General features: G+C 54.3%; 3 protein-coding genes across 5 annotated transcripts; 1 reads left to right on the top strand and 2 right to left on the bottom strand.

Annotated features, from left to right (window-relative positions):
- The first annotated feature begins 228 nt into the window (after positions 1–228).
- On the top strand, positions 229–38498 carry FADS2 (fatty acid desaturase 2). Its single transcript, XM_055415766.2, has 12 exons — positions 229–592; positions 13366–13476; positions 14934–15131; positions 15251–15352; positions 20748–20873; positions 29342–29402; positions 29779–29855; positions 35165–35262; positions 35526–35622; positions 35916–35995; positions 36449–36574; positions 36884–38498. Exons 1-12 carry the CDS (start codon positions 386–388, stop codon positions 36933–36935), a joined length of 1335 nt encoding a protein of 444 aa, XP_055271741.2. The 5' UTR covers positions 229–385; the 3' UTR covers positions 36936–38498.
- Positions 38499–40635: 2137 nt separating this feature from the next.
- Positions 40636–58911, bottom strand: FADS3 (fatty acid desaturase 3). Its single transcript, XM_055415765.2, has 12 exons — positions 58512–58911; positions 49458–49568; positions 48824–49021; positions 48127–48228; positions 47890–48012; positions 47569–47629; positions 46959–47035; positions 46434–46531; positions 46018–46114; positions 45800–45879; positions 45508–45633; positions 40636–44219 (listed from the first exon to the last, which is right to left on the bottom strand). The coding sequence occupies exons 1-12, from the start codon at positions 58716–58718 to the stop codon at positions 44168–44170; spliced, it is 1332 nt and encodes a 443-aa protein (XP_055271740.2). The 5' UTR covers positions 58719–58911; the 3' UTR covers positions 40636–44167.
- Positions 58912–68182: 9271 nt separating this feature from the next.
- Positions 68183–86631, bottom strand: RAB3IL1 (RAB3A interacting protein like 1). 3 transcript variants are annotated; one of them, XM_055415762.2, is made up of 11 exons: positions 86435–86631; positions 77992–78244; positions 77549–77644; positions 77386–77463; positions 76315–76533; positions 74846–74974; positions 74638–74750; positions 74347–74370; positions 72936–73035; positions 69991–70057; positions 68183–69153 (listed from the first exon to the last, which is right to left on the bottom strand). In XM_055415762.2, the coding sequence occupies exons 1-11, from the start codon at positions 86443–86445 to the stop codon at positions 69071–69073; spliced, it is 1173 nt and encodes a 390-aa protein (XP_055271737.1). In that variant the 5' UTR covers positions 86446–86631; the 3' UTR covers positions 68183–69070. The 3 variants fall into 3 exon arrangements, with proteins under 3 accessions (XP_055271737.1, XP_055271739.1, XP_055271738.1); XM_055415764.2 differs by lacking the exon at positions 86435–86631 and adding an exon at positions 78585–79151; XM_055415763.2 differs by lacking the exon at positions 74347–74370.
- Positions 86632–105884: the final 19253 nt, after the last annotated feature.

The following is a 105884-nucleotide window of genomic DNA, read 5'->3' as shown; positions in this document are numbered from 1 at the left end:
ACGCGCCCGGATTGGTGCAGGCGCTCTGCTGATCACTGTGGCAACCCAGGCGGAGGGGAACGCGGGAGGATGCGGAGCCCCGGGCGGGGGGAGCCGGAGGGGCGGGCAGAGGAGGCTGCGAGGCCCTGAGCTACCCAGGAGTTTTCCCGGGAGGCAAAAGTCCGCCGCGAGCTGGGGGGGAGGGGGGCGGAGGGAGGGCCGGAGGGAGGGGACCGCTTGGGGGCACTTGGAAGCGGAGAGGAAAGGCAGGGATACTCCGGCGCCGAGGCGAGGAGGCTGGGGGAGGGGAAGTCGTGGGAGGAGGAGGAGAAGACAAAAGCCGAAAGCGAGAAGGGCCGGGACCGCACTCACCGCAGTGCACTGGGCCACCCGGTCAGCGGGCAGCATGGGGAAGGGGGGCAACCAGGGCGAGGGGGCCACCGAGCTTGAGGCGCCGATGCCTACCTTCCGCTGGGAGGAGATTCAGAAGCACAACCTGCGCACCGACAAGTGGCTGGTCATCGATCGCAAGGTCTACAACATCACCAAATGGTCCAGCCGGCACCCCGGGGGCCAGCGGGTTATCGGGCACTACGCCGGGGAAGATGCTACGGTAAGGGCCTGGGGCCTCTCCCGCCACCCTTCTCCGCTGCAGGAGGGAGGCAGGGGCCGTGGGTCCCAGGGCGTCAGACAAGATCTCCAGCGCCGAGTGGAGCCTGGGGGGCCGTCCCGGAGGGAAGGAAAAGTGTCTGCGGCGCTCACCTCCCGCTCCGAACCCTCGTCCCGGGGCACAGCTGGGTCAGCGTGCCGTGGGGTCGGGTTTTGGAGCCCGGGAGGCAGATCCGAGCGACGGAGATCCGTGCAGGATCTACCGCCAGGGCTTGGACGCTTGCGTCCGTTCCTTCCTCCGAGTTCAGCCGGAGCCCGGGACTCCCCCAAAGCGGGGCGCCGGGACCCTGGGCCTTTGGCGCCCCCAGCGTGGGAGATGGCCGCGCCGGGGCCCCGCGGAGAGGAGCGGGAGAGGAGCCAGGTGTAGGACTCGGCGCGCGGCCCCCACTCTCCGGCCAGACAAGGGGGCGGGGAAGGAAAGCTCGTCCCGGCCAGGGCTGGCTCCTGCTGGAATAACAGCCTCAGACGGTCCGCAATGGCTGCCTCGGAGACCCCGCCTGGCGGCTGCTGTTCCCACGCTTTCAGAGACTACCGAGACCCCTCTCCGCGCCCCTACCCTCCCCCACTCAGAGGTCGGCGTTCTTGAAGGGGAGGGAGGAGGCGATGCTGATGGAAACTGGTAGAAAAAGGACTGGAGTTTGCAAAGCCCAGGTGGAGAGGGGCCTTGGGACGGGACGACATAGCAGCACTAGGCTGGCTTGGGCAACAGGTCCGGCTGCACCCGAGGTTACTCTGGGACTTCAGCTCAATGGTCCTCTGTTCCCAAATCCTGCCAAGAATGCCCTTCCTTCATCCTGCTCTGGGAGAGGTAGGGGCGCCCTAGGATCTCCCCGGAGCCAGAGCTGCCCATCTCACCCTCAGCTTTAGGCACCAAACCTGCAGCTCTGTGACTGCACATCACCCCCATCACGCTCCCTCCTCCCCCACCTCCCCCTGAACTAAGAGAGGCAGGGAGGAAAGAAAGGGACCACTCTTAGTGGCAGTGAGCTGGAAGCAGAGAAGCCTGACAGTGCAGAGAACTTGGGAGAGGTGACTAGGGAGGGATCACTTTGACATACCTCATCCCACCTGGAGGTCTGGCATGCTGACCTGTTTGGGCTCTTGCTGTTCAAGCTCTATGGGCCTGTCAGTGGGTGGAGTTCTACATCTCCCTACCTCTTCCATCTCTTTGGGACAGGCAGAGTCAAAGGATGGGGGCAGGTCAGACAGCTGTTACTTGGCTCCTTGCTTTGACCAGCAGAGGGTCAGTGATAGCTTTTGGCCCCATCCCATTTTATCTGCTTGTGAACTTGGCTTATGCCCTTGGGGCTGTGAAAGTGATCGTGCCTTAAGTGGGTATAAGATTTTTAAGCACCATCAGTTTATTATTTCATTGGGACCTTTATACAACCCTGTGAGGAGGTGGCGTAAGTGGAGTTCCCAAGTGAAGACTTGACTCTTGGTTGGAGTCTTGCCATGATTTCATTAATAAGTTCTGAAGGTTTCTGCCCATGGTTGAGCCTTCATTGAAAAGTTTCCTAGAAGGAAAAGTCAAAAGCCCGTGGATTGGTCTGGTGGATTGGTCTGTTTATTCCGTTGCTGTTCTTTAGTTGCTCAGTTGTGTCCGACTCTTCTGCAACCCCATGGACTGTAGGCCGCCAGGCTCCTCTGTCCCTGGAATTCTCCAGGCAAGAATACTGGAGTGGGTTGCCATTTCCTTCTCCAGGGGATCTTCCCCATCCAGGGATCGAACCCGGGTCTCCCGCATCACAGGCAGATTCTTTACTGTCTGAGCCACCAGGGAGAGGGAAGCCCATTTATTCCGTAGTGTTAAATAAATATATTTTTTTAGGTGGCAAGGCATTTCATAAATTGCAAGCATTAGATAAATGCAATGGAGTGTAATTTACTGCAACATACTAAGTCTAAGCTTGTCCTACTCACTGTATGACAGGCCAATAGTCAAGAGACAGTTGTTGCGGCAAGGAATAAGGACTTTATAACTAAGGCCAGCAAACTAAGAAGATAGTGGGCTCCTGCCGCAAAGACCCATCTTGCCTGAGTTAGACTTCAGGATCCTTTTATACTGAAAGGGGAAGGAGTAGGGTCGAACACTTCTGGTTTCCATTAGCCTTGTGAGGAGATGTGTTAGTGTCCTGCAGTCATTCACAGGTTTGGTCAGGAGGTTTTCTGGGAGCTAAACAAAGGTTCTAATATTTTAGCTCAATGTTCATTACCTGGGAAGCAGGGTTCCCAGAGATGAGCCATTGTGTATAATTTAAGTTTATAGGCAAATATCCCTTTAGTGATTAACTTGTAATAGACTACAGACAAGGTTCTTCCATATTACGTTATCAGAGAAGTGAGTGTAAGAGTGAGGATTATGTAACAGCTGGAATGTAAAGTAAACAAAGAGGAATTTGGAGGAAACTTTAAAAAATCTATGCCAGGTCCATTTGGTGTAGCAAGACACAGAAAGAATCTCTGTGCCCAGAGCTTCCTGCCTTGTGAGATAAAACTTTTGGGGCATGAAATGCGTTAATCTTGTTGAATAATGGTGGAGTGAGCAGCTGGATTTCCTCTCTCTCTCTCTCCCTCCCCATCTCTCTATTTCGCTTGGGACCACAATTGAAAACGACCACACAGGAAGTCTGGTGTCTCTGGAGAGGGGACTCCAGGGACACGGGAAGAGGCTGGGAATGGAGAGACTACTTTCTGGCTGTTGAACAAGTGGCTTTGCTCTTGGGCGTGGACTTCCTCAGAGTGGGGGCAGTGAGAGTATTTACGGTCCTGTAAAGTTTGGGAAGGGTTGATGGGTAGATAGAGGTCAGCTTCCTGGGAGCACTCAAACGCACCGTTCTGAGCCAATCTAGATGCAGTGGAATCCTCACTGGAGGCTGGCAGTCAAGCAAGCCAGATAATCTGGGGCCTCAACAGGGGATTTTCCTGTTACCGAAGAGCAAGAGCAAGCAGTTGTCATTTGGTCCTTCTGCTTTCAAGCATAAAAAATGACACTAAATTTTTATAGCTCACAAGGCACAATTGTACAGATCAGGCCTGTAGTGAGTAACTCTCATTGATCTTGGGTTTAAAAACCTTGCTCTCTTGGCAGTGTGCCTGCTAAATCGCTTCAGTCGTGACCCTATGGAGCTCGCCAGGCTCCTCTGACCATGGGATTCTCCAGGCAAGGATACTGGAGTGGGTTGCCATGCCCTTCTCTAGGAGATCTTCCCAACCTGGGGATCAAACCCACATCTCTTAACATCTCTTGCCCTGGGACGTGAGTTCTTTACCACTAGTGCCACCTGGGAAACCCCTCTTGGCAAAGTGAAGTTGCTCAGTAGTGTCGACTCTTTGCGACCCCATGGACTGTAGCCTACCAGGCTCCTCCGCCCATGGGATTTTCCAGGCGAGAGTACTGCAGTGGGCTGCCATTTCCTTCTCCAGGGGATCTTCCCAACCCAGGGAACGAACCCGGGTCTCCCGCATTGCAGACAGACACTTTACCATCTGAGCCACCAGGGAAGCCCCTCTTGGCAACACTCAGCCCACTATCGGGATCTACCATCAGGGAGACCTCCTAGCCCATCTTCCCTTCCCTCCTCCTCTGCTCCTTCCTTCCTGTTTTCACCTTGGGTTTCTTCCCCTCTAGTCCTCTGCCTCTTCTCCAGTCTTTGCCTTGCTGTGGGCAAAGGGAGCCCTTGCCTGTGTCCCAGGGCGTCTTTCCTCTTTCAGAGGCAGAGTCCCACCGCTGCAGAACTTTTATTTTTTTCTATTTTTCAATTGAAGTATAGTTAATTTACAATGTTGTGTCAGTTTCAAATGTACAGCAAAGTGATCTGGTTATATACATACATACAGATTTCAGATTCTTTTTTCAGATTCTATTACAAGACATCGCATATAGCTCCCTGTGCTATCCAGTAATGTCCTCGTTGTTTGTCTATTTTATATATGGTAGTGTGTATGTGTTAATCCCAAACTCTTAATTCATCTCAAACCTCCTTCCCACCTTCCATACAAAACTTTTCATGTTTAACAAAGACTCGTCATACATTTTCGGGCTTCCCTGATGGCTCAGCAGGTAAAGAATCTGCCTGCAATGCAGGAGATGTGAGTTCGATCCCCAGGTCAGGAAGATCCCCTGGAGGAGGAAATGCAACCCACTCCAGTATTCTTGCCTGGAAAATCCCATGGACAGAGGAACCTGGTGGGCTGCAGTCCATGGGGTAAAGAATCAGACAAAACTAAAGTATGCTATTACAGTTACTCATCACACATTTTCCCCAGCATCTCCGTAGCTTCAAGTTGGTCCTGGGCACAAAGGTGAATAATTAAAAGGTAGTAAATGCACCTGCTGGATTTGCTTCTCTCCTTTCAAACTGAGACTTGAATCTGGAACTTTTACCTTTAGACCCTAGCTGCCCCGCCTCTGTGCATTGTCACAGTGACTTTTCCTGCCCTGTCTGCATCCGTCGCCTCTGGGAACCCAGGGAAGGTGAGAAGAGGTCAAGATTCATTCCTCTTTTCACTTTTTCCTAGGCTGTTTTTGGGAAAAGGCGACAGGTTGAAAGTGGAATGAATCTCTGGCCTCCTCAATCAGGAGGCTGCAGGTTTGAAAGGCAGAAGACCTGGGTTTGAGTCCTAGCTTTAGGAATCCTAGGCAAGGCACTTAACCCTGAACTTCACTTTCCAGGTCTATGAAATGGGAAGGTTATTTATTATCAGGCTCACATTGGCTGTGGATGAGTTATTCTTTAAATTTCAGAACACTCTACTGGTGTGCAGGGTCATTACTGTGGGACCCTTAGCCTCCTGCACACGGGTATACAGGTTCCCAGCATGCATAATAGCTCAGTTCAGTCACTCAGTTGTGTCCAACTCTTTGCAACCCCATGGACTGCAGCACACCAGGCTTCCCTGTCCATCACCAACTCCCAGAGCTTGCTCAAACTCATGTCCAGCGAGTTGGTGATACCATCCAACTGAAACCGTTTACCTCAGATTGGGACTCGAACCCACATGGCTGGGACTCAAAATCAGCCAAAACCCAGCTTGGGACTTCAACCCACGTGGATGGGACTCAAACCCAACCAAAACCCAGTCTGGGACTTGAACCCATGTGGCCGGAACTCAAAACCAGCCAAAACCCTGCTTGGGCCTTGAAACAGCCAAAACCCATGGTACCTGGTTTCAGGACATAATGAAGCTCAGGTTCTTGATGTCTCATCACAGAAAGAATTCAGTGCAAGACAAAGTGATAGGTTAAGAAGTGGGTTTATTCAGATACAGGGAGAAGCACACTCCACAGACAAAGTGTGGGCCATTGCAGAGGGCGAATGCTGCAGCAAAATTTGATGTGGTTAGTTTTTATAGGCTGGGTAATTTCATATGCTAATGAGTGGGAGGATTATTCCAGCTATTTTGGGGAAAGGGGTGGAGATTTCCAACTCCTGGGCCACCGCCCACTCCTTGGTCTTTTGTGGAACTGTCATGGCTCCTCTGGGTGTGTCATTTCACTTGTTGATTGAGGATTAAGATCTAGTCTTGTCTGCCACTTTCGTCCCATTTGATTCTAATTGGTTTATGTTGTGTCCTTGGGCTATGTCGTTCTTTTAAAAGTTGTGCCCTGCCCCTTTCCCTCCTGTTACACAACCATCTCATCCTCTGTCATCCCTGTCTCCTCCCTTCAGTCTTTCTCAGCATCAGGGTCTTTTCCAATGAGTCGGTTCTTTGCATCAGGTGGCCAAAAGTATTGGAGTTTCAGCTTCAGCATCAGTTCTTCCAGTGAATATTGAGAACTGATTTCCTTTAGACTTGACTGGTGTGATCTCCTTGCTGTCCAAGAGTCTTCTCCAACACCACAGTTCATAAAGCATCAATTCTTTGGCACTCAGTTTTCTTTATGGTCCAACTCTCACATCCATACACGACTACTGGAAAAATCATAGCTTTGACTAGATGGACCTTTGTGGGTAATGTATCTGCTTTTTAATATGCTGTCTAGGTGTTTTCATGGGCTTCCCTCTTGGCTCAGTTGGTAAAAAGAATCCGCCTGCAATGTGGGAGACCTGGGTTCAATCCCTGGGTTGGAAAGATCCCCTGGAGGAGGGAAAGGCTACCTACTCCAGTATTCTGGCCAGGAGAATTCCATGGGCTGTATAGTCCACAGGGTCACAAAGAGTTGGACATGACTGAGCGACTTTCACTACACTATTACTAGGTTTGCATAGCTTTTCCTTTCAAGGAGCAAGTGTCTTTTAATTTCATGACCACAATCACCACTGCAGCAATTCTGGAGCCCCAAGAAAATAAAGTCTGTCACTCTTTCCATTGTTTCCCCGTCTATTTGCTTTCACTTTCATCAAGAGGCTCTTTAGTTCCTCTTTGTTTTCTGACATAAGAGTGGTGTCATCTGCATATCTGAGGTTATTGATATTTCTCCCAGCAATCTTGACTCCAACTTGTGCTTCTTCTAGCCCAGCGTTCCTCATGATGTACTCTGCATATAAGTTGAATAAGCAAGGTGACAACATACAGCCTTGACGTACTCCTTTCCCAATTTGGAACCAGTCTGCATAATAGGGAGTTCAGTAAACCAGAAAAGAACAAGCAGGAAGCAGAGGAAACTTGGTGACCTCTTTGTTGCCAAAGGTAAAAGATATTTACATGAAATCCCTCTGGCGTTTGTGCCTGGAGGGCAACTCCACCCCCTCAGCTAGATCTCTGTGGGAGCAGTCCACTTCCTGCTGGCTGCAGCTTCCGGAAGGTGTTGTACCCAGCCCCGGCATTGCTGGTGTGTTCTGCATTTTACTGAGATGTGTTTCCTTGCTGTAATCCCTTCATGCCTGGGTTGCCTGTGTCTGGCATCAGCAGGGACTCTCTCCTCTGGAGCCCTCTGGCCACAGAACACTGCCCCCCCGACCCCCACCCCAGCCTCCATTGCTTCGTTCCCTTGGAGGGGACATGGCACAGGGGCTTCCCACCCTGCCCTCATCCTGCTTAAATCTCCCCACTATGGAAAGGAAGTCAGCATCCCTGGATCCTGCTGAGAACAAAGGGTCCCTCCTCTGCAGTGCCTGGGGCTGCTGCCAGCAGCGTTGTCTGCCCTGAGTTTGCTTCTCCTGAGCTTCCCCAGTCCCTGGCCATGTGCCCAGAGTGGGGAGCTGGATTAGAGATTCACCTTGCTCTGCGGAGGAGGGAGGCTTCCCAGAATCCGCCTGCCAGTGCAGGAGACGTAAGAGACGCAGATTCGAGATCTGAGTCTGGAAGATCCCCTGCAGTAGGAAATGGCAACACACTCCAGTATTCTTGCCTGGAAAAATCCCATGGACAGAAGAAGAGCCTAGTGGGCTACACCTATAGTCTTGCAAAGAGTTGGACACCACTGAGCACACACACACAGCACGCTGCAGAGGTGGACACAGCCAGAAATAAGACGTAACACATGATGGTCAGTGCAGGAGGAGCTGTGAGTTCTGCTCAGCACATGGGGGCTGGACAGGGAGGATCTCTTCATGCAGAAAGGGCTGGCATGGGAACCGGGAGATGGTGGAAGTAGGAACTGGTGAAGGTCTTTTATTTGGGAATCTGGGTGTTTTGGTCCTTCATCTGCAGCCTAACCTCCCTAGCATCTAATACACGCATCTGCCCTCCTGGGGGTGGGTCTGCCTCCCCTGCCGCCCAACCCCTGGCCACTGCCTCCCCTTCACCTGCGTCCCTGGCCTTCCTGAAAAGTCTTTGGTTCCAGTCTCCCTGTCAGATGAAGATAAAGCCTGCTTCCAGTTCTTGTTCCAAAGTCAACATTTGGATTGGCCTGTACTACCTTGCCCCTTGGCCTACCTTGTGTCAGCCAGACTCTTTAACCGAGCAGCTGCTGGGAGCCCCCTGCAACCTTGTGAGGCACACCTGTGACACTTGCAAGGGGAACACACAAAAAGTGGTCAACTTTCAGAAGGAAGAACTCGTTTTGATCAAGGCCTTTGTATGAACAGGGCTTCCCTGGTGGCTCAGATGGTTAAGAATCTGCCTGCAATGCAGGAGATCCAGGTTCAATCGTTGGGTCAGGAAGATCGCCTGGAGGAGGAAATGACAACCCACTTCAGTATTCTTGCCCATGGAAAGAGGAGCCTGGCAGGCTACAGTCCATGGGGTCACAAAGAGTTGGACACCGCTGAGCAGCTGTCACTTTCACTTTTGTATGAAGTGCAGAGAAGTCTAGTGTTAGCTGCACCCGGAGCGTGACCCATTGGCTTCACCTCCATCAGCCCCTTTTCTCATCTCTAAACTAGAACCTGTGGCACAAGTAAAGATTCATGAGTACACAAAATCCATGGTTCAGTGGCTGACCTGCTTAATCTCAGCCACCAGCAAGGCAACGATATTCCGGAAGCACAAGATGTGCAAAATTGCTGAAGAGTGGAAATGTCTGCTGAGCTGAGAGGGTGCACAAGCTGTGGGACCCTGTGAACCCCACATCGTTGGAATATTGCTGTTGGTACTGAGGTTATTGCAGCGAACGAGACAGGCTTGGCCCTTCAGTGGCGCTTATGTTCTAGTTGGGGAGACAGGCAATCAAGAAGTGAGCATGTAATGTAGCTTGTGGTTTTTGATAACGGTTATGAAGAAGATAAAGCAGGGTGATGCCCAGAAAGCATGGGACTAGGGTGTGGTTCTTTCAGATGGGGTGGTAAGTTGGGACAAGCCAGCCCTGAGATGCTGAGGAAGCAGGCTGGCAGGCAGAAGAGCGTGGGAACCAGCTTGGCAGATTTCTAGGTAGTTTCCACCAGGCCTACTAGGAAAGCTGCTGCATCTCCCGTAGACAATGAGACAATTAACAGAGCTTGGCTTTCTCAACCTACTAGAGGCTTGTGGGGACCTTGTCCCTGGGTCGGGTGAACCTGGGTTTGACCCTGAGGGTTTCCCTGCTGGTTCAGTGGTAAAGAATCCACCTGCCAATGCAGAAGATCTGGGTTCGATCCCTGGGTCGGGAAGATCCCTGGGAGAAGGAAATGGCAACCCCCTCCAGTATTCTTGCCTGGGGAATCCCATGGACAGAGGAGCCTGTCAGGCTGCAGTCCACGGGGTCGCAAAAGGGTCAGACATGACTGAGCGACTAAACAGCAACTGCCACTTGAATGTCACCTTCCCGGGCTCCAGTGCCTTGATCTGTAAAGTGGGACTTGAGGCTTCAAGGAGGTAATGGAGACCACTTTCTTTTCTCCCCACCTGGCACGTTATGGCCCTTCCTCTCCTTTGGCCTCTGGAGATGGCCCAGGGGTGGCCTCAGTCAGGACAGGAGTCTTATCTGCACCACCAGATTCCTCAGCCCAGGCAGAGGCTAAGAGTTGTGACCTGGACCTGGTGGGGGGAGGCAGTGGGCGCTGGGGGAGAGGCGATGGCCTGGCAGAGTAGAGATTGTTTCATTATTACCAGCCGTTGTTCGTCAGGAAACTGCTGTACTGAAAACTTCCCCTTTGCTTCTCAAAAGCTGTGGTGTCATTCGAGGTGAAGCAGTGACAGGGCCTTTCTCAGCTCTGACTTTGGAAGGTTGTGCTCACTGCAGGCCGGTTTCCCGGTGGCTCAATGGTAAAGCATCTGCCTGCAATGCAGGAGCCACCCGGGATGCAGGTTCGATCCCTGGGTTGGGAAGATCCCTGGAGGAGGGCATGGCAACCCACTCTGGTATTCTTGCCTGGAGAATCCCATGGACTGAGGAGCCTGGCGGGCTGCAGTCCATGGGGTCGCACAGAGTTGGACCCGACTGAAGTGACTTAGCACGCCCGCACACTCACTGCCTTACCACCAAGGCCTCTGGGGGCTCCTGATGAGCCCTTTCTCAGGGCCTTGGAACCGTGGGGTGGGAGGATCCTCACATGCAGAGGAGATGGAGGCGGGGGTGGGGCAGAGGTGGCTGCCAGCCCAGAGTGGACCCCAGGCTCCTCACTGCCTGATCCGGACCCCTGCAATAGCAGCCCATCTCTTCTCTGAAGGGGTACTTGCTCTGATCCTCTGCTACCATCCCTTTTGGTTCAGCAAGGTAGGGGTGCAGACAGTTTTAAAAGACTCTGGGCCCAGTTTTCCTCTGCACAAAGTGTTTCTTTGTCAGTCTGTTCTAGACACAAATAGAATAAAGACCAGGCAAAAGGGCTTGAAGCCAGGAAACGGAAGAAAACTGGCAATTACCCTTGTGAGATACTTGGGCAGGGGGGCTGAGCACACTTTTATCAGTCGTCAGCATCTTCCTCATTTCTTCCTTGTTTTTTCTTAAGTTTTGAAAATTTCCACGTATACAGAAAAGTTGAAAGAATTGAACACTTGTGTATCCTTAACCAAGATTCACTAATCTCAACATTTTGCCACATTCATATTCCTCTTTATGCATATATGCATTGTTTTTTGCTGAATCATATGAAAATAAACTGCATCATTATTATGCCATTTCAGCATCCTCTAAAAACAGGGACATTCTCTAACATAATCCCAATACTTTGGTTGCTGCTGCTGCTGCTAAGTCACTTCAGTCGTGTCCGACTCTGTGTGACCCCATAGACGGAAGCCCACTAGGCTCCCCCACCCCTGGGATTCTCCAGGCAAGAACACTGGAGTGGGTTGCCATTTCCTTCTCCAATGTGTGAAAGTGAAAAGTGAAAGTGAAGTCGCTCAGTCGTGTCTGACCCTTAGCGACCCCACGGACTGCAGCCTACCAGGCTCCTCCATCCATGGGATTTTCTAGGCAATAGTACTGGAGTGGCTTGCCATTGCCTTCTCCGATACTTTGGTTACATTTAAGAAAATTAAAACTTATTCTTTATTAATTTTTAATATTATTTATTTATAACCGTGCTGGGTCTTTGCTGCTGCTTGCCAGCTTTTCTCTAGTTTCGAGGTGTGGGCTTCTCATTGCAGTGGTTCCTTTTGTGGCAGAGCAAGCTCTAGGGCCTGTGGGCTTTCGGTGCCCAGCAACATATGGAATCTTCCCAGGCCAGGGATCAAACCTGTGTCCCCTGCACTGGCAGGCGTATTCTTAACCTCTGGACCATCAGGGAAATTCAATAGTGATTCTTTTAACATGACCAGATATCTTGTCCCTATTCAAAATTTCTCATTCAACCCCAGAATGTCTTGGAGAACTGCTGGGTTCCCCCCACCCCAAATAGGAGCCTTTCAAATCAAATACTGCAGTTTTTATAGTCTAGTCTTTTGTTATATCTTTTTCTGTCTCTTAATCTGGGGCCCCTCCTCCCCCACACCTCCTACACACACAGAGATGTCCTCACTTTTCTGCAACTACATTGGTTTTTCCAATTTTTTCTCATAGTGTCATTTGATTTGTTCTTCTCTCCAAGCCAAGTCTCAAGACTTGATTTTTTTAAATTTTAAGTTGAAATCTAGTTCATTTCCAGTATTATGTTGGCTTCCCAGGTGGCTCAGTGGTAAATAATCTGCCTGCCACTGCAGGAGATGAAGGAGACGTGGGTTTGATCCCCGGGTCAGGAAGATCCCCTGGAGGAGGGCATGGCAACCCACTCCAGTATTCTTGCCTGGAGAATCCCACGGTAAGAGGAGGCTGGTGGGCTACAGTCCCCGGGATCGCACAGAGTCAGACATGACTTGTCGACTCTCTAGGCACACATGGTTTAGGTTAGGTTCACGTGCACCTTCGTGAAGCTTAGTTTGATATAAGGTGAACACTGTTTATTGCTGTGACCTCGCACTGCATACCATGGGGTATGTCAGCTCATCCCTAAGAGAAATGCTATATTTGTTTTATGTAACATACATAACATGTATAGGAAAAAAACAGGAAAAAAAAATCCGGATATATTAGCAGTGGTGGTCATTCTCTGCTGCTACTGCTGCTACTGCTAAGTCACTTCAGTCGTGTCCGACTCTGTGTGGCCCCATAGACGGAAGCCCACCAGGCTCCCCCGTCCCTGGGATTCTCCAGGCAAGAACACTGGAGTGGGTTGCCATTTCCTTCTCCATGGTCATTCTCTGACCACCTCTTCATTCTTCTGTACATTTTGTGAATTTGCCAAAATTACCCACATTGCTTAATAATTAGAAAAAAGATTAAAAGGCACAGCATTCATTCTTTTAATTTTAAAAGCAATGCAGCAGTATTAGAGAGAGTTTGGAAAATAATGCAGATAAAGCATGGCCTGATGCCACAGGCTTAATACATAACAGTTCAGAGATCTGCATAAAAAAGCTTTCATAATTATTTTCATACCTTTTCGAAATATGAAAGAGCGCCTCCCACCAATGTGTTTATGTAGCTGTGTATTTGTTTGGGGTATAGCATCATCTAAGCACATTTTGCATGCCTGTGGTAGGCTCCAGGCTTGTTCTTTGTTGACAGCTGTGTGGGCCTCGAGGTGGGTGGCATAGTTTGCCAGGAACCAGGCAGCTGGCAGAGTAGCCCTCGGAGGATTTGGTTCCCAGCCCTGCCCAGCCTGCATCCCTGGAGGGGCATGTTTTTTGGTAAACATCCTTGGCGAGCTCAGTGGCCCCTCATCAGGGTGCAGCTCCAAGTGGCATCTCCATGGGAATCCGGCGCCGAGGGACGGAGGCTCAGAGAACACTTGGGGTCGGATCATGAATGCCCCGTTTGGTGTCCTGGGGTCCTTGTGGCACAGAGCTTCTGCTGGCAAGCCCTGCCCTCCCTGGGGTGGAGGCGCTGGCCGGAGCCGGAGTAGAGGTCCTCGTACTCATCACCTTCCCCCTGCTCTCCAGGATGCCTTCCTGGCCTTCCACCGCAACCTTGATTTTGTGCGCAAGTTCATGAAGCCCCTGTTGATTGGCGAGCTGGCCCCTGAGGAGCCCAGCCAGGACCGCGGCAAGAATGTGAGTCTGACTGGATGAGGAAGGAGGGGTGGGCTGGGGTGGCGGGGAGGGGAGGGGATCACCCCAAAATGGTGAGCGTAGGGTGCAGGCTAGGAGCCTTTGTGCCCGTCCAGGGAGAACCATTGCTCGTCACCTGAGGTCAGGGAGGACTCCCCTGGCCCTGGTGAGTCCGCCTCCTCCTGTGCCAGCTTGGGCTTGCCCCCCACCCCCGCCCTTGCAGTAATTCATTCCTAGCCTCTCCACCTGTGGGGCCTCAGTGGCGCCAGGCTGGGCACAGAGGGTTTCCCTGTTGCCCAGTCGCTTGCCCTTATATCTGGGCTTTCTTCCCCCTCTTGGTGTCCTGGGGTGCCCTGCCCCTGCCTTCTAGCTTCCCTCTTTCCCACACCCACCCTTGACTCTGCCTCCCATGTGCCCAGCACAGGGAGCCCTCTCCTGTCTGATAGCGTGTTCAGAACAAGGGGTGCATGTCAGGTAGTGGAAAACATTAGCTTTTTAATCATTTAATTTAGTTCATGTGTTTGGCCACACCCCATGTGGGATCTTAGGTTCTCTGACCAGGGAACTTCCAGCAGTGGAAGCATGGTCTTAACCAGTGGACCTCCAGGGAAGACCCTAAGCTTAAAAAAAAAAAAAAAAAAAGGTATAAATTAGACATAACAAAATTTACCACTTTAACCTTTCTTAAATAAAATATTTATTTTATTTTGGCTGTGCTGGGCAGCTTGCAAGGATCTCACTTCCTTTACTAGAGATTGAATCAGGGCCCTTAGCAGTGAAAGGGTGGAATCCCAACCACTAGGCAACCAGGGAATTCCCCACTTTAACTATCTGGAAATACACAGTTCAGTGGCTTTGAGTACATTCACATTGTTGTGCAACCATCGCCACCATCTATCTGTAGAACTTTGTCATCACCCCACACTGAGATTCTGTTTCAATTAAACATTAACTACCCATCTGTCCCTCCCAACAGCTCCTGGTAAACACTATTCTTTCCATTGAAGAATCTCTTCTAGGTTCCTCATAGAAGGGGACTCATAAATCTTTGTCTCTTCATGTCTGGCTTCATTTCACTTCACTTAATGTCTTCAGGGTTTGCTCATTAGCAGCATGTGTTGTCATTCCCCTCCCTTTTGAAGGCTGTGTAATATTCCACTGTATGTACACACCACATTTTATTCAGCCCAGTCATAGAATTAGGGTTGTTTCTGTCTTTGGCCTTTTTTGAATAATGCTGCTACACAAAATGGACAGCATTTTGAGTGAAATCCTTCCCCGACTGAACTGGCTGTGGACAAACACATAGTTCCCAGGCTGTGGCAGGTCCAGGCAGGCGCACAGCACCAGCAGCCATTATAGTGCATAGCAGCTGGGCTCCCCTGGGGCTCAGGTGTGTGGATTGGTCCCCCTAGCAGCGGCTGGGCAGGTGACGCCTTCCTCGTGCTCTGGCTCAACAGTCCCAGATCACCGAGGACTTCCGGGCCCTGAGGAAGACCGCTGAGGACATGAACCTGTTCACGAGTAACCAGCTCTTCTTCCTTCTCCACCTGGTCCACATTATCGCCATGGAGAGCATCGCCTGGCTCACCATCTTCTACTTTGGCAACGGCTGGATCCCAACCATCATTACGGCCTTCGTCCTTGCTACCTCTCAGGTGAGGCGTGACGCCCTCACCCGTCACCCGAAGCCCCCGCACCCTGCCTCCCCGAGCTGGCCGGGGCCTGGTGCCTAGGTGCCGACGCTCCGAAAGCCTCCGTGGCCCTCTCTCCCCAGGCCCAGGCTGGATGGCTGCAGCATGACTACGGCCACCTCTCTGTTTACAAGAAGTCCATGTGGAACCACATAGTCCACAAGTTCGTCATCGGTCACTTAAAGGTAAATATCGGCTGCCCTGGACATCCGTTCCGTCAGTGAGTGGTGGGCACAGTGCCGTCTCGCTTCCCCCAGACCAGGTCACCTCTCCGCTCAGTGTCCTGGCTGAGCTGCCACACCTGCTGACCCTCTGCTTCTCTGTGCTTCCAAGGCCTGTCTCCCAACCACACTAGACACACAGAACCAGGGTAGTGGTGGTGAAAACGGGTACATGCTTCTTAGTTGGTTACATTTATTCCTTACCTAAGGACTTACTGATAAATTCCTTTCAGTTCGGGGCCAGTAAAGAAGCAGTCTCTCTCACTCTTTTTTCTTTCTTTTAAATTAAAGCAGAGTTGGTTTACAATGTTCTGTTAATCTCTGCTGTACAGCAAAGTGATTTAGTTATATGTGGGCTTCCTTGGGGGGCTTCCCTGGCAGCATAGGTGAAAGAATCTGCCTGCCAATGCGGGAGATGTAAGAGAGGAGGGTTCAATCCCTGGTCCAGGAAGATCCCCTGAAAAGGAAAAGGCAACCCACTCCAGCATTCTTGCCTGGAGAATCTCATGGACAGAGGGAGGAGCCTGGCAGGCTACAGTCTATAGGGTCGCAAAGAGTCAGGCGTGACCGGAGCAACTTAGCGTGCAAGCATATATACATTTCTCCATTCCTTTTTCATATTCTTTTCCATTATGGATAATGAATTCAGTTCCCTGTGCTACACAGTAGGTCCTTGCTGTTTATTCATTCCACATATAATAGCTTGCACCCAAAGAAACAATCTCTCTTGATACATCGGTATGCTTCCTCCATCAGGTGATGTTTTATATCTGAGACCTCGTGTTTCTCTTAAGTCTTTAGATAAGGGACTTCAAACAGTGTACTGAGTCAAAGGGCAAGAGTTGTGTAAAACCCAGAAGGGCAGGTAGCTGTCTCATCACCCTACAGATCAGGAGGCAGATCTGCAGCAGCCTTGTAGCTTGGCGAGTTTGTACAAAGACGAACTGGACTTGCCAGCGACCTTGTGCTCATGTGATAGGCGTTATCACTTTGGTTTTGGAAATAAGTCCTTGCCAAGTCTCCCTTCGAAACAGATTCTCATCCTCCTGCCCAACCCTACCCCAGCAGCATCTAGCTGCAAAGACTCCCATCCCTCCCTACCTTGGCTTGGGAAGAGCTATGTGTCTGGGTTAAATGTCAACCCCTGTGACCCGACAACATGCAGTCTTCCACTTGTCAGCTCTGGACCTGGTTGGGAGTGAATTACCACTGAACTGGTAACCAGTTCCTTAGCAAGCAGTCTGCCTGGCCCAGAGCCTGGAGCTGTCTGAGAACCTGGTTTCCTTCCGGAACTTCCGGGGTGGAGGATGCACGTGGTAGAGCTCTTTGTTTCATTTTATACCCTTTTCTCTTGGAGAAAACCCTCCTCGGTGTTGAAAGTAACATTTCACTCCAGACCCACGTTATCCCTACACATTCAACAAAGGTGGACTTTGTCCTGTTCCCAGATTCTGGCTGGGAGCGGGAGGGCCTGTCCCTCCTGATGTCCATGTGTCCTTGAAGGGCTCTGGGACACAGCTCTTGTGTCAGAAGATGAGGTCGGGACAGGGACTGGCCTTCTTTTGGAACGTTGATTTGTGAAATCTGGAGTGACGGGGTACTCGGACTGGGAGACTCTAGGAGGTCAGGGCCTTGGGTTCTGTTGATGGCTTGCCAGCTCCCTGCTAGCTGTGTCTGTGCTGTGTCCAAGCCAGTGGCATAACTGGGCAGCTCAGTCGGGGTGCCCCAGAGCTTGGAGCATCCCAGCTTTCACGGAATTGCTCTGGCACGTGGTGGGCACATGGTTGCAGACAAGCCTGTAGGTCCAGCTGTTCCTCTGGACCCTTTGCTGGTACAGAAAGGAACTGGCTGGGGAAGGTCTTCAAGGACCCCACCAACTCGGATGTCTTAGCTCAGCCCGCTGAGGGCACTGAATGGGGTGCCGGGAGCTTCAGGATGCTGGGACCCGCTTCTTAATGCCAGCGATTCCCGGGTGAGCCCTCCACCTCCCGACTATGCCTTTTCCTTTGGTCCCCATCACTTCCGGTGGCCATTTCTTCCCATGTCACTTCCGGTGGCCATTTCTTCCCGGGGTTAACTTTGTACAGACATGGTTCTGTGAGGGTGATCCTCTGTTTGGCATTGCACTCAGGATAAAATGCAAACCGCTAGGCCTGGCACCATCTAGACTGCATCTGGAGATGGAAATCTTTGGAACCCACAGTCTTTCCTCAGTCTTCTCTGGGGCCACCAGGGCTGGGACTAGGGCGAGGCAAGCAAGCACCCAAGTGTGTCCCAGGAACGCAAAATTTAAGCGATGACAAAAAGAATCAGGAATGAAATAAGTAGCATTTTAATGCAATATTTTTAAAAGCTTTTAAATTTTATTTTAGGGTATAAGCTGATTAACAATGTTGTGATAGTTTCAGGTGGACAGCAAAGGGACTCAGCCATACATAAACATGTATCCATTCTTCCCCAAAGTTCCCCTCCTATCCAGGCTGCCATGCAATTTTTTTTTAAGTAAAATTAATGCAAAAAAAAAAAATCCACAAGCAACAAAATACCAACATTTTAAATAAAGATCAGGACTTTGAGACATATTGGAATATGAAACCGAAGGACAACTTGTGCGTCACATACGTGTTTTTATGTGCTCTCTCTCTCTCTCTTTTTTTTTTACTCGTTGAATTTCATTCACCAGAGCATTAAAGTAGTTGAAAGCTACTTAAAATTTGGAAAGGTGGTATATAAAAAGTACCAAGATGAAGTTTAAGTTATTTATACTGAAACCAAATTTATTATTATTTTACTTCAGTTTTTAATTAAAAATCACTTGACTCTTGCTTGGTTGAGAGAGATTATCAAACTCGGGAGTTCTCTTGTTTCAAAACAAGATGATCAAAAGGGTGATAGATTTTTGAAAATATTGTTAATGAGGCTCTGCTATGGCTCTGCCCAGCACTGCTGGCGCCAACCAAGGAAGCTTTCTCTCCGCTTCTGTGACAGCCCACGCTCCCCTTCCCCCAAGGCCTCTGTCAGAAAGGGGACCCTCACTCTGTCTGCCCCTCCTACCCAGCTTGCTGCCTGAGGGCAGACCTTCTGAGTGGCCTTCCAAGGCTTTTACAGCTCCGTCATCGCATCCCAGTGTGGAGTGAGGCCCCCTACCCATGTGGAGTGAGGCCCCCTACCCCAGTGTGGAGGGAGGCCCTACTCTCCCTTGGTAGACAAGGCCTGGCCTCCTTCCCTGCCCCATCCCCAGGACAGGCATCACTGAATCATGGCTCCAAGGCAGGCAGGGCTGCCCTGTCCCAGGAATGGTATGTAACGTTGGGCCTGGTGAAGAAGAATGGAAGAGAATCAGCAGAGAAGAGCACCGTCAAAGCTATTTCACCATTACACCCCGCGCCAAGTTCAGGGGTGGCCCCAGCTCGCCGCATCCGATCCTCACGGTGCTCACAGCCCTTCTTTCTTTCCTCCCGTTATTCGTTCAACGAACGTCTCTTGGTTGGTGTATTCCAAACTTCATGTTTCACGTACCTTGCTCCTTAATTCCTTTGTGCCAAGGGCTCCACTGTGCTTTTCCTAGGAACTTGGCTCCTTCTGGATAGAAAGACCAATGTATCGTCTCATTTCCCAATCCTCTAAGCTCTTATTTGCTGTTATTTTTTATTTTTGCTCTGTTGGGTTTGGAGGCCCAGGGACCCGAGATCATTGCAAAGGCCACAGCTGCTCAGAGCTCTTCCCGCCCACGGCCCTTAGGGTCGTGTTTGTACCCAAACATCTTCCAAGTAAAATGTTTGTTTTTGTAATTAGGCCTTTTTGTAGATGACCAGACCCTAGGCCAAAGCACTGATTGATCCAGCAGCTGTTCACCCATGAAACCCTCATGCTGCGGAGTCAGAGGAGTTTTGTTTCCTTCTTTGTATGGACTGGGTGACTCCATGAAGGGACATGCCCTCAAAATACATCTGGAGTTGGAGCTGGCGATGTACAAAGTCGTGGCCTTGAAAGAAATACTCATGTAATTCTTCTTGTCTCCTAGAGTCATAATTTTATTGTGACTTTTATTACAATTTTTCGTTATTTTTGGCCACATTGTGCGGCTTGCGGGATCTTAGTTCCCTGACCTGGGACTGAAGCTGGGCCCTTGGCAGTGAAAGCTTGGAACTCTAATCCCTGGACTGCCAGGGAATTCCCTGGGTTTATCGTTTGCCTGTTAGAACCAGAAAGCTCTTACCTGCTTGTGTTGGTGATTGTTTATTAAGCTGTCCAAGCCTTTTGGAAATGGTGTGACTCACCCACATGACTCAGCGGTCACCTCTCAGTGCAGTGGCACGTCTGGCCGTGGGGCTATCTCTTGCCAGCTACTCTCTGGGCCCTCTGAGAGCAGGAGCCATTTGTGGTCTTCATTTTTTTTTTTTTTTTCTTTAAGCTTTCTTGATCTAATTCACAGGCTCTACAGTTTGCCCATTTACGTGTGCAAATCAATGACTTGCAGTATATTCACAGATTTGTGCACCCTCCATCACAATCAGTTTTGGAACTTCTTCATCACCCCCAAAAGAAACCCCACACTACTTAGCCATCACTTCCAAACCCCTCATCCCAACCCTGGAACTGGGTAACCACTCATCTTTCTGTCCATGGATTTCCCCGATGCTGGACATTTCGTATAAATGGAATTGCAGGACATTGTAAATAGACTCCTTTGAGGCTGGTTTCTTTCACTTAGCATCATCATACTTTCCAGGTTCATCCATGCTGTAGTGTGTGTCGGTACGTCGCACCTTCTTATGGCATGGCCAAACAAGATTCCATTTGGATCTGCCACATAGTGTTATCCATTCTTCAGTGCATGGACCTTTGGGTTGTGGGCTTTTTGGTTATTTTAAATAGTGCTCCTGGGAATGTTTGTGTACAAGTTTTTGTGTGGCCACGTTTTCATTTCTTGGGGTACACACACCTAAGGGCACAGTGCCAGGTCCGTATGGTAAGGACCACTTCTTCCTGTTCCCCAGATGGAAGTGTTCCCCTCTGTACAACAGGCGCAAATGAGAGAAAAGCAGAGGATGAGGGGCGACAGCCTCACCCCTGGGTCTGGCAGACAGCTGAGGACCCCACGTGTGCTGAAGCACTTGCCTCTCCGTCCATCACCGGCACAGTCTTATGATCAGGGAGACAGGCCTGGAAGGGTGGAGTAAACTGGCCAAGGGGCTGCCCAGCACCCTGGACTCAGCATTGGCAGAGTTAGTTTCTGACTTTGGGGACCTGAGTGTTGGACCTGCTAGGAACCGGTCCCAAGATGTGCGGGTCATGGCCCCACCCCCTGCCTCCGCTGCCAGGGTTGCCCTGCTCATCCCTGTTCCTCTCCTGACAGGGTGCCTCTGCCAACTGGTGGAACCATCGCCACTTCCAGCACCACGCCAAACCCAACATCTTCCACAAGGATCCGGATGTGAACATGCTGCACGTGTTTGTCCTGGGCGAGTGGCAGCCCGTTGAGGTACGATGGAGGGGCCGGGGCGGCCACAGGGGCGTCTGGCTTGCGCCGGAGTCAGGGGAGGGACCGCAGGGTGAGAGTCAGACAGACACGTCTGCGTCTGACATTTACTCAGAAACCTTTTCTGGACACCCGGAGTAATTGCAGCTGGAATTTCTACGGAATGGCCTCCCAGCTGAATAACGAAGGCAGCTCCTTATCAGAATGTTAGAGACCTCCTCGACGCCCACGGGCTGGGGAAGAGCATTTCCTAGCGTGTTCCTTCCAGTTTGGCAGGAAGGCACAACTCCAAGGCTCATGCTTGGTTCCCAAAGACCAACTCCAGGAAACCTGACTTGGAGATTCACAGTCCCCGATGCTGGAGGGACCTCCACAGGGTCTGGTTCCACCTGCTTCACCCCAGGTGCCAAGTGAGGCCCCGCAGGAGGAGGGCATGTGGTCAGGGTTACATCGTTTAGCGGCTGTTCTAGGATGAGGCCCCAGATCTGACAACTGAGCCGTTTCCTTCCGCTCCATCACACTGCCTTGTCTTTATTTAATTAATTAATTTAATAATTTTTTTTAAAAATGCAGGCCATTTAAAAATTTTATTTGTTAGAATATCGTTTCTGTTTTTTATGTTTTGGTTTTTTGCCCACAAAGCATCTGGAATCTTAGCTCCTGGATCAAGGATCGGAATTTCACCCCCTACACTGAAAGGCAGTCTTTTCTTTGAGTTTTGGTTGTGTTGGGTCTCTGTTGGTGCACACTGGTTTTCTCTAGTTGGGTCTTTGTTGGTGCACACTGGTTTGTTGGTGCACACTGGTTTTCTCTAGTTCTGGTGATGGGGGCTTACTGTCTCTCCAGCTGTGGTGCAAGGGCTTCTCAGTGCGGTGGTCTCTCTTGTGGAGCATGGGCTGCAGAGCATGGGCTTCCGTAGTTACCACACATGGGCCCAGTAGTTTCCGCAGGTGGGCTCAGTTGCTCCGTGGCGTGTGGGTCCCTTCCCAGACCAGGGATCAAACCCATGTCCCTTGCATTGGCAGATAGGTAGGTTCCCAACCCCTGGACACCAGGAAAGTCCCTGCCTTGTGTTTGTATTAGTTTATTTTTTATTATAAGTAGAGACATGCCTGTTGTAAGCCTTTACATAGTAACAGTAATTGCGCGAGAGGAGCGAGTGGCCTGTTGTCCCTCCCATCCCCCCTGTGCCTCCAGTTGTCCTGCTGCTGACATTGTTGACAGCTGGTGGTGTCAACATTGGTGACCGCTGTTGACAGCACTAATCCTTCCAGGGATTTTCTGTGTGTGAAGAAACATAGACACACAAATTGTTTTTAGAAACAAAAATTCAAACTTAGATAGTTTTCCTGCAGCTGGCTTCTTCACCAAATGTGGGCCTCTTTGCTGGAGTCCAAGTGCAGTGGCCTCCATCTGGGGCTGTCCAGGGCTCTCCTGTGTTTCTAAGACAGGAAAATTCAGTGTTGCTGAGTCTTTGAATAAAGCCATGCCCAATGCATTTAAAAGATTTAAAGACTCTCCTCTTTTTTTTTTTTAAGTAGAGCTTCTAGGTGAAAAAAAAAATGTTATAGAAGCTTTACTTTTCTGAAATACACTGATGATGTAAACCAAAGTTTAGAAGACCTCTGTTGCTTTTATGTAGATCTTAAGTGTGACCAAACTGTGCACAGAGTTGGGGCCCGATAAGCATTTGCCAAGAGAGGCACGTTTACCCTCCATAAGGAGCAGTGTCTTGAACTGGTTGTATTCCCAGCAGTGTTGGCATCCAAGACTTCAAAGAGGAAGAGGAGGGAGACTGTTCCCTCAACTCTGGTTGGTACCCACTCCCCCCGTCGCATATCTGCCCAGCAGAATACTTGAGCAGAAACATACGTTTTCTGTGCCATTGTCGGTTAGGAGGAAATTAGCCAAACTTTGGTTCTTTGGACGTGTGGAGCCTCTCTGGCTGGCCAAGGACTTGGTTGTTGTTCAGTTGCTCAGTCGTGTCCAACTCTTTGCAACCCCAAGGAGTGCAGCACACCAGGTTTCCCTGTCCTTCACTGTCTCCCGGAGTCTGCTCAGACTCATGTCCATCGAGCCAGTGATGCTATCTAACCATCTCATCCTCTGCTGTCCCCCTTCTGCTTTTGTCTTCAATCTTTCTCAGCATCCGAGTCTTCTCCAGTGAGTCAGCTCTTCACATCAGGTGGCTTCACGTCAGTACTGGAGCTTCAGCTTCAGCATCAGTCCTTCCAATGAATATTCAGGGTTGATTTCCTCTAGGATTGACTGGTTTGATCTTGCAGTTCAAGGGACTCTCACGCGTCTTCTCAAGTGCGAGGATTTTCTTTGCCAAAATACATGCTTGCATTTTCCTTCTCTGAATGAGTTTTTCCGCTTTGATTTGAGGTGTTTAGATAGTAGGACTGATTAAGTGGAGTCCATGTGATAAAAAGACAAAGGCTTCCCTTTCTAGGTGGGGAGGCTTCATGTTGTGGAGCTGTTGACTGGCTTGACAAGTGCTCTCTATTCCTGACAATGAAACCTGGTCTCACCAGCCATGCTACCAAGGCATCTCTTTCTGTGCGGTGCCTGTGAAACTCCTTCCAAGATCTCTCCTGGACGCCCCTCAAGTGCCGACTTTTGGGAGGTGCAGTGGAAGTTTGAGGGATCTAGCCATTGACATAAGACCATGACCATTGTGCTCCATTAAACCCTCTCTCACATCCTCGGGAAGAGGCCAGTTGTTCCTGGATTCCTGGTGCCGCCAGGACCATGCTGCTTGGAAGGAATCTTTGTTTTATGCTTAGAAAGTGTTTCACAGATTTTTAGTGTTTTATGGTTTCACTTTTCTTTTTGAAGATTTCTTCTCTTTTTTTTTTTTAGAATGTGGACCATTTTTTAAAGTCTTTATTGAATTTGTTACAATATCGCTTCTGTTTTATGTTTTTTTTGGCCACGAGGCCGGTGGGATCTTAGTTCCCCGACCAGGAATCAAGCCCACACCCCCTACATTAAAAGGCGAAGTGTTAACCACTGGTCCACCAGGCAAGTCCCAGAACCTTTCTTTTATGCTTAGAAAGTTCTTCATATATTTTCAGGGCTTTATGGTTTCGCTTTTTTTTGGCCCTGTGGCAGGTGGGATGGACCACCAGGAAAGTCCTTAGGTTCATTTTTGAATGCTTGACTTTGGCTACATGAGGCTTGACTAAGATGATGGTCTACCTCCATAACTTGCAGGAGTCAGCCAGTTTTTCTGGTTTCCCCTTCCCGGCTCCTGTTGCCCCTGATGAGGGGTGAGGTGTCCTCTCCTGAAGCCCAGCACCTGGTCTGGACTGAGTGTCAGTGCAGGACATTGTCTGGGTGACTTGGGCATCCATGGCTCCTTAGAGCTCACTGAGAGCTTGTCGTGGACTGACTCACCCCTTCCAGAAAAAAGTTTACATCTTTACATTCAGTCTTTCCATCCAGAAATATGACATCTTTCTCCATTTACACTTGAGTCTCTTTTTTATACCTCTTCGAAAGGTTTTCCTCTTCTTTATATGTCTTGTGGCCATATTTCTTTCAACGGAATCCTGGATAACGTCTATATATTGTCATGACGATAGGGGTTTCTGTGGTATTCGGGAAAACTGTTGCCATTTGGCGAGTTATCTTAGGTCCAACTAGGGTCCACTGACATCTGCCTGTGATTCTGGTTGTTTTTCAGTTGATTCTTTTGAGTTTCCTAGGTAGACAATCATATTTTTGGAAAACACACTTTCTAATAGCTCTCCACTCTTATTTCTGGTTAGGGTTTTATGACGTTACTGGAACTTCAGAACAGAATTGAATATGGTGATGTTGGGAGTAGTTTTGTTTTTGCTCCCTGCCACCCACTTTTTTTTTTTTGGCTGTCTTGTGGAGGAGAACTATGAGGTCATCAGCCCTGGAGCTCTGTAAATGGATTCTCAAAAGCCAGGAGTGTTTCCGCCCTCCTCTCTGCCTCAGAGCCTGCTTTTTTGACCCCATGGTAGGCTCTCCCTGCCCCATGGCCTGTCAGCAGCTGACCCTCCAGACTACCTTTGCAAACAGGCCAAGTATTCCCTTGGAGCAGCCAGGGCCCTTGGGCTGGAGTCTTGCCATTCCTCGCATGCCTGCTGTGGCCGGCTCCTCGTTTCTCTGCCTGTGAGTCTGCACTTTCCCAGAGGCAGGCAGGGCTCTCCAGCTGCCCCCTCCCCCAACCCTGAACAGACAAGGCAGGCCCTTGTCGTTGCTCAGACATTTTGTTCCAAGGCTGAAAAGTCCCCTGTACATGCCCCTGGCACCCCCTCAGCCCGTAATCCAAGCCGGGCCTCATGGTCCATGGAGAGGCGGAACACCGGGGTGTCAGCTGGCCGGGCCTCCAGGGCTCCCCCTGCCTCTGCCTCTAACCTGCGTCCCTTTCAGCCTCAGCTTGCTGCTGCTGCTAAGTCACTTCAGTTGTGTCCGACTCTGTGTGACCCCATAGACGGCAGCCCACCAGGCTCCCCCGTCCCTGGGATTCTCCAGGCAAGAACACTGGACTGGGTTGCCATTTCCTTCTCCAATGCATGAAAGTGAAAAGTGAAAGGGAAGTCGCTCAGTCACATCTGACTCCTAGCGACCCCGTGGACTGCAGCCTACCAGGCTCCTCCGTCCATGGGATTTTCCAGGCAAGAGCACTGGAGTGGGCTGCCATTGCCTTCTCCGCAGCCTCAGCTTGAGGACACGTCAAAGCGGGTCCTGCATGTGCCGCCGCACCTCAGGGTCTGGACACGACAGACCACCCGGAGCCTCACCCTCTGCTCGAGTCTGTGTCTCCCCTGTGACCACCCCAGAGCCCAGGCTTTCTTCCTATGTGTGATGAGGACTCTTCTGCAGGGGAAAGGAGTGCAGCCCCCCGCACTGCGTCCTGAGCCTGCAGGCCCCCGTGGGAAGGAAGGCTGACTCTTGCTTAGTCCCTGGGCCCAGCACCATGCTGAGCACCACATGTGGGGCATCACTTAATCCTTGCTTAACCGTGATCCAGGAGCTCTCATCAAGCCCATTTTACAGATGGGACAGCTGAGGCTGAGAGAGGTGAAATAACTGGCTTGAGGCTGTAACTAGAAAAGGCAGTGCCACCATCCAAACCCTGGCTGAATGACTCCCAGCCAGGGCTTCCAGGTCCTGCAGGGCCCTGCCCGGGGCCACCACCTGCTGGACACTAGAGGCTTGTGTTTCTTGGATCCTTCCAGTTTCCTAATGTATTAAGAAGCCAAGAGCCCCTCCTCCGAGGGCTTCTTATCCTAAGACACCTCTCCCCTTCCTTCCCTGCGCCCACGGCAGACAGCCAAAGGCTGCAGAGAGCTGAGCGTGGGAAAGTCAGGAAACCAGGTTGGGCCCACGCCTCACTTGGCATCTCCGAATCTCCACTGTGCTTGCTGGTTTTCAGAGGGGAAGCGAGTGCCCTGGGTCAGCCTCACGCTGACAGGTGATCTTGCAGTCCCCCTAACTGAGGTCATCAGGATGGGATCAGATGCCCTGTGATGGTCCGTGTGTGGTGGCACACAGGCGCCTGTGTATTCGTGTATCCATGACCTGCCTTCTGAAGGCCTTTTGTCGCCCCGTCACCCACCGGCCCTCAACAGCTCTAAGGAGTACCCATAACAAACCCAAATCTCATGGCAGGGGAGGGGGGCTGCAAAGCAATTTGCTCAAATAACAAATTGCTTCCAAATCTGGAGCCCCCCACCCCAAAGCTGGCGCCCTCAGAGGTAGGCAGAGGGGCCAGCCGCTGCCTGGGGGCAGGGATTTGGCACCTCCCACGGGGCAGTCTAGGGCCTTGAAGGGAGGCACACAGGAGCCGGCAGTGCTGACCGGCCAGGGAGCATTAGCGAGGGAGCATCAGCCCGGTAATCTCCTGTCACCTCCTGCAGGGCACCACGGATCAGTGCGGACGGGCTGCTTGCTGTGCAAATGCAGCTTCAAACCAGCTCCCCAGGGGTGCCCACTGCCAAGTCCCTCTGTGACCCTCTGCCAGCCTTTCCTGCCCCTAGTGTTCACTCCCAGAATAGAGCTGAGCCAGCCCCAGGTTCCTCTGGGCCTGCGGCTGTCCCTTAGGACGACCTGTGGGGCAGAGGTGTGAGGAGGGCACCTGTCAGGGCCAGAGAAGCCTGCAAAGTCTGGGCCTGTTTCCTGGCTTCTGGGAGGGAGAGCAGGACCCCGGTGGGGGAGTGGGAACTGTTCTGTGGAGCACACGCTCCCCAGAACCCAGACCACCAGAGCATTCACTTAGAGGGGTGACTCTAATCCCTCCCTCCCCTGCAGCGTTTTCCAGGACTGAGCCTGGGGTGCCCTGACTGGGATCTCTCCAAGCCTTGCCTCAATTTTTTTTTTTTTAACATATATAAGAGGCAAAGTTGGTAGAAAAGTTCCCTTTATTTCAGAGACTGGCAGCCTAGGGGGTGAGGTGCAGAGGCAGACTCCTGTCCAAAGGCTGACTCCTCCCGACTGACAATCAGTAGGCAGGAGCTTTTAAATTTTGTTTATTTCTATTTGGCGGGGCTGGGTCTTCGTTGCTGTGCACGGGCTTTCTCTAGTTGCTGTGAGCAGGGGCTACTCTGTGTTTGGGGTGCAAGGGCTTCTCATTGCCGTGACTTCTCTCGTTGCTGCTCGAGGGCTCTAAGCACATGAGCTTCAGTAGTTATGAACATGGGCTTAGTTGCCCTGATGCATGTGGGATCTTAGTTCCCTGACCAGGGATTGAACCCACGTCCCCTGCATTGGCAGGTGGATTTGTAACCACTGGACCACCAGCCTCAGTCTTAACGACAGCCTTCGTGCAAAGGATTCGTGCATTCTGGGGATTGGGTGAGACCCCTGCCAAGGCACAGGAGGCCACACAGGCCAAACAGATAGATTCTGATGGTGCTTCGGTGGGGTGTGCCAGCCCCGTGGTCACTGGTGCCAAGATGAATGCCCTGGGGACAGACTTGGCTCTGCTCTCACCCAGGGCTCCTCCATGGGCCCTCCCTGTGATGCTGGCACTCACTCCATCTCTGTGTTCTCACTTGGAGAACGGGAGCATTGGCTCAGAGGATACCAGGGTTTCTCCTTCTGTAACATGCTTTGATCTCCTGGCTGCAATAAGCAGGAGTGGACATCATGTGGTCAGGGTGGCACCGACCTTCGGAGCTGGGGGCGGGAGGTGGGGGGCAGGTGAAGAGCCGTGTCCCGGGAGTCAGCCCCTGGCATTTATGCCCATATTCTCATTGGCTCCTCTTGACTATCAGTGATTTGGATGCCAAGCAGGGCTCAGGCAGGCTAAGTGACCTGTGCAGGGTCTCAGCTTGTGAGAGGCAGAACCCAAGCCTGGGTTTCCTGAACAGTCCCCCAGCATTGCAGGCAAGAGCAGGTCCCCCTCTGTGAGCGGCATCTTTTGGTCTCATTCCCCAAGGAGCAGGGTGGGCTGGTCCTCGGGGGGCTGGACTTTGGAATTAAGGGGCTTGCCGGGACCCTGTGGGGCCGTGGGTCTCCCCACCCCCACCCTAGTTCACGCTCGCTTTGTACAGTGAGGATGTCCACACCCCTGCCAGACCTCTCAGCCCTCTTGACTGGCATACCTTGGCATCAGAGTGCCCGGGGTAAGACCAGGTGACCAGGTGTGTCCTGAAGAGTCTGTGTGGTGACCCCCTTTGGCCTGGAACCTCAAGTGTCAAGTCTCAGCCTGGAAATTGCAGGCAGCTCGAGGGACTAGATGCTCAACCTGGTAACAATTTCCCGAGCCCTTATCTGGGTTCTCCCAGCCACTGAGGGCTCCAGGGAGCTCCTCAGGGGGACCCAGGGGCTTTTCTCTCTCCAAAGGGGTGCAAGCTAGCCAAAGAGCTCCCTCTGAGTGCCTCTGCACACACACACACACACACACACACCCCACCCCCACCCCCAGTTCCAAAGGGGTGCAAGCTGGCCAAGGAGCTCCCTCTGAGTGCCTCTGCACACGCACACACACACACACACACACACACACGCACAAGCTCCCTCTGAGTGCCTCTGTGCGCACGCGCGCGCACACACACACACACACACACACACACACACACCACCCCCCCCCCCCAGTTCCTTGTTCCATTGTGCATTCATTCAACAAGCATTTATTTGGTGCCTGTCTCGTGGGCTCTGAGTCCGCTTTCTTGGGTTCAGATCCCGGCCAGCCCACTTCTTGTGTGGCCGTGGGCAGTGACTTGACCCCGAGCTTCAGCTTTGGAAGCACCAGCTTTGAGAGGTGCGCCTGAAGCTGAGAGGCCAGCTTGGGGTCAGTGCGCCCAGCGAGGGCTAAGGAAGTGTTGGCCGGAGCAACTAGGAGCCGGGAGCGGCCCAGGGTGCAGAGAGACAGAAAGCCCCCCCTGGGCCGGGAGGAAGGAACAGGGACTGCAGAGCCGGTGGAGGAGAGCATGGGAGGCAGGGTCCGAGGGGTGCTGGGGGCTCACAGTCTCTGCTTCTCTCCTCAGTACGGCAAGAAGAAGCTGAAATACCTGCCTTACAACCACCAGCATGAGTACTTCTTCCTGAGTGAGTGCCGGGGTGCCCCACAACCACACCCTGACCTCCTTCCCACCCCAGTGTGGCTGTCCACCTGACACCCTTCCAGACCCAAAAAGTGACACCAAAGCTGTCAGAGCAACGACAGCCACAGACCCATCCTGGCCCGTGATACACAGAAGGGACACCGGCCCAGACACCCAGCTGCCACCCTCGGGCTTCCTGGGAAGGGTGCCAGCGGGAACTCCCAGCCCCCTTCTCAGGGCGCCAGGGTTCCAGGCTCCTCTGCCCAGGAGCCACACAGCTGGCAGCACATCCTGGCTTCTGCCCCCCATTTCCTCCGCATCCCCCAGCCCCGCCGGGTGGGACAGGCCGCTCAAGCCCCTCTCCGCTCTCTGTCCTGCAGTTGGGCCGCCGCTGCTCATCCCTTTGTACTTCCAGTACCAGATCATCATGACCATGATCGTTCGCAAGGACTGGGTGGTGAGTCCAGGGGACCCAGGAGTGTGGGGACGAGGGCAACTAGACCCTGGGGCGGCCCACGCATCTCCTCCCAGGGTGACTACCTTGTCACTCTCAGGAAGGGACTTGCTCTGAGGCCCGCAGGAGCCAGCCAGGCCATAGCACCCCAGCCCGAAAGATCCCCCCACGCAGGGTGTCCACTGGGATAGCCCCTGCCTTGGTAGAGCCCCTTGAGAAAGTTCCTGAAGGCCAAGCAATGAGTCACACGCAGTCTCCGCCTCCAAGGCTCCAGCCATCACCCCCCTGAGTCCCTGTGAGGCCCCTGAGACCCAGGTCACACTGCTCTCCGGTTGGTAAATGGAGAGCAGCCTGGTGCTTAGTTTGCTAAATATGCATGAGAACGTGCCGCACGCTGAGTGGCACTTCTGCTAAACGACAGGATCGTATTGTCTCACAGCTCTGGAGACTAGAGTCCGAGATCAAGGAGTCTGCAGGGTTGGCCCTTCTGGGGGCTGTGAGAATGGTTTGGGCCGGCCTCTGTCTCTGACTCGGGGATGGCCACCGTCTTCTCCGTGGGTGTTTCTGCCTCCGGGTTTCTCCTCTGTCTTAGGACACCCGTCATGGACTACGGCCCTCCCTAGTGACCGCATTTTCACTAATGACATCTGCAAGCACATCGTCTCCAAATAAGGTTCCATTGTGAGGTCCCGGGATGAAGAGTCATTTTAGGGGACACGATCCCGCCCATCACTCCAGAGAGAGAAGGGGACCCTGGAGAGGGACGGTTCTTGGCTTGATGTAGACACGCAGGTGTGGTTCTCAGAAGAGGACAATGTGCCCGGATGGGAGGCCCTGGGGGAGGGAGTCGCCTGGGCAGAACCTGCTTTGGGCAGAACAGGGTTCACTGGGACAGGGACGAGACCCGTGCCTCCAGACCCAGTGGACACTTAGTCAGTATCTTTTTCTTGTTTTATAAAACCCAGTTTCATAAGTGAAGATACTCAAACTCTCAGAGTTTGGGGCTTGCCCAGGGTGACACCAAGGGGTGGATCAGGCATGAGAACCTCCCAGTGCCACCGCCTGGACTCACCCCCCTCCCACACCCTAGACATCGCTCTCTCAGTAACAGGCCCTCGTGTTTATATAGCAATTGAAGGACTTCAGAGCACTTTGTCTTACACGCTTCCTTTGGTGTTATTGGCAGAGGTGCCTGTTGATTCTGCTAAGAGGGTCAGCCTGGAACTCGGGAGCAGGTTGGGGGTGTTTGGGGAAGAGGAGGGATTTGGAAGTCCTTGCCAGCCCTGTGCTGGTAAAACCTGTACTACACGCTTGTAGGGCCTGCTTTTTATCAGTACCCGCTGTGCTCCAGGGACAGTTAGGCACTGCCACCCACGGTGAAAGTCGCTCAGTCATGTCCAACTCTTTGCGACGCCATGGACTATACAGTCCATGGAATTCTCCAGGCCAGAAGACTGGAATGGGTAGCCTTTCCCTTCTCCAAAGGATATTCCCAACCCAGGGATTGAACCCAGGTCTCCCGCATTTTGCAGGCGGATTCTTTACCAGCTGAGCCACAAGGGAAGCCCAAGAACACTGGAGTGGGTAGCCTATCCCTTCTCCAGCGGATCTTCCCAACCCAGGAATCAAACCGGGGTTTCCTGCATTGCGGGTGGATTCTTTACCAGCTGAGCTATCACTGAAGCCGTGTCTGGCCATTAAGGCGCATCCAGGCCGGAGGGAAGGAGTTTCTGGGTCAGTGAGGGGGTGGAAATTGGAGCCCAGCTCTCCTGCCCCTGTGGTGACTGTAGAGCCCTGGGAGGAGTCATAGTGGAAGAGGACAGCGCTGCTGCTGCTCGGGACACTCTAATCTGCTTTCATGGCAGACGCCGGACATGAATATTTAATCCCTTTTTTAAAATTTTCACTGTGTGTGTTCCCTGAAGGACAAAGCATGAAATAGGCACAGTGGGAAAGGGAATCAGACTTCATACCTGGACCAGCTCAGGTGGCCCAGCCAGGGACAAATATTTGGTCAGGCCCCTGGGGGCAGGGCTCTCTTGCCAGGGAGTAGGGTTCAAGCTTGAGCTTCTAGTGCACAGCAGTAGCTGTAGCCAGGCTTAGCGCCAGATGCAAATGAACCCCTCAGAGACCCGCATGGCAGAGGCCTGCCCCGTGCTGTGGTTTTCTGATTCACGGTAACTGTGAGTTTAGGTGCCAAGTGCAGCTGTGACCTGGGGTGGTGGTCCTCAGTGGGAGCAATTCTGTTGAGCCACTGGCAATATCGGGGAGAATTTGGGGATTTTTTTGGCCATACCTCACAGCATGCAGGGTCTTAGTTCCCTGATTAGGGATCGAACCTGGGCCCGCTGCCGTTGGAAGCACAGAGTCTTAACCACTTAAGCCGCCAGGGAAGTCCAGGGAGACATTTTTGATTGTCACAACTCAGCAGGGATGGAGTGTACCTGGCCCCTAGTGGGCACCATGCCATGCCCGGGACAGCTCCCCCAACCCGAACCCCCCGCACTGCTGAGAACTGTCCAGCTCCAAAGGCCAGCCAGCATTGCCAGTGGCTACATCCTGGGGCTGTCCTCGACTTCCTGGAGGTCTGCTGCATCTGATCCCACCATCCGCTCCTTCTTGGAATTCTCCCCGTCGGCTCCCAAGCCCAGCCTCCACTGGTCCTGCCCACCTCTGTCTCCCTGCACCTCCCGTACCCCTTCACCCCGACACCAGCGGCCCTTGGGCATGTGTCACTTTGCACCACAGTCAGTAAGCTCACACCTCCACTGACACGTGTGTACAGACTACTGCACTGCGCACACACAGAAAAGGAAGTAAAATGAATGTGATGAAAAGTAGAACCAGAACTTAAAGTATCGGCTTCCCCGACCCCCTTAAGGGCTTCCCTGGTGGCTCAGATGGTTAAGGATCTGCCTGCCATGCGGGAGACTCAGGTTCGATCCCTGAGTTGGGAAGATCCCCTGGAGAAGGGAATGGCAACCCACTCCAGTATTCTTGCCTGGAGAATCCCATGGACGGAGGAGCCTGGCAGGCTATAGTCCATGGAGTCGAAAAGAGTTGGACACGACTGAGCGACTTCTTAGTCGCACATTTACCCTTAAAGACCACCTCCGTCCTGAGGTCTTGCCCTCCTCCCACTGCTGGCCCTTCAGACCCCTTCTCAGCCACTCTTCCCACTCCTTTCCTCCCCAGCCAATGACACCGACACCGGGGACCAGCCTGGGTTCACCACGACCAAGCAGTCTCTGCACAGAACTGCCCCTGCCTCCTAGAGTCCTGGAGACTATTGCCCCCTCGGCAAAGGGTCCTGGTTCGGGCCTCCCTCATTTCATCCCTGAGCTCCTGGAATAACCGAATCTCCTCACCGCCAGTGGGCAGGGACCTATTTGTATGATTCAGATGGAACCACATTCTTGTCGTTTAAAGCACAGTGGGTCTTCTTCCTTGCCGCCAAGATAGAGGCCAGTCTCCCCCAGGCGGATGTGACCTGGCCATCGTCTCTTGCCCCCACCTGGAGCGCTTGGGCTGGAGTATATGGAGCATATGATCTCTGTGTAAACACAGCCCCTCCCCACTTGCCTCTCCGGACTTCTCTTCGAATTATCATTTCTGCAAACATCCATCCTACTGTTCTTTGCTTGGCCAACCTCTGCTGTATCCCAGCCCAGCTCGGGCATCACCTCCTGATGGGGGTCTTTCTAAATCAGGATAGGGTTGGGACCTCACACCACACTGCCGTCACGCCTGTAACTGTGTGTCCCCTTCCGTATTCTATGCTTCCGTTTGCCTCCAGCACCTAACTCAGCCCCTGACACAGGGAAGGTGTTCACTGAATGCTTGTGGAGATTAACTGAACAGAGCGCCTATGAAGGATGAGTTTGCTGAACTGATAAGGGGAGAAGGAGCCTCCAGGCAGATCCAGCTTGACACAGACATCAGGGCACGGCTGGGCCGTGGGAGATGTGACAGGCTGCAGGCCAGGCCAGGACGATGGACAGGCATGTGAGGGACCCGTGCATCCTACTTGGAGGCTGGATTTTGTCCTTTATCCCCCGACGGAGCAGGAGGCTCGTGATGGCTTTGTGGATGGCAGTGGCGTGATCCAGCTTGCATGTTAGGAAGGTCTCTATGGCAGCATACTGGTGCCAGGACCAGAGTGGAGTCGTTAGAGCTCAGACTTGCAAGCTCTGCTTGTTGTTGCCACACCTTCAGGCCTGTAGAACCTCGGGGGGGATATTTTTTTCCCATACTGAAGACGGAGGACCAGAGGCACAGCTCAAAGTTACTTACAAGCTACACAGAATAGCCACAAGGGGTGCTAGCGGTAAAGAACTCGCCTGCCAATGCGGGAGACAGACACAGGTCCGATCCTGGGGTCCTGAAGATCCCCTGGAGGAGGGTGTGGCAACCCACGCCAGTAGTCTTGCCCGGAGAATCCCATGGACAGAAGAGCCTGGTGGGCTTTTCAGTCTATAGGGCCACAAAGAGTGGGACACGACTGAAGAGGCTTAGCACACACAGAGAACAGGGCGGAGCCTGTGCTGTGATCGCTGCCCTGCCGAGTGTCTGGGGAGAAGTGATGAGGGGGGCGGAAACAGTCAGTGCAAAGGCCCTGAGGTGGGAACAAGCTGGGGCAGGGTGGCTGAGCAGAGTGGTCACCAGTCCCTGTGGCTACTCTGGGTGGAATGGGAGGGCTTAGCAGGGGCAGACAGAGTGGGCTTGGAGCTAAGGCAGTTCACTCCGGTTGCCATGGTTGCAGAGCCGTGGAGGCAGCTGGGGGGATGGGGGTGCTTGCTCAGGAAGAGAGCAAAAACGGAAGAGGGGCTGGGAGGAGATGCGGGAGTGGGAAGAGGGCCAGCGCTGTCAGGCTGCTGGAGGGTCCTGAGGCGGGTGATGGACGGCGTCCCTGGCCTTTGTCGTGCTGGAGTGAGGACCCCTGGGTGCCGATGAGCAGTTTGTGAGCCTGCAGGTGTCGGGGGGGCGTGCACATTGTAGTACGCCTCCAGAATCCCCAGGACCAGGATGCTAGTCCCCATCCCTGTGCATCTCCCTAGATGCAGAGCTTGTAGCCCCTCCATGTTGCTAAAACCGCTCAGCCTTCTCCTAGACCGAAGACTGCTGTACACACCCTTCTCTGGCAGGCCTCGGATCCTTAGCTGGGCCCAGTGCCCAGCTTCACGGAGGCCCGTAGGGTTTCTTGGCCGCCTTCAGTCAGCGGTGAGCCGGGCTTGCTGTGTACACACCTGTGGTTGAGACCCCATGCCCAGGAGGGGAGACACTCCCACGTCTAACTGTGTTTCTCTCCGCAGGACTTGGCCTGGGCCATCAGCTACTACACCCGTTTCTTCATCACCTACATCCCTTTCTATGGTGTCCTGGGATCCATCCTTTTCCTCAACTTCATCAGGTGCCTGAGTTTTGCTGGCTACTATCTCCTCGGCCCCCAAGCACTGGTGCTGATGGGGATTTGATGTGAGGCCCCCCCCGAGGAAAACCTCAGAGGTCTCACTTTCTGCCTGGGCCCCTCATCAAGGGGCTTCACTCATCCCCCTCCACTTGTATCCGCCTTGCCCCATTTGGGGTTGGGAGAGACACTCGGTTCCCACCGATCCCCCGGACCCCGTGGAGACTGAGCTGCCAGGCTGCACGCTGAGCCGAGCTCCCTTCCAGGTTCCTGGAGAGCCACTGGTTTGTGTGGGTCACACAGATGAATCACATCGTCATGGAGATTGACCGAGAGCCCTACCGTGACTGGTTCAGCAGCCAGGTGAGGGCGGCCAGCGATGGCTGCCGGGGGAGCCCCACGGAGCCCAGGCCCACATCCCCAGGAGCGTGGCTACCCAGAAGGCCCCGCGCTGTCCTGCCCTTCCTTGGGGCTGCTGGTGTCCTTCCACTGGGAGGGCCAGGGTTGGGCAGGAGAGGGTGGCCGGGAGCTTCTGGAGGGACCAGTGGGAAATCAGGGCAGGGTGGTGAGACCCAGGGAAGGCTGGGCTTTGCCGAAAGGAGAGGGGTCCCTTTGTGCTTCTGCTCCCGGCCACTCACCCCCCTTCTCCCCAACAGCTGGCAGCCACCTGCAACGTGGAGCAGTCCTTCTTCAACGACTGGTTCAGCGGGCACCTCAACTTCCAGATCGAGCACCAGTGAGTGCAGGCGTGGGCAGGGAGGGGGTTGGGCCGGCGGCATACAGTGGAGGCAAGTTGCCACCAGTCTCACCTGGCAGAGGGCAGCAGGTGGGGGCTCCCTCTCTCTGCCTTTCCCCCAACGACTCTAGACTGTATCTCCCCTCCTCCCATCGCCCGCCAGACCCCTGGAGGCCTGGAGAGGGGTTCTTGTTCCCTGGGCCACATGATCACAGTGGCCCCCACCCCAGTGCATGGGGCCTGGCATCCTCTTGGATCCCATGAGCCTGGCAGGGCGGGCGACTGGTCCCTTTGTTGACAGGGAGCCCGAGGCCCAGCCCTTCCCCGCTGCAGGCCAGCCGCCCCACGGGCACACAGGGAGAGGTGGACAGGGTCTCCCGGGCCCGGCCAGCCTCCCTGTGGGTGGTGGAGGCGGTGGGCCGGCCCTCACGCCCGCCCCCGTGCTCTCCCCAGCCTTTTCCCCACCATGCCCCGGCACAACCTGCACAAGATCGCCCCCCTGGTGAGGTCCCTGTGCACCAAGCACGGCATTGAGTACCAGGAGAAGCCGCTGCTCCGGGCCCTGCAAGACATCATCGGGTAAGGAGGGGAGGGCACGGGTGTCGGGGACCCCCCAGGTCCCTGGCGGACAGGGAGGGGATTGGGAGGCATGTGGTTGTGGGACCGCCTGTGGTGGAGACCAGAGGGGCCCTGCTGGCACGGGTGCCCCCACCTGGCCCCTCTGTCACTAGGGATTGCCTGGCCTCTGTCTGGGTTGGTCGATGTCCCTCTCCGGGGGGCCCTGGGCTCCTGATGGAGAGCTGAGAGGAGGCCCGCAGACCCCGACTCCCTGGGACTCTCTGGCCTCTTGGGCCCTGTTGACCTGCTCCCTTTTCCTTCTCTCCCCAGGTCCCTGAGGAAGTCTGGGCAGCTGTGGCTGGACGCCTACCTCCACAAATGAAGCCGCAGTCCTCGGGGTGCCCGGGGGACGGTGGGGGAGCAGGTGGGGGTGGCGGCCGAAGGGGAGCGTGGGGTTTGGCTGTGGCGCGCGGCTCCCAGACTGGAGGCTCGGTCTTTCCTCTCTTGCTGTCTGGTTTCAGGGCGTTCACGCCTCCCTCCGACCCCCTCCCTCCTGGGTCCCGCCCTGCCTCCACCCTCTGTCCTGAAGCATCTGCCAGACCAGACGCGCAAGGCTGCGGCCTGTGAGCCTCTGCAGCCAGGCCTCCAGGCTTCACACCACCCTCTTTTCTCCCAGCTCTTGAGGTCCACAGGGCTGGGTCCCAGCTGGCAGGTGGGACGGCTCCCGAGCCTGCAGGCTGGCCCCAACGCCTCAGACAGCTGCCCATCCTCTACCCTTCTGTGGGGTGATGTGCTGAATTCCCTGGGTCTCCCTCCCACCGCCGGGTCGGTACTGGAGGCGCCCCTGCGGGCCCCGCTTTCTCTTCAGATGTCCAGGGCCCTGGCCCTGACATCAGGCTCCCTTCGCCCGTGTTACAGCCAGCTCAGGCCTCCGGGCCCAGGGAAACGTCCGGGCCCCACCGGAACCCTCTGACCCAGGGCTCGAGCAGTTCCATCCCGCTGCCTTCCAAGTCCAGAGCCTGTGACCTTGGGTCCACGGGGGCAGGGCCACAGATGAGCTCAGCAGAAGCAATGGCCAGGTCAAGGGTGAGCCGGCCTGTAGGCTCAGATGTTTGTTCTGGTTGGGAGACTCAAGATTCTGGAGCAATCAGACTGTCCCCCAGAGTGCTCGGTTACTGCCAGGCAGTGCCAGCCAGTCCCTGGCCACTTGGCTGGTGCGGACTTAGGCCCTCCAGGCTGTGAGTGAGCATTGGAGCCCAGAAGCTCTCCCCACGTTGGGGCTGCCCGCGTGGACATGCTCTTTCCCGGTCTATTACACTCTTGTGTCTTTTACTAGTTTTTAACCTTTTGCTACAGGACGCGTTCTGCCGGGGGTGGCAGCGGGACTGGGCCTTGGGATGATCCACCTGTTTCCACCCCCCAGCCCCTCTGTAGCCTCCCAGGCCCCACTGTGGGCTGAGCTGAGCTCACTCACTGAGGCCTCCGTGGCCCTGATTGTCAGGAGACAGAGGGAAGGAGTCCCAGAGAAGGGTGACCCCGAGAAGCCCGGGACTTGGTGGGGGTGGGGGTACCCAATGGGACAAGGAGGGGTTGGGACCGAAGGCCAGACAGCTGAGAGGATAGGAAAGTGAGAGGGTGGGGAACCTGGCGGCCACTGGGAGAATCCAGAGCTGCTGCATCTGGAAATTAACCCACTAACTCGTAGATAGCTGGGGGAGGGGAGGGGCAGGAGGGACCAGCTCTGACCTGAGGGTTGCCATGGCAACGAGGGACAGGCCTGCCTGAAGCCCTCCCACTGAGAACACAAAGGCGGAAAGAGCCACTGTCCCTCCCCTGAGGCAGAATGGATCCATAGGGAACTGACCTTAATTTTTATCATGTTGCTTCCCCACCTCCACACTTTTGGAAATAAATGAAGTGATTTTATTCTCGCTGCCTTGTTCGGCGCTGGCCTGATTCTCCTCCCCGTCCTGTTCGCTGATGCTGGGTAGTGTCGATAGAGTGTGGAGAAGGGGGTCCACTTGGCACTGGGAGCACTTTCCTCTGTCCATCCCCCACCCCACCCCACACCTTTGCTCTAAGAGAGCTTCATTTCCCCTTCCCTAAAGTGCACCTCAGGCCAGGAGTTTTGGGCAAATGGCTCAGATTAGTGAGCCCTCCTTCCTCTCTCTGGGGACTCTGTGGAGTGAGGCCTTCCAGAGGTCTCTGGGCGGCACAGGTCACCTTCCTGACATCCTCATTAGCCATCCGCCTCCTCCTGAGGGACCACTCTCAGGCCCCGGGTCACTCGCTTCTGCCAACCTCAACCCTACCCCTTCCCGGTCAGTGTACTGAGCCCTAGGGGCACAGTCTCAGAAGGGGCTGAGTGGAGCCCTGGAGACCAGGTGTCTTGTGGCCTCTGTGCCCAAGCAGGGGCTCATTGGGTCCCCCAAGCATGGGAAGAGTCCCAAGGAACGTGCTAGGGCAGTGAGCCTTGTAGTGGCCCCTACACTGCTCTCTGTGCCCTCCCGTCTGGGCTGGCTCAGCTTGGCAGGTCAAGCTGGGAGTGCCATGGAAGTGCCAAGAGGTTTCAGGGGAGCCAGGACCTCAGGAGCTCCCCACCTGGCCTTGCATCTGCTCCCAGCACAGTGGACCCCTGTCCTCTCTGCCGCTTCACCTGGGACCTCAGTGTAGCTAGCAGTGACACCCAGCTGATCTGGCTAGCGTGTGTGTGATTCCCCAGTGGGCACAACCTATGAGCCTTTGGCCTTGCCCTGCCCTGATACCCATTAGCGGCCTTGGAGTCTGGGAGACCTTGGGGAACATACCTTCCGTCAGCCTTAGCTGTGCCTGTCTTCCATCTCCTACCTGGGCTGGGCCCAGCACTGTGATTCTCAAGATGATACAGCAATAGACACACACACACACCCGGCCAGCTGTAAGTGCAACGTCCACCACCAGTGACAACCAGGATTCCAGCAGGGGGAGAGTGGTGGGAAGGATTCTGCTGCCACTCAGGGCATCGTGTAAATCCTGGCCCAGCTTGATGGGGGCCTGGACCTTCTGTGACTTCCCCACACTCCCAACCTTGTCCACCCTTGGGGCCAGGGACCGGGGAGACTCATTCCTGCTCTCTGCCTAACTGCCCCTCCTTCCCCATACTCTGCTGAGGCTCTTACCCCGCATGGAATCATGGGCTTCATATCCCCACCCTCTGCCAAACTCTTAGCCCCCTGGGTGGTCACAGAATCAAACCTCGATTCACAGGGGAGGAGGCTGAAGCCAGAAAGAAAGGACTGGGCAGCTGATTCCCAGCCCCTCACCCAGGCAGGGCCGCCCCACAAGGGAGGGCCATTTCCCAGAGCCTGGGCTCTTCCTGCCCCACATCGGTGTCCGACGGCTCCCCAGAGGAGCGAGGGGCTGGGTGGAGTGGGTGGAGACAAGGGAGTTAGTCCCTGCGGAGGGGATAAGAGCTCCCCATGGCAAGGTGTCTACCCTGATAAAAGTGTATCAGCTTTGCGGGTGGTGTGGGCCTGTGCTGGGCACCAGGCCCAGAGGAAGGGCTGGCAGGGCAGTCCGGGCTGGGTGTGGACCTAGAGCCCCAGCGCTGGTCACTGGCCTGGCAAGTTCCCAGGCTTCCAGTGGGACACTCAGACCCTCTTGGCCCATTGGGAGCCAAGAGGAGGCCTTTGGTGAGCCAGGCGGAGCAGGGCGGAGGTGGCAGCCACCTGGACTGGGCACGGACTGCCCCGGGAGTGACAGGCCACTGCTCATGTGATACAGAGCCTTGGGGCAATCGAAACCCAGCTGTCCCAGCTGTGCCATCCCTGGAGAGGTATGCCCCTCTGGACAGGACGCAGCTTCTCAAAAGAGCCCCCTGGTCCGATTCTGAGGTGGAAAAGATTAGCTATGGATCCAGTGGGGTACCTACACCCATCTGTGAAGGAACCAGGGCCTGGAGGGTGGAGGCAGGCCCCAGGACCAGAACTAGCCCATCATAAACAGAACAAGTAAACACCTAGCGTGCCAGGACTTAAAAGATCATGTCTCTATTGCCCTCTGCTATTAGAAATACATTTCTTTGAATTCTGAAGGCATTTGAGTCTTTTTTCCAAATTATGTTTCAAGAGCAAGTATCCAGGAGATAGATGACAGGTACCGGGGGCTTGGAAAGGGTCAAGGAGACAGGCAGCCAGATGCTCTGGAACGGAGGTGTGCGGAGGGGGAGGGGAAAGAGACCCACCACCTGCTCAGGTATGTGACCTACCGGCCACTCCCAACATTATGGGCATGGGCTGGTTCTTGTGAATTTCCATTTCCCCAATCTTCCCAGGCCATCTCATGGAAGACTCCAAATAAATAAATGCTGGCTGATTAAAGGGGCAAATGAACAAGGCTTCCCTAAAGACTTTTGCTTTTCTTCTGGGCCCAAGACTATGCAGAGCATAAAGCAGGGACATGGCTTTTCTTAGTGGCTCTACCAAGACCCTTCCCTCCTTCTTTGTACAGACCGGGCCCAGGCCCTGAGACTGCAAAAGAAACCTATAGACAGAAGGGGGAACTCGGCTAGGGAGAAGGGTGGATGACTTGGCCCCAGGGATTCTAGCATAAGGGACAGGGATAAACAAGGGCAAAGATGACCCACCAGTGAAGGATTCCAGGCAGTATGCAATGGGATGGCTAATGGAGGCCAGGGGGCTTCCCCAGTGGTCCTTTTGTTGTTCAGTCACTAAGTTGTGTCTGACTCTTGGTGACCCCCATGAACACATCAGGTTTCCCAGTCTTTCATCATCTCCAGGGGTTTGCCCAAATTCACATCCATTCAGCCGATGATGCCATCCAACCGGCTCATCCTCTGTCTCCCCTCTCCTCCTGCCTTTAATCTTTCCCAGCATCAGGGGCTTTTCCAATGAGTCGGCTCTTTGCATCAGGTGACCAAAATATTGGAGCTTCGGCATCAGTCCTTCAAATGAATATTCAGGACTGATTTCCTTCAGGATCTACTGGTTTGACCTCCTTGCAGTCCAAGGGACTCTCAAGAGTCTTCTCCAGCACCACAGTTCGAAAGCAGCATTTCTTTGGCACTCAGCTTTCTTTATGTTCCAACTCTCACATGCATACATGACTACTGGAAAAACCATAGCTTCGACTATGGACCTTTGTCAGCAAGGTGTCTATGCTGTTAAACACATCTAGGTTTGTCATAGCTTTTCTTCCAAAGAGCAAGCATCTTTTTAATTTCGTGGCTGCAGTCACTGTCCTCAGTGATTTTGGAACCCCAAATCACTTGGTCCTTTAAACAAGTTATTCCTAGGCAACTACCCATTTGCAGACGTGAGAGCGCATTGCCCTCGGCCACCACCAGGGGCAGCACGGGCAGCACGGAGCACGGCCTGCTCCACATTGGTGCAGCTATTCCAGGTGCCCCTGGGTGGAGCTGCAGGCTCAGCATTCCTGCCGGGGGCGGGGCGGGGCGGGACGCCTGCTCACCCTGAGTCTAGTGTGCTATTATTTCCCTGGTAAGGGCATCAGGGTCGCTATAGGAAAGGCACTGACTGTCTGCCCTGGGAGACTGCCATCCCAGGGCCCACGGGGCACCAGGAGTCAGCAGGTGACCACAGGAAGGGGACATCCACAAAGAGAACAAACAGCCTGGGCAGGGGCCCTGAAGGTGGGACTTACTTTCAAGGTAGGAAGTACCTTTCAAGGACAAAACAGGCTGGGAGGCAGCCACGTGTTTGTCCCAGGTGAGAGCTTGTGATGGCCCCAGGGCCATGGGTTGTACACATTTTTAAGATAAACGGTTCACCCCTCTTGCTGCAGGCTCTCAGCAAAAAGCCTTCCCCAGGTATCTCTTCTGTCACCCTAGGAGGTCACACTACCACTCCAAGAGATTGCATAACTTCCCCAAGGTCACAGCCTGGAGTCCAAGACTTTCCCTCCTGGCTGCCCACTCCAGAGAAAAGCTGGACACGGTGTGGAGTGGGTCAGGGTGAGACTGGATGGTCCAGGGAAAGACTAGACAAGAATTGCAGTACCTGCCCCCTTCCACTTCCTGTAGGAAACCCAGTCTGGGGCCCTGGGGACAAACAGTGGGGGGCAATCCTGCAGCTGGTGGGGAGACTCCAGCCCCTGGGCCAGAAAGTCCCTCGGAGAAATCCTAGCTCAGCGTTTCCATTTTTTTCTCAAGCTGCTGACACCTCTTCTAATGAAACCTTCCATTCAGCTCGGAACTGCTGAGCAGAGGGGTCCAGCAGCCCGGCTCTCCCTCCTTCCCACCTTCAGGAAGCCCCCCAAAAGTGTCCAAACACCACAGGCCCAGGCCAACCACACCCATTTTCCAGATGAGGAGCCCAAGGCTCAGTGAAGGACCACGCCGTGTTCTCAGACTCCAGGGATGGAAAGAGCCCCGTTCCAGGGTTCCTTGGGCTTCCAGGTGTCTCAGATGGTAAAGAATCTGCCTGTAATGTGGGAAACCCGGGTTCAATCCCTGGGCCAGAAAGAACCCCTGGGGAAGGGAATGGCTACCCTTTCCAGTATTCCTGCCTGGAGGGTCCCATGGACAGAGGAGCCTGGTGGGCTACAGTCCATAGGGTCACAAAGAGACAGACACAACTGAAGCGAAATTAATACACACGCACACAGGGGTCCTGCTTGAACGGTTCACTGCAGCAACTGGAAACCCACACCTGGTCCTGGGCAGGCATGGGGGCAGGGGGAGATCCCGGTCACCTCCTCTGGACCCTCACTGGTGTAATGCCAGGTATACTTCTGAGCTCAGTAGCAGGCCCCCACCAGTGGCCCTCTAAGGCCCCTCAGCCATCAGGCCAATGCAGGTGCCGGACAGGGGTGCCTCCTGTGATCTGGGGGTGCCCGCGTACATGGCCCTCGGCCCCCGTCTGCCGCCAGTCTCTCTCTCTCTCTGTCGTTTAATCGCTAAGTCTAGTCTGACTTTTTTCGCAACCCTATCCCACCAGGCTCCTCTGTCCAGGGGATTTCCCAAGCAAGAATACTGGAGTGGCTTGCCATTTCCTTCTCCACCCAGGGATTGAACCTGTGTCTCCTGCACTGGCAGGCAGATTCTTCACCACTGAGCCACCAGGGAAGCCTCCCTGTACAACTATGCAGAGGAGTAAAGTGGGGTAAGCCTGGAGGGAACTACCAAGGTTGCTGGTAACTGGGTGAACAGGAAGGGACCAGGCCTCAGGGCATCTGAGCCCAGGGCAGATGCCAGCTCCCTGACCCAGGGCGGAGGGCAACTCGGAAAGCCACCATCCACCACCACCCTCTCACCTCCCAACACCCTGATGGCCCAAGGACCTGAACTCCAGTTCCAAAATCCATGTAAATATTCTACTCCATAACATACCTGGGTTTGTTTTTATATAAAAATAACATCTTTTCCCTAAATTTTTGCTCTAGGAAAACATGTCACGCTCACTGTGTGTCTATACACCATGCCCCTAGCCCTGGTCCTAGTGGGTCTAGAGCCATGGTCGGAGGGCTGTGGAGCAGACGGGGAGGGGACCCAAGAGGACAGACAGGGCCTCCAGCCTGAGGCAGGGTGAGGTGGGGCAGGTGAGGAAGCCTGTCTGGGTGGCTTGGTGGCTGCTGGGGCCCCGGGCGCTGCAATCTTCACTGGTGGAGGTAGGCTTCCAGCCACACGTTGCCAGACTTCTTCAGGGACCTGGGTGGTGGGGGTAGGGAAGATGTGAGGGACTCAACCGCAAGATATTTACCTCTTCCCCCCATGATGATGAGTGCGAGTGGAGACAGGTGGGCAGCTGGGGCGGGGCTGGAGGCGAGAACTGGGAGAGGCAGCTACACTCTCATTAACTGGAGTGGACTCTAGACCTTGGGTGGAAGGGGAAGGGCCCAGGCCATGTCCAGCCAGGAACCAGGGTGGGTCTGTCCCTCCTCACCCGGCCCTCTGTCGCTTCCTCCTGCTGAGCCCTGCGACCCAGAGATTTATAAGGCATGGAATGTGCCCACCACCAGCCTGACATCAGGCGGGGGAACCAAAGCCATCAATAACTTGCTAGGAAAACCCTGTGCCCGGTGTTTGAAAGGGGCCAGGCCAAGTGGCAGGGGCTCCAAGGACCGGGCTGGGAAGGGTGATGAAGGAGGAATTCAAACACCAGTAGCGAAGGAAGGGCCTCAAAGTAAAGGGAACAGCCTGTGCTAAGGCACGCAGGTGGAAGAGCTCTGGCTGAGACTCTGGCCTCTGTTCCCCACTGTCAACGCTACCACCAGGGCCGAGCCTGGTCACCCCTGAACAGCTGCAGGAACCCCACTCTGCTCTTCCTGCCCCGTCAGTACGTTCCGCGGTCAGAGCATCCTTCCAAAATGCAAGTCCGGTGTGCCCCTCCTCCGCTCACTGGCTCTCCCACACCCCTCCCACACGCCTGCCTCGGGGCCTTTGCAGGGTTATTCCCCGGCCCCAGACATGCTGCCCCCAGATGTCTCTACGGCCAACCCTCTCCCTTCCTCCTCGTCTCTGCTCACACGTTGCCTTCTTACCACCCACCCTGCCACCCAACTAAAAACTGCATCTCTGCCCGGTACCCCCATTTCCTCTCCTGTACCCACCCAAAGGTTTTGTGGTTTTGCTCTGTTTTTTGTTGAAGCACTTCTCCCTTTCTCGCATTTTGCCATTTACTTATTTTCTGTAATTAACTGCTTGTTTTCTGTTTCCCCCTGCTCAGATGTCAGCTCTAGGAAGGCAGGGATGTCAGGAAGTTCTGCTCACTGATGAGGACCAGGCCTGGGCCTGTGTGTGTGAGTGGACACTGGGAAGGACAGGGGTGGGGTCACAGCCAAGGGCCGAGAGGCTGATGGGAAAGGCCCTGAATGCCAGCTCCCAGAGAAGAACCTGCGAGAACTCAAGAGAGCCAGGTGGGTGCTCAGGATGGGCCTGATGGGCCCCAGGGGTGGGCGGGGATGCCAGGGAGCCACCGTGAGTGGAGGGCCCTTACCTGATGATGTCCACCAGGGCGGTGAGGAAGGGCTTCACCTCGTAGCTGAGGCCGTGCTTGGCACACAGGGCCTTGACCAGCGGGGCCACCCTGCGGTAGTTGTGTCTTGGCATCGTGGGGAAGAGACTGCGGGGGAGACAGTGCGCTGGCACCCCCGGACCCGCTCACCACCTCTCCCAGGCCCTCCGGGAAGTCCAGGGCAGATGTCTTGGCCTCCCCCGGAGTAGATGGGACACGGGGACTCAGGCCTCACTCCCACCCCCATGGGCCCACCCCCCAGGTCTGCGCTCACTGGTGCTCGATCTGAAAGTTGAGATGGCCGCTGAACCAGTCGATGAAGAGTGAGGGCTCCACGTTGCAGGTGGCTGCCAGCTGCCAGGAGTGGGCGGGGCATGGGTAAGGGGGCTGGCACGGAGCACCAACCCCACGGCAGCCCCATCAGCGCCCCCATTCTTCCCAGATGGGGACCCCACCCCTACCCCCAGGATGGGCCCCGCCGCAGCTGCCCACCTGAGAGCTGGCCCAGTCCCGGTGCTTCTCATGGCCAATCTCCCTGGGGATATGGTTCATCTGTGTGATCCACACGAACCAGTGGCTCTCCAGGACCCTGTGAGAGGAGGTTCAAGGCACTGCCCTACATCCTGCTGACCACTCAGCTTCCCCATCTGTACTATGGGATTGCAATTCCTCCCCACTGGTGTTTCAAGCAGCTAAGTGGCATGGAGGTCACTACCAGGCTGAGCCCAGAGCAGCCCTACTCCAGAGGGTGAACACCCCAGATCGCTCCCCTGAGACCCGCCACCCCCCTGGATGCTGCCACTCAAACAGCCCAGGGAGACAGTACTGCTGTCCCCATTCTGCAGATGGAAACACTGAGGGCTGTGGCCAGGGTGCTCTGCTGCTTGTCATGCCGAACCTGGCCATACCTGACAGCCACAAAGAGGAGCAGCGCCCCAGGAATGCCATAGAAGGGGATGTAGGACAAGAGGAAGCGGGTGTAGAAGCTGGCGGCCCAGAGCAAGTCCTGTAGAGGAGGGAGGAGGAGGGTCAGGCCACGAGGCAGCCAGAGGGGGAGCTGGGGTCATCCCCATTCTTTCAGCTCGAGCACCACCCCTTCTCTGGGCCTGGGTTTCTCAGCCAGGTAAGGGGACAAGTCCTCGCCGTTCCAGCTTCATAGGGCTGACCATGGATGCTGGGCAAGTGTGTGGGATGAAGGAAGTCTTGCCCAGAAGACAAATACCTGGCAGAGGGGGCCCAGAGGGTCCCCACCCTTATCTCTCGCTGACCTGGCAACCACACATGCACACACTCACTCCCCCTGCTCTCAAGCACACGTGTTCCACATCACTACACGCACACCTGTTTGCAATGCTGGACTGGGCTGTCCCCGACACCCCACCTTCTGCCACCACAGCTGCATGCCCGGGGGAGCTGGCAGGGCCCCCGCTCACCGTCCACTGCATGCACACCAGCATGTAGGCCAGATTTTCCACTTCGAAGTTCACCAGCGTGAGCAGCGGCGGGCCGACTGCAAGGAGGGGCATGAGGGGCGCTCAGGAGCAGGGTGAGGGTGCAGAGTGTGCTGGCCAGAGGGAGGGGGTGGGGGCTCTGTTCCTCCAGGGGGGCTGGAGGCTGGTCCCACCCGGCAGGGATGCGCCTGTGTCACCCACAAGGCCTGGTCCTCACTCGGGCCCTCGGTGTCTGAGCCTTTCCAGGCTGGTCCTTGCCCCATCACCTCCCGCATGCCCCTTCTGCAGGGTGGCACCAGCCTGATATATCCCCACCCTTTAATCCTCACTTTGTGGCCCCCACAAGTGCCCCAGGGCTCGGGATGCCCTGACCGAGGGCAGGAAGGAACTCTGAAAGCTGCAGGCAGGGCTGTGACCACCTCTGACCGGAAGGCACCCCAGCAGAGGGAAGGGCTAGGGCAGAGGCTGGCCGCAGAAGGCCGCATGGGTTGCAGGCTGGGGCGACCAGAGACGTGCAGTGGACAAAGCAGGCGCCGGCGTGGCCCCCGCCCCATCTGGGACCCCACCCCCAGGAGGACAAGGGGCCACTCACTCAGGAAGAAGTACAGGTGCTGGTGGTTGTAGGGCAGGTATCTGCGCTTCTTCTTGCCGTACTGTGGGGATACAGGCAGCCTGCTGGGGGGGCGGCTCTCCAGGCCCTCCTTGCCCCAGGCAGGGCCAGGGGGCTGGCTGGGCCAAGGAGCCAAGGCAACTCTGGATTCTCCCCACTGGGAGGTGGGGAGGGGGCACCCTGGGGACAGGGGCTCAGCCTAGAACTAGATAGAGTAGGGGGCAGGGCCCCCGCGGGGCTGGGGGGCTCTGGGGCCACCAGGTTTCTGCTGCAGACCCGGCCTGAGCATGTCCCCCCACGCACCTCGACGGACGACTCCCCCAGAAGGAAAACAGGCGCCACAGTCACGTCTGGGTCCTTGTGGAAGATGTTGGGCTTGGCGTGGTGCTGGAAGTGGCGGAAGTTCCACCAATGCGCAGAAAAGCCCTGCAGGGGAGGGGGCTCTCAGGGGTGGGGCCGGGTCACGCCCACCTCCCCACGCGGCCACGCCCCCACTCGGCCCCCCCGCCCCCGCTGCCCGCCATCCACCCCAACCCTCACCTTCAGCTGCCCCATGACAAACTGCTGGGCCAAGTGGTTCCACCGGGAATTCCTGAAGATGGACGTGTGGCCCAGGTCGTGCTGCAGACACCAGCTCTGGGACTGGGGAAGACACAGGGTCCGGGGCTGTGGCAGGGAGCCGCCAGGGGTCCAGCCTGGAGCCCTGGCCAGCCAGCCCTCCCAGCTCGCAGGGCACCCCCACAGCTGGCGTTCCACTCTAGACCCTAGTGGGCCAGCTTCCTCTTTTTTAGTTTTTATTTTCTGGCCACCCGGCATGGCACGTGCGATCTTAGTTCCCCTACCAGGGATTGAACCTGCGCCCCCTGCAGTGGAAGTGCTGAGCCTTAACCACTGGACCGCCAGGGAAGCCCCGAGATTCCTCTTTTAAGAGACAAGGACAGCTGAGCTTGGGAGGTCCAGGGGCTGCAAGACTGTCATGGAGCTGCAGGCAGCAGCCTTCCAGCTCTGGACCCTGGGCTCCCCGCGGGGTACTAAGTAAAGAGCTTCCTTAGTTCACTTAAAATGAAGTTGGCCTTATGGGGCCTCTGGCTGGTCATTCTTTGTTTGCAGACAAAAAGAAATGTTTTCCTGGTTTGCTGGTCAACATCTGTTTTCAGCAAACATTTCCCAAGTGCCTGCGGGTGCCAGGCTGTGGCTGTTGGTCAGTCTAGGTGTCTGCAAGACAGTGCTGGGTCACCTGGGAAACGGCCAGGATGAGGGCGGCCAGGGTGCTGGGCACCCAGCCGGGGCCGAGCATGTAGACCATGAGCCAGGCGAGCACCTCCATAGCCAGGATGTGGCCCAGCAGGAGACCAAAGAAGGCGGGCTTGGCTTCAAACAGCTTCATGTCCTCAACCGCCTGGCGCAGGGCTCGGAAGTCCTCGATCAGCTGGGTCTGCCGGGGCGGAACCGCCGGTCAGCCGAGGAAGCGAGGGAGGTCCCCCACTCCCACCCTCCATCCCCCCCGACCCTCGTCTTCCTGGACAGCCCTCCACAGCCACTCCTCCTAGGGTCCAAGGGGTGTGGCCAAAGGGGATGGAGTGCCCAGCTTGGGGTTCCCCCACCCCCACAAAAGGTGTGGGGAGCCTGAGAAGCAGAAAACCTTAGAGCTCAATTCATCTAAATCCTCATCATAGATGGGGATGCAGGGCCCAGAGCAAGGAAGGGGGTCTGCCTGGAGTCCCCCAGGAAATGCTGGTGCAGGCGTCCCTACAGCTCTGCCAGCAACTGTCCACTCGGGAGGGCTGGCAAACCATGAAGCTGTTACCAGCAATTCCCCCATTCTTCCAGCCCCACATGAGGGGCTTAGCCTCCACTGGGGCCCTGCTCACATTCTGGGGTCCATCCTGGCTGGGTTCCTCTGGGGCCAGCTCTCCAATCAGCAGAGGCTGCAGGAACTTGCGCACAAAACTGAGGTCCTGGTGGAAGGCGTGGAAGGCATCCTGAAGGAGAGCAGAGAGTCAGGTTGGACAGACAGACAGTTGGGGCAGCACCCAGAGGCAGCAGGCAGAGACACAGCAGAAGAGCTGCTGATGGAAGGGCAGAACAGGCAGGCAGGCAGGCAGGCAGCTGGTTGTTCAGCAGTCACAATTGAACAACGGTCAGCCTTGCCCATGAGCCCTCCCTGGTCCTGCCCAGGCCGTGGGTGCCCTGCTTGTGTACCCCTTGCCTACTGGGCTCCAGCTGCTTCACCCTGCCATGGGGCCTTTCCCCAAACTTGGTTGGGTGTTTTATAATCTGGATTTCCAGGAAGTTTTCCCTGGAACACTCTGATTCCATTCATGAAAGGGTTTGACTTTTCCAAAAAAGATCGCGGGAAAGCTTTCTTGAAATCACATGCTTTTCTCCTGGGTCACAAATGTGAGATCTATCAGCTTTTACAAACATAAGCAGTGAGTAACGTGTGAGTGAGAAAATTGGCAATTGATGAAAAAAAAAAAAAAATCCACCGAAGACCACGCAGCCTGAAGATGCTCGAACAGTTAAACTTATCTAATTTGGAAAGCAGGAGGGGAAAATAAGTATTTTTTTAAAAAATATAACTTTAATAAACAACCTAACATTCCTGTTATTCTCTGTAATGGTGGCAGGGGGTGGAGGCAGGGTGCAAAACAGAAGGGGTTAAAGGAAGAGAGGGACCTCAAGCAAGATAAAGGGCCGAGGGATAAAGATAAAAAGGAGAGGAACTGGTCAGGAAGTGACCCCCACCGCTCACGCTTGGCAGCGCTGAACTGTGAGTAAACTTGAACGTCACACCTGGGACTCTGTCTTCCTGATCTAGCCCTCATGTCCTTGGCTCATTGTCGTTCACAAATGGGTTTTTATCCTTGGACTTGCAGAGGCTCTCTGAGTGAGCCAGCCCCAGCTGACCAGCAGCCTGGACAGTGGAAGCAGTGTCTGGGGCCAGTTGGGGTGGGGGTGTCCCCAGGAAGGTGACTGCTGGCTGCTATTGTCCTCTCGCTAATGAGCCTAGCAGCACCTGGTGGGTGTTCCAACAGCCAGGCAGGCCCCTTGGAGTTACTGTGTGATATCCCCCACACCATCCTGTGCTGGGTTCAGAAGAACCTCAGGTCCCTCCAGCCCCCACCTAGAGGCCACAGCTGCAAGATTCACCGGAGGGGTTTGTCTTTCCTTGTTAGCTGCTCTCCCCTCCTGGCCCAGGGCAGCCAGAGGACCTGGGGGCTCCGAGGGTGTAGCTTCTGGAATAACCTAGGTCCTTGGGAAGGCTGACTTGGGGCCCCTCCCTGGAGCTCACAGTAGGGGACAGGGCTGTATTGGTATAGATCTGTCTCCAGGGAAGAGCTCTGATTGGGGGGCAGCACCCCTGGGAGACAGGGGGTTGAGGGGAGGCTGGCCCCCCAGGAAGCTGCCATGGCCTTGGCCACCTGGGGAGTGTTGGCCGGGGAGCTAAGAGGAGGATTGCTCCTGTGCTTGGCTGACACCGCTCACCGTGACCCTGAACGAGTCTATTCTCCTGCCTGGAACTAGGCAAATCCAGGGGGCAAATCCATGGGATGAGAGTCCAGACTTTTCTGGCTCTCGAGCCAAGAGCATTAACTTTTTTTTTTCTTTTTAATTATAGTCAAACATAAAATTGACCATTTTCACCATTTCAAAGTGTACAGTTCAGTGGCATTAAATGTATTCACTTGTTGGGCAACCATCCCCACTATCCATCTCCAAAACTTCTTCATCTGCCTCGGCTGGAACTCTGTCCCCATGAAACACTAGCTCCCCATTTCTACCTCTCCCAGCCCTCATAGCTCAGTTGATAAAGAATCTGCCTGCAGTGCAGGAGACCCCAGTTCGATTCCTGGGTCGGGAAGACCTGCTGGAGAAGGGATAGGCTACCCACTCCAGTTTTCTTGGGATTCCCTTGTGGCTCAGCTGGTAAAGAATCCGCCTGCAGTGTGGGAGACCTCGGTTTGATCCCTGGGTTGGGAAGATCCCCTGGAGAAAGGAAAGGCTACCCACTTCAGTATCCTGGCCTGAAGAATTTCCATGGACTGTAAAGTCCATGGGGTTACAAAGAGTCGGAGACAACTGAGCGACTCTCACGTCACAGCCTCCGAAAACCGCAGGTACTGCTCTCTGTGAACTGACTTGAAGGAAATTCCCTGGTGGTTCAGTGGTTAGGACTTTATGCTTCCACTGCACAGCGCACAGGTTCAATCCCGGTCAGGAAACTAAAGTCCTGCAAGTCATGAAGCTCGGCCAGAAAAAAAGAAAAGAAAGAACTGACACTTAGAAGAGGAATCATATAATCTGTGTCACTGACTTGTCACTTAGCATAATGTCTTCAAGGCTCATCCATGTGTAGCATGTCAGAATTTCCTTCTGTTTTAAGCCTGAACGAGCGTTGACTCTGATTCTCATTTCCTCTAAAACCCCCCTGGTCGTACACGGAGCCCACATACAAAGAGGCACACGGCATGCTCACAAAGGGTGTAACACCCAAGGCTCACAGGTGTCACAGAAATTCAGTGCCATAAGCGTGTGCCTCTACACAAGCAGACACGACCACCAACCCACGAAGGCTCACAGCCACGCTTGGGAACAACGCGCACGGGCAGTTACTCGGACTCCCAGAGAGACACAGCCTGGCACACACACACACAGCAGACGTGTGTCCTGTGGCTATGGCCCCAGGATGTCCACCCTCCCAGCCCTCCTCTCTCCTGACCTCTGAGTCTGTTCTGGGGCCACTCCAGCACCTGGAAGACCCGAGATGCTGTGGGGCCATGCTCTTGAGCTGAGCAGCTGGGGCAGCAGGTCACCTTCCCGACTCCTTTCCCCTCGCCTGGATGTACCCAAGCCAGGCCTGGAGATGCCCTGAGGGAGAGGCCACAGCCAGGCCCACCCAAGAGACCTCCAGCCAGGTGTGTCCCTTACAGTGAGCAGGGAAGGGGTGAGCCCCCTCAGGTCCAGGTGGGAATATCCCGGAGCTCATGGACAAGTCTCCACCTGATGGGTGGGAAGGCAGCGCTGCAGTAGGTACTGGGAAAGCAGCTCAGGTTCCTGGGGCTGGGTTGAGCACTCCAGAGCCTACACTTCTTGTGGTCTGAGTATCAACACAGTAGGTCCCTGGCTTCAGACCCAAACCTCAGCAAACAGTTGTTTTTTTTTCCCCTGGACTATTTCCCATGTGACCCAGTCCTCTTTGGCCTCTGTTTAACCATTCAGGAATCTCAATGGGCAGAAGACTCAGAGAGGCTGAGCCACTTACCAAGGTCACACAGCTCCATCTGATGAAGGCTGGACCAGAACTTGGTCTGCCTGTAAAATGGTGCTAGTGGCCACTCCCCGGTCAGAGGGGAAGCGGTGGGTCTCCTAGGTGGGGACAGGGCGTCCTCATCACGAGGCTGGTCACCATCCTGAGTAACCAAGGATCTGGCTGCTCAGAGGCTGGGGTGTGGGGGTCAGAAAGGTGGTCCTGGCATTTCTGGGGCTTCACTGACCAAGTCTCAGGGCACTGCAGGAGGTCCCAGCCTTACACTGAGCATACCACCACCCCGCCCCCGGTGCATCTGGAAACATCTTCTCAGGGACACGGGTGCAAACCTTGTGACTTTCCCCCAAGGAGGTGGTAATTGAGGCCTCTCACTAGTTCTTGGAACAGACTTGGGTGAAACTTCTAGAATTAAAATGGTGTCTCTAAACATAGCCTGCAGGTGGCAGGGACAGGCCCTGTTCACAGTGGTGGCCTCGGAGCCCAGCACAGAGCAGGGGCAGGATGGCAGGTGTGAATATGTCGACAAAAGCTGACTCTCCACAGCCCACCAGACAGTGGGTCTGAACCATTTTGCCGGGGAGGGAACAGAGGCTCCGAGTGGTGGGGCCACCCGCCCCAGATTCTGCAGTGGCAGAGTGGGGATTCAAACCCAGGGATCTCCTGTGAGGTCCATGCCCTCCCAGGGCACAGCTCCCACCCAGCCCTGCCTCAGTCCCTGGAAGCCTCAGAGCAGCCCCTGCCCAGGCCCCCAGCCCCACCTGCCTTGAACTCCAGGGAGCAGCTGGTTAAGGGCAGGCGTGGGGAGACTCAGGAGGCGGCCTGCAGAGGGTAGGAGCAGAGTCATTTATGAGCCACGCCAAGCCGTGGAGCCGCAGACAAGATCACACCCCTTCTCCATCCTGTACTTTGTCGTCAGTAAATCAGGAATCACTCGTGCCCATCTCGTGGGGCTGCCGGCGGACTGAGTCAGTGCAGGTGGAGCACTGAGAAGGGGCCTGATGTCCAGTCCCTGCGGCCTCCGCTGCCCTTCACCGCGGTCCACCCAGAGGTACAGGCCCGCAGGCGGGAGGCGGGAGGGCAGAGGGTGGAGGTGCGCTCTGCTGGTCACGTTCTGGGCAGCCTGGGGCAAGGAGGCAGGACACCTTCCACCCCAAAGATAAGGTGGGGGCGGGGAGCATTTCTGATCACTTCTTCAAAGAATCTGGAATGTTCCAGATCAGGGAACGGGGTGGAGCAGCTGGGGGCTCAGGTGGCCTGGGTCTGCTCCTCTTAACCTCGGCTCAGGAGGCGCCAGTGGGTTGTGAGGATGGGGGTGGGCACACTCAGGAATTCGTCTCTCTCTCCCTCCCTCCCTTTCGAGTGGGAAGATTCGAAAGGAGAGCCGGATCTCACTCCCAGTGGCCAGATGCTCCTTCCAGCCAATGGGGAGGCACCATCAGAATCCCCATTTTATAGGTAAGGAAACTGATGCCAAAGGGCTCACAGCTCTGGACATGAGTATCCAACTCCTGCCCAAGCAGCAGAGTCTTGCTCAATGGCAGATGCTCCCAGGAAGTTGCCCCTATCCCCCCCAGCACCTCTGGTGTCCCTGGTGATGAGTGTGGTGGCCTGGGAGGGGGCGGTCTCCTCCACCCAGCACCCTTGGCCTCACAGGTGCCACTGACCCAGCCATGGCCTGAAGTGGACCCCTGGGTCCTCTCTCCACCACTGAGCTCTGGTTCTCTCCCGCTGCTGTTTCCTGAGAAACCCATGGCTGCCACTTGGGCATCCTTACAAGGAAATGCAGACGGGCTCCCAGGGTGCTTAGGCCCCTAGCATCCCCACATTCCTGCCCAGCACTGCACAATTCTGACACCTCCCCAAGACACTGCAACCCCCTTATCCCCCCACTGCCCAGCTCCGCCAGGGGCCTGGGTGGGTGGGGACATTGCAGAAAACTCCTATAGAGCCCAGAGAGGGCACGCTTCACAGGGAGTGGCCATTAGGCAGCTTTCAAGGCAGCCAGCGTGGTAGGCGGAAGCAGAGTGTGGGCCCCGAGACCAGGTCATCTGAGTCCCTGGCCAGCCCCTCTCTCTGGCCCCACTCTCACTCCAGAGCCTCAGATCTGCTCAGACCTGCCCCTACCCAACTCCCAGACACAAATCCCACCTTCCAAGCCCAAGGACAAAGGTCCTGCCCTTTGAGGGTTCTAAGAAGGTGGGCTAACACTGGGATCACCTCTGAAGTTTGTTGTCTGAATACCACCTGGAGTTAGGTCCTAATGGTTCCCGTTGGTGCCCCTGAGCCCACAGCATCATCTGCCCTCTCCCCTGGACACACCTGCACCTCAGGGCCCAGGTGAATGGCCACCTCTTCCAAGTGGCTCCCCCGGCAGGGCGTCGGGGGAGATCCCTACCATCTCTTAACCCCTCCCTCTTCTCCTGGGAGGCTCTACCTTCCCTTCCTCACTAGGGACCCTTTTAAAATGTATCAATATGTCAGATTCCCCTGTCTTCTCTGTTCTGCACTGCATTCTCCCCTTAGACTAAAACCAGAGTCCTGATTCCCCCTGCTACCTCCTGTCCTCACTGCTGGCCCTTCTCCTCACTGCTCAGCTCTGGCCACACCGATGGTCTTGCTATTCCCTGAACGCACAGAGTATGGCCCCACCTCTGAGCCTTTGCCCTAGCTGGTCCCTCCGCCAAGGAATATCCTCCTAGCAGATTTTCTTTTCTGCTGCCTCATGCAGCACGAGGAGTGAGAGTTCCCCAACCAGGGATCAAACCCGTGCCCCCTGCAGTGGAAGTGTGGAGCCTTAACCACGGGACTGTCAGGGAAGTCCCTTCCAGCAGATTTTCTGTTCACAGCTGTATCTTCAGCAGTTAGGTCAAGGTTTGGCATATAGGATATGCTTGCTGGTATCTGCTGTTGAATCTAGGGAGTTAATAGTTGAAGAACGAATGAATGAAATAAACAGCTAAGTGGCAGTGAAGCAGGTGGTTAAGAGCACGGGCTGTGGATTCAAATCTGAGACCCATCACTTAATTTCGAGTCATTTTGCCTCTCTGAGTCTCAGTTTTCTCATCTGCAAAATGGAAATAATAACAGTACCTGTCCCATAGAGGTATCATGAGGATTCAAAGAGGGATTGTCTATAAATCAAGCGCTGAATTTGGAGCCTGGCACGTAGCAGATGCTCAGCGCCCAGCCCTGGTCAACTTATGACCAGCAGTGGCTGGGCCTCGCCCCTCGCTGGCTGGCTCCACTAGTCTCAGACCGCCTATGACTCTTAGACAAACCTGGCTCAGGGCCCAGAGCACTCTCCCCAGGGTACCCGGCTTTGTATCCCAGGATGGCCACAAGCTGACTTCACGGCACAGGAACTCTGGGAATTTCCTGGCAGGAAGGCTTCTGTGGCCTGAACAGGAGAACAGCTGATGGGCAGCAGGGGCTGGTAAGAGGTGGCTGTGGGAACACAGCCCCTGCGACATGGCTACTCCACCCCCACCAGTGCTCCAGAGCAGGGGCTGGGGTGTCTGGGGGTCTGGGCTGGACCACACCGGGCCAGGGGTGATCTGAGCCCTGCTCTGCCCTGTGGGCTCACCACAGACAAAAACTGGGGTCCCCCAACCCCATAAACCCTGGTCTCCTCATAACCCCTTTGGCCTAAACAGACCAGGTATTGGTGGCAACTTAAGCCCAGTGTCTGGGGCCTCGGGAAAGCTAAGAGATGGCCTAACATCACTCCCTGTTACAGACATGAAGGAACCAAAGAGGTGGCTATGTCATGGTTGTCCACTGCATGCTACGGTCTGCAGGGCACACTCACACTTATCAGCTGGCAACACACGCTGACTGGGAACAGCTGCGTGGAAGCTGTGGGGCCGCAGAGTCACAAAGGCACAGTCCCGCCCTCAGCTGCCTCACTGTCCCTGCTGTCCCCACTTTACAGATGAGGAAACTGAGGCTCAGAGCAGTGACATGCCTGGTTCAAGGTCACTCAGAGCCTCCAGTGGCAGAGCCAGTACATGGCCCCAGGGAACAGACAGCGTGTTTTTTAATGGAAATGGGAAAACGGACCCTGTTGATGAGGAATCAGTGAGAAAGCGGTCACGTGGGGTCTCAGGGTCTAGAGCTAAATGGATGATGGGGTTCCCGCACAGGAGGATCCCCAGCACAGGCCTGGGCACCAAGCAGGAAAAAGTGATTCACAAACATTCTTCATCATCTTCCTCTCGCCAGCCTCCATCCTGTCCACTAGGTCAGAGGTTGAAAAAAGGCCAGAGCAGCCACCTCCAGGATCCTGGAGGGGTGGCCAGCGCTCAGCCCAGGGGAGCAGGGAAGAGCTTCAGCTCCTTACCAACCCACCCCCACCCCTGCCCCGATGCCCTGGCAGCAAGGCATGCATATGCAACCACACACACAAACACAGGCCTCATCCACACACGTTTAGGCCTGGAGATGGTCACACACTCACCAGCCCGCAGTCGGCTCACACTCCCCGGCCACCGTGTGGTCCCCTGGCACCATGCACAAGGGTTTCTCTACCACCTTTCTAGAGTTTCAGGAGATGTCTGATCCCTAACCTGTCAGCTTCCCGGGAAAGTGAAGAAGAGAGACTTCTTCCCTAAAAGAGTCCCGGGAAGATCGCCCAACCCAGAGAGAAGGCAGTAGGCAGGGAGAAGACGGTTCTGGCAACAGGGCCACTGACCCTGCTGGGACAGGACACAATCTCTTTTGTTATCTAAAGCCCCACCAGTTAGAGATGGATCCCCTGGAATCTTGAAGAACTTCCTGGTGCCCAGGGTGACCAATCTAGAATTTGGGATGGTCAGGGACAGAGCGCTATGGCCCCAAGTCCTATTGTTCAGCCGGGGGTGGGGGGTGGGCAGGCAGTCTGTGGGAAAAGGGGCTGGTGAGGAGTCTCACCCTGATGGCTCCTCTGCCAAATGGTCCCACTGGACAGGCCACATTCCTCCTTGACCAAAATGTCTCAACATGGCTGCAGAGGGGAAGCTGGGGTCCACAGGGGCCCGCCTGTTCCTGGGGTGACTGTGCTTTCCAAAGAGGCCCACCCAGCCTGACTGGCAAAATTCTCCCACACGCAGCTGCTAGCCCAGGAGAGGTGAGTCACTGCCCCTCAGAGCCATTCACAGCAGCTCCTGGGAAAGCCACAGACCTCTAGGCCCTGCCCAAGCTCTGCTGCCCTGCCTCCAGCCTCTGAGGGCACATCCTTGCCAGCCCCTAGGGAATCCGCCCTACCTCTGGCATCCAGCAAGCACCCATCATGAAGAGCCCTCTCTGGGGGGACCCAGAACCCAAAGGAGGAACACCAGAGCATCAGGGAGCGCCCTCACCTAGGGTCAGCGCTCTCTGCCCGGACACACCCACCTCCGAGACCCCCTTCCTCCCACAGACATCTGCTGCAGCCCAGCCCGGGTCCACCCCCAGGAGTGCGGGTCCTTATGCCGGGCTGTGGTCTTACTCCACATCGGGCCCCCGTCAGTCCCTCCCAACTCTGGGTCCCCCGTCAGGAGGTCAAAGGTCAGCGCGAGCAGGAAGGATGCTAAGCACCCACCCAGCTCCCACCCGCGGTGGAGCAGGACCCGGTGCCCAGCGACCAGGCCCCAGCCGAGCACCGGGGCTCCACCCGGCCGGCGGTGGGCGGCCTTACCGTGGCGTCCTCGGCGCCGTGGTGGCCGATGAGGCGGCTGCCCCCCGGGTGTCGCTGTGCCCAGCGGCTGATGTCGTAGACGCGACGCTCAATCACCAGCCACTTGTCGCCTGGCAGGTTGTGCCGGCGGACCTGCTCCCAGCGGAGGGTGGGCAGCGGCGCCCCCCGCTGCGCAGGTTCCCCGTCTGGCTCCCCGACGCCGCCCATGGCTGCGCGCAAAAGTCCCCGCGAGCCCGGGACCTCGCCGAGCGGAGACCCCGAGGGGAGCGAGGCCGCGATCGGAGACTTCCTCCGCCGCCACCCGCTGCTCCGCGGCCCCGCCCTGCCGCTGCGGCCGCCGTACGAGCGTGCGCCGGCCCGGCTGTCCGCGGGCAACTTTTCCCTCCCTTATAACCGCGCTGACAGCGCTCGCCTCGCCCCCTCCCCGCGCCCCGGCCCCCGCCGCCGCCGCCCCAATCCCGGCGCAGCGGCTCGGCCCCCATTGGCTGCGCCGCTTGCCGGCGGGGCCGGCGGGGAGGGCGGCGTCGGGGCGGGCGCGCCCCGCCCGCGGGGCTCCGCTGGCACCACGCCCTGGCCTGTGGGGGGCACCGGCGCAACCCCGCTCGTGCCGGCGGGGCCGGGAGGGCGGGCCGGGAGAGAGTGAAGCCGGCAGCCAGTGTCCGCCGCGCCCTCGGGGGCCCGATCCGCGCCCGGTGGGGCCCAGAACTAGAGCCTGCGGAGAATGGGCTTCCCGCTGCGCTCTCTGGAACGCTAAATTCTGAGCTCTCAGAGGTAAGGACACAACCTCGAGGTGACTGTACAGAGCTCTCGAACCAGGGGTCCCCAGCATCCTCTCAGCGAGGTCCCTCAGTCGGGGCTGTTAGTGGCCTGATCACCCCCACCCCCGGGGGACCATCTGTGGAGGTCAGTGGTCTTCTGCCTTCGGAGATTCAGAGTTGGGGGGGCCGCGGGATGGCCGCCCGGGCAGAGCAGGGGCCCCGGAGTGGGGAGTGGGGTGCTGTCATTCACCGGACATGGGTGCTCAGCTGGCTGGCTTGCTCCTTATAGTACCCGTCCCTATTTTTTACTTAAAATAAATTCCTTTTCGGAGTGTAGGTTGCTCCCCTACACTTTGTCATTTGGCAGAGACAAAAGATTTTGCTGTCGTTGTCTAGTGGCTGAGTCGTGTCCGACTGTTTTTCAATCTGCCTGTAGCCCGCCAGGCTCCTCTGTCCATGGGATTTCCCAAGCAAGAATACTGGAGTAGGATACCATGCCCTTCTCCAGGGGATCTTCCTGACCTGGGAATCGAACCGGTATCTCTTGCATGGCAGGCGGATTGTTTACCACGGAGCCACCTGGCAAGCCCCAGAGACAAAGATACCTGTTTCTAAAAGTTAAGAATTTGCACCTGACACAATTTCTCACACCGGACAGGGCATGAAATCAGGCCAAGGTTTATGCTGCAGGGCTGCTGCTGCTGCTAAGTCACTTCAGTCGTGTCCGACTCTGTGCGACCCCATAGACAGCAGCCCACCAGGCTCCACCATCCCTGGGATTCTCCAGGCAAGAACACTGGAGTTGGTTGCCATTTCCTTCTCCAATGTGTGAAAGTGAAGTCACTCAGTCGTGTCCAACTAGTAGCGACCCCATGGACTGCAGCCCACCAGGCTCCTCTGTCCATGGGGTTTTCTAGGCAAGAGGACTGGAGTGGCTTGCCATTGCCTTCTCCAATGCTGCAGGGAGGCATATATCAAAACTGAGCCCACATCAGTATCACCAGAGGGTGTGTTAAGGCACAGACTGCTGGGCTCAGCCCCCAGGAGGGCTCAGCAGGTCTGCTTTGGGGGCAGAAAATTGCATTTTAACAAGTTCTTAGGTGATGCTGATGCCAATGTCCTGGCTTGGGGAACACGCTTTGAGAACTCTAACTAGTTTTCTGATGCGCTAGCATTTTATTTTCATTTCACACTTCATAGGAAATCACTCAGTAATATTTGTGGGACCAAGTTGGCCAGGGTCCAAAGAAGGGTTTGAAGAGGCCTGAGTTCTCCTTGGTACCCGGAGCACCTGCATTCGGCTACCAGGACAACCAGTACGAGCTTGTGGAAACCACGGCTGAGGGCTGCCCGGGCTGTCTCTTCTGAGGCGTCCTGGAATCCCCTCCCTGAGTGCGTGTAGGGGTAGAGGAGCGTGGCTGGCAGCTAAGCAGCTGGAGATGACTGCTGATGCCCCTGCCCCATCATATTCACACGTGGTAACGGGATGGAAGAGACGCAGCCCTCACCCTGTCTTCAGCTGCCATCAGTGGTCAGTTACTGACCCCTGACCCTCTCCCTGGGCCCTCACCTGGCCTCAGCTCCTGTGAGGTAGCAGGGGATTGAGTGGGTTAGAACCTCCGCTTGTCCCAGCTGCGCCCAGAGAGGCGAGGAAGATGCAGGCCCATAAGGGGTCCCCTAGGAGGGAAACCTAGGGCGGGGCTCAGGTCTCGGCCACTGCCTCCAGCTGCTTCATCCCAGACTCTTTGTGACTCTGTGGACTGTAGCCCCCCAGGCTCCCCTGTCCATGGAATTCTCCAGGCAAGAAGACTGGAGTTGGTTGCCATGCCCTCCTCCAGGGGATCTTCCTGATCTAGAGATTGAACCTGCGTCTCCTGTGTCTCTTGCTTTGCAGGAGGACTCTTTACCACTGAACCATCGGGGAAGCCGATTGCTCTAAAGCCGGAACTGTGCCTTCTCTCCGGAGCTCCACCAACAGCTTTCATTTTTCTGCGGGCCTCCAGACCTTCTGTGGCCTCTTTGGGCTTCAAACCAGGGAATCTGGCAACTTTCCTAGAGTCGGAGGCCCTGGGGAATCTTGGGATTCCATTGTCTCCAAACCCCCATCAGGGCAGCGAGGCCTCAGGCTACTTGGAAAGAGAGAGGTACCACTTGACATTCCTGAGCTGCCATGGGGCTCCTGTCAAGGCTTTGGGTTGAGGCAGGGGGAGGTGAAGTATACCAAAGGCAAAGGAGGGTCTGACTGGCTGGGGCACTTTTTTTTTGGGGGGGTTGTCACATGAGCCACTGCTGGGCTTCTCCACAAGCTGCTTCACAGCCTGTTGGACACACTGAAGTCTCCATCCCCCTGCAGAGCCACCGGTCACTGTCCTGGAGCCAAGTGATGCTTGTGTAGGCCAGTGGGGCTCAAGCAAGTCACAGAGGGGCAGCGGTGGCCCAGTCGCGCAAATTTCTGAGAAAAGCTGTGGGCCTCCCAGAAAGACCAGTCACAAACCCAGGCATTTGTTCTGCAGTGGACCCAAGTCAGAGGTTTGTAATTTGGTTTTGAGTTAAAGCTCACCGCAGGCTTCCCATGTGGCTCTGTGGTAAGGAATCCACCTGCTAATGCAGGCACCCCAGGAGATGCGGGTTTGATCTCTGGGTCAGGAAGATCCCCTGGAGGAGGAAATGCCAACCGGATTCCAGGATTCTTGCCTGGGAAATTCCATGGACAGAGGAGCCTGGTGGGCTATAGTCTGCAAGGCCTCAGTCAGACACACCTTGGCGACTGAACACACACACACACACACACACACACACACACACACACACAGAGGAGCCTGGTGGGCTATAGTCTGCAAGGCCTCAGTCAGACACACCTTGGCGACTGAACATACACACACACACACACACACAGAGGAGCCTGGTGGGCTATAGTCTGCAAGGCCTCAGTCAGACACACCTTGGCGACTGAACATACACACACACACACACACACAGAGGAGCCTGGTGGGCTATAGTCTGCAAGGCCTCAGTCAGACACACCTTGGCGACTGAACACACACACACACACACACACACACAGAGGAGCCTGGTGGGCTATAGTCTGCAAGGCCGCAGTCAGACACACCTTGGCGACAGAACACACACACACACACACACAAGCTCACCAAGGTGAGCTTGGTTATTAGGCCCTAGACACAATTTCTCAGTGAAGAGTTATCGTTCGTTGTTCAAGAGCTGTGGCCCTACCAGGCATGAAAGACTCTGGAAGCATCATTATGATGGTGCAGTAGAGCTCCTTAGAATACACCTTAGTGGAAAAAAAAAAACAGAGGCTGTACACAAATGGCCAATAGGCATATGAAAAGATGCTCAACATCACTAATCTCAGAGAAATGCATATCAAACCTGCAGTGTGGTACCACCTCATACTGGTCAGAGTGCCCATCATTAAAAAGTCTACAAATAACAATTGCCAGAGAGGGTATAGAGAAGAGAAAAGGGAACCCTCTTATACTGTTGGTGGAATGTGTAGCCACTGTGGAAAACAGCAGTGGAGGTTCCTCGGAAAAATAAAAATAGATTTACCATATGATCCAGCAATTCCATTCCTGGGCATATGTCCAGACAAAACGATAATTCAAAAAGATACATGCGCCCCTGTGTTGGTAGCAGCACTGTTCACAACAGCCAAGACATGGAAACCATCTGAATGTCCGAATATTACTCAGCCATAGAAAAGAATGAAATAATGCTATTTGCAGTAACGTGAATGCAACTAGAGATTATCATACTAAGTAAGAAAGACAAATACAAATACCATAAGACATCACTTATATGTGGAATGTAAAATATGACACAAATGAACCTATTTATGAAACAGAAACAAAGTCAGCAACAGAACAGACTGGTGGTTGCCAAGGAGGGGGGCAGGGAGAGAGGGGAGGATTGGGAGTTGGGGATTCGTAGATGCAAACTGGTATATATAGAATGGATAAACAGCAAGGGAATTATATTCAATAGCACAGGGAACTATATTCAATATCCTATGATACATCATAATGGAAAAGAATATAAAAAATATATATATCAATGAGTCACTTTGCTGTACAGCAATAATTAACACAATACTGGAATTGAACTAAGTCAATTAAAATAAAGATAGAAAACACAGTGACATATCACTTCGCAGCCATTAGGATGGCTATTATCAAAAAACGCCAATGAAGCAAGTGTTGGCAAGGATATGGAGACATTGGAACCCCTGTGCCCTGCTGGTGACACTGTAAAATGCTGCCTCTGCTACGGAAGACAGTATGAAAGTTCCTCAAAAAATGAAAAACAAGAGTGCTTCCCTGGTGGTGCAGTGGTAAAGAATTTGAGGCAGGAGACAAGGGTCTGATCCCTGATTTGCGAAGATCCCACGTGCCATGGAGGAACTAAGCCCATGTGCCACAACTACTGAGCCTGTGCTGTAGAGCCCGGAGCCGCAACTACCGAGCCCTCGTGCTCTAGAACCCCACGACAAGAGAAGCCACCACCGTGCAAAGTCTGCACTGCAGCTAGGGAGCAGCCCCCTCTCTCTGCAACTAGGGGAAAGCCCACGGAGCAATGAAGACCCAGCACAGCTAAAAACACATAAATCATGAATAGAACTACATATCATCGAGCTGTCTCACCTCTGGGTAAATATCCAAAAGAAGTGAAAGCAGGATCTCAGAGATATCTGTACTCCCAGGTTCAGAGCAGCCATTATTTAATCACTAGCCTAGAGGTAGAAGCTCAAAGCAGCAGTCAACAGAGATAAACAGAGAGATAAAATGTGGTCTCTGCATACAATGGAGCATTGAAGTGAAGTGGCCAGTCGAGTCCGACTCTTTGCGACCCCATGGACTGTAGCCTACTGGGCTCCTCCATCCATGGGGTGGGTTGCTATTTCCTTCTCCAGGGGAACTTCCAGACCCAGGGATCGATCCTGGGTCTCCCACATTGTAGGCAGACGCTTTACCGTCTGAGCCACAAGGGAAGCCCTGCTGCTGCTGCTGCTGCTGCTAAGTCACTTCAGTCATGTCCGACTCTGTGTGACCCCATAGACAGAAGCCCACCAGGCTCCCCCGTCCCTGGGATTCTCCAGGCAAGAACACCGGAGTGGGTTGCCATTTCCTTCTCCAATGTGTGAAAGTGAAACTGAAGTCGCTCAGTCGTGTCCGACCCATAGCGACCCCACAGACTGCAGCCTACCAGGCTCCTCCATTCATGGGATTTTCTAGGCAAGAGTACTGGAGTGGCTTGCCATTGCCTTCTCCGAAGGGAAGCCCTAGTGGAGCATTATTCAGCCTTAAAAAGGATGGAAATCCTGCCCCAGGCTGCTGCAACGCAGGTGAACCTTGAGAACATTATGGTAAGTAAAATAAGCCAGTCATCAAGAGACGAAATACTGCCTGATTCCCTGGTGGCTCGTGTCTGCCTACAATGCGGGAAACCCGGGTTCAATCCCTGGGTCGGGAAGATCCTCTGGAGAAGGAAATGGCAACTCACTCCAGTACTCTTGCTGGAAAATCCCGTGGACGGAAGAGCCTGGTAGTCTACAATTCATGGGGTCACAAAGAGTCGGACATGACTGAGCAACTAAACTTTCCACTTAGAGAAAATCACTAAGGTAGTGGTGGCCAGGGGTGGAGGGAAGGGAGTTCTTTGCTGGGTTCACGGTTTCAGATATGTGAGATGAAGTCGTCCTGGAGGTGTTTCATGGCAGTGTGAACATACTTGACGTTCTTGAACTGTCCAGAGAGAAATGGTTAGGACGGTAAATTTTGTGGTTTGTTTTTTAAACCACAGTAAATAAATAAAAAAGGGGGGTGGGTGGGGGTGGTGCTGCAAAGGTCATTTAGTCTGATATTCCCAACTCAAAACTGAGGCCCAGAGGGGAGTGACTTGCCCAGGTCCTCAGCCCTGGTGAGATCAAACAGGAGAGTCTCGGAAGATGGTAAGATGTGACACATTAGTGTGAGGGAGGGTGGGGCTGGGCTCAGGCTCAATGACTGTGGCTGGTGTGGGCTTTTAAGACCGGGCTGTCTGTGCCAGCGGCACTTAGCAAGACCTGAGAGGGTTATCTAGAAAGTTCACTTGAGAGGAACAGCTCCTGTGTGGCTGATGTTAGCTAGCCTTCCCCTCCTAACTCCCAAAGCCCTGAGAGCCCCCGCCCCCAGAAGCCTGCAGGCGCAGCTGTCAGGAGGTAAACGTGAGAAACAAGCCTAGATCAAAATCCCCATCTGCCGCCACCTGACCCTGATTCTGCACAACTGAAAAACACGAAAGGGCCTGGGGCAGCATCAGGAGCTTGGCAGGTGGCGAGAGCAAGGCTTCTAGGAGGCTGACTGATGCTGCGGGCTCTGGGGCGGGGCTCATTTATTCCTAATCTGGGGCTACTTTTTCCTGTGCGAACTCTTGGTGCCTCAGTAAATTCATCTGCAAAATGGGGGGAAATATTATCTCACAGGGGTGCCCTGAGCATTAAGTGAATTTGTTCATGTTGTCGCCTAAATGGAGAAGGAAATGGCAACCCACTCCAGTGTTCTTGCCTGGGGGATCCCGTGGACAGGGGAGTCTGGTGGGCTGCTGTCCATGGGGTCGCACAGAGTCAGACACGACTGAAGCGACTTAGCAGCAGCAGTAGTCGACTAAAAAATACAGTCACAACCTGAAAATAGAGTTATTTGGTGGGAATGCTTCGGACTCCAAGCCAGGGAGACGGCATCTCAGTAGCTCCGAGAAAACTGCCTCCAAGGAGGCAGGAGTGGAAGTCGGGTTATATTCAGATTTGCAACAAAGGGTATAAGCAGTCCGAACATTAAAGATCAGGTATCAAGTTAAGGTGGAGAAGGAAATGGCAACCCACTCCAGTATTCTTGCCTGGAGAATCCCAGGGACAGAGGAGCCTGGCGGGCTGCTGTCTATGGGGTCTCACAGAGTTGGACACGACTGAAGCGACTTACCAGCAGCAGCATCAAGTTAAGACATTTAGCATTCTATATGTGAAAGTGAAAGTGAAGTCACTCAGTCATGTCCGACTCTTTGCGACCCCATGGACTGTAACCTAACAGGCTCCACCGTCCATGGGATTTTCCAGGCAAGAGTATTGGAGTGGGTTGCCATTTCCTTCTCCAGGGGATCTTCCCAACCCAGGGATTGAACCCGGGTCTCCCACATCGTATGCTTTACCGCTTTACCATCTGAGCCACTGGGGACGGGGATCACTGAACTCATTCCTTTCATACACACCTCAGCTCTCTGGGGCCAATCCTGTCTGCTTGTTCACCTTGCTTTTTGTATTCCCCAGCTCCTCAGCAGTCACCATGGGGGGTGGCAGCAACCGCTGGATCGCATCCCCATTCACGTTTGGAGGTCAGAAATCGCTGATGGCTGTGACATTTCTTGTTTATTAATATGGCAAGAGGTATTTTCATTTTACAATGTAAAGGGCTCGGAACCCGCCCCAGGACATAATAGTGCTCATAAATACTGAGATACTGAGGCCACAGTGTGTAAGTCACATGCGCCTCCAGGTATCTTAGCATACTGTTGGCTGACCTCGCCTCCTCGGGGCCTGACAACAGGAAATGCTATTGCAGGTGCAGGCAGAGCGAGTCTGGGGTGGGGAATCTCTGCCAGGGCTCTGAAGTGTTGCCTGGTGTCTCCTTGGTGGTGGGTACGGCTGGGCCAGGAGCACAGAAACTCTGGGCAGGGATGGGGCGGCTCCAGGGCCCAGACCTCCATCCTCCTTAGCCCCCCAGCTGACCCAGGATTGACCCAGGACACAGAGACGGGGGGCAGGAGAGAACATAGGTGACTCCATGTAATGTGTCCTTCCCTGTCACCCTCCATCGCCCTCCTCGCTTCACTTCCCCCATCTGCCATGTTGGATGTTCCCCACGCATTATTTTTATTACCAGCCTCCCCGTGAGAGTCTCAGCTCCAACAAGGTACCCCCATTACCAGGAACTGTGTCTGCACATGAGTTGCCCAGTGTTTGTTGAGTGAATAAATGACCGTCTATGACAGGAGGCCTAGCTGGTGAACATCCCAGGGGGCTGGGGAGACAGAAGGTATTCAAATCACAAGCAGAGTGGAGAGGAGGGTCTGTGGCAGAGGGAGAATCTGGGAGGCAGGAGAGCAGGAGGGAAAAGACTACTGGCTGGAACGAGTGATAAAGTGGGGGGCCTTGACCTACCAGCTGAGTGGCCCCAAGGTCTCAGAGAAGTCCCCTCGAGGGATCACCAGCCTCAGTAAATACTGACCCAGAAGCTGCCATGCCGCCCCCCCAAGGAAGGATACCCACTGGCCTTGGCCAACATCCCTACCAGTAGGGAGGGGACCAGGCACCCCAAGACACTTCTCAAGGCCCACCTTGGAGCCTCAGAGGCCCGGGCCACCCCCACTTTCTTCTCCCTCTGACTACTACTGTCCCTTGACCAGGGCGGGGAAAACCAGAGTGACCACAGTCCCTGCTGTGCTGCTGGCAGACATCACCAATCAATCCTGCCTCTATCCCACGTGCGCCAGGCAGGCCTCGATGCCTTGACTCTGAGCTCCAGGCTTCCATGTGACACCGGGCAGGGGGACCACAAGAGGATCTGCCCAGGATTCCTGGGGAGGCTGGGACAGATCCCCCTGTTCTCCTGACAGCAGACCCCTCCTCACAGGGAGAGGGAGCTGGGCTCACCCCCCCCCCCAATAACCCAGAGGCCCATGGAATACTGCGGAGGACTTTGGGGGGTGCTGCCTCCAACAATCCCTTCAGGATTTGGGTTTAATCCCAAGCACGAGGGCGGGCAAGGAAAGGATTTTGTTTCATTCCTTCAGATGCCCAAGGCTTGGCCCAAGCCCCAGGGCGCAGGAGTGAAGGCGCGTGGCTGCCCAGCCTCTACCAACAAAGCCATCCTTTATTAAATAGATCGCGTTACATTCCATTCAGAGGAGGAAATCGGACGTGGTGAGGGATGTGTCCAGGTTGGCTTCCCGGCACCGGTGGGGTGAGGAGGGGCCCGGGTCCTGCCCGCCCCACCCCAGGCCTGTGTGCAGGGCTGGACGATCTCAGCCCCGTTGTCTGAATGGCCGGGCACAGCTGAAAACAGGCCTGGGCATCCTGTGGCCCATCTGTGTTTGACTCTGGGAGGACAGTGCCCCCATCCTCCCAGCTGCGGTGGAGGCAGGGCTCCCTGCAGCGTAGGGCTCAGCCGGCAGGGAGGGAGGGGGACGAGGGCCCCGATCCAGCTCAGGCAGATACAGGATGGAGTGGAAGACAGCCGGGGAGGCCCTGCCCGCCCTTCCTAACTCTGCTGCCCTGTGGGCACCTGGGATGGCAGGCTCACTAGGCCTTCGGTGGGGAGGCCATGTGGGAGTGGGGTGAAGCATGGCCACTAGGGGGTGCTGGTGCCCAGGGCTTGCGAACTGGAAGGGTGAGGAAGATACCCTGGAGACGGGACCAGCTCCTGGGATAGCAAGCGGGTGCTGGCTGCCCCAGGGGTCCCCTGCCAAGGGCTGAGCCCTTTGTAACGGCTCCCAGCTCCTTGGTCTTTGGTGCTTTCTTGAAAGTTTCCTGGCGGCTGTAGTATTACTGAGGAGAAGAGGAGGTCACCTCCTGAGGTCCTGTCCAGGGTTGGACACTTGGTGCCGGCTCAGTGCTGCCTCCAAGGCCTGGCCATTTGTCCCTCCGTTCAGCTTCTGGCTCAGGGCTGGCTCCAGGACCCCGTCTGTCAGTCTGTCCTGGGGCGGGTGTTGTCTCCAGCTCAGAGCCACCCTCCGGGCCTGGGCCATGCCCTAGGCCTCGTGGGGGAAGAAGCCAAGCTTGGCCAGTGACATCTCCTTCCGCAGCCTCGTGATCTCCCAGAACATGGGCTCCGCTGTAGGTAAAGAGAGAAGGTGGACAGCTCAGTGACCCCCAGGGTCACCTCAGGCAGATGGCCTGGCCCTTCCCCCTGGTTTTGGGCATAGCAGCTGGCAGGCACCCCTAGGATTCCCCAGTCCTTCAGGACAGATGACCTCTGTGGGTGGCCGGACCTCTTAGAGGCTCCTCTCTGAGGTCCTGCAAACTGCTGAGTGCTGAACACCTGGGAGGCTTGAAGGTGACAATGGTCACTTTCATAGCCTGACATGGACATTCACGCACACACTGTCACACACTTAGGCTGCAAATGCTCTCCAGCCACCCTGAGCAGGGCCCATCCCCTGGCCTGGCAGAATGGGGGCAGGGGACACAACGGGTGGGCAGAGGACTTGTCGGGCAAGGGTGGGGGAGGGTCTACAGAGGGAGGTGGGCGAGCCCACGTTCAGCCACCACTTGGAGGCCACGCGGCAGGGAGCTGATACACAGGGGAGGCCCCACGGATTAGGGCCTCGGAAGCCAGGCCAGTAACAGGAATGCTGTACGTTCAGGCCCGGGGGCTGGGAGAGGTTTCTGCATAGGACAAAGCAGCGGGATCCAGGTATGCAGGGGTCTCCAGCTGGTTTTCCTGGTGAGGCAACTCCCAGGAGGCTCCTTCCGCTCTTCCTCTCTCCACAGGCGTAGCAACAGACGCTTCGAGGAGCCGTTTGCTAATTCTCAGCCTTCCCCTCTCGCTGAGTCCTCCCTCCGAGTAGGGCAGCAGAGGACTCGGGTTGGCCCCGGCCACCGCAGACCCGCCCCGCCCCGCGCCGCCGCTCCCGGGCGCCACCCCGACCGGCCACTAGGGGGCGCTCACCGTCCTGCCGCACCAGGCCTTGCTGGATGTAGCGGATGTAGGTGAAGAAGTTGCACACGGCCGTGATCTGTGGGCAGAACGGGCAGGATGTGAACCTCTCGGTCCCCGCCACAAAAGCCAGGAAAGATCGGAGGCCACACTGGGAAGGCCCACGTCCTGGCAGAGTCAGATTACCCCTGGGCCCTAACGTTACAGTTAACAGGAGCAATACTATTACTCCTAAGAAAAAACGATGCCGGCAACTATAGTGCAATCAAGCGCGCGGATCCGAAGAGGCCGACGTGCCTACCACTCCCATTCCACACGTCGGGGGAGTGCAGGCTGCGAGGATGACCCGACAACAACTGCGGAGGCCACGGAGCTAAGACGCGGCTGAGCCGGAAGATGAAACCCCGGCAGGCTGCCAAGAATCCAGGCTCCCTTGAGGGGCTTGCTAGGTCTGGATGCTGGAGGCCCCGGGGCATCCAGTCCTTAGGAGGTGCCATGTGTGATGCCAGGAAAGATGAGGGATTAGAAGCTGCCCACCTGGCTGCCCGGGATCCCAGCCTGAGACCTCTAGCTTTGCCTAAGGCTGCTCCATGCCAGGCCCTCTGCAGGGCACTGGGGTGGGGACCCTGGGCTGGTTCAGATCTGATCCTGGTCACAAAGACTCAAACCCTGGAGAGGGTGCTGTTGGGTGCCTTGCCCAGGCCCCCTCCCCCAGGCGGGGGTTCCACCTCCTCCCCACAGCTGAGAATGCTGGCTGCTAATACCCCCCTGCACCCCAGGACCCTCACAAACCTGGGCCAATGACTGACGTGTGGTGTATAAAAGGCCACGCCCTTGCCTCAGAGTAGAACCCACTCTGGGCTGCAGAGAGATGAAGGCAGACTCCAGCGGAGGCCTCACCTTTGCCTGTCCCCGCTTCTGCCTCCCTCTCTCACCTCCTGAGAACTGCACACACTCTCCATCTTGGGCTCTGCTTCTAGGGAGCCCAACCAAAGACAGGGTGGAGGACAGCTGGCAGTTGTGCTCACAACCGCCCCTACTGAATATCCAGAGCTTTGGGGGAGGGACGTCATGTCGGGGCGGGGGGGCTGGGGGGGCACCGGCTGGGGAGTGGAGAAAGCTGTGGGAGGAGTGATGCTCCTGCTGGACCCTCAAACACACAAGAGCCCTTGCCAGGAGGACAGAGTGGGTGTGCTGGGTTGGTAGGCCTGGCAAAGGCAGGGAGGTGGGAGAGAGGCCAGGTCAGGGGATAAACCCAGGGTGGCTGAGGTGCCGCCTGGGAGGGCTGCACAGGACAGGGTGGGCAGGCCAGAGGAGCTCGATTCCCAGGTCATGGTGTTTCCCAGTGGCCAGTGGGCCTCACCAGTGGACCCCTGAGTAGGGAGGGGAGGAGAGCAGTGGTCCTGTCTCCCCAGAGCTGTGATTTGGGGACAAAACTCTCTTCTTCCTATGGATTCCACACTTCTTGGTCTCCTCAGGGTGGGGACCACATCCTAAAACTTCACACCCTTCTCCTCTCCCACTCCAGCTCTGGCCAACACAGCAGACACACAGGCCTGGAAGAACTGATGTTCTAGATGTAATTGTGTAGGCCTGGGAGCATCTGGCATGGATCTCCTGGTTGGGATCACAAAGAACAAAGAGGGGACTTCCCTGATGGTCTAGTGGTTAAGACTCAGTGCTTCCACTGCAGGGGGCATGGGTTCCATCCCTGGTTGGGGAACTAAGATCCTGCAAGCCACGGGGTACGGCCGAAAAAGCACAAAGGGGGCCCATGGCCTCTGAACAAGACTCTGGACACGGATGCAGAGGGCGAAGGCTGCCGCAGAAAGAGACTGGATCCAGAGTGGGGAGACCCGAGGTCTAAGCTGAGGGGCCCAGGGTGCACCCCTTTTCCTTTCTAAGGTTCAAGCTTCCTCTCTGTACCGGGAGCTCAGCTTGCTGCTGGGAGGACTCACAGGACACGCATGCTGGGCTGCCCAGCAGAGGCGTCAGGACCAGATGAGCTGCCCTGGCTGGTCAGTCTGCTGCCCAGTGATGGCAAACAGTCTACTTTAGTCCCATGAGGCCCCTCTAGAAGGTCAAGGGGAGGAATGGCTCCTCCAAGAGGGCCTTCCACACTGTGTCCCCTTTACACCAAGCTTCGGAGTTTTCCACACTTTTGTTCTTCCCATTCTTCCTCACTGTCTGGGGTCCACCCATTCCACCTTCATCCCAACTCAGTGACCTCATCCTGGGTCACCCGGCAGGTGAGGGCAGAAGCTGGGATTCCTGGAGGCCCCTCGGTACCCATGGCTAACAGTCAGACAAGCCTCAGAACCTTCCTTCTCCAAAGCCTGGGGCTAAAGCCAGGGGTCAGGAGCATGGAACTTTCACCTGAACTCTAGTGTCACTGCTGCTGAGTCACTTCAGTCGTGTCCGACTCTGTGTGACCCCATAGACTCTCCAGGCAAGAACACTGGAGTGGGTTGCCATTTCCTTCTCCAATGTGTGAAAGTGAAGTCGGACACGAATGACAGAGGTGATGAGTATTACTCCCATGATTACTTTTCAACAAGCAAGAAAATGGCTACCTCAGTCCTTCAACCACAAGGAACTGACTTTTTCCAACAGCATATAAACTCAGAAGAAGGCCTGGATCTCTAGAAAGGATGCAGCTGCTGACACACTGCCTGCAACCCATGAGACCCTGAGTAGAAGACCCTAAGCTGTGCCTGGACTCCTGACCCAGGGAGTCTGTGAGATAACAAATAGATACTCCACTAAGTTTATGGTAATTTGTTACACAGCAGCAGCAAACAAATACACCTGGCTTGACTGTGTGGCCCAAGTCAGTCTCCGCACCCCTCTGAGCCTGTACCCTGATCTGTAGATTGTAGGTTGTGCAGCCTGGGGTTCAGAGTCCCAGCCCAGGGAGCCCCTAAGGAACCAGGTCACTCTCCCACTGGATGACTCACCCTGGCCCGGGAGGACGGTGAGATGTAGTAGTGGCTCTCAGAGTCCCCAAGCCGGATTCGGTGACGACAGGCGCAGGCCAGCCCACTCAGGGCACATGTACTGTGAAAAAGCAGAGGGGGAATGGGGATGGCTGGGGCTCACCCACCCAGTTCACACAGGGAAGCAGCAGCAGCCAGAGAAGGCAAAGAAGGGGGCAGGCAGACAGACGTCAGAGCGGATACTGACATCCTCTCCCCTAGCCCCAGCTTCCCAAGGAGACTGGAGCCCAGCCAAGGAGGGGGGCAGTCCCAGGATGACACTTTTATGCCAAGCTGGACCATCTCTGACCCCCTCACCTCACCCCTGTTGGACCGGAGGGCTTAGTCAACCTCAGGCCGGGTACACCAAAGCTCCATCCTCTGCAGCCCCTAAAAATGCACACCCCCCTTCTTTCTTGGAACCCTGAGACCCAGTCGCCCCTTCCTCCAACTAAGCAGGAGTCTTCTCTCTCCTCCACTTAGGTCACCAAGTCCTAGGTCCTGCCAGAAGGACCTTTGGCCTGGATGCCTTCACTCATTCCAACAGCTCTCTGCCTCATCTCTACCCTTCTTCTCCATGTTACAGCCAAGGGCTACTCCCCAAAACCCACATCTAGCCCCCTACCATTCCCAACTGCCCAGGAAACAGTTATGCAGAATCCCAAGTAAAGGGAGGTTAAATAGGCTCCTTGGCTGCAGGACTTATCAGAACCTTTGCTGCCTCCAGAATCCGAAGAGGGAATCCTCTTTTCAGGCAATGGTAATCGATGATCTGTGAAATGCTGGTTTTGGTGGGTTAAAGCCCAAACCTCATTTGAGGCCCCATATGCGCTCTGTGGCCTGAGCCCCAACTCTGTGCCTGTCCCCCCAGTGGTGCTTTCCATTAATATCCCAGCTTTAGTCATTCTGTTACCTCTGTCTCAAAGGCCCTTCCCTGCTTGCATGTGCACACGCTTAGCGCTCAGTCATGTCTGGCTCTCTGCAAACCCATGGACTGTAGCCCGCCAGCCTCCTCAGTCCACGGAATTCTCCAGGCAAGAATACTGGAGGGGGTAACCATTTCCTTCTCCTGGGGATCTTCCTGACCCAGGGATTGAACCCACATCTCCTGCACTGCCGGCAGATTCTTTAACCCCCTTGAGTCATCGGGGAAGCTCGCTTCCCTGCTTGGCAAATTTAATCCTCCTTCAAAGCCTGGCTCAGATGTTCCCCTCTGTGACAAGGCTCCCACTGTGGGCCTCCTTCACAGGCTCCAGTGCCTGCCCTCTCTCCATGCTGGCAGCTTAGCTCTGACGCTGGCCCTGTCCAATGCCAGCTAAGAAGCAAGGAGGACCAGAGCCCAGGGCCCTTAGGCCATTGTCAGGAGGTGGAGTCAACAAATGACATCACTTACGTGTCAATCGGGGCCCGGAACCCACTGCGGGAGAGAGGGAGTGGAGAGGGAAGCATGTCAGGCCAGCCAGGAGGGGCAGACCCCAGCTCCAGGACTAGAGGCAACATCTCGGCCACAGATGCCTCCTTGCCCTGCACGGGGGCAGCCACTGTCCCTCTCTGGTCGGGTGCCCCTGCAGGACCCAGCAGGCAGCCCTGAGGTTCAGCCCTCCCTGGCCACCCCCTTGATGGCAGCCCAAAGCTATGCGGGCCTTTCCCAGGGGGCAGGAAGGGTGCAGGGCGCTAAGCTTACTTGGTGCGACCACAGTTGACAGCAGCCACCTTCACCGCGGGCAGGGTTTGCGAAGCCACGGGCTCGATGGTGAGCGTGTTGTCCTCCACGGCGGCCCGGACCAGGGCCGAGAGCTGTGGCGGAGCAGGGAGGCGGAAGGAGGCGATGAGGGGCTGGCGTGCGGCCACGGGGCCAGGCCCTCCAGCAGGCTGCCCTCTGCCCGCCTCACCTCCTGCATGGTGAAGTCCAGGCAGGGGCCCACATCCTCCCGGTACACCCTTGCCAGGAATGGGGAGGTCTTGTCCAGGGTGGGTGATTCCCTCCAGGCCTGGAACTCTGCAAACAGGGTCGTGTCCACCTGTGGGGGCAGGGGGAGCCGGGTGGGGGGGTCAGGGCGCTGGAGGTGTGGCCAGCGTGGCAGAGACAGGCAGGGCCCAAGGAGGTGGGAAGCCAAGGAGGATGGAGCTCAGGGCCCGCTGGGCCTCAGGCCGTGCAGGGGAGCCAAGTGCTCAAGAACTCTTCTCTTCCCTTTGCACTGCAGAATTCAGATTCAAACTCCCAAGTTTCCGGGTGTGTTTTCAGTTCCTGGCACTAGAGAATTAGACGTGGGTCAGGGGTCTTGGGCTTCCCTTGTGGCTCAGCTGGTAAAGAATCCGCCCACATTGCAGGAGACCTGGGTTTGACCCTGGGTTGGGAAGATCCCCCTGGAGAAGGGAAAGCCTACCCACTCCAGTGATTCTGGCCTGCAGAATTCCATGACTGTATAGCCCATGGGGTCACAAAGAATCGGACACGACTGAGCGACTTTCACTCACTCCGGGGTCTCACCCCGAAGACCCTCACTGCCTCCGTGAGGAGGGACAGTTGAAAAGTGACCCTGCAGGCACCCGCCAGTACACATGGGGACCCGCTGGGAGCCACAGCACACGCAGGCGTGCGCACACGGAAGGGAACACGCACAGCTTGCCGGCTGCCCCAGGGGCACATGCAGAGTGAGAGGCCCCTCCAGAACCATTACCTGTCGGGAAAAGGAGAGGGCGGCAGCAGAGGTGAGGCCCACAGGCAGCTCCCCAGGCGGGAGCTGCCAGGCCGGCTCATAGGTGAGGTGAGCCGCCTTGCTGGGGACTATGCAGAGGAGCAGAGAGAGGAGGGGAGGCAGCCCCAGCTGGGCCGGCGAGACAGACAGACGGATGGACAGAGAAAGACAGAGGAAGGAGGCGTTAGAGGCCGGTCGGCAGCTGGGCGCCCAGAAGCGGGTGGAGAGGCTTGGCCTGGGCCTCCTCCCTGGAGGCCTGGGGCAGGACGGAGCTGGGGCCACCTGGGCCTCAGAGACCCCAGGAACCCAAATCCTACCACAGTCCTCGTGGGCAGGCAGGGCGTTCACTGGGTGCAGCCCTGAGCTGAGCTCCTGTGGCCCCAGGAATCCGCATTTACGCGAAGAGACCCACAACCAAGGACATCACAGCCGCTATCCCACCTGGACAGGGACCCGCTTTGCCCTCCTGAGGGTCAGACACCTCATACCACAAGGAACTCACTTGGCCCTCACAACCAGAGGACACAGAGGCCCAGAGAGGGCAGGACAGGCTCCTGGTCCCACAGTGGGGGGCAGGCGGGTCCCCACTGGGCACTGCTGTCTGCCTGACAGGGGGCTCTGGCTCCCTTTACCGCGACCACTGCCCACCTGACGCCACTCACCTCTTTGCCCTCCTTGTCCGGGGTGAGGATGTGCCCCGCAACGGGGCACACGGCGGGGCAGAGGGCGCTGCTGGTGCTCTTATGGCGCAAGTGGCCCTTGCGGGGTCCAGCCTTGGTGGGGCTGAGCAGCTGCGGGTGGAGCTCACGGTTGGGAGAGGCTGGTGTGGACGTGATGACCAGTGTCTTCAACGCTGTCACCTCTGCCTGCAGCATGTCAATCTGGCCACGATGAGATGGCTATTAATGTTAGCCCAGGGCTGACGCCATCCCAGCTGTCCTATCCCAGCTCAGGACTGTGACCTGCACCTAACCCCACCCGTGACCCTTGGAAAAGCCTCTGAGGTAGGGGCTGAGATATCCATTTTATAGATAGGGAAAGCAAAGTGAAAGTGTTAGTTGCTCAGTTGTATCTGATTCTTCGTGTCCCCATGGACTGTAGCCCTCCAGGCTCCCCTGTCCATGAAATTCTCCAGGCAAGAATACTAGAGCGGGTTGCCATTTCCTTCTCCAGGGCATCTTCCCGACCCAGGGACTGAACCCAGGTCTCCTGCATTGCAGGCAGATTCTTTACCATTGGAGCCACCACAGATGGGGAAACTGAGGTTCAAAGAGGAGATACAGCCTGGTGAAGGTCATCCTAGAAACCAGGACCCTTGAAGCGCACGGGTCTGGGAGTCGGTTGGACCTCCTACTGAGGGGTTCCAAGGAGTCAAAAACAAGTCACACTTCCGCAGATGGGCAAACAGGCTCCAAGGAGTAAAGCTACTTGTCCAGGCTTACACAGCCAGACTGATGTAAAGGGGGTATGGGAGGAGGGAAAAGAAATTACAGGGGCCACAGGATCTTCCCAGCCCCTGAAAAGCCCCCAGCCTAGAGGCCCTGATTGCTGGGCTCCCATACCAGCCAGCACGTTTCAGTGGGGTTGTCTCAGACCTCTGTCCCTCCCTGCTGAGCCTCAGCTGGCCCACCCTGCTGGCCCCCCAGGCCACGCCAGGGTCTCATGAGGTCTCAAAGGCCAGTGTTTGCAGGGCTGGGAGGTGGGCAGAAGGTCCTGGCTGAGGAGGGCCTCACCTTGCCCCGAGCCTCCTTCAGCTGCTTTTCTGACGCTGCCTGTTTCATGTTGGCTTCTCGCACCATCTTGTGGGCTTCCTGGGAAGAGGGCAGGCTCCGCGTGAGTCGGGGAGCGTGATGGATGCCTAGCAGACCCATTCCCCACTGGGCCCCGGGCCCGCACCTCGAACAGACTTGCTGTCAGCTCCTCCAGCTCCTGCTCCAGCTGTTCCCGCACCTTGGACAGCCGCTCACACTCCTCATCCTTCAGCTTCAGCTCCTGGGGAAACGAGGCGCCGTGCCCGGGGTCATCTCACACTGGCCTAGGGGCCCGAGCTTGCTTCCTCTGTGAAGCCCAGCTGTCAGTTTGTTAGAGCCTGGGACCGGTTTTCAGGGGCATCAAGACTTATGAAAGTCATTTAAAAGTCACAGGAACTGTTTTCGTTTGCGTTGCCCTCACGCCCAGCACAGGCCTGGTGTGCAGGTGGCCTTGATAGGAGGGTGACATCTCTGGCTGCTGGGTGAGAGCCCGCAGCTCCCAGGCCGGCCCCTTGTCTCCCCCCGCCCCACCCCTTGTCTCCCCCACCCCACCCCCACCTTGTGTCTCGTCCCACCCTCAGTGCCCACCTTCTGGGCTTTGTGCAGCTCCTCCTTCAGGAACTCCGAGCCCTTCTCTCGGATCTCCATGGAAGAGCTGCGCAGGCGCGACACGTCCAGCTGGGTGGCTGCAGGGCCCTCCTCGCCTTGGGCCTCCTCCCCTGTAGGGGTCTCTGGCAGGCCTCCCAGGGACTCCCTGTGGCTTTTGCAGGGGCCCACGCTCTTCCAGGGGACTGGGACAGCTTCAAGGGGCGGCAGGTGGCCCTCGTCCGGGTGAGGCTGGCTGCAAGGCAAAGAGCAAATATAGGGTTGGGTCCTGAGGCCTGGAGAATTGAGCCCAGGGACCAGCCCTGGGCAATGCACCTGCAACCCTGGGCCTCAGTCTCCCCATCTGTAAGATGGGCCATCATTGGGGTTGTCACAAGGGCAGAATGACCAAACATAGGGTCTCCTGGGGACAAGGACAGGACTCATTCACCTTTATCAACCACCGCCTCCAGCCCAGGGCCACATAAGTGCTCAGCACATAGCAAGTACTTGTTTGCCCAGCAGACACTATAAATGCATCCATGTTGACAGCTTGAGTTTCTCCTACAAAACTGGGACAATCCCAGTGGCCCTACCTCAAGGGCACGGAATGGATCAGTTCAGTTCAGTCGCTCAGTCGTGTCTCTTTGCAACCCGACAGCACGCCAGGCTTCCCTGTCCATCACCAACTCTCGGAGCTTGCTCAAACTCGTATCCATCGAGTCAGTGATGCCATCCAACGGTCTCATCCTCTGTCGTCCCCTTCTCCTCCTGCCTTCAATCTTTCCCAGCATCAGGGTCTTTTCCAATGAGTCAGTTCTTCGCATCAGGTGGCCAAAGTATTGGCGTTTCAGCTTCAGCATCAGTCCTTCCAATGAGTATTCAGGACTGATTTCCTTCAGGATGGACTGGCTGGATCTCCTTGAGTCTCCAAGGGACACTCTGAATGGATCCGCCTCAGCACACGAGACTTTTAAGTGGGAACTGCCTTCATTGCTGGTGCTAATACAAATTTCACGCAGATTCAGTCCCATTTAGTGTGGACTATAGAGGAAGGACCCAACCAGGGCAGGCAGCGCCAAGATAGGAAGATTGTGCAAACGGCCTGGGAACAGCAGCCGCACTTCCTGCCTTCTGGACAGTGCAGAGGGCACTCCCAGCTCTCCGCTTGGCCTGCCTTGTGACCTCAGGCAAACAGCCCCCTCCCTCTGCTCGCCCCCACCCCTGCCCTCAGGACCCTCCTCTCCCTGAAGCTGAAGACCCGAGAGGCAATGGGAGGTGGGGGCCACCGGCCTCTGACCCCTGAAGCCCCCCTCCCCTCCCTTCCACGCTGCCCCTTCGCAGCAGACCCTGAGGACAGAGGGAAGGAGAGGCCCCGACAGTGGCCGTTTGTGCCAAGACAGCACCTCTGGACTTGCTCACTCAGCACAAGCTGGCGGCGCCTGAGCCAGCAGCTTCTGAGCAGCCCTGGCGGGGCTGAGGGTGGGGGGCTGGGCTGCTGATACCAGCGGGGAAGTGCAGGGGAAGGAGGCCAAGAGGGGCCCACACAGGAGAGAGGAAGGCCCAGGGGTCATCAAATTCAGGACTGCAGAAGAGAAGTAAGGCAAGGCTGGGGTCTGTCCCCTGGAACCTGGGACAGTCACTAGGCAGCCCCCGAGCCTCAATTTCCCCTTAGGAACACCAGGCACCCAGGGACCCTAGCAATGAGCCCGTTCCCATCCCTCCACATGGCCTCCTCCTGATGCCCAGCCTGGCCTGCCATATGCTGGAACTGGCCCCGAGGTTCCTGGCTCTGGGTTCTGCCTTCTAGGGACAGGGGGCTTTGATGAATAAAGTGGGAATACACACCCGCCACTCCATCAACAGTATTTATGCCAGATAGGGTCTCTCCTAGTACCCTTGTGTGTGTGGGGGGGTCTCAGTGGCGAGGGGGTCCAGGAAGCTTAAAAGGGCTGTGGCAGTGCTATGGAGGCCCAGGCTGGGAGCTGCACCTAGGGGACTTATCAGGGGGGTGCTCTGCCCATGTTAGCTCATTTAAAACTCTCTAAAGCGTTCGTTGTATTGCCCCCATTCTACAGCTGTGGAACGGATGCTCGGAGAGGTGACTGGACTTGCCCAGGGTCACACAGCCAGTCGGGGGCACTGGTGGGACAGGCGGCTAGGTCTTCAGCCCAGGCCCAAAGCTGTCCAGCCACAGCGGAGAGGAGGGCGGGGAGTGGGCGGCAGAAACATGCATCTACTTGGACACCAAGTAGGCTACTAGGCCCCCAGGCGGCCAGGAGACTCCACCTTGGCTGTAACAGAGACAGCTGACCCATTTTTAGCCCAAACTGCCTCCCAGAAGGGAGCCCAGGAGTGGGGGAGCTGTGGCTGAGTGCACAGGCTAGTTGGGCACGGCCAGGTCCATGCCAGGCTCCGACCTGGGGTCCACACGAGCCCCTGGGAAAGTCACTGAAATTCTTTCAACCTGCTTCCTGGCCTGTGGGATGGGGATAAAACCTGCAGGGGGCTCACCAAGAATCTAGTGAAGAAGTCACTGGCCATGGCCTCAGGGAAATAGTGGGGCTGTCTGCAGCCACGTTTGTCATGCACTCCACCACCCTCCCCATTCCTGCCCAGCCTCTGTGTCCTGCACCTGAAACCCCAGACCCTGAGGATGCACCCACGGTGGGGGAGCCTAGAGACCCAGGGCCCAGCCCCACTCCCTCGGTTGAGAGGATGGCCATGACCACTCAGGCTTGGTGGGGACCCCACCTCAGTGCTGCCCACTACAATAGATTGAGCAAGGAGGACAGGCCAAGGGCAGGGGGTGACTTGCAGGGACAGCACAGGGCGCAGGGCATGATCTCAGGTCTCAAGACACCCAGCCCCAGAGCAAGGATCACCCTGCCACCGCCCATACCCCTCCGCCTAGGGGACAAAGAGAAGAAAATGGCAACCCACTCCAGTAGTCTTGCCTGGGAAATCCCATGGACAGAGGAGCCTAGTGGGCTACAACCCACGGGGTCGCAAAGAGTCAGACACAACTGAGATCGCACAATGGAAATGGAGGGGACACAGGCCACCAGCCCCTCCCACAAGGCCTGAACTTCATTCACCAGCGTGGTCTGGGTCTCTAGCCACGGGCTGGAGGTGTGTCCAGAAGCCCCCCTCCCCCAGCATTTTCCTAAAGGGCTCACTTGGCCTGCTGCTGGGGGGATGGGCCCCTATTTTGCAGCCAGAGGAAAGAGCGTCTCAGGGAGGCCTGAGACAGAGCATCTGTGATACCCACCCCACTCTCCCCAATGGAAAAGCCCACAAGCAAATCCTCATGGCAGAAAGCGTGGGGATAGCAGGACCACACCACGGTCACCAACATCCCTGTGCCTGGGCCAGGGGTGCTGGAGCAGGAGGGGAAGGGGGTCCACCCTGCACTGAAGTCTGCAGACCCTCCCCCTCACACTTGGGGCCGGGGGCCAGCTCCTGTGACTCAAAGTTCAGATGAAGGAGGGACCCCAAGCTCTTCAGGTCTACCCAAGCCAGAATCTGCTATCATCCATACACTTCAGCACGGGAAGGCCAAAAACTCAGGTGCGAGCCCCTGTGGGGGTGGGGAGCTCACTGCTTGGACAGCACGGGTTACCACGTAAGTCCTTCTGCCCCGCCTCTCTGTCCCCAGTCCAGGTCCACAGGCTTCTCCTCAAACCTTCTCAGCCCCCATTCCTGCAGAAACAGAGTTCAGTGTCCAGGACACACCACAAGGGCCACTGGGAAGGGGTCTGCTCCAGGGGGAGGGAGATAATGAGTCAAGGTCATGGGTAGGTGGGGGTGGCCAACATCCCTCATCCCCAAGCCAGCTTTGCAGCCTAGAGCCCATGGAGTTCATACAGGAAAGGCCCCGCTGGGTCACTTCCCCAGGAAGCATACAGGCGGTCGGAGCAGGAGGTGGGGGAGCAGTAACTGCAATCCTCAGCCCCCAGGCCACCCCTAGGGGGACCAGCAGGGCTTTTTTCCCTAACCAGAAAAAAAATGGCCAAATGAGGAGCAACCCTGGAGGCTATGGTCCCCAGTCACCCAGCAAGCCCCACCAGGCCAGCCTGCCATGTGGTCCTTTGGACCTTAATCTCTCTGCCCACCAGTGCCCAGGTCACCTCTGTGAGTTAAAGACTAACAGGGCACAGTGGGTTCATTTAAACAAGCAGGGGAGGAGCCAGCGAGGGAAGTGCTGAAAACCAAGGGAGGGAGAGAGCTGGGACCCTCGCCTTCTGCCTGGGACCACCAAGCCCAGGCAGCATCTCTGCATCTGCAGGTCTGGTCTGCAGGAATCCTGACCCAGGGAACAGCCATGGTACAGCGGCCCGGTTAGGAAACCTGCTCTGAGGACACTAAGGCTGCCAGCCAAGTGACTCCCGTCCAGGGGCCGAGGGGGTCCCAGGAAAGGTTTCATGTGTTGGCCAAGTCTTCAGCTCCAGACCCAGATCAGATTCCCAAGCTCCCGCTCACATCCACGCCAGCCCACTGCTCCGTGTCTCCACGTGTGAACTTACGATCCTGCCACAGTGAGAGGCTCTCCCCAGTTCGGGTGAATGACGAGGTACCCGAGGTTCAGAGAGGGACAGCAAGCTGGCTGAACACACACAGCAAGGAAGCGGCAATGCGGGAACTGCACCCAGAGCCCAGACTCTAGTGCGTCATGTGAACTGCCACCCAGAAGAGTCAGGACGGGAGGAAAGGGGATGAATGGTGGTTTCAGAGAAGTGAGGCGGGATGCAGACGGCGTTTTGAGGAAGTTGGAGCCAGTGCCCTAGTGGTGCTGGGGATGGTGGTAGTGGTGGGGGGCTCCACCCAAGGCTGCTGTTCTAGGCAGGCTGCAGGCTAGGAGGGGAAATGCAGAGGGGGACACACAGAGACAAAAGACTTCTTGGGGGTGGGGAGGAAATCAGTGGAGGCCCAGGGGCTGGAGAGGGAGACCAAAAAAGTTAACAGTAATTAATATAATTAAAAACCAAGGACGAGGTGAATGACAACAGTGGTGCCCAGGGCAGGAATGAGGAACAGGGAGAGGGTCTTTCAGGGAAGGAAAGGGGGGTGGCTGGGGCATTTGGGAAGTGGTGGCTGAGGGGAGGCACCGGCCCAGAGGAAGCAGCTGCAGCCCTGAGCCTGGATGAGGGGATGGGTGGCAGAGGAGCTGAGGGCCAGGACAGGGGCTGCAGAAGAAATGAGAACACAGTGTCACTGATGGGAACAGAGGAATGCAGAGAACTGAGGCAAGCGGGAGCCCTGGGGTAGGACAGGGGGGCCTGGACCACTCCGGGAGGGGGAAGCTGGCGTGTATCTGGTAGGGAGCAGCAGGGCAGAGCAGGAGGAGGCAGGGACAGCTTTGGGATGGTAAGCAGGGAGCTCAGAGCACTGGAGGCAGATGGGCCAGGCCAAGCCTCTCCCAGCCACAGCTCCAGGGCTGCCCACCCAGCCCAGGCTGGATGTCTCCACTGGGAGCCAGCAAAGGCCTAAGAGGATGGAGGCCTCCCTCGACGACTGGGGCAGAGCAGGGCACACAGAACGTGCAGCACACTTGCCCAAGCGGATACCCCAAGACCTCAAAGACATGCCGCATGTATATGAGCATCTATTGTGTGCCAGGCACGCCACCAGCCCGCCCTCACGCAATCGGCACAGATTCTGGCAGCAACATCACTACACCTCCTTCTCCTCACAGCTGAATTCATTTTGCTTCCCTTCCCCCACCCTGTTGGGCACAAATCCCGTGCAGATGTGAGGAGAGTCTAGGACAAGCAGGACTCTCTTGAGCATCTGAGCCCCACAGACTGGTGTGGGCTGATTAACGGCAGGAAAGCTGTCTCCACCTGTTGAGGGGGGAAGTAGGTAAATCATGGAGGGCTTCCCGGAGAAGGTGATACAGATGGTTGTACCCTTTTCCCCTGCTCGCGACCCTGGATCCCCTAGGCCATACTTTAGATGACATTTCAGAGCCCAGAGCTCCCTGTGACACCTTAAAGCAGGACCTTATAGATCCAATCCCCTTAGGGTAGCCAAGCCCCAGAGCAGTTAGGTGACTTTCTCAAGATCACACAACCCCTCTGTAGGCAGACAGCAAAGACACAGTCCCCCATCCCTGGGAGGCTGGGGTGGTCTCTCTCATTCCTGGGCAATGTATCAGAGCCTGTCCTCCCCCAGGGATGGGTACGATTACCCCCATCCGGCAGATGGGGAAACTGAGGGGCTACACCCACGTGGCCACTTAGTGGCAGGAAACTAGCCCAGAACCCGAACTCTGGCCTCTGATGGCCAAGTCTCAAGTGCCTAGCGCTGTGTCAGCAGCAGAAGTACCCCAGTCACCATCCTCACCCCATCATCTTGGAGCTGGCCAGGCATCCAAGGCTACAGGCATGGGACTCTGTGGAGGAGGGGGACAGCAGCTCTGTTTCAGGGGAGCCACCTCTGAGTTCTGAGTTCAGGGCCCACACTCAAGGAGTCCTAAGGAAGAGGGTCCACTCGAGCTCCTGTAGAGTCCTGTCACTGCCACCCACCCTGGGGGAGGAGTCCTGGGTCCAGGGCCAAGAAGGTGAACTGGCACCATGACCCGGCCATTAACAGAGCAGTCACCCAAGACATGCATCTCAGTGTCTTCAAGACTGGGGAAACCAAGCCCCAGAGACATCAGTGGCTTAGCCAAGGTCATTGACTCTTCACCGCCCCCCAGTCTAGGAGGAAGGATCCCAGGCAGGTACTTGCCCAGAATTGTCACAGCACTTCAATCAGTTACCTGGGCAAGCGTGGCCCAAGCAGTACCCCTGCCCACTGCTGCTGGGGTCTGTGATCTCCCAGGACAGCAGGCCCCCAGTGGGTGCTAGTAGCTTGGCTCCTGATCCTTCAGTCCTTGCCTCCAATACCCAAGTGAGGGGTCCATGAGAAGGCAGTGCTCACGGTAACCCCCAGACTCTGCCTCTCGATCCCCAAATGCCTTATTCTGTCTCATGCTTTCCGTCTGCATCTACGAAGCACCTAGTATGTGCTGTGCACCCAGCTAAGCCCTGGGGAATCCAAGTGAGCCACACTGAGCATCAAGTGAGGACCAGCTGGAAAAGCCTGGTCCATCCAGAGGGTCCTGGGACTCTGATTCTGTCTTTAAAATGAGCATCCATCTACTGAGAGGTCCCAGACTTGTTTGGCAGGCCCAGCATGGATGCCTGCCGGAAAGGACACACTCTGGGCCTGGATCAGTCCCACCACACAACCTAGAGGCTCAGAGAAGTGAGGCCATATGCTCAGGATCACACAACTCGGTGGCTGTGTGTGTGCCTGGGTGTACCCAACGCAAGGGGTCACGAGCTCCCTCCACTCAAGTTCTTCAAACATGGTTAAACCCCGGCAGGATCACTCTAACCTCTCCAGCTGTCACCAACCCACCTCAACCTCCTTCTTCCTAAGCTCAGTCTCCTTCCCCCAGGGCACAATTCCAAAAGAATCCACAGAATCCACGCTCTGCCTAACTCTCTCCCTTTAAGAGTTTGCACGCCTCTCCACACCTCACCCCTACCAGGAGTCCACTCTCTCGGAGCCCCTTTCTGGAAATGACTCCCCCCTCCCTCCATTCCTCCCCTGGCATCTTAGCTCCAGCTTTGCTAGGTGCCATGGAGTAAAGTGGATCCAGCCTGCATCAAATTCCCAGCCTGCCAGCCTCTCCTCTGGGGCTTCCCTCACTCCCCAGCTGCAGCTGGGAGGAGCCCTGTCCTGGGACCACGCATCTGGCTGGTTCCACCCAGGAATACCACCCTCGCACCCCCACCCACCTCTGGCCACATCTCCACCAGGACCTGGTCTCTCCAGGCTCATGAGGAAGAAGTGTTTACCCCACTTGGTGAGAAGACCGCAGCCTTTCTGCACATACAAGGAAGGGATCCCACAAAAGGTCACCCAGGGACCCTTGAGCATCACTGAACAGATATGGGTACCAGAGCCACTACCCTGGGCCCAGAGTCCGTGCTGCTGGCTGCCAGCCTGCAGGCAGGTCCTACCCCACACCTCTGAGCCCCCACACGTTCCAGGAGCCCCAGACGGAGATTCACCAGCTTGCAAGCCAACAGTCCCCTCCTTCCCAAATGCACTGTGTTTCAAGGGTTCACCCAGCCTGGGGGGGCGTCCTTCCTAGGTCTTTTCCCAGGCTTACTCCGGCTTGCATTCCGCCGCCCACTCCCTTCCCCCAATCTCACTTGCGCTCCCGACAAGCTCTGAGGAGTTGGTGCTGTCACTTCGGGACGGTCTGCAGCCCACCCTTCACACTCCCTGCCCCGCAGACAAACCCGCTGATCGCTCGGGGCCGGGTGTCCTTCCATCCCCAGTCGCGGGCAGGGATGGGGGCGCAGGGTGCGCACACGGCAGGGACGCCCCCCGCTCACCGTCCCACCCCCGGAGGCAGCCGCCCGCGGCCCAACCCCGCGGGACCTACCCGCTCCACATCCCGGCGCCTGGGGGCCCGCCGGGCGTCGGTTCCCTGCGCCGCCGCGGCGACCTCCCCGCTGGCTCCTCGCGCCGTCCCCGCCCGCCGCCGACTCCGCCCGGGGCCCGCCGGGCTGCCCCGCCGCCTGTCAGCGCTGCCCGCTGCCTGTGGGTCTGCGCGGCCCCGGCCCCGGGTCCGGCCGCGACCCTGCCCTCGGCGGTCACGTGGCCGAGGGGGGGCCCGAGGACACGTGCCCGGCCCCGCCCCTCCGGCGGCCGATGCGGAGAACTGGCGCGCGCTCCCGGCCCAGCCCGGCTAGGGCCGCCCGCCCCGGACTGACAGTGCGACCGCCCGAGGCGGGGAGGAGCCGGTCCCCGGCACCCCGCGGCCCGCGCGGCGCTCGGATGCTCCCAGCTGACTGCGCTCCGCCCAGCGCCCCGCAGCACCCGCGCAAGACCACCCTTGCTCAAGCACCTACCACGGCTCCAAGCTTTCAGCTCCCGGATTCTTAGAGGACGCCCTCCCACCCCTCCCTCTCACCCGGCCCTCTGGCCATCACTCCTTCCCTGGGCTCCTGCTCTGCAGCAACATCCTTCCTGGTGAGAAGGGGGCTCACCCCAAAACCAGTTTTCTCCCTCCTATTGAGTGCTTCTTCTGAGGGAGACCTCACCTTTGGCCCAAGTCTCCAACCACCTCCCCCCACCCCAAATTAGGGGGCCTCCCTTCTTGTTCTGAACAGATTCTACCCACCCCTGCCTTTGCCCACCACCCACTTTCTGGGGGAATCGCACCCACCCACCTCTCCCCCAATACATACACCTGTCAGGTCCCACATCTGCAAATTCTCTAAACAGTGGTCTATCCTGTCCCTCAACCCCTCTGTCCCTCTGTCACTTATCTGGAGCCCTGATCATCGGCCTCGACTCCAGTCTGGGGCTGATTCAGTGAGAGAATAACCCCACGTCGCCTACCAGGGACGGTGGCTCCCACCCTCATTGTCTAGAGGCGGCCTGGGAGACTGGGAGGAGATATTTCTCTTTCATATTGCTAGAACTTGGGGCACTACCCTTAGACCCAGAGCTGGGGCCAGGGTCCCAGGCTTGAATTTTGTTGGATCTTCATCTGGGGACACACATGTTGTTCATGCATGCATTCAACTCACTGGACTCAGTGGAAAAGACCCTGATGCTGGGATAGATTGAGGGCAAGAGGAGAAGTGGGCAACAGAGGATGAGATGGTTGGATGGCATCTCTGACTCAATGGACATGAGTTTGAGTAAACTCCAGGAGATGGTGAGGGACAGGGAGGCCTGGTCTGCTGCAGTTCACACAGATGCAGAGAGTTGGACACGACTTTGCGGCTGAACAACAATGCATTCAGCCACCCCTTTTGAACACAAACCATGGGCTGGGGATCCACAAGGAAACTGCATAGACTCAGGCTCTGTCCTCCTGGGGCTCCAGTATTGTGGCGAGGTAGACAGTGGGGACCTCCACCCCCAGGGCACACCTTACAAAGTGGATAGTGTCTTAATTCAAACTAGAGAACAATGGACTACTGAATGGATCCAGTGGTTAAGACTCTGCACTTCCACTGCAGGGGTCATGGGTTCCATCCATGGTCAGGGAACTAGGATCCTGCATGTTGTCTGGCTGGGTCAAAATGAAAGAAAAAAAAAGAGAAAGAGAGAGCAGTCTTCCTTTCCTAGGTGGGCAGGACTGGGAAGGAATAGGAACAGGACTTGGTGAGTGGAGGGCAAGCCAGACTTGATAGCTTGCTCTCATGCCCCCGGCACCTTGTGCAGTGAACCTCACTCTGTAGGGCATTCGTTTCCACAGCTGTGGTTTCCCAAGGGCAGCAACCAGCTCCTCCTTGGGTCTGTGTTTCTCCACCCACCGCAGTCCAGCCCAGGGTCTCGCCCAAAGCAGCTGTCATTATGTTTTTTGACAAATCCTTCACCAAATAAGTCTTGAGCAACTGCTGTCTTCCTGGACCTTGCTCTGCTCACTCTTTGGGGGAGCGGGAAGAATGACACAAAAGGAGCTCAGGACAGGGAGCTTACCCTCCAAGTCTTCACAAGCCCCAGCAGGAGATAAGAGCTGGTCCAAGTCGTGGTAACCCAGACTGGTGGGAGATAGTGGGTGGAGGGGGTGTCAGCCCAGGACTACAGCCCCAGGGGAAGCGTCTTCAGCCGGGGAGACCCTTGAGCGAGGTTTTGAAGGACAAGTAAGAAGTCACTGTCACCACCCTAATTACTAGCCAAAAATATCCCATGATCTACACAGCTGCTTAGGACTCCCAAGGCCTCACTTGCTCCTCCCACAAATGCTCCTCGGTTGAAAACTGTGGGCTCAGAGAAGTTAAGGAGCCTTCTGGATGTCACACAGCCAGGGAAGGAAGGACTGCGGCCCCTTACGCCAATTTCCTGAAAAGACAGCCCAGAAACCAGAGGACTCTGGAAGTGGCAGCTCCATGCTGTCAGGCAATGAGGGGAGCCCATTAGATGCCTGGCAGCCAGTGGAGAAGGAAAATAAAAGTTGTGTCCTCTGCCCCCAAGTCACCGCCTTCCCCAAAAGCCCCCTCTCACCCCTGCTGTCCCCAGTCTGGCAGCCGTGGCCACAGACCCCATCCGGGAGAGACTTGCCAGCCTGGATGATCTAGGCCCTGGATCTAGACTTCAGTTCACTGTGTGACTAAAGATGAGTGTCTTGCCCTCTCTGAGCCTCAGATGCTACATCTGTACAACCACCAAGTCGGAGGAGACAAATCAGGGCCCTCCCTGGTGGCTGACCTTGTAGAAAGCTCCTGAAATTCCTCCTAGTACTACGCTTCCCAGGTGGCGCTAGTGGTAAAGATCCCGCCTGCCAATGCAGGAGACGTAGTAAGAGAGGGGAATTCAGTCCCTGGGTCGGGAAGATCCCTTGGAGGAGGGCATGGCAACCCACTCCGGTATTCTTGCCTGGAGAATCCCATGGACAGAGGAGCGTGGCGGGCTACAGTCTGTAGTGTTGCAGAGTTGGACACGACTGAAGCGACTTAGCAGCAGCAGCCCTGGTCTGGAGCCCCGCCTCTCCCCCTCCCCCAAGGTCCCTGCTGAGTGGCGAGATTCCCCCTCCTTCCCCAGGTCTCTAGCTCACCTGGCTGTGTCCCAGGGCTGCTCTCCTAAGTTCCCCTCGAGTGCAGGGCCCAGACCTGATGGAGAATAGCGGACAGTCCCTGAGCTCATTGCCAGGAACACAGGACATTTTCCTCGGGCCGGGCACTCAGCAGGCTTCTCTGCAGGGTCCATGGCTGGAGGGCCAGACCCAGGGTCCCTCTGGAGTCGGCCAGACAGGGAGGTGGCAGGAGCCTTCTCCCCACCCCAAGACGGAGGCTCGCACTAACCTTTGCTATCTCTGAGGAGCAGCAGCCTGTGAGGGAGGCGCCTCTCTGACAGGCCTCTATCTCCTTAAACCCAGTAATTATTAACTCCCATGGCTCAGCAGGCAGCGGACGATGCCGGGCTTTCCTCCCAGGGAAGGTGAGATACCTCAGAGGGAGGCAGGAGCCTCACCCTGGCGTGCCCAAGGCCCCAGGCTTTTCCAAGGGCCATGGCTGGGGCAGTCTGTCCCCTTCCTGCTCAGGTTGGCAAGTTGGAAAGAGCTTGTCCAGCCCTGGCCCTGTCACTGGCTGGCTCTGTGGCTTCATGTAACACTGCCACCCCAGCCTTCCTGTGGTCCCTGCCCTCAATATCCCCTTAAAACTTTTGTGTGTTAGTCACTCAGTCATGACCCCATGGATTGTTGCCCACCAGGCTCCTCACTCCATGGGATATTCCAGGCGAGAATATTGGAATAGGTTGCCATTCCCTTCTCCAGGGGATCTTCCCAACCCAAGGGGCAAACCCAGGTTTACTGCATTCAGTTCAGTTCAGTTCAGTAGCTCAGTCATGTCCAACTCTTTGCGACCCCATGGACTGCAGCACACCAGGCCTCCCTGTCCTTCACTATCTCCTGGAGTTTACTCAAACTCATGTCCATCGAGTCAGTAATGCCATCCAACCATCTCATCCTCTGTCGTCCCCTTCTTCTCCTGCCTTCAATCTTTCCCAGTATCAGGGTCTTTTCCAATGAGCCAGTTCTTCCCATCATGTGGCCAAAGTATTGGAGTTTCAGCTTCAGCATCAGTCCTTCCAATGAGTATTCAGGACTGATTTCCTTTAGGATTGACTGGTTAGATCTCCTTGAAGTCCAAGGGACTCTCAAGAGTCTTCTCCAACACTACAGTTCAAAAGCATCAATTCTTCGGTGCTCAGCTTTCTCACATCCGTACGTGACTACTGGAAAAACCATAGCTTTGACTAGACGGACCTTTGTTGGTGAAGTAATGTCTCTGCTTTTTAATATGCTGTCTAGGTTGGTCATAGCTTTTCTTCCAAGGAGCAAGCGTCTTTTCATTTCATGGCGGCATTCACCATCTGCAGTGGTTTTGGAGCCCTAAAAACTAAGTCTCTCACTGTTTCCTTTGTTTTCCCACCTAGTTGCCACGAAGTGATGGGACCGGATATCATGATCTTCGTTTTTTGAATGTTGAGTTTTAAGCCAACTTTTTCATTCTCGTCTTTTACTTTCATCAAGAGACTCTTTAGTTCTTCTTCAGTTTCAGCCATAAGGGTGGTGTCATCTGCATTGTGGGCAGATTTAACTACCAACAAAAGGGACTAGTCAGTGTAGCAGTTAGGAGGAACACAGACTTCGAGTCAGACAGGCTGGATTCAACCACTTCCAGACGTTTGGGCACTTTAGGCTCACCGTGCCTCTGTTTCCCCAACTATGAAATGAACCCTCACTCTCTAAAGCACACCAGGCCAGCTGCTATTGCCTAGACATGGCCTGTATGCCCCTCCTTCCCAGTATCCTCACAGTATCCCCTTCTCTGCAGCCTCCACTCCATCACACCCCTCTCTGATGAACTTCTGTCTTTTGCTCATATCCCCTCCTCCAGGAAGCCTTCCGCTCTGGATTGCTTATTCCTCTGCAGGCACTGGACTGGACCCTCAGACACATGGTCCACCTTATGTCATGACGAGTGTCCCATAGCACCGTCAGATGCCCCTACACGAACTGAGTGACCCCATGGGCAGAGGCTGGGCTGCAATCATCACCAAATCCTCAGTGGTCCCTTGCCTGGCACATAGTCAGCCTCAATCCACCCGTGTGATGGTTTGAATGCTCCATCTTATCTCATTTGGCCTGAAATCTAATCTGGAGTTCTGCCATTCCCTGGTTGTGTGACCTTGGGCAAGTCACTTAACCTCTCTGGGACTCAGTTCTCATAGCTATAAAATGGGGACAATTCTCCCCTGTGAAGTTGTGAATATCAAATAAGATAACATTCAGATAACTTCACTGGTGGTCCAGTGGCTAAGACATCAAGCTTCCACTACAGGGGGTGTGGGTTCAATCCCTGGTGGGGAAACTAAGATACCGCATACTGTATGGTGCAGTCAAAAAAAGAGAAGATAACATTCATGTGGTGTCAGCCACAGTGGAGACTGAGTTTCCTGTTGCCTTCTTCCTTGCTTTCCCTCTTCTTTCCTGTTAGCCCCTGAGTTCCTGCGGGGAGAAGCTGCCAGTTCCTGACTAGCAATCACACCCCGCCTGCCCTGTGGATGGATAACAATATCTCCTACTCAGGCTTTGGGCTTCGAAGCTCACTCAGCTTAATGCAAACCAGATGCTGGCCTTTCTTTCCTGGCAATGAATTTTCCATGGCCTGCTCCCAACCCCTTCCTGTTTTTGCTCCTCACCAATCCCCCTGCTAAATTCTCCCGTGCCTCCACCTTCCTCTGCAGGGCAACCTCTGGGCCCACCTGGAAACAATGAATGAAAAACAGGATGTGTGAAGGAAGGGGAGGGGGCTGCCTCTCCATCACCCTGACATGGCAGGGGACGAAGGGGCTGAGCCTGGCTGGTGACAGAGTGCACGGGTGACGGTCCCACTCCGCCAAGTCCTAGCCACCCTCTCTGAGGGGAAATTGAGTCAGAGTTGTTCTGGGGATTGTCGAGAAAAGTCTTGCCACTTTCTGGACTTTTAGGCACAGCTGGCACTGCCAGGGGGAGCTGTGAGGACCTTGTCCTTGGCCGTGACTTAGGAAAATCAGAGGCAGAAGAAGCCCAAAAGCCTCTCCTGTTGCAAGCAAGGAAACTGAGGCTCAGAGACTCAGAGCCACGAGGCAGCCAGGTCTGGGGCTGCTTGCCCGGAAAAGCTGTTGTCCTAAGTCAGCTCTCGGACTGCGTTACCGCCTGCCCTTCCCCCGGCCACCACGCCGAGCCCAGTCACGAGGGGACGTTCACCAGGCTGCCAGCACCCGCTGCCACCTCCCAGGGTGAGGCGGCCACACGCACCTGGATCCTCCCCACCAGGGGAGGACCACTGCCTTTTTCCTTCCAGTGTAGCAGGAGGGAGTGTTGGGGGCTCCTGATCCTCTTGGCCCTGGTGAACCCCCTTAAAACAACCCACGGGCTGGCCCTCCGAGTGAGAATGCAGCCATTTCCACAAAAACAACAGCCCGAGGGCTCCCTGAGAGCCTGCCTCTGTCCCCTCCCTCCGCCAGCTGTGCAGAGTGTTTGGACAACTGGATGGAATATTTGGCAGGGAGAGTCCTCCCCGGATCCCTGAGCTCAGATTTCAAGAGGAGGGGAAAGAGAGGATGCTGGCTTCAGAAAGAGGCTCAAGAGGTCACTTGTGGGCTTGGAGGCCCCCCGCCCAGGCCTGACCAATACTGCCGCCTGCCCAGCCCCCTGTGTGGTGGGGAGCTGGAGTCAGGCCCCTGGGGGAAGGACAGGACAGAGGGTGGAGGCAGCAGAATGGTGTCAGAGGTTTGCTGGGGCCAGTAGGGTGAAGTCAGGCCCAGGGGACAGTCTGGGCTCAGGGAGTGGCCGGGCCAGGACAGCATTTTGATCCCACGACCATGATCGGTCCATCCACCACCACTCCCACTTAACAGAACAGTTGGAACCCAGAGGGGAAGGCGCTCATCCCAAGGGACTCAACATGCTGGGTATAGAACTGGGCTGGAACCCAGGGCTCCTGACCCTAAGGTCGCTCTTCTCACTGTCCAGATTATCCCCATCCTCACCCCCAACCCCCAGCACACGCACATACCCCAGCCACTGAATTGTCATCCTTGCTCTCCCCAAACAACACAGGCAGAATAACCTACTTGAGCACAGTCCTGTAGTTCATGAAGAATACACAGACACTGAGCTCCCCACCAGCCAAGAGTGGCACTAACCCCTTGTGAACAAGGGGTGGAGGCCTTGAGAGCCAGGGTTACTGTGCCACCTCCTGCTCTAGGGCTAGAGCTCCCCCCGGGTCTCCCACTGCAGCTGCCCAGGCCTCCCAGAGCCCCTTGAGAAGACACACAAGTTCTAGACCCAAATGTCTGGAAGATAGTCTGAGACTCAGTTTACCCACCTTAAAATTGGGAGGATTGCCCCTGCTCTGCTTGACCCAGCATCATCCCAGGTGCTGATGGTGAGGGGCAGAGCACACTGGGGAGGTCTCTTTGGAGACTTAAACACTTCCCAGGGATAAAACCACTGAAATTCACAAATCCCACCAAAGTGCCTGGAGGCCTGAGCTGGATTACTTGAGGTGGAACCTGTTTGCCCACTCCATACTCCAGAGCAGGAAAGCTCAGGCTACCTAATGGAATCAAAACCAGCCAAACCTTGAGGGCTTCCCCACTGGCTCAGCGGTAAAGAATCCACATGAAATCAATGCAGGAGACGCGGGTTTGATCCTTGGGTCGGGAAGATCCCCTGGAGAAGGGAACGGTAACCCATTCCGGGATTCTTGCCTGGGAAATCCCTTGGACAGAGGAGCCTGGTGGGCTACAGTCCAGGGGGTTGCAAGAGTCAGACATGACTTAGCGACTAAATCACCACCACTACCACCAAACTTGATGGACAAATATGACTGGGAGAGAGTATGACCCCAGGGCAGCTGGTGACTCCCTTCTGAAATGGCTGCATGTGAGATGGGGACTATGCTTGGATCTTTGACTTCATGATATCCTGTTCCTCCTGGCAGCCACCCATGCGGTCCTTTCATTGCATTCTCTCTGCATTTTAAAGAGCACTCCCTGGTGGCTCAGACAGTAAAGAATCTTCCTGCAATGCAGGAGAGACAGGTTTGATCCCTGGATGAAGAAGATCCTGGAGAAGGAAATGGCAACCCAATCCAGTATTCTTGCCTGGAGATTCCATGGACAGAGGAGCCTGGTGGGCTACAGTCCATGGGGTTGCAAAGAGTTGCATGTGACTGAGCAACTTTCACATTTTAAAGATGAGGATCCGAGATCTGGAAAGGTTAAAGGGTTTGGCCACAGTGAACAAGGGGAAGAGCTAGGGTTTTCATCCAAATTTGTCTGATTCCAAAAGCTCATGATCTGAGACTTCCCTGGTAGTCCAGTGGTTAAGACTCTGAGCTCCCCACGTATTGGGCACAGGCTCGATAGTCGGGGATCTCAAATACCTTGCAACCAAAAAACCAAAACAAAACATAAAATAGAAGCAATATTGTAGCAAATTCCATAAAGACTTTAAAAACTGTCCGCACTGTGCAGCAACTAAGCCATGTGTCACGAATGTTGAGTCTGTGTGCCAAAGCTCCTGAAACCCACGCACTCTAGAGGCTGTGCTCCGTAACAAGAAAAGCCACCGCAATGAGAAGCCCCAGCACGGCAGCGAAGAGTGGCCCCCACTTGCTTCAACTGAGAAAGTGTGCACAAAGCAAAGAGGACCCAGTGCAGCCAAAAATAAATAAATATATTTTTTTTAAGTTTAAAAACTGTCTACGTAAAAAAAAAAAAAGTAAAGAAAAACACTGGGACCCCAGTAAATGTGTTCATTCACTTCAACAAATATTTAATAAGCACTTGTGCTAGATACTGGGGAGATATTAGTGGATGTATAAAGTTTCTGCACTCATGCAGAGTATACAGTCTGGGGAGGTGTATAGGGCCATTCAGATATCTAAGTTTTTTGGATACTATGTGACAGGTACATGGATGGAAAATACATCAAGAAACTCCTAGACTTGGGGCCTGGGAAAGAGTTTGGGAGGGCTATTGAAAGAGATGAATCTGGTAAGGGAGTCAGAGGCCAGATGACATAGGGCCTTGTAAGCTGGGCAAGGAGTTCAAAGTTTATGATTGTTGTTTTTTTTTTAATTGACCTCACTAAGAAGCTTGTGGGCTTTTAGTTCCCTGACCAAGGATTGAACCCAGGCCCTGGCAGTGAAAGCACTGAGTCCTAATCACTAGACCACCAAGGAATTCTTAAGGAGTTCAAGCTTTATACTTCAGAAAAAGGAGTCATCGAAGGGTTTAAGCAGGAGTGTGATGTGATCAGATCTACAAGTCCAAAAGATGGCTCCTATGGATGTGTGTGGAATGGATTGGAGGATTTCTGCTTCTTCTCATATGGTGGACTTAAAACAGTGAGGAACTTACTTGCTACAGAAGAAGAATATCCCGCAAAGAGAGGCCATGATTCCTTGAGGCCCTGTTGTCTTCCAAGGTCTCCAAAATCCATTCCCTGACCCCAAAAGAAAGAGTAAGGAAGCTAGGAAAAGGTAGGGGAGCTGGACCTCAGCAAGGAGGACTGAAGGTGGTGGCACCCTCTGGCTCCTGGCAGAAGCAGATGCAAATCCCCTTTGGAGGAAAGTGTCCAGTTGTAAGTATGAAGGATCCATTGGTTAATACCAAGCAACGAGCTCAGAGTGAGAATCAGAAGGAACATGTCACAGAGTTAGAGACTGTGGAGCTCCAGTCAGGCCTCACACACAGCATAGAAAGGGGTCTGTGAACCTCAGGTAAACGCGAGATCATCAAAGAGAACCAAACAGAGTTCTCAACACGGAGAGGAAGTCTAGGTATAGATATATATGCGTGCCTGCATACTAAGTCGCTTCAGTTGTGTCCGACTGTTTGCAACCCTATGAACTGTAGCCCACCAGGCTCCTCTGTCCATGGGATTCTCCAGGCAAGAATACTGGAGTGGGTTGCCATGCCCTCCTCCAGGGGATCCTCCCTACACAGGGATCGAACCTGCTTCTCTGAGTCTTTTGCGTTGACAGGCGGGTTCTCTACCACTAGCAGCACCTCGGAAGCCCCCTAGCATTGGTAGTAAAGGCTAAAACATGAAGCTCTAAATCAAAGCTGATTGAGGAGCAATTAGGTGGCTGTATCCCCTCCCTGACAGAATGTGGTCCACTGGAGAAGGGAATGGCAAACCACTTCAGTATTCTTGCCTTGAGAACCCCATGAACAGTATGAAAAGGCAAAATGATAGGATACTGAAAAAGGAACTCCCCAGGTCGGTAGGAGCCCAATATGCTACTGGAGATTAGTGGAGAAATAACTCCAGAAAGAATGAAGGGATGGAGCCAAAGCAAAAACAATACCCAGTTGTGGATGTGACTGGTGATAGAAGCAAGGGCCAATGCTGTAAAGAGCAATATTGCATAGGAACCTGGAATGTTAGGTCCATGAATCAAGGCAAATTGGAAGTGGTCAAACAGGAAATGGCAACAGTAAACGTCGACATTGCAGGAATCAGTGAACTAAAATGGACTGGAATGTGTGAATTTAACTAAGATGACCATTGTATCTACTACTGTGGGCCAGAATCCCTTAGAAGAAATGGAGTAGCCATCATGGTCAACAAAAGAGTCCGAAATGCACTACTTGGATGCAATCTCAAAAACAACAGAATGATCTCCATTCCTTTCCAAGGCAAACCATTCAATATCACAATAATCCAAGCCTATGACCCAACCAGTAATGCTGAAGAAGCTGAAGTTGAATGGTTCTATGAAGACCTACAAGACCTTTTAGAACTAACACACAAAAAAGATGTCCTTTTCATTACAGGGGACTGGAATGCAAAAGTAGGAAGTCAAGAAACACCTGGAGTAACAGGCAAATTTGGCCTTGGAATACGGAATGAAGCAGGGCAAAGTCTAATAGAGTTTTGTCAAGAGAACGCACTGGTCATAGCAAACACCCTCTTTCAACAACACAAGAGAAGACTCTACACATGGACATCACCAGATGGTCAACACTGAAATCAGATTGATTATATTCTTTGCAGCCAAAGATGGAGAAGCTCTATACAGTCAGCAAAAACAAGACCAGGAACTGACTGTGGTTCATATCATGAACTCCTTATTGCTAAATTCAGACTGAAATTGAAGAAAGTATGGAAAACCACTAGACCACTAAGATATGACCTAAATCAAATCCCTTATGATTATACAGTGGAAGTGAGAAATAGATTTAAGGGACTAGATCTGATAGATAGATAGAGTGCCTGCTGAACTATGGACGGAGGTTTGTGACATTGTACAGGAGACAGGGATCAAGACTATCCCCACAGAAAAAAAATGAAAAAAAGCAAAATGGCTGTCTGGGGAGGGCTTATAAATAGCTCTGAAAAGAAGAGAAGCGAAAAACAAAGGAGAAAAGGAAAGATATAAGCATCTGAATGCAGAGTTCCGAAGAATAGCAAGCAGAGGTAAGAAAGCCTTCCTCAGCGATCAATGCAAAGAAATAGAGGAAAACAACAGAACAGAAAAGACTAGAGATCTCTTCAAGAAAATTAGAGATACCAAGGGAACATTTCATGCAAAGATGACTCAATAAAGGACAGAAATGGTATGGACCTAACAGAAGCTGAAGATATTAAGAGGTGGCAAGAATACACGGAAGAACTGTACAAGAAAGATCTTCATGACCAAGATAATCATGATGGTGTGATCACTCACCTAGAGCCAGACATCCTGGAATACAAAGTGAAGTGGGCCTTAGAAAGCATCACTATGAACAAAGCTAGTGGAGGTGATGAAATTCCAGTTGAGCTATTTCAAATCCTGAAAGATGATGCTGTGAAAGTGCTTTACTCAATATGCCAGTAAATTTGGAAAACTCAGCAGTGGCCACAGACCTGGAAAAGGTCAGTTTTCATTCCAATCCCAAAGAAAGACAATGCCAAAGAATGCTCAAACTACCACACAATTGCACTCATCTCACACGCTAGTAAAGTCATGCTCAAAATTCTCCAAGCCAGGCTTCAACAGTATGTGAACCGTGAACTTCCAGATGTTCAAGCTGGTTTTAGAAAAGGCAGAGGAACCAGAGATCAAATTGCCAACATCCACTGGATCATGGAGAAAGCAAGAGAGTTCCAGAAAAACATCTATTTCTGCTTCATTGACTATGCCAAAGCCTTTGACTGTGTGGATCACAATAAACTGTGAAAAATTCTGAAAGAGATGGGAATACCAGACCACCTGACCTGCCTCTTGAGAAACCTATATGCAGGTCAGGAAGCAACAGTTAGAACTGGACATGGAACAACAGACTGGTTCCAAATTGGAAAAGGAGTACGTCAAGGCTGTATATTGTCACTCTGCTTATTTAACTTATATGCAGAGTACATCATGAGGAACGCTGGGCTGGAAGAAGCACAAGCTGGAATCAAGATTGCTGGGAGAAATATCAATAACCTCAGATATGCAGATGACACCACCCTTATGGCAGAAAGTGAAGAGGAACTCAAAAGCCTCTTGATGAAAGTGAAAGAGGAGAGTGAAAAGTTTGGCTTAAAGCTTACCATTCAGAAAACTAAGATCATGACATCTGGTCCCATCACTTCATGGGAAATAGATGGGGAAACAGTGGAAACAGTGTCAGAATTTATTTTGGGGGGCTCCAAAATCACTGCAGATGCTAATTGCAGCCATGAAATTAAAAGATGCTTACTCCTTGGAAGGAAAGTTATGACCAACCTAGATAGCATATTAAAAAGCAGAGACGTTACTTTGCCAACCAAGGTCCGTCTAGTCAAGGCTATGGTTTTTCCAGTGGTCATGTATGAATGTGAGAGTTGGACTGTGAAGCAGATAAAAAAAATTTCCTAGCAATAGCTGAAGCTCCAATACTTTGGCCACCTCATGCGAAGGGTTGACTCATTGGAAAAGACTCTGATGCTGGGAGGGATTGGGGGCAGGAGGAGAAGGCAGCAACAGAGGATGAGATGGTTCGATGGCATCACCAACTCAATGGACATGAGTTTGAGTGAACTCCAGGAGCTGGTGATGGACAGGGAGGCCTGGCGTGCTGTGATTCATGGGGTCACAGAGTCGGACATGACTGAGCAACTGAACTGAAGTGAACTTTAGGGAAAACTAACAGCACTAAATATAATTGTTTTAATGCTCAGCTATGAATTTAATATTTGAGTCGGCATAAAAATATTAATGCCAAATCTTCATCTAACTACTATTTTTTTAACCCATGGTGATATCAAAGAATTAAATTCTCCTCTATTAAACAAGGGGGCTTCTCAGGTGGCTTAGTGGTAAAGAATCTGCCTGCCAATATAGGAGATGCAGGAGACGTGGTTTCCATCCTGGGTCGGGAAGATCCCCTGGAAGAGGAAATGTCAATCTACTCAGTGTTCTTTCCTGGAGAATCCCATGGACAGAGCAGCCTGGTGGTCTACATTCCAAGGGGCTGCAAAGAGTCAGACATGACTGAGCAGGTACACACTAAGCACTGTTAAATAAGAAGTCAAAAAAGTAAACAATTAATAAAAACCTGTCAGTATACACATGTTATTCAGCAGTATGAAAATATGTAAATTCCAGAAGTAGCAGCTAGTAAAAAGACAAGCCATAAAATACATTAAATCATTTATTAGAAAAATAGGAAAGATACGAACGTGCATTTCAAGGACGAGGCATTACAAATGGCCAATAAGACTGAAAAGATACTCAAGCCAATCTCATGAGTAATCAGGGAAAGTCAAATAAAATCACAATGAAGCATTACCTTATACTCAATAGGTTTGGACCTAATTATACCAAATGATGAACAAAATGTGAATCAACAGAAACTATAGTGTTTATAGGAGTGTAAACTGGTACAACTCAAACACATTTGCACCAGGAAACATGTATCATTATAAGACTGTTCATAATAGCAATTCAAATGCCCAGTGAACAGAGAGTGGATAAACGCACTGTGTTATCATGTTAGCATCCTATAGCAACTATAACAAGCTGCAGAGGCTTAAAACAACATGAATTTATTCTTCCACCATTCTGGATGCAGGAAACCCAAAATTAGTATCTCTGGACCCAGATCAAGGTGTCAGAAGGTCTACGCTTCCTCTGGAGGCTGTTGGGGAGAACCTGTTCCTTGCTTCTTCTGGCTTATGGCTGTTGCTGTTCAGTTGCTCAGTCGTGTCCGACTCTTTGTGACCCCATGGACTGCAGCACACCAGGCTCCTCTGTCCTTCACTATTTCCCAGAGTTTGCTCAGACTCATGTCCATTGAGTTGGTGATGCCATCCAACCATCTCATCCTCTGTTGTTCCCTTCTCCTCCTGCCCTCCATCTTTCCCAGCATCAGGGTCTTTTCCAGTGAGTCTGCTCTTCACATCAGGTGGCCAAAGTATTGGAGTTTCAGCTTCAGCATGAGCTCTTCCAATGAATATTCAGGGTTGATTTCCTTTAGGATTGGCTGGTTTGACCTCCTTGCTGTCCAAGGGACTCATAAGAGTTTTCTCCAGCTCCACAATTTGAAAGTTTATGGGCGTGGCTGGCATTTCTTCTCTTGTGACCTCACCGTTTCTCCATCATCTTCTCATTGTCTTTTCTGGTCTGTGTCAAGTCTCCTTCTTCTCCCTCTTATGACGCACATGATTGCATTTAGAACTCACCTTGGTAACCCAAGATGATCTTCACCTCTCAAGATCCTTAACTGAATCACATTTGCAAAGACTCATTATATGTTACTCCATATAATGTAACATTAATAGGTTTTGGGGGAAGGGAGGCATTTAAGACCCTTGCAGAATCTGCCCTCCGGCCCCGAAAGATTCTTGTTTTACACAAGCAAAATACATTTACCCCATCTCAACATCTTCAAAAGTCTTAACCCATCAAAATATCAACTCAAATCCAAATTCTTGATATATAATCAGTTCAAAATCCCTAATCTCATCTAAACCAGGCATAGGTGAGTCTCTGGGTGTGATCTATTGTGGGGAGAAAATTCCTCTCTGTCTCTGAAAATATGAAACCAGAAATAAGATCAAAATACAGTAGTGGGACAGGCACAGTATAACAGTTACAGGCATTCCTAGTCCAAAAGAGAGGAAATGAAGAGACAAAGGGCAAATTTCGTTCGTTTCTCCCAAGGCCTAGGAGATCCCTGGCTCAGATTTCTCAGCCTGAGGCTTTTCTTTTTGAGTCATTCTTCCTTTTTCTTAATGGTAAGTGCCTGACTGAAGTTAAGTAGTCTTGTAAACCTATTTCCTGCCAATAGACTTTTGAGAGTACAACAGCCTTCCTTTATTTCATTGTTCCTTCCAGTTCAAGCTGGCAACATTTCTGCTGGTATAACATTCTTCAAGGACTTGTGTGTCTCCTTTGTATGTTACAGAAACTCACATCATTAACTAAGAGTTCCCCCACAGATCTTTCCTGGAAAATATCATCTCTTATTTCTGATTTCTGCTGAGATTATTGAGAGGATCCATGGGTCATAATATTCTCAACACTAGCAGAAGGCTGTCCAACCATATCTATGGCCTGCTCTCTAGAGCAGTTTTCTAACAGTAGATATCACCTAATTTTAGCATTTTTTGTAACCTGGATAGGCTCCAAGTTTCCAAAATCATGATGTACTGGTTCCTTTTTGCATAACAGTTCTCTTCTCAATATCTTTCTCTTGTCATATTTTACTATAACCAGCAAAAAGAAATCAGGCTGCATCTTTAAAGTTTTGCTTCAAGATGGCCTCAACTAAAATTCACTATCACTTAAAAGTGCTGCTTTCCACCACTGTAAGACACAATTCATCTAGACTTTCTCTGCTGTATAACAGAGATCACCTCTCCTTCAGCTTCCAGTTACATTTCCCTCATTTTGTAAAGAATCCGCCTGCCAATTCAGGAGACATAAGAGACATGGATTCAATCTCTGGGTCGGGAAGATCCCCTGGAGGAGAGCATGGCAACCCACTCCAGTATTCTTGCCTGGAGAATCCCCATGGACAGAGGAGCCTGGTGGGCTACAGTCCTTGGGGTGGCAAAGAGTTGGACATGAGTGAAGTGACTTAGCTTGCACTGGCAGAGCCTCAAACATTCATCTTTCTACCAACAGTTTGTTCAAGGCGATCTAGGCTTTTTTCTATCACACTTCTCAAAATTCTCCCACTCTCTACCCATTATCCAGTTCCAAGGCCATCTCCACACGTTTAGTTGTCTGTTACAGCAGCACCCCACTCTCAGTTCCAGAAATCTGTATTAGTTTCTATGGTAACTGTAACAAATTACCACAAACTAGGTGGCTTTAAGCAACAGAAATTTATTTTTCACCATTTTGGAGGCCAAAATTCTAAAATTAGCCTGAGTGGGCCAAAATCAAAATGTTGCTAGGTCTGTGTTTCTCTGGAGGGTCTAGAGGAGAATCTGTTCCTTACTTCTTCCAACTTCTGGAAGTGGCTGCAGGCACTTGTTGGCTTCACTCCAGTTTCTGCCTCCATTATCACATTGCCTTTTCCTCTTCTGCACAAGTCAAATTCCCCCTTACTCCCTCTTTATTTATTTGGCTGGGTTGGGTCTTAGTTGCATCATATGAGGTTTCTTTAGTTGCCCCAAGGCAGATAGGATCTTAGACTCCCAACCAGGGATCAAACCCATATCCTCTGCATTGCAAGGTTGATTCTTAACCACTGGACAACCAGGGAAGTCCCTCTTCCTCTTAGAAGGACAAATTTGATTGCATTTAAGGACCACTCTGATAATCCTGATAACCTCCACATACCAAAATCCTTACCTTAATCATATCTGCAAAGACCCTATTTCCATATAAGATAGCATTTACATGTTTCTGGGATTAGGACTCAGTATCTCTGGAGGGATATTTTTCATCCTATCAGAGTTATATTCTTATGATGGAATATTATACAGCAGTAAAAAGGAATGGATATTTATGTGACTCTCATTTCTCTGCCTTCTAGATGTAATCTCCTTAAGGCCAGAGTCTTGTTTTATTCATTGCTATATACTCAGCGTCTGTAGAGTGATCACCAGGTAAATGGTATCCAATAAATATTTGCTAAATGAACTATTAAAATGGGTAATTATGAAGAATATGCAGGTAAATAGAAATGCTTGTTGTATAATATTAAGTGAAAAATGCAAAGTTTATATATGAAATAATTATCTTTATGTTAAAAAATTCTGTTTAAAAAAATAAAAATCTGAGGATGTCAGTGAAAACAGAGTAGAAAACTCCAAGAGTCCATCCCTTCACAAAAACAGCTAATACACTGGGAAAACTGTCAGAATCAGTTTTATCTGAACTCTGGAAACAAACTGTTTGGAGTTTATCATAATAGGGGTTAATTGAGCTTCTGGGATGTGTAGATTTTATCTTGCATTGAACTGAGATTTTCATCCATTTTTGTCTTCTTTCCCCCAATTTCTCTTCTACCTCTCCTTCTGGGGTTTCCATTATGTATATGTTAGTATTCTTGGTGATGTTTCACAGATTAGGTTCTATTCATGGTAAAAGGCCCAAACCAAAAAGAGAATCCTTAAAGCAGCAAGGGAAAAGTGACTAATCACATGCAAGGGAATCTCAATAAGACTCATAGCCAATTTTTCATCAGGATCCTTGAAGGTCAGAAGGTAGTGGGATAAGTTTTGAAAGGAGGGGTGAAAAAGTTAATGAGGAATTCTGTATCTTGTGACACTATCCTTCAGGAATTAAGAACACATTCCCAGGACTTCCCTAGTGGTTCAATGGTTAAGAATCCACCTATCAATGCAAAGGACATGAGTTCCATCCTTACTCCGGGAAGATCACAAATACCTCGGGGCAACTAAGCCTGTGTGCCATAACTACCAAGCCTGTGCTCCACAACTACTAAAGCCTGTGCACCCTATCCTGTGTTCTGCAATGAGAGAAGCCACCAAAGTGAGAAGCCCATGCATAGCAAAGAAGAGTAGCCCTGTTCATCATCACTAGAGAAAGCCCACACAGCTTTCTGGTGGTCCAGTGGAGAGGACTGTATGCTTTCACTACTGAGGGTCCACATTCAATCCCTGGTCAGGGAACTGAAACCCCAAAAGCTGTGTGGTATGGCCAAATAAATAAATAAAATAAAAACATATAATCTAACAATATGCCAGTGTTGTTGCCGGGAGAATCCCAGGGACGGGGGAGCCTGGTGGGCTTCCGTCTATGGGGTCACACAGAGTCAGCCACGACTGAAGTGACTTAGCAGCAGCATGCTGTCTATAAGACTTATTCTTTAGCTCAATAACTCAAGTAGGCTGAAAGTGAAAGGAAGGAAAATACATTCCAGAGACTAGCAACAACAAAGAAGAGATGAAGCGACTGTAACTAATAGAAAAAAATAGACCTTAAGGCCACAATTATTATGAGAGACGTTATATAAAGAAAGAAGGCTCAACCCACCAAAAAGTATAATAATTATAAACATACATTCATTTAACTTCAGAGCCCCAAAATATCTGAGGCAAAACTTGACAGAATTAAAGGGAGAAATAGTTCGACAATGATAAAGACTTCAGTGTTTCAGTTTTAATGGGTAGAACTACAGTTGACCCATGAACAATATGGGTTTGTAGTGCATGGGTCCACTTCTTTTTATAAATGCATACTATGGTACTACACAACACGTGTTGGTTGTATCTGTGGATGTAATTGTTGTTCAGTTGGAAGTCATGTCCAACTCTTTGCAACCCCATGGACTGCAGCACGCCAGGCTTCCCTATCCTTCACTATCTCCCAGAGTTTGCTCAAACTCATGTCCATGGAGTCATTGATGCCATCCAACCATCTCATCTTCTGTCACTGCCTTCTCCTCCTGCCTTCAATCTTTCCCAACACAGGGGCTTTTCTAATGAGTCTGCTCTTAGCATCAGGTGGCCAAATATTGGAGCTTCAGCTTCAGTATCAGCCCTTCCAATGAATATTCAGGGTTCATTTCCTTTAGGATTGACTGGTTTGATCTCCTTGCAGTCCCAGGGACTCTCAAGAGTCTTCTCAAACATCACAGTTCAAAAGCCTCAATTCTCAGACCCAGCGCTCACCTTCTTTATGTTCCAACTCTCACATCTGTACATGACTACTGGCAAAACTATCAGTTCAGTTCAGTCACTCAGTCGTGTCCGACTCTTTGCGACACCATGAATCATAGCACGCCAGGCCTCCCTGTCCATCACCAACTCCCGGAGTTCACTCAAACTCATGTCCATCAAGTTGGTGATGCAACCCAGCCATCTCATTCTGTTGTCCCCTTCTCCTCCCGCCCCCCAGTCCTTCCCAGCATCAGAGTCTTTTCCAGTGAGTCAACTCTTCGCATGA

The sequence above is a fragment of the Moschus berezovskii genome, chromosome 25 (assembly GCF_049115385.1).
Source record: "Moschus berezovskii isolate FMDL1 chromosome 25, NW_MosBer_1.0, whole genome shotgun sequence".
In the NCBI taxonomy this organism is placed as follows: Eukaryota; Metazoa; Chordata; class Mammalia; order Artiodactyla; family Moschidae; genus Moschus; species Moschus berezovskii.
This window is presented reverse-complemented; position numbering and strand designations above follow the sequence as displayed.

Bases quoted from the DNA above. Each gene is read 5' to 3' on its own strand.
- RAB3IL1 (XM_055415762.2), bottom strand. The intron at 77,645-77,991 runs GTGGGCACTGAG...TCGTTTCCCCAG, and splicing joins AGCTGCACAAAGCCCAGAAG to GAGCTGAAGCTGAAGGATGA. The intron at 76,534-77,385 runs GTGAGGCCCTCC...CATCGTGGCCAG, and splicing joins TGAAGGAGGCTCGGGGCAAG to ATTGACATGCTGCAGGCAGA.
- FADS2 (XM_055415766.2), top strand. From the start codon at position 386: ATGGGGAAGGGGGGCAACCAGGGCGAGGGGGCCACCGAGCTTGAGGCG. The intron at 29,403-29,778 runs GTGAGTGCCGGG...TCTGTCCTGCAG, and splicing joins GCATGAGTACTTCTTCCTGA to TTGGGCCGCCGCTGCTCATC. The intron at 36,575-36,883 runs GTAAGGAGGGGA...TTCTCTCCCCAG, and splicing joins GCCCTGCAAGACATCATCGG to GTCCCTGAGGAAGTCTGGGC.
- FADS3 (XM_055415765.2), bottom strand. From the start codon at position 58,718: ATGGGCGGCGTCGGGGAGCCAGACGGGGAACCTGCGCAGCGGGGGGCG. The intron at 49,022-49,457 runs GTGAGCAGGGCC...CCGCCCCGGCAG, and splicing joins GCCAGGATGGACCCCAGAAT to ACCCAGCTGATCGAGGACTT. The intron at 47,036-47,568 runs GTGAGTGGCCCC...CCCTCCTTGCAG, and splicing joins GCACCTGTACTTCTTCCTGA to TCGGCCCGCCGCTGCTCACG.